Here is a 144,179-nt window from a genome sequence, read left to right on the forward strand (position 1 = left end):
AAATAAGGGGTTGGGAAATGACTGTAAGTGTAAGCACAGGATTGCCAAACCCACATGTTCAAAAAGCATGAATCAGATCTCCAGGAATCACAAGACTGGTGGTCTGAATTCCAAGTATGAAATCTGGGCAGTTCCTGAAGGGTATTTCCCTCCATGTTTTCAATGCTCCAGGGGAAGCTGTATGCCCTCCCTTGGGGAGAGAGTGTTGGTGGGCTGGAGTTGAGGCTTTCACATGCTTATAAATACATCCTCCCTATGCTGGAGTTGTTATGCCCTCCAAACCCCCAAGCCTGCCTCGTTTGCAGTGCTCTCCCCCACTGTGGGACATTGCTGCTGCTCCCTCATATCCCTGATGAGCTGCCTGGAAGGACACTCAAGCCCCAGTGCCCACTTTGCCACAGTGGGGAACAACAGCTGCTTGCACCAGTGTTATTCTTCTCCCTGTGGATAGGTGGTGAAGAAGAGGTGTCTTTATTAAGACCTCAAACTTTAATAAGAGAGAGATGCAGCTTTGAATAGTCCAAAGATGTACCTAGCCAGTGCCATAAAACCAGCTCAGCACTGCCCGAGGTAGGGAGAGTTGCCCACAACACCTGTTCTGGAATGACATAAATCGTTTTTCCATACTATGCTTTAAGACAAAGCTGAAACTTTTTTATCCGGGGGTACATACTCCCCAAAGTTACCCAAAACCCCCAAAAACCTGAGAAGAAGAGTTCTTCTTCAGTACAAATTCCTCAGTACTAGACCAAGTGGCCCAATTCACTGGCGCCTGAACCCCCAGGCAGGGAGCAGCCTTCACCCACACCTCCAAATATGGATGTGCTGGCAGGAAAGCGAAGCTTCCTCTGTCTCCTGTCTCACTTGAGGGCCTCTAGATCTATAACTGATTTAAACTGCAGTTGCCCAACTCGGCCTTGCAGAGTCAGCTTTGCTGCAAGTCTTTTCTTGTTTCCCCCTGGAGTCCCTCAGTTACTGTATGTGCCACATACATACAGAATATGTATGACCATATATATGACCATAATGTTGGTCCTTGCAAGCTCTTTGGTCATGCTACAACTGCTCAGCTACAGCTGTCCCCACTGAAGGAGCAGCATGGCCTCCATGGGAGAGGACTCCCTAGGTGACCAGCTACACAGCACCATGAGATGGTCTGCCCAAGCCCAGCATGGTAGTGTTGCTTCCCAGTGGTGGACCGGTAAGGAACATCTCTTCTGTTTCAGCAAAAGCCACTCTCATCCTTGTGTGTTGCCTCCTTGTTGCTCTTACATCTCAACTCATACCAGTCAGGACTCATTGGTGTGAAATGTGGGGAAACCCCAGGCTGCATGGCTCTTCCTGAGCTCCTGTTGGCTAGGCAAATTACCTGTCACAGGGAGAGGATTCAGGAGTTAGAGGGAATTGCATGCAAATGGGAAGAGCAACCAAAGAGCCCCAGTTCTCCCAGATCTCCTGAAGACTGAAGTTGGAAGTGCACCTGCTTCAATGAGGGGTGGAGCTGCTGCTGTGCAATAGGTAAATCTCACAGCCTTTCTCCTTCAAAGCCAAGCATCATATTTTGCTCCAAAGCATTTGTACCACCCACCTGTGGGAGAGGAGTACCAGTGACTTCCAACTGGATGGACAGCAACCAGCAGGCAGCAAAACCACTCACATCTAACAGGAGCTGCAGCTCTTGGAATGGTAGCTGATGAGCAGAAGCTGGTTGGTTTCCAGGGCAGGAATGACTCACAGCCCATCTGTGATTACCTGTGAGTTGTCATGCCTGGCTCCAGGCTCCCCAGGGCCTGGTGCAGCAACCTCTGTTTCCTGAGTTCAGTGAAAGGGAAAAGGTGCCTTGCTCCCTGTTGATGAGTGAATTAATCCATGCTTGCCCTAGGTTGGAGGTAATACGAATAGCACCAAGCACTCCCTCCTGCTACATATGAAGTGTGGGAGTATCCTGGCCTGAAGGACCAGACATACTAATCTGACCCATAAGTGAAGCATCTGCATCAAAGAGGACACGAGATTAACATGTACATGGACAGCTCGTGGCAGCGACCCTTCGACCCTTCGTAACTATGCCTGCTTGCCTCATTAGAGGTCCTTTATCTGGTAGATGGACTCATTTGCCAATATAAATACACACTTGCCAGCAGGGGTCAAACACAGTGTGTAAAGTGCTGGAGAAGCTGGAAGAGCAAAATGCATCCAGCATACACGGCAACACCGGGAGAAGAGCACTGTTGGAGCTCAGGGGAACACACACAGTCATATCCCAGTGTAGTTCTTGCTTTGATTCCTCTTCCCCCAGTCTCTCTATAGCCATGGCTGCCTGAGGGGGAGAGAAAAAACAGAGAAGTCCCTTTCAATGCTCACTGCAATCACATAGAGTACATCAGCTCACACTGTTGGTTGGAGCAAAGTGATGGGACCTTTGGCTGCTCCCAGGCCAGCCTCTGCATTGTGGTATCTCCAGAGCAGCAAAGTTTGCTCTCTCACTCTCAATGTACAGCTGCCCCTCAAAACCCTCTCTGGTTTGCAACAGCGCAACCTATGTGGGTCGTGCTTCCTAGGGCATCTGCCAACACAGGACTTGAGCCTCCTGCTCTCCCACAGCGCTGGCTCCAGGGATACAGAATGTACAACAAAGGTGTCTCTGCCTGCTCCCTCCCAGCAAAAGCTCTGCTACAGTTGGATGTCCACCTGAATGCTGCTGTAGGTCCACACAGGGAGCACTCTCCAGATCTCTGTGGAGTTCCCACTCTTCTTTAGGACCAGGAGTGCACAGTGCAGGGTGAAAGGCTTAGCATACCAAGATCTTATCCACATTGCAAGCCTGGCAAGTGATTCCTGCTTGCTAGGTTTCCTGATATGTTTTTCCATGTCCAGATGCTGCCCACAACCTATCTGGAGAACCATTCCCCACAACCCCCTTGTACACTTCTCCCAGCTGTCTCTCTCTTGGGAGTCGCATGCAGAGTACATATTTTGAGATTTGGAATGTCAGTCCACAAGCAGCAAGTGAGCACTTTTACCTGTTCCAAGCTCCCTGTAAAGTTCTTCAGTGTGTGCAGGCTCTGAAGAGCTATCAGGTTGTTCCTGTGGCGAAGTACCTGTCTGGTTGTAGCTACATGTGCCATCACTCTGCTGAACTCTTCTCTCCTTTGAAAGGGGAGGGATTTCCCATCCTTGCTGTGAACCTTCACTCATGAAAGAGCACTCCAGTGTGGACAAAATGGCCTCACAAGTGATGGCTCCATTCTGGAGTTCTGAATACCGCTGACTCTTCAAAAGACCGGATTTGCTGCTCAGCCTTTCCCTCAGAGTAGCAGCCCTTATCCAGCTAAATTCAGCTGGGGGAATTCCACCTGTAGGATGTGCAAGTAAGGGCAAAGACATCCTTTGCCTTGTCCCTGTCAAGTTTCTGCTCCCCAAGGCCTTGCTTTCTCTGTTGGTAGTTCCTGCATGCAGCAGCAAGTCTGCTCCCTGTGTGTTTCACTAAAGCCAAGATGCCCACACATTTTTTCCATTGTGAACCTGGCTTCATCCCTGCCAGCTCACGCAAGCAGCTATTGTTAAGTAATTGTTTGAGTCATCCACTGAGCCCACACCCAAGCAGGCTTTTCAGATTTAGCACATGGGAGATTCACTGCTGTTGGCTTGGCTTTGGGGTTACCCTACCTCCTGCCTCTGCCCAAGAGGATGGCAGCAATGAACACTCCAGATGGGCCATTTCATGCCCATCCTTGCTTTCTGAGCCTCCAGCCACCAGTAACAGAAACTTAATGCAATACAGAAGAGCCACCAGCTTGCTCCCAAGCTGGAGCAAGGGGTTTTTCTCCTGATGCTGCTGGAGATCAGGGGTATCCCTTTCTTCCCCTTTTTTCCCTGTTCTCACTGTCATTATCACAGCAAATGTCAGAGATGCTTCCCTCACCAGTGATGATGCCTCCCCCTCACCCCTACTTGATGAGTGGGGTTTATAGTTGAATTTTAGTTTGGCACAGTTGCTGCTCCCCAACTCAGGCAATTAGAGGATTTGCTAAGTTCATTACAGAGCCCTGAGTTTTCATATGGTCATTCTGGCTGACACCACACTTTTTGCCACCTTTTTACATACACAGCCAAAATACTCAGCACATTTTCAGAAGAGGGAAGATTAAAAACCCAATAAAAAAAACCCCAAAAAACAAAACCAAAACAAATGAACAAACAAAATCCAAAAAAACAAAACAAACAAAAACAAACAAACAAACAAAACCCCAAACCCAAAAAAAACCCAGAAGAACAAAAAAAAAAAATCCCCCCCAAAAACACCCAGGAAAAAACCTGAAGTGAATTACTAAAGTTTATAAGGCTAATACTTTATAGGGCTAGTATGCACAGGCCTGGGGCCTTCAAGATAATATAATCTAATACTTGGAGATCCCCTGATGAAAGGCACTATATATGCAAAGTGCTTTATAAACATTAATTAGTTAATGCTGAAAATTTTGCCCAGGGCAAAAAATTAAAAAATCCTACCAAAAATCCCCTGTCCCTCCCTCTCTCTCTCTAGTCCCTAACTATACAAAGTTAATGATTCTGTGTGTGCAAACTTGGAGTACATTTTAATTTCTGTTTACTTCTGGGGAGATGGAGGCACTGGAAGTACTTTCATATAAGTTATGCTTCTGCAAGCATTAGTAACATGGTGGCTTCTCCTATGGAGCACTTTAATCTCCGTGAATGAGGACACCCCAACATCTACAGCATAACTTTGGACCACAGTGTTTGCAGCAAAACTGCCCAGGCTCTACTCACTAATCCCTTCATGGTCTGTAATCACCAAGCAAGCAAGCCACCAACCAACCAACCCACCTATGTGTGAAGGTTTTTTGTGACAATAGTTTCCATTCCAGGCCACGTTTTCAAATATTGGGCAATCAACAGTTGGTTTCAGTGTCATCACCCCATCGTATGTCACCACATAATCTATGCACAGGGAGCAATGGACAAAGTAATACAAGTGTTGCTTATCACAAAAGGAGGGTGTCTGAAGGACAGAGCAGACCTTGCAGGATGAGGTTGTGTTTCAGGTGGTGTAAAGGGCAACAAGTTCTGCATTCAGTGATATTTCCATCATTGCTATTCCAGGTATATTTCATCTCTCCTTCATGATCTTTCCCAGGGAAACATTCAGCTTTTAGATAACACTAGGGTTTTTTTTTCCCTGGAATCCCACATCTGTGCTGGCGTAATAGTCCACCACAGTCCATCCCACTCCTTTCAGAGCACTGTGCTCACTTCCATGCTTTGCAAAGCTTAGGGACCCTCATAGGCAACACTTTTCTCCTGAAAAAACGGTTTGCATTGCACTCAGTTCAAGCAAGTCTGCAGCATGCATGCTTCTAGTATGCCACAAACTACCAAATCAGCTGCCTGACTTGGACTTCTCTTTACCACATCCATCAGCAAAGGACTGGAAGGCCCCTTTCCCTATGGCCAGGGTGGGTAACCTCCTCTCCCAGGCAGCAGAGACCCCAAGGGAAGATGTACATGCTTCCCTGAAAAGCTGGTGGTATCTTCCGGAGTCCTTTTTCCCCATCTGTCCTGTTGGAACCCCAAATTCATGCCTGTCAGCCCAGACACTGGGATAAAAGTGCTTGATGGAGCAGGAGAAACTTTACTGACAGAGAGACAGAATTCAACCTGCTTTCCCAGCAAGGTTTTTTGAGGCTGGTTCAACCAGGTCCCCATGGCAGTGGCTGGATGCAGAGTGACCTTTTATTCTGCATCTGATGCCTTCTCTGTCAGATGGGTTTTTGCAGGCACCAGATCTTTTCCCAGCAGCCAGCACTGCCTCCCTGACAATGGACCTTTGGTGGGGGATGCTTTTGCTTTTCCTCTCCTGGGTCCTGGGGGTCTTGATGGCTGCTCTTAGCATTTTGGCTCCCCACAGTGCCACCCTGTGAGATCTTGCTGTGCATTGGCAACAGGACACTAAGCCAGACATTTTCTGTCTGCCTGAGCTGTCTCTAGGAGAAGCAGCATCAAGGGATAAGACCACTGCAAGGTCCCACCATTTCCCTTAGCCTTAGACTTGATAACTGGTATGAGCAGTCTTAAAGTGAAGTGGAGTCAGCCCAAGTGACCACAGGCCATGCTGATGGTGGCTGTCTTGTGCCTCCAGTGCTTAGCAGCCAGGCTGCTGCATGGCTTGGGATTGTATCTCCTCTCCAGAAGCTTGTGAAGAGGTGACTTATTGAGCTTCACTGCATGTGGGTGCAGCTCTGTGCTCGGCAGGTGAAATGATGGGGCCGAGGAATCGATGCATTCCCAAGGATCTCAGCCCTAATGACAGCCCCCCTTACTATCAATGGCAGCTATTGATGGAGTCTGGAGAATCAAAGGCTGTAAGGGTTTGCTCTGGTCTGTTCCAATCACTGCCACCTCTGGGCACACTCAGGGTTCAGCTGAACATCCAGCTCAGGCGAGTCGTCTCTGGGGAGTTTTGCCTGTGCACAAAAGCAAGATCAAGCTAGCGGAGAGCAATCGCATACACACATATCTAATGCAGGTGTACCTGAATGAGCTAAGCTATACTTTCATCTTATGCAGTTAGGGATGTTTAATTTTAATCCCGTGTCAATGGGGGGAAAAAAAATGGTATGAAGTCCTAATAAATAAATTATGCTGCCGAGTGCTCAGATCAGCACATCCTAGCTAGAAGCAGTACAGAAAAAGCCGCCTTCCAGCACTGCAGACTGCTTTAAAACATCCCTTCAAACAGATGTTGTTGCAAGTCAGTGATACACCAGTGCTATTGTGTTGGCTTCAGATCACAAAGCATTTGCCATTCTGAGGATGTGCAACTCTCTGTGCAACTGAGGAAGAAGAAAAATGAGAAATATTTAGTAGTTTTTGACGATCAATTTGAGAACTCTTGAAGAACCCTGATTTTTCAAAATCATTGCACATTTACTCTCAGACAGCCTGTCTGCTTTCAGGCATATCATGCTGGGCACCTGCCAAGGCAACCACTGAAATTGCAAGTCTGCTTGGAAAATCTAGATGGGAGATTGTGATGGAAGAAACTGTCTGTGCTGCTATTGCTGAAGTTACTGATTTTTACCTCCTCTGTTTTTAAATTACTTTGCAGCATTATTTGCTCTCAAAGAGACAGCTAGGAATGCAAGGAGAAACTGGAGATTGGAAGCATGTTTTATATTGCTATGGGTGAAAGACTTAATTTTCCTGGGATTTCTTGGATGCTCAGACCCTGATTAAGTTCCAGGGACAGCAACTAGCACAGGGAACTGTTGTGTCTAGGTCAGATACCACCAGTTTCACCAAAGCTGTTGGTCTGTGCCACAGCAGAATATTTGCAATATGTATTAGGACAGAAGCTGTTTACCACCCACTGATGAACTTTTATGTGTAAAATGTCCCTTTCAATTTGGGCTGAAGCAGACACTTGCTTTGATAGTTATATGAAAAAACCCTTAACTTTGCTTTGGGATATTTATAACCAAAACACGCAGAATTATTGCAACATAAAATCTGCTTCACTGGGTCTTGGTGATATGAAAAAGGCAAAAAAAAAAAAAAAGAGGAAGTAAAAGAAGATTAATATAATAAAGAAAAAAAGACATATGAGTACGCAGAACACACTTCAGATCTACAGCACTATATTGTCCCAGCAATGCCACCAATTCAATTTAAATCCTAAGGACAAAAACTAATCCTATTGAAGCACTGCAAATTAACAACAGCCCTGGCCTTGTACATCACCCCTTCACAACAACCAGCCCATCAAACACCTTTGCAGCTCCACATGAAGACAGAGTGGAAGAAAAGTGAAATGGTTTCTCATCCTCTGCCCTGCCAGAGGCAAGTGCCAGCTCTCACTGTTGTAAACTGTAAGGCAAAGCAATCTGCAGTGCTGTGGAAAGAAAACAAATACCACAGTAGCAGGCAGGCAGGCAGAATGAGACAGAGATATTTTTAATTGATGCTAGAGGAACATAAATAGATGAAGCTGGCATTAAGCAGCATAGCCCTTTTTCTCCCTCTGCCAGGTACCCATTTACCCGGGCTTGTAACCAAAGGCCAACATGACATCAGAAGCCCTGTGGTGTTTTGCCTTTGGGCAACAGCCGGTAAAACTGGTTTCATCTGGCAGATGAGCATGTGAGCTGAGGTAATTGGTGTGTTCTTTTCTGCCTCAGATTCCTTATCTCATCCTGAATATTCCCATAACCTCCCTTTTTCCAGCCCCTTTTGTTTCTCAACAAAAAAAAATATTTACATTGAAATAAACAGTGGGAGCCTCTAGATGCATCAGGAGACACAGGTGCCTGTAACTTCATGAACAAAGAGCAGCACAGTGACAGCTGCAGAAAGGAGAAGCTGCGAAGGGGGTGCTTTTTCTAGTGGGACTATTCCTGAACAGAACAGGTTGGAACAGACACAGTTTGATAAAGGAGACTCACTCAAAGGCAGCTGCCCTTCCATTTTTTTTTCACACCTTAGATCAGTTTGGATTCTTTTTCTGAGATGTTTTGCAACTGCAGAATAAAACCCACCTGAATGTGATCAGAGTACAATGTGGGAATCATTCTACACACCAAGGCTGAAAACAAGCAGGACTGCCTATTCCTAGGGCTGCATTAGCAGTGCTTTGGCAGCGCAGCCATCCCAGGCTATGCAGAGGTTGGGCAGGCTTCCTGCAGGCATCCCTCACATCTCTCTCTTCTTAGCTCACTGAAGAGAGCAGGGTCATAGAATAAATCCTGCCAGAAAAACTGTATTTTCTAGCATATCAGTGAATGTACATTACCAGCAGTTTTGTTGGATTATCTATGTGAATGAGTGACTTCCCATTGCAGCTGTTGTTTAGGGATATCCACAGCATGTCTGCAGGATACACGTGCTCATAACACTACTGTGGGGCAGCACCACAGCCAGATAATGTGTAACTGGGTAATCTGGGGGATGGGACAGAGATTTCTGTCTTGTTTGGAACATATGAACTGCTACAAGCTTCCCCTGGAAAGAAGTTGGAAGGGAAAAAAAAGGGTTTCTACTTTCTTCACTTCAAACATACTACTAATACATATAAATGTGGCATAAGGACTGGGCACCATGCCAGCACGGACACGCTGGGGATAAGGTTCCTGCTCTGACACATTGACTCAAACTTGGTAGGATGCTGCCTCCATCTCTGTAATTTAAGGAGATGTGGCCTGCTTTTCAGAAACATTGTTCTTTCTTCTTATAGGTCCCTTTGGAGCTGGGAGATGCTGGAAGCATGAAGAAGCTTGGGAAATCTGGCAATAGACAAAACCAGACACTTGAGTTAAGCCTCTCACATTTTGAATGTTCTCCCTCTTCTATGGAAATCACTGGTGAAACTTCCCACTGAAGTGAAGCTGGATCCCTGTCTGTTAATGCTGACATATTAAGAGGAAAATGCAGAACATAAGGTAGAAAAAGGAGCCTCCAACCTGCTAAGCAAGGCTAAAACACAAATCTGGTGGTTATGTTAAACAGTCCAAATGAAAATTATCCAAATGTACAGGATTATAGGAGAAGAAAGGAAATAGACAACGGGAAAGAGATGATGAAAAATGGGCTAAGGGAGGAGGAAGATATAAAAGGTGGGAAATTAATTAGAAAATCCACTTGGGGATGAGAGAGATGCCAAAGAAGATGTAGAAGATGTAGGAAGGTTGGTGTGAAACCCAGGTAGTTCTGGGTGCAGAATGGGGCTTTGACATCTGGGTCTGAGCCTCACAGGTGACAGGAAGAAACACCCAGAGAAGTATGGACACATCCTGAGAGGCTGGAAAATGTCTGAGCTCTTTGTGGTCTCTATGGAAAATGACATAGAGGAAGATAGAGAAGGGCAGGAATGGAGGGGAGTCCCTTGCCTGGCCCACCTTGCTGGATGTGCCCCAGAGACCAAGCCTGGACAGGTGTTGCAGGAGCTCCTGTTTTTTCCTGAGGGGCTTCAGGGTTTCCTGCAGAACTGAGAAGCCCAGGGCAGGGATGTGGTCCAAGCAGTGAGCAAGGTGCTCAGGTGGCTCCTCCAGCACTTCCCCCTGCCCAGATACACACACACCCCCCACACATCCCTCTTTGCACCAGCCTGCTGCTCCCAGCCCACGGTCCAGCACTGCAGGGCTACCCAAGACCTGAGCAGGAAGCCAGAGGGCTGCAGCTTGTTCTGCTCTACATCCCTACATGGCGTGTAGACGTTTGGGAGCTAGAGGACTTAGGAGGATTCTGAGCTTGTCCAGGAGGGTGGTTCTTCCCACAAGCCCAGCCCCACAGTGACAGCACATGATGCTCCCTGCATACCAGGTTTTAAACCAGGTCCACACAGACAAAGCTGGGAGCACTGTTTTCACCCCTCCTCCTATCCCTGTCCTCCCTCCTGCTCTGAGTATGTTTTGGGCAGGGTCTTAGCAGCAGAAGGACATGTCCCCTGCTGCTTCTCCCTTTGGTAAAATACTAACCAGCACACCATTTCGGCAAAAAGACAAATGCCTCAGGTTCAGAAAACACATTTTGGACTTTTAAGAAGAGTGAAATGAGGCAGCTGCCCATTGTGGGCAATTTAGCTTAATGTGATATTGAATTCAGCTGCTTAATACACCCAGATGCTCCAGCAGCGCGTGCATAAAAAACCCCAGCTTCAATAAATAATGAAGATGTGAAGCATTTTTTTTCTGTTTGTTTCTTTTTTTAATGAAAATGGCAAAACCACTAATTTGCTACTGTAGATCTGCATCAGTTATTTAACATGACATCTTGCTGTAGTAATAATCCATCATCATCCAGTATTACATATGGATTCATAAGAAGGTTTATGCTTGTGTTGGTGCTTTTGCTGTCTGCCAAATCAACTATATACATTTTACAATAAATTATACATATTGAGCTGAGAACCTGCTGTGCTAATTGCTCACATTTTTGTAGGGGAAAAGTGTGGTCATAGAGTGCTTTTTTCATTTTAAGCATATTGAGAACATGTCAGAAGAAGATGCTATGTCTTCAGTTTTTCAGAGCTGAAAAATCAATATTTAGCCCCACAATAAGTAAAACAAACAAGAAATCAGGAAGAAAGAACTGGGGGGAAGCTTTCTCTGGTGTATTCTTGCCCGTCTGTGTCTCCACTTAGTGAGGTATGGAAATATAAACACAATTTCAGTACTGCGAGTGTCCCATGAAATGAAGACCAAACTTCTACTGTACCAAAGGCTAAGGGCCCCCTGAAATGTCTCCCCAAATCAGGACCCCACAAGGAAGATGTGAAGATCTGCATCTGCCTTTGTTGAAGTTCTTTGTTTGCGCTTCAGCAACAGTGACATGCAATTATGAGATACAGCTGTGCTTTTCACAGAATTCCTGTGAACAATACTTTATATATAATTTTATTACATTAAGCCCAGCACTTGCACCCAATGGCTTTCAAGTCCCATTAGGACAGAATCTCCATTCTGCTCCCTACTGAAAAAAATGTAAAAGATCTCTCTGGATTGAAAAGAAAGAGAGGACAGGATTAAAACTCCAGATAATACGACAATGGCACCAAGTAAAGAGGTAAAGCTACATTTCACATGCCCTGAGGAACCTTTCACATCTCAGTCAGTCCAGTCTTCTTGGGAATGACAGAAAACACAGAAAGGAAGGGACCTCTAGAGATCGTCTTGTTCACTCACACCTGGCACAAGCAGGGCCACCTTGAGCCCATTGCCCAGGACTTTGTCCAGATGCCTTTTGATCTCCAGGGGATCCAGTGGATTTGCCTGATGGAGGAACAGGGAGCTGGGCACTCAGAACCACTCACTGCCAGCAGCACCTCACCCAGCCCCAACAGTGAGTACAGGCACTGCCCTGGGCTGCACCCCCTCTTGCACAGTTACAGCTGTAACATTTTTTGGGTGGTTTATGGAGCGCTGGCGCTGCTCTTGCAGCTCTCACTCACGCAGCAACGCCCCATGTGCTGCGGACAACACCATCAAAAAGGCTCAGTGGTCACCGATGCTAAGCAGTCACTACATCTGCTGTGTGGAGCACCAGCTGAGGCTGGACCAGAGCAGGCTGCTGAGACAAAAATAAAGCAAATCCAAACACTGAGGACAAGTAAATGCCCTAATTTTTAAAGACATGCATTGAAAGGGGCAGTTGATCTTGTATTGCAGCTGTTACCAGGAAAATAAGAAAAGCAAGGAATAAAAGCAACAATGAAAGATGTGGTTAAATCTCTCAAGTTGAAAAAAAAACCCAGAACTTTTTACATGAAGGCATATTAGCTAAAAAAAAAAATCCCCAAAGATAAAGAGTAACATTTACTAAAAATGTAGAAACATCCTGGTTCTCATCACACTACAGGCTCATATCATGTCTTTGATGGAAGAGATTAGAAAAGGACCCATAGCATATACAACAGGGAACAGGAAAGCAGCATTTCCTAAACACTTTAAAAATGTGCACTTTTTTATCCTAGCAAAACAAACTATATACTGTTATGATTGATTTATTATGTCAGCATTGCACTTCGGGCTCAATGGATATATTAACATTAAGCAGGTAAAGACTTAGGAATAATTTAAAATAGAGTTTACAGCAGCTGCAGAGCTGACTGAATTCTGCTGCGGGATTGTGAAAAAAGGGAGAAATGCTCTATTAAATTTAGAGAAAAAGACAGTTGTGTTTAAGTGTGTTAGTGAGAAGAGGCTGAGACTCACTGTGGCTGTGAATTGTCTGCCAAGCTGGCACATGAACATCATGGTACAGTTGGTTTGGTCTCACAGACAAGGTCCTTCCTCAGAGATGGACATTCCTTCCCTCTTCAAAGAGCAATGGAGGATTTTTCCCTTTTACCAAGGAGCAGATCAATTAGGAATGAACTTAAATGCATGAAACATGTTAAACCCACCAAGTTACATGCACTGTATTTGGTTTTCCTTAAACATAGTTTCTTTGTACTTCCTTGCTAGCCTTCAAAGCGTGCCAAGTACTCTGTGCATGCAATATCTGGTTTCAGGCAAACCAGCATGGCAGTTTGCCTGAGCTGAGAAAATATGCTTGAAGTCGGCATTCACAGGCGGCTTCAACATCCTAAGGAAAATGCTTTGTTTTTGTAGCCTGAAAGTATGTCACAAACATGAATAGAATTATACACTCACTCTCCCTCACCCTCAATCCTCTTTACCTGAGGAAAAAATTATACACTTCCAATTACAGGGCCAGTTAAAATCAATACAAAGGTGGGAGAAAACAGATCATTTTTCTTATGGAAGTAACTGTTTTCATTAATTTTTCATTAGTCCTGCTTTTGTTGTGCTATCCATCACTGAAGAAGCTGGTATGCAGTAGATTACATTTAGGTTATCTTACATGCTTCCAGGATTTAGTAGATATTGCCCGATAAAGCTGCGAGCTTTATGGCTTTAACTTACATCTATCAATAATGCATCAGAAGAGAATTTTTCTGCAGAACAGCTGTCCCTGAGCCAAGCTGCTTTCTTCTGGAATAGCTGCACTGGTTACAGCGAAGATGATAGCACAGCTTTTAAACTACTCATCTAAAGTCTACAATTGTGAGAAAGATGAGCAGATGCTTAAGGAGGAAGATAATTCGTGAGGGTTTGAGCCTTAGTTTCCCACTGTAGTAATTTTTACTGTAGAGTACTTGAAGCTGGGAGCCAGCCATGCCTTGCCCCATCTCAACAGCCACACCTGAAAAACATTCCTGCCATCCTGGCATGCAGCAGGATTTTGTTGTGACCACTGTACAAACAAACAAAGCTCTTTTACAAACTGTATTGGAGCTTTCCCCTTCTCCCATTTTAATGCCTGAGTTCTGTGTTAAGTAACATAAACATAAACAGAAAATTATAGTCCCTACTGAAGAGCTGAGCCAGAAAAAGGAAATGCAGTAGGCCATCAGTAGATTTCACTTAAAACATGTAAGGTAAAGGAAATTTTATTTCATTTAATTTATTTTTCTCTCACTTTGGAAGGAATTGGGAAAAGAAATCAGAAGGTGAGTAAAGCGTAACATGGTTGTAATGCTAACATTTTAAGCTTTGAATAATTTGTGCTTGAATAGCTTCTAACTCTCAAAAAAAAAAAAAAAGTGTCACAGCTCCTCCTTGATTTCCACCTATTTCTGTACTGCAAGAGGACTTGTGGAAAAGGACAGCTAAGTGGGACTCCAGATGTGCAGTTTGACACCCAAGTGGGTGACAGTCAAGCTTCTTCAGCCTCCCCAGGTGCCAGGTGAATTTATTGCTGCCTTCTTCCCTTAGAAGCAGAGAGGTGCTTAATTGAAGGTCTGTACAATACTTTGAAGAGACCAAGCACTGCATTAGGGCCAAAGTTATTACTCTTGAGCTGCCCAGGCACAGCCCCCAGCAGAAGAAAAACAAGCCTCCTGAGCTGGAGAAAGCGAGGGAAAGAAATGCACAGCTGCTTTTGGTTTTAATGTAAGCCACCCAGAACTGAAATATTTATTCAGAAGCAGCATGGATTAGTGACATCATGGCTCCAGATCTTCAGAACAAGCATCTGTGTTCTGCTTGTTTTGCCTTTTGTTTTTGCAATTTCTTGGCAGTTAATCAAATGAAGTATCAAACATCCAGTGGTGAGCCTTACTGAGCGCTCTGGTATGACCTGAAGTCAGAATGAATGCAGTACATGAATTTAGGGGACTTCACCGCATGCAGTTTTTGTTTTAAGTCAATGTCACCCTGTCTTTCAGACTGCATCCTATTGCTAAGGAGGCAAGGCCAGCCATCCCATGCTTCACATTTTCCTCAGGAAAATTAATAATAACACTGACAAGCTACATAACAGAAGCCACAATACCATTTAGGGTTGTAGATGAGATCATTTATCAGTCCGAACTCCAAAACACAGAGATAAATCTCCCTCTCTCCATCTCTTCTCAGACCAGCAAGGCAGAGCTGTGCTCCAAGGACCACAAGACAGGGATCAATGGGCACCAGCACTCCATGCTTCCCAAGAAACACAAATCCAGCCTGCTGATGCTAGTGACAGCCTCTCCAGAGAGGAGAATATGTATATAGGGCTTTAATGAGACTGAAAGAAAAGAGTCTCATAACCTATGCTTCCTCTGACCTGCAGTGGAAAATACTGTATTTTTAGAAACAACAGAGATGACATTATTGCTGTGGATGCAATGCCACTGACAGCCCATGACTACACTGCATCCTTTTGGCTTCTGAGTGGAGTGTGAAGCAAGTTTACCCTGAGTATGGAGGGCAGAAGATGGGATCTGGCCCATAATCCCCTACATCACCTGAAAAATATTAACCCCCTTATTATTTTAGGGGCATGGGACTCCTATTAGGTCCCTAGTTAAAAAATGTCAGGGGTGGGGGTGGAATACAAAAAAAAACAAAAAAAAACAAAACAAAAAAAAAAAAACAAAAAAAAAAAACAAACCAAAAAAACTGATTCAAGGAGAAGTGGGTTTTTCTCCATTTGTCAGAGGACATTTCCATTTCTGGAGCTCTTACTTATGCAAATAGAAGATGCTTCAGTGGGCTAGCACTATGGTTTCCCCACAGCATCAATGTTAACATCCTGGTTATCAGCTAGCAGAGCTAGCTCAGCTTATAAGAAGATGAACTTGTGTACTGTGTGCCTGCATTTTTTCTTTTTAAGAGGAGTTAGGGCTATAATTTTAGTAGTTTCAGTCTCAAATAGAGGATCCCATATGCTAAGTGAGTTTTGGGGTCTTCAAAAAAATGGATCAATGGGGTAGCAGCCAAAGCCAACACTGGGACCTGGTGCAACATATTGATTTTTGGTGGTGGCGATCCCTCCAGACCCTCAAGAAATAATAAACCACTCAAACTGAAGTCTGAGAAAAAGCAACTGGTCTACAGGCCCTAAGGATGTCTTGGTTTCATTTCCACTGTAAATAAACCTCAGGCAGCTTGAATGCCAACATACAAATACCAGTTGTCCGTAGAAATAATTCATAATATAGAATTCCTCAGAGAAGAAATGACAGATGGAAATAAATGTTTTTATTTCTCTGAAAAACTGACCACTGGTCAAAAAAAATGCTTTTCTCACCCCCCAAAATCCAACCCTCCCCCCGCCTCCCCCAAGTCATGCAATGGAAACATTAAAGAAAAATTCACTTGACAACTCATTTGGGTGGCAGTAAAAACCCTGTAATTAGTATAGAAATCAATTTTTAAAGCTTGCTGCAAAAAATTATGCTTATGAACAAAATGTTTGACTTCAAATTGAATTCAGTGCCTGTTCAGCATAAAGGAAAATAATTGAATGGGTGGCTCAACTTTCATGTTTTCAGAGTTTACTAAGTTTTCTCCATTGGTTTTCGTTATGCATTTTAGCGGGCATCATAAAACAATGTGTTAACTCGACTTGCTTGTTGCCAGTCAAGCACTGAGATGATCTGCTTCTTTCTATAGACAATGGCAATGGAGAGGGAAAACATTCATTGGGCCAGACTGCCTGGCTAGTATGTACCTGAAGACAGAATAAATCAGCAGCACCTACTTACCAGTACTGCTTCTGGAAAGAGAGATCAACCCAGGGACAAAGCAGGACTTCACTTTCTGTAGCACGGAGTAAATTAGCTCAGTCTTCCATGGGACACTCAGTTTTAAGGTTTGTCCAAGCATGCCAGGATCCATACTTACATTACACAGCTGTTTGGTACATTAAGGAGGTGACAGGGGAAGAAGTAAACCCTGGGTCGATGGTTATTGCAGAAATCCAGCATTTGCATTACCCAAAGAAAAGGTGAGGACCAAATTCCTCTGCCTGTGTCTCACTGTGGGAAGAGGAGTTGGTGCCATCTGCAATCTTTGCACGTCTGCAAGAGTTCTCCTGGCAGCTGCTTAACCAACTTGCTGAAGTACAACGTTGGCAGCTACTGCTCACTGCAGCTCTGCCTCTTGTTATTAAACACAGCACCAATGATGGCATAAAATGGAGTCAACACTTTCTCATGAAAAAATACATACACTTAGATGCCAAAATTACAAACCTCCAGAAACAAGCTGACAGTAATCTGGTCCTTCTTGGTTCTCCCACTCCCCCCACTTTCCTGGAGGAATTGCTCATTTGTTTGCTGATCAGTTTTTCTAAAGAACATTTTAAAAACGCATGGTTATAAAACTCAGTTGCAAACTGGATTAATCTCATTTGCTCTCTAAAAATCTACAGCCAGTTTATTCCTGCATACATTTTTAATCATCCATTAGTTTGAATATTCATGACCTCTTACTCCATGACCACATTGTAACAGCAGAAACATTTACATCCAGGTCTGAGAGTGATTTTTGACTCCATCAACAACAAAAGCAGGCTTGCTGAGAGGGTGACCAGCCAGCAAGATGTGGGAGGAGCACAGTGGTATCTTCAAGGTCATTGACTTGGACAGATACACGCTGAGCAAGCAAAACCACCAGCAGAGCACAACCTGCTGGCTTTAGGAGCCACATGTTGGAAAGCATCACAGGCAAAGCTCCTCGCTTTCCACACCCTGCCTGGCACTGTGGGCCCTGCCAGCACTGGAGGGATACTTTTGGGGCTGCTGATGCTCCTGGCCAGGCAGGCTTGTGGTGCCTGCTCGCCAAAGAGCAGGGAAAGGAGCTGCACTCCCCCCAGCTCCAGCCTGCACTGGAGCATAAACCCATATGCACAGATGGGGGCCAGCAGGGCAGGTCCGGATGTGGGAATACCTTTGGGCTGAACAGAGAGTGTAAACACATCCCCTGGGACACTGTGGAGGCCCCAGAAAGTGCAGCTCCACCAGGATGCATGAGAGGATCTGCGCAGCAGTCTCTGAAGAATCACATCACCTTGCACTGGTACTTGTGTACTCTCAAACCCATGGGGACCGGCATCCTTTTTGACATCACAAATTTCATCACTTCCAACGGTTTGAAGATCTGTTAAAAATATTTATTTCCCTGGGTTTTAGCTTTCCAACTTCTATGCAGACTAACAACCAAATTGTGGGCAGTAAGAGCAAGCATTTGTTTATTTTGTAAGAGGACTTCTTGCTGCTGATTGAAAACAAGCATTTTCAATGAGGCAGCTGTTTCAGTACTGTGAATAGACAGATCAGCATCACATTGAAGATCTAATAGCCCGCTAATGAACCTTAATTTTTAGAGCCCCCTCCCTCACCCATTTTCACATTTCAGTAATTCCAAACCATTGATATGTGCTGCCAGTTAAAGATGTCCTCAGACATCTTTAATAAAAACCAGAAAAAATGTAACTTGTTTTTTTTTTTTAGTTATCAGACAATATTAAAAATGTTGTTACATGTATCTAACAGTTTCTTTTTTCTTTTCTTAAATAAATACTAAAGTGTCACCAAAATTAATGGAACGCCAGCACCATTGCTGATAAAAATTTCCATACTAGGATGAACACACAGTCATATTCTGTAACAGTGCATAAAAAGAGGCTTTGGAGGAAAGGTGGTGGTTGCTGGTGCATCAACCCATGAGCGGTCCATGCAGTGGCATCAGGATGTGGCACCTCTGCAAAGTCTCACAGGCCTGGAGCTGGTGCCTGCAGAGGTGGCCTCGGTGAGACTGCAAGAGAGCAGCTCACAGGACATCTAATGCAGGATATGGATTTACTGCCTGCTACCAAGGGACAGGCAGCCGATGGGTAACTCAAGGGGCTGACCATGTCACTCTCTAGGCAGAAGAACAATGGCTTGAAACGAGGGAAATGAGCAACCTGAAAACCAGACAGGCTGACTAACACTCAGCAAGGCAAGGGCTTGGAGAGTCAAAGCTGCCAGCTCCTTAGTCAAGGGGGAATGATGCAGGGATTCACTGTCACACGGAAGGTTACAGAACCAGGTGTCATTTTTTGATGGGTTTCCCTGGGCTGAGCCAGTTTTATCAGGACTGACCAACAGCCTCTCTTCCAACTAGGACAAAACTTAAAAGAGACAGTGCTGAAGGAACAGCAGCCATGTGCACCACACCAGAAGATCCCTCAACAGCCTCTGCTGCCTTTAACTCACTCCACCCTGTGCAGACAGCACTGCCTGCTCATTGCCTTGCCCCTCTACTTGCTGGAGTGCAGTGCAATCCCACCTCTCTGCTTCTGTTGGCTTAAACCAGACCCTTGTTATTTTAAACAGGAGTTTATTGTATTTAATACATTATAAAATTTGAAAAAATTGTAGGAAAGCAGCAGATTCAAACCAGAGCATCTCTACCAAATATTAATTATTCTGGCCCCCTTTGAAAAACACAAAACAAAACAACAAAAAAACCTCATTCAAAAGAAAAGTTAACCTTTCACATCTGTGAGGGCAGACAAAAAGTGTGCGACTTCTGTACAAACTACATTTAAAATTTCAGCTTTCCAATGCAATGGATGGTTGTCTCCTGAACACCTGCCCATCCACCTCTAAAAAAGACAGACATAAACCTCCATATGCAAATAAAGTTGAGTCAAGGTGTATACACATTAAAAAGTGGATGGCTGTTTGGCAATGAAAATGGGTGAAGAGTAGTCTATGAATCCCCCCCTGGAAATGGCTTGTACACCGTTAAGTGGGCCTGGGAAGGGCCTAGGACACTTAATGGCCATCACAGCACCAACCTCATCTACCACATTTTGTCATTGCATTTCCTACCCTTTGACATATACATACATATATATATGTACAGACATACATATACATACATATTTTTTTGTGTGTGTGTTTTCTTTTATACCTTGAGCTTATTATTATTATTATCACTACTATTCCAAGTGTTCCCATATGAATTCAGGTGTGGTCTCTATATTTGATATAAATGTGTCTTTTATTCAATTTTAGTTCCAGGACTTGTTTGGAGTCCAAACTGCACATGAAATGTCCCCCTTTTTTTTTCCTCTTTGTTTTCCTTTTTTTTTTTTTTTTTTTTTTTTTTGCATAAAGAAGCATGTCCATTTTAGTCCAGAGGCTCTTGCTTTATTCGAATGACAGAGGGTGCACGAGATGTCCTTCTGAGTTCTCGTCTTAGTACGTATTCACTGAATTGGGAAGAGTCCACCCCACCTCCACATGAGCCAACAATCTCAAACCCTCTTTGCTGTAACCTCTCGAGTACCTGCAAAAAAAGAGGAAACAAACAGCAATTTGTAAGTGAATAAACAGACTATTTGCTGTCCAACAATAATAACTGCTGTTTTCAAATGGATTCAGACAGGGGAAAAAAAGAGTGGTTACACAGCTTAACTTAATAGTACTGGATTGATTTCTGATGACTATAGCCACTGAGCAGTGAAAAAGAAAAAAATAAGGAAAATTTATTTCATTTTTTAGTACTGCCAACAAATCCAGTCTTCTTCTGGTCACAGAAACGTGACTAGAAAAACACATTCTCGCTTCATAGAATTTACGATACAAAAGGGCAAATACATGATTGCACAGCAGATGCTGAGCAAACACCTCAATGACATGGTGACAGTGTAGATAACATGGTCATAATTTCAGAAAACCTACCATGATATTTACTAGAGACTTAAAAACTCTTTGTTACTTTTATCATCATCTTCACCTGTTCTGGGGTTCCTCTGCCTTCACCTGTGAAAGAGACTTCCTGGGATTTACCAGGGTTAGCCTGACAGCCGCCAGGCCCAAGGAAGGGGCTGATGTTCCTGGACCTCAGAGGATGTGGGATCCTCTATTCAGCATGACCAGACCTCACAAGGGATGCCTACCACGGCTTTCTCAGCTGTTTCACCAGTTGCCAAATTGGCTTGTATGTGTGCTGGGACAACACTGGCAAGTAGAATGGCAGAAGGCTGCAAAAGACTAGTGCAGGGGAAGAAGCAAACTGAGGTTTAAAAGTGCTTCAAAGAAGACATGTTATGTCTTTACATAAAATGCTTCAGCTTGGCAAATGTCTTTCCAAAATACTTAAGCATGGCTAATTGAACAGCAGTCATATCAAAAAGGAAGGGGTAGGAAAAGAGACTTGGAAACAGCGATCAAAACACATGTGATCTTTAGCTTTTAACATTATATGCCAAAATCTCTCACCCCTGCCCAAATGTGTTGGTGCAAGCCACTGAAAAACAGAACAGGAAAACTTAGATCCCGAGAAAAAATGTGGTGGAAGCAACTCTGGAAACTAGCTCAGGCATGGACAATCCATTTGGCCTGTACCTCACTCTTCAGGTTTATTGGTAGTCCTTGTCCTGTCTCCCATTTTTATTAGTACTGGGAGGTGCTTACATGTTTCTGTTATCAGTGTGGGACCATTACCTCTCTTGAGGCCTGTACATATTTTGCCACTCTGACTCAGGTGCTTCACATCAGTAAATATGCTTTGTAATTCTTATTGCGGGTGTTGGGCTCTTCTACCAGGAAGCCAGCAACAGGTCAAGAGGAAATGGCCTCAAGATGCAGCAGGGGACATTCAGGCTGGGTTGGACATCAGAACAATTTCTTCACTATGAGGGTGATTAAGCATTGGAATGGACTATCCAGGGCATTGGTGAAGTCACATCCCTGGAAATACTCAAGAAATGACTGCATGTGGCACTTAGTGCTGTGGTGGTGTTTGATCAAAGGCTGAACTTGTTGATCTTGGAGATCTTTCCCAGCCTTAATGACTCTGTGATTCTCTACATGGACAGTGGGACCTGGCAGGTGAAAAGATGCCAAGCTCAGCTTGCAAGCTTGTTCTGTACAAGAATTCACTAATGAGCTTTGCAGCATTTAGGAGGTGTGTTTAAACCAATTTGCTGTTGATGATTCCACATGGGAAGCACTGGCTATGCAGGATGTCCTATCTAGGTGCAGGCAGGTGTCTGAGGCTGGTTGCTTTTTACCAACAAAGGATAAAAACATAACACTAACACTGAAGTTGACTATAATTATTCCAGGAATTACCTGCATTTGTCTCCCAGATTTTTTCTTATCCATTTGGTAACATCTACAGGTATTAGACATTGCTACATTTCATCATAGAATACTTTGGGTTGAAAGGGACCTTTAAAGATGATCCAGTTCAACCCCTCCGCAATGAGCAAGGACATCTTTAACTAAATCAGGCTGCTCAGAGCCCTGTCCAGCCTGACCCTTGAATATTTCCATGGATGAGGCATCCACCACCTCTCTGGGCAACCTGTTCCAGTGTTTCACCACCCTCACTACAAAATTTTCCTCCTTTTATCTAGTAAAAATCTACCCTATTTTAGTTTAAATCATTACTCCTTGTCCTATCAATTGCAACAGGCCTCTACTATGCTGTAAAAAATCAGGAACAAACACTGCAAGTGAAGGGTTTTCCCTATGACCACAGAAAATTATAACACTACTGTAGTTTGTTTTCAAAGAGATTTGGTGATACGCGAATTAAATGGGGAAAGACAACTAGACACACAGACGTAAGTAACTTGCTTAAAGCCTCCAGCTGATTCTGCTCACCAAAAAGCTCCAGTGACATGGAACAGGGTCAGCCCGCTGGCTCCTGACCAGCAGCTCCCTCTCAAAAAATGCACATGTGACTTCCTACCTGAACTGAGTTGAGGTGACAGTATCCGTTCAGTGGAAATCGGATGACGTGTGTAGAGTCGTGGTTCCAGCCGGCGTTGACAGAATTACACATCACATCACCGATCTCTGGGAACACCTCCTCTATCAATGACTTATCTCCACTCAGTGTAATCCTCTCGCCGAGATCTGGGGCAACTCGCACCACCAGGCACTCGCAAGACTTCGAGAAGCGGCCACTCTCCCGGTCCTGTTTCCACCGTTCCATCTCTCCTAGCATGGGCTGAAGCTGGAAATATTTTGCTTCTTCATATAACAAGCTGTAGTCCTGAAAGACACATACATTACTGTGCACAATTAAAAGAGACATTGCTAATGTGGTACTTAAGGTGTATGGTTATTCAGGCCAACGCTGCTCCAGGTCTGGAACCCTTCAGAGAGAGCTCCTAATTACTGTGTAGGAAGGTGTAATAAAGTAACAGTGCAAGCAAAAAATAACCATCAGCCATTTGAAACACAATGAATACAGCAGCATTTGTAAGAGCTGGGAAAGGCTATGCCTGCTCAACTCCCTTCTGCAAAAAAAAAAATCCAATAATATTTACCCCATATTTCATCTCCACAGTGATGTCATATAATAATGATCTCATTGAACAGATGGAACAGAATTCAATCAGGATTCAGAAAATTCATCACTAGGATCCATTGTGTCTTACAGCAATACTAGCAGGCATTGTGACAGGTATAAGAATGTAAATGAGGGAGCCTGCAATGGTTGTTAGTGTAAAATGATTCAGATATTTGCATAATGTTTGCACATATTAGTGCATTTTAAAAATTAAGTATTTTTTAATACTTCCCTATTTTGCCACTAGTATTGTTTACTATATCATCTCAAATGCCAGAGCAGAGGGAATGCATTTCTAGGCATAGCCACTGCAGAAGTAATTTAGAACTAATGATGTGGAGTCTGCCTACTGCCATTTTTTAAATTTAAAAAACATTTTTTAAAAAAATCTTGTTTTTCTAGGTGTAAGAGCATAAAACCATTTGGAAAATATTTATACAGAGAAAATAGATACATGAGAATTAGGGAAGAGAGTGAAACAGAATGACAAGAGAAGCCTGCTAACAGTCAATATGGTCCTGAATGTGAACTAGAAACCAAATACTTTATGAGGACACCTAAATTATGGCAAAAATACTGCTTACATTTATTGTGTAACAAAAAAGTAATGCAATCTGTATGTTTCTAAGAAACAAGAAACTCTTCATTTTAATCACTGTTTTTTTGTACACCTTAAAGCTAACTGGGGAGGACACCCCTTTGAACATCACAGTTGGGTGAACTTGCCAGGAGTTACATTTTAAATTTCAGCACAGCTACAGTACATTTATGTGCTTAAAAGGCTCTAACATATGTAATTTCTTAATATTGCATGAAAGGTGGCTTTTCCTTTTTCCTATTTTCCTTTTTCCTATTTTCCTTTTTCCTATTTCTGATTACCTGCAGGAGAAGTGCCAAGAGCAGCACAAAGTCATGCTAAGGCTTCAAAAGAAGGAAATGATGCTTATCTGTTAGCTCCAAACTCCCACATTATTCAAGGGGATCTACCCTTGTCACATATGGGAGCAGCAAGGATGTGTCCCCAGCAGATGATTCAAAGGTTGCTGAAACAGAGCTCTTGAACTCAGCCTCACACCTATTATGCCCAAATGCCTGAAAAACTGTCTCAGCTATGAGGGGAAAAGGACTGCAAACCAGGGTGAACTGCTCCATCCCTGCCTCATCACCTATCACCTCTCTTGTTCAATCCCAGTTGCCTCATTTCCTACAGTGAACCAGGTGCACTGATGTGTGATTATTAAGTAAAGATAAGGATCTGTTCTGACTGAAGACATCACATATACACCCTCATACCTACTAGCTGATCACATGGATTCTAAAGCTCTACCTTTGTAGGCTTTGTCTGACAATGAACTATCACTAATTCAACTTGTTACTAAAAGCAAAAGAGAAAAAAAAGAAGGCTCTTTAATAAAAAATCTAAATGAACTATTAGACATAGAACATAGAACTATTAATTCCTGACTTCTCTAGAACTCCAAAATTAAACTTGCAGTATGCATTCAAGAATCTGAGGGAGAAAAGATTCTATGACTTAATGCCCAAATATTACCATGTGTGCAGTTTATTTTGTCAATATTGTGATTCACACACCATTTTCTGAATTTCAGTGTGGGAGTGGAAACTGGAGCTGCTGCAATCACTGGGGAAGCATAAAAATGGATGAGAGGACAAGCAATCAGGAAAGCTCATGAGCAGCCAGTTGCAGATTGTAACATCACATCTGTTTCCATGAGTATGGTATAACATTTAATTTCCCTAGGTCAAATCTGGCAAGGTTGCTGTGTTACCACAATAGCCAGGAGGGGAAAGTTTAATATTGATGCCACTCTAGAAAGGGAAGACACCACTTTAGCAACTCCATTCTTACTTGTGCCATGTACCTGAAATCAAACACCATACCCTGCAAGTTCCCCATCCCTATCCAGGGCTCTGTTTTGACTACCACCAGATGCCTGCTTTACCAAGGTACATGCAAAACAACCAAGTCCCTTGAAATCTCACCTTGAAATCATCAGGAATGAGGAGTTTTGATGTCCTTAAGAAATTCAAGATATATCTGAACATCTGCCCATCTCTGTCGATGAAATAATGCTGCTTGAGACTGTCGAGGACAATGGGCTCTGTGCCATCGAAAAGCCGGCCGATTCTGGAGGGGAAACAAGACACAAGGAGCAGAGTCAGACCAAGCTCAGCTCAAGAACTGCTCAAGCAGCCCAGCACTACAAAACCCTCCCATGCAAACTTCACTGAAGCAACTCTGTGGCTTGGTTTCATTAGAAAAGGGCTGGTTTCAAACCACTGTGTAAGCCACATATTTTCCAGCATGGCCTCATGTTCCAAGCAGCACAGCTGGGGAGGTGGAAGGGAAGGAGCCAGGCCAGCAGCCTCTCCCACCCACTTCACTGCCCCAATCTGGATCTCATAAGATGACAACCTCTCAATTGTTTTGGACACCTCTTTTGATAGTCCCCTTCAGCACAGCCCATCCCCTCTAGATGCTCCAACGCCCTGGACTGACTCATTCTGCTTTCCAGAGCACTGCACAGGGAACTTGATTTGGTTAGGAAACTGTACCTGGGGAATAGTTTGGTTTGGTTTGGTTCTTTGCTTGGTTCTCACTCATTTTTTAAACCCAGGTCACTTTTTAGATGTCATTTACTGCAACCAACACTAGGGCAGGCACAGCTGAGGTGAGGGGCAGCACACTGGGGTAAATATAAAGATGGGGGTACACAGTTGATAACATTTCAATGTGAGGTAATGCTTTAGTGTAAAAGTTAAGTGTTTGTGGCAGGTATCAAACAGAACACTCAAATAACACAGAAAAATGTCTCAGCTTTTAGACACCACCCACTGACCACCAGAACCATGCAGCCACCTGGACAGCCTCTGCTTGGCAACAAGTCTTGCAACATCAACCAGGTGGGTGCACACACATTTCTGGATGTGAGTCTCCCAAACCAGCTTTAGTTAGAGCAATAGGAAGGGCTGAAAATGCCAAACAAAACCCTCAGAGTAACACCAAATAAATGTTTTATTTCTGCACTGGGGCATTTGCAAAACACTCCTGAGTCACTGGTGGTTTCCCAATGAAATGAGCAGGAGTGACTGGCAGGTCTGATTTTGTGTGCCTGTTCATATATCTGTAGTGCAGTGTGGAAGTACTTTCTGACAACAAACAGTCATGGCACACTATTTTTGTTTTGTTTTAAAAACAATGAATAAACAATGAACCCCCACTACCAGCAATAAAAAAAAAAAAGAAAGCCACCAAATACTCAGAGGTGATCAGCCCTCCTGGCTGCAGAAAGCACCCCAGGCTGAGAGATGCCCCATCCACTGGCCAGCAGAAGGGGATGTCAGGAAGGCGTTCAAGAGGTGGGAGGCAGCAGGGCTTGCAGCAGGGTCTCAGGGAACTGCAGAGGGGCAGGGCTCCAGGTGACCATACACTGTGTTGCATCAACAGCCAAATATCTTCCCTTTGAAAATGGCACAGGCAGCCCAAATTGAGTTTGGAATGATGTCTGTGCCTGGAGCAGGTATATATATATATCTATATATATAAGTTCTGAACAGAATACAAATCTCATCTATAGTTTCTCACCAGCTGGGAGGAGACCAGGAAAGAAATAAAACTCCATTAAACCCAGCTGGCCATTTACAATTCCCTAATAAACGTCTGAATCAATTCAAGTTGCATGAAATCTGTAACATTTAAGGAATTAAATGTATTTTGCATCACGAGCAGGTACAGAACACTTTTTTTTTTCAAAGCCATCCCTTGAACTATTCAAGCTTTCTTCCTCAAAGACTTGTTACTGCCTGCCCTGCTGCTCAAAATTTAAGCTGTGACAGCCCATAGAACACAGGCTCCTGTTCACTTGGTGTATGAGCCACATTTTATGTCTAATATGGAAGCACTCAGCATTTAGAATTAATTTTCCCTTATACTCAAGCATGTCATCTTCAAATTTATCACGGAATTCACACACAAAACATGTATTTGGCCAAGTCAGTCATTACTGAAATGTATAATTGTAATTGGTTTCTGCAGCATTTTCCTAGTTCTAAATTACTTATATAATTACATATTTTAAACCTCTAGGCTTTTTGTCTCCATTTTATTAATTGTTTAGAGAAGAGCAAGATAGTATCAGAGAATGGAGCCTTCTGACAAAACCATAATGCTGAGGAGAGTGCTCAACCACAGGGTGTGCTACCTGGGACCTGAATGGCTTTGGGAATGGGCAGGAAATGTTAACAGAAAGTGCTGCCTTAGTTCTCTGCTACTCTGCAGCAGCAGCAGCAGCAAAAAAATCCCAGGAACTGCAAAGTCACAACTCCCTCCTGACTCCCCTCCCAGGATCACTCTGCAATACACAACTGCACTTTCACATATTAAAACAGCATTGGAAGGGTAGACCCCCAGCAGGGAGATTTCTGTAAAGAAAATTAATTAATTTCTGTAAAAAAATAAACACTTTTTTCCTTTCCAGATGGGAAAAATGTAGATTTCAGCTTCCTTCATATGTCCTTCAGGGAAAAACTTTAGATACTGTGGAATCCAAATTTGGTGACATAGTTCTGCTCCTAATCTGCATTTGCTATACCCATCAGGAGAGGAGACTGGGCTATGCCAGGATTTGGGGAGCAACCAGCATCCTCACCTTCCAGCCACACCAGGAACTCTTGGGTTCCTGGGGGCACACTGGGAAGCACTTTCTCATGCCTCACTTGTCACCTCCTCTGTACAATACAATTTGATAACCATCCTCCCTGCCACCCGTGGCTTTGCTGGCACTCCTGCTTGGTCTCACAGTGGGATTACTCATGTTTAGGAGACATCAGTTTGCTGGCACAAGAAGGGACTGGTAAATCATTATAATTTCACTTCCCAAGAAAACCTGAAAGATATTTTTCTCCATCTCCTTCTTGACAATGTTGGCTAATGATTGGCAAAGACACCTTTCTTTTTTAAATGACAAATGCATAACAGGTGAATGGAGTTTTGAGACAGGAAAGCACTCTGAAGTAGGCTTGCAAAATAAGATGATAATTATATGCAGAATTAGCCAAATATCAAGGGTAAAGGATAAGAAACTGCAGTCCATTTACAAGAAAATGTGCTTCTGAAATATTTAATTAAAACTAACAGGCTGGAATTTTCCATATATCAGGAAAATTAATGTCCCATGGGTTGAAAGTGCGACCTCCAATGGGTAATAATTAATGTCTGTGGCTTTAAGTATCATATTCCACTGTCAGAAATCGAATGCTTCAAGGGTTGAAAACATAACCAGTGGAAAACCCTGTTTCCATCAGAGAATTTGGTTTTACTTAAAGGACACAAACTAGGTATAGCTTCAAGCCCTTGTTTACTGGAGAAAAAACAACAGGGAATGGAAAAGATCATTGTTTTAATTCCATAAAATACTACAGGGATGGATCTTTCTTCCCACAGATCAGCACTCCCGTAACAGCATTTCTATATCAAAAAGCTAGCACATGAGGATGACATTGCTTGCAGGATTTCTCAAATTCTTCAGAAAAAAAGTCCTGCTTGTCAAGTATAAAAATATACTGTCTGCAGCAAAACTGCATACATAGTGTGTTTATAGCCTTGCTCTCTTGTTGTATAAATATTTAAATATATTATTATTATACACATAAAGAGAAAAGACTGCACTTCAGTATATTCTGCCTCAGCTGGAAATGTGGGAAAGCAGCAATAATTAGGAACAAGATGGCCAGTACTAATTAAGTCAACTATTGCAAAACTCTCTTAATGCCAATAAAAATGACAGAATTCTGCAGATTGTTTTAATGGCTTCACTGGAGAGAGCTGAAATTCTTCCTTTCTGTAATCAAAAGGATACAGGGACATGGAAAAGCTGCAAGCCTTGATGTTTGCAAACATGCAGGATATTGCCTCACTTTCAAACTAAGGTAGAAATAAACATTTTTCTTCTCTGAGAAAATGCAGGTTTCTTATAACTGAATATATATTCAGTATATCACTTCTCATATTAACGTCTTTATCAGAGGACACTACAAACTCCGAACTAACTGAAAATCTTTTGCAATAAACTACTTTCAACAGTTCTGAGCTGTCAGAGTTCCCTGCTCCCACATGTCTTTCACAGAACAACAAAAAGGGAGGAAAAGTGGTGAGAAGTCCTTTTTTTAACCCCCCAGAGGGGGCTTGTGCAGCAGGAGGAGCATCAGTGATGTCCTGGAACCTGCAATCCTACACCATGGCAAGGCAAATAACTGCCTGGATTTCACCAAGGGTGGATATTCAGCAGAGCAAAATACTCATGAAAGCACATTTCTCTCCCTCCCATAATGAATCACAAGACAAAGTAAATGTATTTTATTTGAAATCTTACTCATCTGGTTGGAGCCACCGCAGCAAAGTGATTAGGAATTTGGTCCTTAAAAGTTAAGTGCAAGTTTTATTATCACATCATTATATTTATGTGGCTAATGGGAATGCTTATTTAACACTCTGGAGTGTGTGGAGAGTGAGCTGGAACTCAAAAAGGCTTTCAGGTTTTTTTTTTTCTCTGCAACTTTTTAGTCTGAGCTGTCCTTATTAATTTCTTTTCATTTTCTTTTACTGAAGGCTCAAAGGCAATTTGCATAAAAGTCCATTATAAATTAGATCTGTTTAATGGTATGCTCATCTCATGGCTATTTAATTTTACTTCCTCGTATGTCTAAATTATATAATTTTGCACTGTTCCCTAGCAGCTAATACAGTTGAAGAGGTGTCTATGCCAGTGAGAAATGTTATCCTACCCAAGTGGAGAATGATGAGTTTCTATTTTTTTTTTTCTTTAGAGCACCACTTTGACAGTATCAACCTGCTTTTCGTTTTTTAATAACTCACATCATTTGGATCCACAGAGACTGAAAACATAGCAACCTTTATAACTCTGCATAACAAAAGTTGGCTCATAAACATAACAGAATACATTTGCAATTTTCAGGAACCTATATTACAAAAACTGCATTTTAACCAAATACCCTGTTGTAATCTCTTGCTCTCAGTGCTATTATAATTTGTTCTTATCTTTTTCGTCTTACATTTAATTTAAGGTTTCGTGTCCATGAGTCTCAGGAATTCCTTGGCACATACAGTTCCTACATTATGAGAAGATGCATGAATACAAATAATTATAAAGCAAAGGTAACAGGGGGAAAATGTATTAAAACCTAAAAGCTCATGAAACCTTCTATAGAGAAAGTATTTATAAAGGAGCCAAAATGACAGAGAAGAAAAACGTACAGGAAGAGGTAGGTATTAAAGCACCGGTTCTTACAAGATTAAAAAAAAAAAAAAGTTACATTTTAAAGAACAGATAAATGCCAAATACTGAGTAAAAGGATGCCAAACCTTTGTGGAAATATTTGCTAAAGATTAAGGAACTGAATCATTTACATGGAGAAGATTTCAAACATCTTAAAATTGTTACTTCAGCATGACAGTAAAAGAAAAGGTAGGGGCAAGCTCAGAAGGCTCATAAAGCATTTAGAAGGAAGTGAGATAGACAAAAAAGTGGTGAATAATCTTAAAGGCAGAGCAAAGCATGTGAAGAGCAGATGGGAAGGATCTGAAATGATGAGTGACATAGTATCATCAGGGAATGCACCAGAGACCAAAAAAAAAAAAAAAACAGACCAGAAAAAAAGATAGAAACATGGGATTTGCTACAACCTGCCTGATCAGAGGCAGCATCAGGAGCAGAGATGAAAGAAAATCAGACATATTACAAAATGAACTAATAGTTGTTGGATCTAATCCAGATGGACAAACTGACATATTAACTGGAAAAGTATAAATGGCACAACATGGTGTAGTCATGTTGCAGGAATGCTACTGACACGAGAGCAAACTACGTCTTTCTACACCACAGATAAGTGTGGAGAATGAGAGATGTATCAAAGCGACAGCTGAACAAACGTGGGTACATGGGTCACAGGAAGCATAGGGGTGAATTAAAAAATGGATGGCCAAGGCTCCACAAGTCAGTAGGAGCACCCTAACCTCTGTTTGCCCAAAAAGGAAGTTTTTCCAAAATAAAATAAAACCTGCTAAAGAGGTGACCTAGGAGTTTCACACCAGAACTAATAATTACACCATGAAACAGAGGTAATACAGCAACTCCCCTGGTGTACAGAACACACTGCCTGACAGCCATTCCACCCCGGTGTGCATAGAGTGCCCAAAGGTTCAAAAAAAGCCAGTCCAAAAATGTAGTCTCTGTCAGCCTTCTCTCGGGATGTTCAAACCCTCATTCCCAAACTCAGGACCCAGACACAGCTGGCACTTGTAGAAATGCTGACATCTTAGAATAGAAAGGAATACATAGTTGGGATGGGATGTTGAGAGCTGTTGACTCATGACCAGAGAACAGTATATGCAGGTAGATGGAAACCATCTCCCACATTGCAAGATGGCAACAAGGGTGAGGCCAGGACAGCACTGCCCCAGACCATGGAAGAGCCAGGGAGTTTCTGTTTACCATATTCCTTCTCTCTTTGCTCTGGTGTACCAGTGAGATGCAGACTGATAAGAGGAACAGGCTGAAACCCTAATCTGCATTTTTTCACACAAGGCTGGGCAGGTAAGTGTTTTAAAAGCGATTTCAATACCATGTCAGCCAAACCTCCTGAATCTTTAGGTTGCATTACAGGCTTCAGATGTGGCTGAGAGGGATCTATCCTCTGCTCACCAGTTGTTCTCCCACCCCAAACCAGGATCTTGACCCCACAAACCCCATCACTTTTCAGAAAGTGAGATTCCTCCATCTGACAGACACTGAAGTCGCTGACACTTCCCAAGACATGTATGGACCATTCGCTTATGAGCTGGACTCGATGATCCTTGTGGATCCCTTCCAACTCAATATATTCTTTGACTGAATACATCCTTGACCCTCAGTTTTTCTAGTCTTGTCAAATACACTCTCTAGCCCTTTTGCTACCATACAGATACATCTCCAGAAAATGTAAGCCTTGCAATCACCAAATAGGTGTTTCTTAGCCAAACCACTGTCGACAGACGGATGCCACAGCCCCTCTCTTCCTCTAGGATTTTGGGACACCTCTGGGACCAGCCAGCACCCTGAGTGACCCACCTGCCAAATCGTGGAGACTCAGAGCAGGGCATGAGGCTGCAGATTCCTGCCATCATCCCCCTCATCACAGCGGGCAATTTGCTCCAGGTATTTGTGAGGACATCAGGCAATAAGGGGCTACACATATGGCCTTCCCTGAACACCCAGAGATCTGTAGCCACAGCCTGACCACCAGGATTTTAGTCTTTTAAAATGCCATCTCTTCTTTCTTTTCAGGCTTGTGCACACACTGGATATACTGAAGAACAGTTTACAAGCCTTTAAGCCCCACATCTCCGACAGTGTTTGGTATCTTGCAAATAAGTCCTTAAAAACTTTCTAGTTTTCCAGAGCATATCAAAAACACTTTTCCTAAAATCACTTAAACCAATGAAATGTTAAATCAATTATTCATGCAAATACTTTTGCCATCTCTGCTTTTTGTAACCAAGTTTTCTTGGCAATGATAACATTTCACAGAAAAATTAACAAATACTCTCTTTGCTTGCCAAGATGATTTTACTAAGCTTGAATCCGATTTCATTGAGGTATGTTATTTGTTTTATCTTGAGGGAAGCTGCCTATTAAGTTAGTAGCAACCGTGTCCTTTTGCTTATGATATGGTTATTACTGAGCTATCAGGAGTACCTTTAAGTTATTAGGGTGCAATGGCAAATTAAGTACTTTGCGTCATAATTAGCTAATAACTTTTGAATTATATTATAATCATGTTTAAGATGGTCAGGTTGGCTGTGAGTACAGATAATGGAGGATAGGAGCAGAAGAGGAGTGTTTATCATTCAATACCAAAAGCCAGAAAGTAGGTAAACCGGTGGATGCACCACATCCCAAAGGCCATGATAATCTATATATTCAGAACACTGAACTCCTTCACAGGTAGCAGTGCAAAAAAGAGAAACTTGTGTCTTAGGATCACATTTAAGTAAAAAACAAAAATATATCTGTTTCAACTCAGCCTCCTTTGAGCCTGTTAACTTTTTTTTTTTTATTAATAAAAAGATTGTTACCAATACCTGTCTTCAAATCCCTGTTGATAAACCTGTTCATGCAGATTCCACAAAAAGAGGACACCATTAAAGCAGCTTGGAAAAAGCCACCAGAGCAATTTCCCTTTCAAAACTCATGATGTTCAAGAAAAACCAAACAACCAACAAAAAAACCTTCTCAGAATAGAGGAAATCTTTTGATGTATTCCTTTGTACATTAAGTTTGCCCCTCAGCTTTCATGAATTTTATTCAAACCACTATTAGCTCTCAGTTTTTCCTCTGTATCCTTGAGAAGACTCAGCATCAAAATTCTACATACAAAATTTCCACACTGGAAATCAGGAAACACTCTGGAGATTCTGTATGAAATGCCTTAGAAAAGTAGTGACAAAACAAGCTCTGCATCCAAACCCAATAGAGACCCCACTACAGCACGCATATGCTTTGTAGAATCCATAGGGTGTTGCTAATTCTGCCCCTCTCCAGAATGTTACTTTGAGAACCTGGCATCCCACTTCACATGCCTGGAACCTCTTTCTCTATAAATGACAAACATGGCAATGAAACCATAATGAATTAAGCTTTCCAAGATCTTCACAACTTTGACTACTTAGCCAGAAATCACATCTATGTTGTTTTGTTAACTGCTGCCTTCTCTAAGAGAAAGGACAACACGTTTCCATAGACAGGACAAGAACACACTTGCCTTTCCCTTTGCAAGAGTTGCACAAGTTCCTCCTGCATTGCAGCCCATAAAGGCAGGAGACTGCACAATTAGCCTCTGTGTGCTCTGTGGGGGATTCTACAGGAACTGCTTCCTGAGAGAGAGAAAGAGGCCACTACTGTACTAAAGCCTAAATAAAAGCTTCCTATTAATGAATAAAATTCAAAGAGACAAAGCACTTCTAAAACTTTTAGTTGTTAACTATGTCTATGCATGTGTCCCCAGAAAACATTACCCTTCAGAGCCCAGAATGAAGTATTCCCAAACATCCTTGTTCTTCTGCTTTCAATAAATACCCATGAAAGTCACATACAAACTTTGTAACATCCTTCTTAACTGCAGTTCACATAGAGGACAACAATTTTCTGCTGTTAGCGTGTGCAGCAGTAGCCTGTAAAACAGATTACCAGGTCTCAACCCTGCTGCTGAACTTGGGCTTGGACTGTCAGAAGATAAATTTGCCAGGGAAGGTTAAAGAGATGTTCAGTCTGCTTTTTAAAATCCCTACACTAATAGAAAAAGGAGAAAAAAATACACATACAAAGAACATTATTAAGGTAGTCAAAACAAGCTTCACAAGTTAAGAAAAACCAGATATAAGAGACGCTTCTGTAAGTTACATTTGCAAACCTCCCTCCATGTGAAAGATTTTAGACTATGTTTTTAATGATCCACTCTTTTCTCACAGCACCCTGAACTTGGCACCTAAGACAGGGATAAGCCAGGGTTGTACAGCAGGCTGTTGTCCACAGGACCGCTGCTTCATCTGCTGGAGCTCTAATGGATGAGGAAGAGACTGCAGGAAGGGAAAATGGGTAAGGTAGATACAGGCTGACCTTGAAAAATGAACTCTGTCCAAGCATGTGCCAGATTTCCTCTTTGATGCTACCACTAAGCACACCTGCCTTAATCTTTTTAGCTCCTTTGAGTGAAGCAAGAAGGTACCAGACTAAGGAATGTTGTAAAGAAAACATGCAAGAATGACTTTTCAGAACAGGACTCAAATAATATGCAGGAAACACAGCCCAAGGGACACAGCTGAACTGAGGAGGAACAGGAGATGCTGATGACATTTTAGTAAATAAGCAACACATCTCTCTGAACAGAGGCAGGCAAATGTATTGGAGATAGTATTATCACACATGTACTATGAAAACTACAAAGGTCACCCTGGCTGCCCAAATAATGTTCTTTTCCTATAAAGCTTACTTTAACTGCAGTGAGAGAAGCTGCAAGGACAGGTACCCAATAGCACTTTTACTTTACTTCAAATATTAGTGTTTTCCTCTTTCTTAGCCCACCTGCTTAGAGATTCCTCTAGCTAGACTGAAAGCAGTACATTCAGACTAACACACTAGATTACAAATTCTTCTAGAAGGGCAATCCATATAACATAAAAGCATATACAACAGAGGCAAGGAAGAGGTGGGTGTTATAAGCACAGAATTTAGTATGAGAAACATGGGACTGTGCACTGCTCTTTTTCTGATTAACTCACATACAATACAGTACAACTGTATTGCTGTGATTCCTAGTGTGGACATACACAAGTGAAACATAGAGAAACGTGTTTATACCCGTATAACTCATGCTCATACATTTACATGTTTAATCGCTTCCATGCTAGAGGTGGAAATGATTTATGCACTCCAGTAACTAGAAAAATCACACCATTAACCAAATCAGTTCATACAAAACCTGTGTGCTAAGTTAAGAGGACAGGAAAGTCCACCAAAAAGATCTTAGACAGTGGCTCTGAGCAATAAATAATGCTTATTGCAGAGGTTAGAAATGCCAAAGCCACACCTGAACATTTTGCTGGTGGTGGGGTGATAAAAAAACACACAGATAACATTATTTCCATTGACAAACTTTACATATACAAAACAGTGGCTTTATTGTTTATTAAATTAGATGCTGCCATAGTGTAATCATCCCTGCAGCCATACCAAAACCAAGAGCAGGTCAGATGCAATCCTGTGGAGGAGGTAGAGAGAGGAGAAAGGAAGAGAACTGAGACACAGCACAGAAGCAATACAGCCCCATAAACTGGTGGTGCAAGGAATAATTAATCCATGGATGTGAAAACAGATGCCTGTAACAGATAATTGTAGAAAGCAAAATCTGAAAAAATACCGCATGACAAAAGTAAATGTTACAGCATGCTTCCTTTAATAAACAACATCCAGGGTGTGATTCAGCTGCCTGTTGCCACTTGAGGTACTCCAGGGCATCCCAAAGTGCTGGGTGATGCCACAGGGACACTACTGCAGGCTTGTACCCTGCTGGAGCAGCCACAGAGTCTGAGCAGGAACTGTGCACAGGCATTAGCTTCCCTAGTCAAGGTGAGTGAATCCCACCCACAAAGCTGACCAGAAACTAACTGCATTAAATTCATACACTAAACAAAATCTAATATTCTTCCTAGACACTCATTTCAAATTTTAAAAAGTCAGGCTCTATTAAATAAAAAATTACAAATTTATATGACATTAAATTCAGGGCAAAAGTTTGTAGTGCTCCTAAATTGTATAGGAATTTGTAACATTTTTAATTTAAGAGCTCTTTTACCCGGCAGCTCAGGTTATTCTCACACAGAGGAGCTGACTGGTCCTAGCTTCTTCCTGAGAGACAGCTTCACTATAGGAAATACAGAAGAGTGACATCCAAATTCATTTTACACTGCAAAGTGTGTTAGGAGCCCTGCTTCCTAAATACAGGCGGTCAGCCTCAAGTATTTTAGCAGGGTGTTGAAGTGAGCTGACTCTAGAATCGAGCTACATGGACAGACACAGACTCCCGTGGAGGGCAGCCCACCCATCCACACGGGCTGGATCTCATTCCATGCACACCTTGTGTGCCACTGCAGCAGCAATCGTGCACCCCAAAGATTGCGGCTGCTCTGTCACGTAGCAACTGACAAATGCTGGATGCAGGCAGACAGGTGGGAAATGATTCTGTTGAGGAACACTCAAACAAGCACAATTCCATCAGTCTGGAGGATTTACAAGGGTGAGGATATATGTCTTACATCCATTGTAATCCTCCTGGTGGAAACCAGCACAACAGTGAAAATCTTCCTGAGCTGGTTCCAGGCTGGTAATAAACAAGAAGATACCTATTAAGCTGAACACTACTTTTAAACTAGTAGAAATACACTGCTGATGAAGCAGACTACTGCTTGAGTTTGTAGGCTTTCATTATTTCATTGATTTAACTGTAAAGTTTTTCTGTAAAAAAGCAAATTAAAACTACACTTGGAACAACAGAAGGCAAAAAAGCACCATTTCCTAAAGGTCTCTCCATACTGCATCTGCCCTTTTCCCCAGATGCTGGTAACATCACACAATCCTCATATCAATAAACTAATTTGCAGCTTGCACTAATACTGAAAAAAACCCTGATCAAGAACCAATACAGGGATATATGCTGAAAGATAAGGATTCCTTTAAGAAAAAAAAAAGAAAAAGAATTTAGCTAAGAATTTACTGAGAAAAATACTGAATTTGAAACCTACCGTTTTTTAGAACAATGCAAGTTCTGATATAGGCATTTTTGGGGACAGAAAACTGTTTCAAAAAGTTCTCCTCCTCTCTGTTGAAAATAAAACACATTACAACTACCTTGCATTATTCCCTCCACTTGTGTACTTAGTTAATACCAATGCTTTTTGCTCTATTTGTGAATGCAATAAAATTTTAATTTAGCAGAAATACAGGTGTCTTGGTAGATTTCTGATTTTTTTTTTTTTCTTTCATCTCCCCAAGGCATAGATATAAATTGTTTTCTGCTATCTTTACAGGAAATCTACGGAACCACGTTATCGAAAGGTGCAGAAGACTGAAAATAGTTTAGGGTAATCAAGAGCTGCACTGTTTAATCAAAGCCCCATCTCTCCAGAAGCCACTGGTGTTGCAACAAACAGTCTGGGGCTACAGTTTGATTTTGATTATTTTCCATTACCTTCCTAAAATCCTCCTTTTTTCATGGCAGGCAGAAGCCAATTAGCACCATGAAAGGTAGAAGTCTGGAGAAAGATAATGTATTAAAACGACCAACTTTGACGAGGAAGTCACACCATCAAATCATATATTGCTAACCACTATATGCACAAGAGTCTATATCTATTTGTTTTACCCTCACAGTCCTGTGATGGAAACCAATAGTGCAGTTCTTGGCCCCTCATTTTCGCACAGCTTTTCTTCCCTCAGTGTACGCCACAAGACAACTACACACAAAGAATGACAGGAGGCAAAATGGACCTGGGCTGCCCAGATGTCCAGCAGAAGGCAGAACCTGCTGCTGAGCACCATGATGGGTTTTAACAGGAGGGAGAAAGCACCTGGCTCTGTTGTATCACCACTGATACTGCAGCAGTGCAGTCCACAAGAGACCAAGACCACAGGTCTCGTTTGCTTGCAGCTGCCCCTCAGATCAGCTGCTTTCCCCAAGCCCCACAGCATCCCAAATCCTGCAGCCCAGCCAGAGCTCCAGCCACAGTGGGTGCAGGCACATAAACCATTTTTGCTGTCTCTAATTGCCACCAACCACTATCTATGTGCTTTGATATTAGAAGACCTTTGGCAGACATCTGCCCCAGGGATTTACACTGCAGTAAAGAATGAGTCTGCCATATTCACACTGGTAACACAAAGGCAGCAACAGCTTTGCAGGATCCCTGAGACGTGTTTACCAAGAACTGAGCCTCACAACAGATGACAAAAGGAAGGGGTATTTCTCCCCTCTGCTTCAAGGGCTGGTTGATCTTTGAGGAAAATCCTCTGGTAAACAAATACTGAGGGGCACAGAAACAGCCAGCATGACTGTGGACAGAAGCTCAGGCTACTTCGTAGGATCAAAATCAGACAAAGCATGTTTGCTACTCAGTCTGTGAACACGGGCAAAATTAAATTCCACAGCTAATTTTGAGAGCACATCCCTGGCTTTTTATTTATTATAAATAGACACTCAGACAAGACATAGAAGGAGCTTCACTTCAACTCTGAAGCAGGGAAAGCTGTCAGGAACACATTCTTCCTGTATGAAGCATGTGGAGTCACTTCTGAGGAGTGGCATCAGCTCCCTTCACACTACCTGCCCTACCATTGCCAATATTTTGTTACTACAGCAGAATAATATTAGGACAGCAGTGAGGAAAATAAACTCTGTTATGATGGATGTGCATTTAGTCAGCAATGTGCTACAACAAACTTGACCTTTATCAGGACTAGATTTCACTGACTGCTTTTTTTTGTACGTCACCCCATTTATTTTCTTCTGTCTACAGCCTCTGCAATTTCCAACTGATAAAGCTTTTATCATGTCTCCCAGTGGAAACACACCGCAAAGAAAAATATTCTGGCATACAAGGTCAAGGGACAGAGCCCTTTCTGGGGTCCTTCACAGGAACAGAAAGGGTTCTTGGAAGAAATACTCCCAGAAGAGCTGCAGATGAGCTGTCCCAATATGAAACAGCCTGGCACAGCCCAGCAGAGTTTCTGCATGCTCAGGTTCAGGTTTGCAGAACAACATGACTCATTCTTCTCTGAATAAGGACTGCCCTGCCAGCTTTACATTTTCTACATGGTACCAAACCTGTTATATGTTCCTCATCACTCCCAGGGCCATTCATGTTTATCGTGTTTCCAGAATTGCATTAATAAACAAAAGGAAGAAGGACTTATGCCTCTGATTGAGCTACTTTGCATTTTAATAGGAAAAAATAAACTGACCCATGTGGAAGCTAAACAAAATTGAAAGTTGCACCCACACCAGCTGTTTCTATTTTCAAACCTGTGCTTTATGCCTTGTAATGATAGCAGACAGCAGCAACTTCCAGTAGCATCTTTCTCATCCTTCATTTTGTTGAGCCTACCCAAGAGAGAAGCATGAAACATACCTGATTAGGGCTTTTATTTCTACTTCCCAAGAGGGGAATTAAATGCTCACCTAGAATCAGACCTCTGTGGTCTGGAGAGCAGCATCCATTCAGTTTTGGAGAGCTACACCATTAATCCAAAGTGGAAGTGGGGAAGTAAAATTGTAGCTCTGCTGATGAGTTTATCGAGGTTAGCAACTAAGCAAGGGAAGGCCAGTATGAGAGGCATGGCTCAAGGCCCAGCTTTATGAGACAGCGATATTAGAAACTGGGAAAATGAGAATGTCTGATGAAAAGTGGAGCCTCCAAATACACTTTAGCTACAGAAAACCAGCAGTTTTTCTCCTTTCCCTTTCCCATAAGGTCTTCCAAAGGGGAAATAAGCAGGCAGGTATTCTACCTGCCAGCTTGTATCTCCCTAGAATAACATTTTCCACCACTTCCCTCCTCAGGCATCTCCTTTGCACCACAAGGATGGACATTGGACTTTTGTCTGTGGCAGCACAATGGAGCCAGTGTGGATCCCTACGGCATTACTGCAGCAGAGCTGGAAGCTGCTGTGAGCAGGGGTATCAAACACCACCCTCCTCAGGTTTTGAAAGGCCAGAGGGAAGATTATCACTCAGGGGAGCTTATACACAGGAGAAGCTAGTAAAGCAAAATAAAACCATAATATTCTGAAAAGGATAACAATTTCATTGTTTCTGAAAATGTGAGCAAGGCATGAGAAAAATATTTAAAAGTCAGCCACTGGCACAACAGGAGTCAATCGTGCTGGACAGCAAGATAGAAAAAATATAAGATGAATATAAACATAGCATACATGTTTGAAAAGTACACATTAACTGCTTTTCACATGCTTTATGGCACGTGCAGCTGTAGCCACAGCACTTGGAGAAAAAGCAAAACATCTCATTGTTTCAAACAAACATGAGCAGCTTCATGTGACAAGCTCAAAGTATAAAATGAAAAAAACATTCCTAAAACTCTCACATTATACCGCTAGTAAACTAGAATTTCACAGCAAAAGTGAATAAACAATAGCTTTTGAGGCTGGAGAAATTACCATCATGGTGTTATCTAATCTCTCCCCAGAAGTCAAGAATTATGACTAAACCCTTCCAACATAGATATAGCCTGAAATTCTATGTCAGAAGTATGTCCAATTGCATTTGGCAATCCTTAGCCAAGAGAGAGGCTGACTATAATTGGATGAATATTTGAAGTGCTTCATTATTCATGTAGGAAGACTAGGTAAAAAGTGTTTTGTAGTCCCAAGACACTGGAGGGTGTGTGTTATTGGGTAATAACCAATTAGGAATGTTGACAGCGCTCTGCCTTGGGATCACCCTGGCCAACAAAGCACCTGGGTGTATGTTGTGCAAAGGCACACACCCACTGCCTACTGCTCAGTTTATTTAAGCTAGGCCTTTACCAAAGGAAATGGAGGACACCCCAAAGGATGTGCGTTTGACAGCTCAGTTACATTCAGAAAAAGTGCTGCTTCGCTGTTCTGTCTTCCAAAAATACATCTTTTTTTTCTATAGTATTTCTGAATTACTGATGTTACTGGTTATTGAAAACAGATTCCAGTTCTTCCGTTTTACTGCTTATAATCTACCAAAAGAGAACATTCTTACTATTTCCATTAAGAAAACACTGATGGCAAAAGATCAGCTCCTACCCCTGTAATCTGGTAGAAAACTCCACTGTGCCATTGTAAATACTTCAAACTCAGAGCAACAAAAATCAATGATTTTCCTTTCATGCTAGTCTAAGAAAAACATATGAATCATTAGTACAGGCATGCAAAAGATTTTTAAAACTTCAGCTTTTAAAAACTAACAATCGTGACACTTGCTCACAAGAACCAGAAATTCAACACCAATTCAGATAATGATAGAGCAGTTCAACCCTATCACTAGCTCCCACAGCAAGGGTATAATGTATTGATGATACAAACACTGATTTTTATTTGCTCCTTTACTTTCTTTATCATTGTAATGAAAAAAAATTACAAATTTACATTCTCATTGAAAACAAAGAAATTACTGTACAAGCTGCCCAACAGGACTTTCATACCACCAAAAAAAAAAAAAAAAAAAAAAAAAAAAAAAAAAAAATCTAAACTTTTCCTGAAAGATTTGCTTGTTTCAAACATACAAAATTCAGTATGTTGTAAGAAGGAATATATCAGTTTTTCTGCAGCTCTCATTTTCTGACTTGTATCATATTTAGCCTGTCCTGTGGCACTGAGAATACTGCTGCATTTTCTCTGAAATCCCCCGAATGCCTCCTCGCCCTCTCCCCCATGTATCACCGAGACGATGATGTTTTGATGAAGCATCAAGCACGGGCCCTCGAGATAATGGATTCAATGGGATACACTTAAAAGATCATTTTTCTCTTTTGTATTGACTGCTTGCACTGCTCTAAGACAGGAAGGGCTTTCATTTTTTATGTAAGCTGCAAGACCCCGAGGGCCCTCTAAACTGTTTAAGAAGGATCAATTTTCAGATGGGTAGAAGGGGCCCAGCAGACCCGTCACGGTTTGGAGCGCCTTCTTCCCTCGTATCACCGACAAGTTCGGGCGAACCTAAAACCAGCTCCCAGCTGAGCCACTCTCTGGCACAGCAGCGCTTCCCACTGTTTGGGATTTATGGTTAGCACTCGAGCAGAACTATAATTTATAGTATGCAAGGAACAAAATAGGAAAAAAAGTTTCACAGAAGCAAAATAATCACAGGGGCTGATGGAGATAAACAGCAATAGAGCTGCTAAGCAAAGCAGTGCTTGGCACTGGTGTAGCGGCAGGAAACCATTACCCCATGACATGGGTTTACTGCAGCGACATTGCTGCAATTACAACCAGGCAACCTAACAAAACAAATTCATTGTACGGCACAAAATATTTCCAATTCAACATTGCAACATTTATTTTTTAATTACAGAACAAAGAACAACTTTTGGGGTGTGGAAGGACATAATCCATCATTTGCTCTGCAGTGACACACTTATGGCAAATGCTGTATACTATAACTTTCTATGCTACCATAAGCACCTACAAGCAATTTCTTAGGCAAGGAATGCAAAGGGTTTGGGTGTGGTTCTGGGAGATGCTGCTTATCCCTCCATCTCCCTCTGTGTCAGCAGGGAGCCGAAGGCAAGCCACATGTTGCTGCACTGGGACTTCAATCACTCCTATTTTACCCGTGTCACACAGCTTGTGACAGCCTTTCACCTGCAACACACCTCATATGGAAAGAGTTTTTACAGTTCAAATATGGCCTGAACGAGAATGTAAATACAATTTTTAATTAAAAGGAATGGCATGTTAATAGGTCACTTAAAGAACAATTATGTCTACCATTTGATTGACAAACTTCTCACATTTTAGCATAAAAACCCCATTGCAGTCTAGAAAGTAGAATTTATCTTTATAAATTGCTGAACTGCTGAAGCATACCCCATTGCATTTAACACTGCTTTGCACAACAATCTCATATTCTGAACAAAACCCTTGCATCTTTCTATTACTTTCCCTCTTTACCTCTTTTAATCCTTTGCAAATGGAAAGTTTTCGATTCACAGAAGCTGTATTGCTAGTGTTGCTGTCCTTCACCGAATGCCTGTTCTGCAAAACGCAGCAGTGTGAAGAAATAGGAAAGATAGGTCTCCAGTAATTAGCTTGGGTACCAGACGTGGCACAGCTGAGTTTGCTGGAAGCAGGAAAAACGAGTCCAGGTGGAGCATCGCGCTATATTGCTTTGAGCACCTGAGCTACCCAAGTGTCAACGCACACGGTGCTGCACAGTGGAAGGACTGGATAGGAAAGTGACTGTGAGCCCACTGCTTTCCTAAAGGCATCTCCCTACAAAGCAATCCACAAGTAGAAGATACAAGCTCAGCTTAAATGCTTTCAAACAGTTGCAGAAGCCCGTTGTTTGTCTGAAGCAGGCAGAAAGTGCCTTGAAAGTGCCTAGAAAAGTGCCCACATGAGCTGCAGAGACAACTGTGCTGGAAGAGTTGCACAGACCCAAGCTAATGTACACAGCAGGGATAGAAACAATTTATTCAATTACTGATTTAAAGACTCAATGAAAGAGATCAATGTGAATGAGTCTCAGAGTATCCCTGAACCGATGTCACTAAAAGCAAAAGCATGATCTAAGATATCTATAAAATATGCTGGCTGCTTACCTACTCTGAGACAGCTCACTATCAACAAGAGCCAGTAAACCATACATGTGTGGGGGGAAAAGAACAAGCAAGCAAGCAATGTGCTTTGGTCTGGTCAGGTAAAGATCACTTGTGACCTCTGTGAGCTGACTCCTTCCAACGGAGATAGAAAAGTGTGTACAACAAAGAAATGAAGACAAAGCAATGAGGGACTTTAGCTGACAGAAGTAGGGTCAATGCTCAGAGCAGAACAGGGACAGAAAAAAAAAGATACTGAAAGGCAAGAGTCAAAGAGACATCAACATCTTGTATGGTGTAGACAAAGGAAAAAAAAAAGGTTGAGAACAAAAGAAAAAGAAGAATAAAGATTGCCAGATGACACTTGTCTGGTTATGATATTTGAATAAACTGCAGACTGGTTAAGTTAGAGGAAAAGTTCACATAACAGGAACTGGTGACATTCCCTTGCCAACACAGCATTTGTGCCTTTTTTGCATTAAAATGACTGCAGATAACCACTGAATCCTGAGCAGTTTTCACCATTTCCTACGCAACCTCTGCAAATACATCCCCAAATGACAGTCATACTTGTATACATGAAACCCAGCCAGAAGGTTGATCATCACCAGAAAGAAGTAAGCCAGAAGTTGGAATCTGTATCCTAAAGCTTCAAACACACCCAAGAGGTGGCCGGGTGTTGACGGCAAAACTGGAAGCCAAATGTTTGCTTCTGCAATTATGTATGTACGAGATGCCAATTTGCTTAGCAACTACGTTGCAATTTATGAAAGACCGACGAAGTACAAACAGTTTATGTGGGAGCAGAATGAGAACCTTGCGCTAACATACTCCTTGCCGTCAGGAACCTCTGTAGGTACAGCAAAAAGCAAAACAAACCACTGAACCTCACAACTATGGTTCAAACTGGGGCCCTATAAGAAGTGACCAATATCAGCACCACCTCAGTTTCTAATGGGATTCTTCTTATTAGGTCAGCAAGACCCAGAGACTCAGAATATTGTTTTATCTTCCCAGGTACTGGTCAGGCAGAGTGAAAAATACTTCTTGGGTGCCTTCAGTCTAGCTTATTAAACCATGCTGTTGGGCAGAAAAATACAAAAATTGTAAGGTTCCCTCCAAATTTTAAATTTCCATCTACCGAGGATTTCAAGCAGCCTTTGCAATCAAATGATTTCTCAAAGCACAGACCCTTAGACTAGTTATTGACAACCTTCCCTCTGCTGGACTTACAGGTTGATCCAACCCCTACAAACCCACATGAGCCAACTGGCAAAGGAATCTCTACACTGATGATCCAGCTATGGATTTTCTTCTTTCCTCTCAAGAAAAATGACTGTTACTTCTTAGGATTACTAGCCTCAGAAATCGGGAGCTGAAGCCTTTAGCTTTCTAACACTCCTGAATGTAGGCACTTCTTCCTCTGAACATATGTCCTGATACACTGTCATAGTCAGGCAGCCAGAGACAAGCACAGCATGAACCCCTGTAGCATCAAGTCTGCACATCTACCTTCTCTGGCTCTGCATATGTGCAAAGAGCTCTCCAACAATCCACTGTCTTGATTTTACTGTCATTTTACACAATTGAGAGCAGAAGCACTGAATAAATACAGGACAATGCTTTTTACCCTCCAAGTAAATACACGTGAGATCACTTTTACTGACATTTAGAACAGGAAGACAGACATCAATTTTGTGGCCCCTTTCAGGGATGACTCACCACCAGTTACTGACCACATGATGTGAGAACCTGCTAATCTGATGGTGCTATTTCTTTCACCAGTCACCAGCCACAAGCAACAGCAGCAACGTGCTGACCTTGCAAGTTAGACATATTACAGGACTACAGTTTGAAAAATATTTACTTCTACTGAGGCAACAGTGATGACTGACCTGTGATGATCATTAATTGAGGCAAAATGAGGTCAATATATACCCTAAATTCAATACACATACCTAGAGCTACAATTAATCTTGGTTCAGCCAGGACCAGAAAATACCCCTCAGAGCTCTTTATTGACAGATGTGTGTTGCAAGAGTTCTCTTTAAAATATCAGTTGTGCAAATTCTCTGAATTTCTTTAAATAGGCATAAAGTATAGCATTATTCACAGTTCTGTTTCTATTTTCTTTCCAAGTCTGTATATGTGGTTACACTAACCAACAGAACTGTACTGCCTGACTGTGCTGAGTCTGGTCCTTGTGAATGAACAGTTAATTTTTTATTAATACATATTACTGATGATACCAACATCATCAACCTCTATCTCAGTTACTGAATCTATAAATATTTATGCTTAGAGACAGTAATCTTTTACACTTTCAATCATCATCCCAAAGCACTCTACAAATTGCTTTTTTGCTAACCTTGGTCGGAAGCAAGCGAAGCTCAAAGTTAAATCTGTTATCTTGGGTCACAGAACAGGTCAGTGAGAGTCAATGTATTTCCCTATCCCAAGCCCTCACCTTTCCTTGCCACAAGACCATGCAGCAATCAAATGATGAAATACAAAGGGTGAATAACGAGATGAGTAAGACAGGATAGGTAAGACAAAGATTGTACTGACCCTCTGCCAACTTCTTCTGCCTATTTCCCTCCTGCCAGGAATGTTACAAAATATTAAAAAGCTGTGACCTGGACCATTCATGCTAATACAGCAGACAAAGTTGGTTATAGCAATACTGAAAACTTTCACAGAAGCTTGCTCTTGATATTGCTGTTCTAGAAAGATACAGATAGAGATGTACCTCTCAGGAAGATAAATCCAAATAAGGAGGGCAGAAACAATGATGCAGTAACACCCACTCTCTCAATATTTCCGTAAAAAACCCAAATCACCAAATGCTCATTAGTTAGAAAATTTTGTATTCCTTTAAGTTTAGCATAACTTAGAGAAGTTTGAGAGGCACTTTCCAAGTTGAGTAGGAACGTTGTGTCAGGGCTGCTTTCAGGGAGGTGTTACAGAGGGAGGCCTATGCAAAGTGCAGACCACCCTCACCTCAACAGGCCTCCCACCAAGACAGAAGTCTCCAGCATGGTGCTGCAATTTGCAGAAGTTTGAACTAAGGACCATGTCAGTTTGTTTTGGACCTGGGGACTGATAACAGAAACTGCCAGAGCTCTGAAACAGGCAAGCAGTGCTGCCTAATTCACAGCACGTCCTTGGCAGTCTACCTACACAACTTGTGAAGGATAAGTCTTTCTTTCAAACTGATAAAAAAGGCCAAGGACAGTCTGGGCATTCTCCTAAGTAATTCCGTGATCTTGATGCAAAAGAAACCCTTACCAATAAAAAAAAAAAAAAAAATTAAAAAAAAAAAAAAAATGCCAGTGTCCTAACTGGATCCAAGTGTGTGAAATTTAATTTCCCTGAGGGCTGAGAGTGAAGATTGGGTAAGAAAACTGGGACACGAATGGATTGGTTCATATGAAAACCTGAAATAGCCCTGGGCAGAAATTTGGAAGGATTGTGAAATACTGTATAAGAAGAATCCACCTTCATATGCAGGGAGTAACTCAAGATGGGAGATGTAGCAACACAAACAGATACTCCAAAAGGTTCTACAAAGCTATAAACAAGGTTTTAAGTGAATTTTTCCCATTCTGTGGTGGGAATATAGAATGTGGCAATCCAATGCCGTGGTGTTATGCAAATATTTGTACCAGATGACTTGAACAGAACTAATTAGAAGTTCAGATGCTTTGAACATACGAGATAGACAACATTGCTGATATTGCTGATATCAGAGATATCAGACAGCTGATGCTTGTATGATCAAAGTTAAACATCTTCCCATTTAGTTCCAAAATTCAGTTGAGGTTGTCTTAGCCTGGTACACAATAACTTTTGGTAGATGGTGTGCAGACAGTATTAAGGCTGAGAGATGTAGGAATGCTGACTCCAAGCAAAGGGTTCAATCCTACTGCAAGATGACAATGCACTGGAAGGAGAGTAGGCTGCTTGGGTTAAAGTATCAGACTGAATCAGCCAGTGCTTCCTCTCCTCACAATCATAAATCCTAACACCTCAACCTGTCCTCCTCAGACTTTCTGGTGACCATGGAGAGCAATGGCACTGAATGTGCCTGAGCTCTCGGGGGAGAAAGGCTCCTTTAGCAGACCCTCATCTTGGATCCACCTTTCCTGGAATAATTTTTTTTCCCCTGGGCAGTGGAAAGAAAACAATTTTTTAAAAAAATCTTCATTTGCAAAAACCAAACAATTAAAAAAATTTTTTTTGTACACCCAAGCCTTTAACAGGTAGGTCTCTGTTGCCAGATACCAACCTGAAGATTTGGTAACTTCAAGTAAACAATCTGTACAATCTGTGCAGGGGTGAATGCACTAAAAGGACATCTGCTTCCTCCCCAGACTTTAAAAGAAAATTGCTATTTGTTTCATCACAGGGATCTTACATTAGGTCTTCTTGGTAGACAGGCTGATTCAAACTGCCTCTTCCTGAAGCCTAAGTCCGGCAAACTGTACTATTGGGCTTCATGAGACCATGTTTGAGGCATGGTCTCACTGGTTTCTTGGGAGAACCTGAAGCCTGTTGATGAGCTAGAGTATTCATAGGGGATTTTCCTTGTGAAAACAACAGATTCTCCTAATCTGGATTATAATTAGACTCTTTGAAATTTTATGCCAATAGATTTTAAAATTAATTTTGAGGGCTTTTTAAAGCATTATTTTAGCTTCAGAATTTATAATTCTAGGATTACTCAATTCAAACCATCTATTAGATAAGCTGCTTGTCTGTCAGATTGCTCCACTGAGTCAGCTTTTGCCCAAAACACTGATTCTTTGGCTCCTTCAAGCACAAGAGCATTTGAGGAAAATCCACAGTGGTCTTTCCAAAGCAAAGAGCAGGGATCCAGCAACAGTAGCAAGACACCTTTACAGTCACACCAAGGTTTCTTTGGAGGAATGAATAGATATCTGTCAGCAGGCATTTTACATGTCAAGGCACAAACCAGGTTGGGGAACCTAACAGAAGAATTATGGAAAATGATCCCTTCAAGCTACAAGTCTTTACCTGATACAATTTAAGGAACTCTTCTTTAAAGTACTCTTTCCAATTCATACTCTGCTGTCCAGGAGGAAGAAAACAGCGAGGTACAAGGTGAGATGCTGTTGACCCCAAAAGGAAAAGGAAGAGTACACTTTCTCCAAAGCAGAGACTGCTCTATCAGAACAGGTCTCCCTCACACCAGCAAGTCAGAGTGACTCCAAAGCTGCTGGTTTGAATATCACCCTTTCAATCTCACAAAGAAAGATGACTCTGGTACCTGGCCCACAGATGAAAGGTTCATTTTAGGCTTCTGGCCCTTAGACTACATGTAATACGAGTCAGAAACCTAATGACTTTCGTGTCTCAACCTGTTACGTGCTGGAGCCTGCAACCGATGCCTTGACTCATCCCTGGAGCACTGCTCTTTCAGGCAAGATAATCAAGAACTTATTTTTCATAGACAATACTTCATATAACAGTAAGTCTCAGGAGGTTTCAACTGGCCCAAAAATATCTATGAGACCATCCTTAGTTTTGATAACATTCACACACGTGATATTGGCAGAAAAGGAAACATATAAGCAATGTTGACAATAACCTTGTGCTAAAGTTGAGTAACAAACTTAGAGTCTACCTAGATACAAACTGACCAGGTCAGGTTCCAAGAAGCAATTTGTATTAATGTCCAAATGTTACTGGATAATTTTTACCTAGCGCTTGCCCTATACAAATATGCATAGATATATATATACATACACATATATACATCCCAACCCTCCACTGGAAAAAAACCCGATGGCAAAATCTCAGACAAAACCCAAACAACTATATCATGATTACTGTCCTACTGCTTCATGCCATTGTCTTGACATCCAAATGAGCTTAATAATTGTTCTTTTGAAGCTGCAATATGTTAAAAAAGTCTCTCAGGTTCTGGAAGTGGCTGGGAATTCCAGGTTCTAACAGCTACGCTGGAAATATTCACTCATCAAGAGGTTCAAAAGACTGTCAGAACTGAAACACAAACACATGTCAGAATGACTTGAAACAGAATGACTGTAACTGAGAGTATGGGTTTTCTTTAAATTATGTTTGAAGAGGTTTTAAAATGTTTAATTTATTAAACTGGCTTTGATACTACAGGCATAGCTCTCACTTTCAAGTGCTACAATGGCTAAATTGAGCACAGAATACATTAAGCTTAAACTCCACTGCCACCATACACATTTTTGAATGACATTTTTGTGTTTCTCCACTTGAAGTAATATACTCTCTCTGTGAATTTGACATGAAAACAGAAGCAGCAGCCTCTCATTCTGCATACACAACAGTGTCAGACACCATCACTGCTCCAACTACCAAAAAAACCCACTAAGTAATCACAACTACTAGGAGCTGAGCACAAGTGGCTTCTAAGAAAACCCCCAAAAGAACAGATTTGGTTTTCGAAGAACAGTTCAAGTTTTCCCAGACATTACTTCAATCTCTCCTGGCAGATCCAGGCTTTGGCATGGCTTCTTTTGCTCCCCTCTGCCGGGCCTTCCTTGAGGAGGCTGTCACAAGAAAGCCCACATGCCTTACTGTATGTACAGTTCTCTTCCTCCAGCCCTGTCAGGAGCACTATTTCAGTCCACCTAACACTATGAGCTGATGATGCAGAGGCAGTAGTATCAGGTGAAACCCAGGCTTTAAACCAAGTCACATCCCATGAAGTGTGTGTGCTTTGTGCCCTTTGAAAAGGCAAGTCAGAGCTGTGGGATCAAGAAACTGAAAATCTCCCCCCTCTGACTGGAGAGAACACAATGGGAACACTGCCTTTCCTCTAGAGCAGGACTGGGCAGTGAAGGGCAAGGTATATAGATTCATACAGTGGACACAATGAATTCCTGCTGGCTCATAACCAACCCTTAGAGTTACAGTACTACACTTTGCCTGCCAGCACCACCAGGTTATACTCACACACACTGTTAAACACTTGATTTCTTAGAGATGCACTCTTGTTTTATCTACTCTACAGGCACCGTTTGCTCACACAAGCAGCAGTTTTCTGACTGCTTAGTACCAGTGAGCTACCAGAGTCACAAATACTTCATTCAAAAGGTATGTGAGAGTTAAGAGCCTAATTATTTGAAAAGTCCTAAGATTCTGTGAAAAGTATTCAGTTAATACTGTCCTATAGTTTATTTCATTCAACCTTGTCTTTGCCTCAAGTGACACATCCGAGATAGCATGTTGACAGTACAGGAGAGTGGTTACTGTTCCAAAAGAAACAAAACAAATACCCCAACACCCCCACCTTTGGGCTTAAATGCAGTATCACTACAGTTTTTGAATGTAACAAACCACAGCATGGGTGCCCTGGCATAAACCCAGAATCCTAGGTAGAAGAAAGTAAGTGCTCTTTACTAGCTGCTTTGTTTTAGTACACACGCATCAGGATTTGCAGAAGTGCCATTTGTCAGAAACACAGTGGAGCAGAGAAAGAAAAGTAAGTCTCTAACTGCCTACTAACAAAGAAAGCTAATTTAATTTTGAAACAAAAGGAGCTAAATTCATCATTGTGAGACAGCCCCAGGATGTCCAAGCATGAAAAGGAAGGAAAGGAGTTTGCCAAAGGCATGCAGAAGAAGCTTTTTAAAGTTACCTGGAATCAGGATATTTTGTAAGCGTGGCCAAGCTGCTGGTATACATGTGCCCACCCACATCAATGTGAACTGGTGCGTTGGATTTTGTGAGCTGTGCTGGAGTGGGGATGCCTTGATTGTTCAATGGAGATGCAGGGGATCTAGTGATCAGAGGTCTTGACATATTGGGCCGACTGTCCTGTGAAAAGATAGACCTGGGTTAATGATCTTCTTTAAAACCTTACAGAAACCCCCAGTCTTGAATCAATAGGACTGTCTCACAGTCTCTGATTATGACTTTTATCTTAGTAAAGCACAGACAAGTATTCGGCAGTTTTAAAAATGAATCCAGCTCTAAGGGTTTGAAACGGCTATGTTTTAAATGAGTGGGGCAAAATGCACTGATAAAATCCATGAAGAAGAAATCACGTTCAATAAAACAAGTTTTTCCTGAATACTACTCGCGACAGTCAATCCGTACCAACAAAAAGGGTCGTTCTCATTTTTAAGAACTGATGAAAGCACTGACAGAAAGAGAAACAGACAAAAAAGACTGAGAACAATATTTTCCTAAATTAAGACGACCCCAGGAAGACTTTCCGTTGCTTCCCAAACCCTCCGTCACCAGAACAGAAATACAAACCCTCAGCTCCTCCATCCTGCACACTCTTCTCTCGAATTCCCAATTCACATAGCACAGGAACAGAAGCAGAAACACCTGGACTAGTCAACTGCTCATGGACTGCGGACCACTGGACATCGACAGCCTTTGAGAAAGACATTTTCCATTTAAAAGTTGTACGTATGGCGACAGCTGCCCCCGTGTGCCGCGGGTAGGCTGCGGGTCCGAGCGGCTTCCCGGGGCCGGCGAGCGCGGAGCGCGGAGCGGGAGCGGCGCTTTGCGGATGGAGCCAACTTTTGGTCGCAGAGGGAGCCCGGCCGCCTGCGCGCTGCGGGTGGGGCAGGGCAGGGCAGGGCAGGGCAGGGCAGGGCAGGGCGCTGAGCTGGAGCCAGGAAGGCAGGCGGCAGGCAAAGTTGGGGATTAAAATAGAAATGCGTTCGAGAGCGGTTCTGAGACAACCCCGCTTTCGACTGAAGGACAGCTCCGCACGGGGTGGAATCTTATAGGGATGCCCTGAGAACTAAAAGCCCTTGCAAATGACCGAGTTTTACATTTAAAAGGTAAGCAAAGCAGCGAGAAGTCAGATACGCTTCATCACGAAACTCCCTTTGTTCTTTCAACACCGTCTTTCAGCTGCACAAAGTAATGGATTCCTTGTAAACATCTCCGCAGAGGCAGGCGGCAAACCTCAGCAAAGCGGAGCGCGGCCATCAGAGAGAGTTACGGGACACTGGGGCTAGCAAAGCCCGCCGCCGCCAAAAACAGCACTTCTCCATTCTTCATGGCTCTTAAAAACCATAAAGGCAACGTGAGCCAGGTAATCGTCTGGATGAAATGATTTACGGGCCAACGTTGCACAATAAATCCGAGTAATATGTAACAAAAGGCATCTATAAACCACAAGGTACTTAACTAATTTTCTTTCATACACAAAAGCTAGCTTAGGTCTAACACTGATAAAAACTAAGGGAATGAAGAAAAACATCTAGTTTAGATGTTGGGGAGTGGGGGGGGGGGGGGAAGGAAGGAAGGGTTGGGTTTCTTCTCTTTCTTTATAAGCAGAACTTAATATAAATCTGCAGAAATACCAGGCTTAATCACTACAATTGCTGGAGGAGGTGCCTGCAGCACAAAGAAGACAAGTCCAGACAAAATAAGGTACACACGCTATGCAAAACTAATGTCTGCTACAAATGCTATGTGGTACAACCACCACCCAAGATGCTACTGATCTGCAGAGCAGTATTTAGTAAAATAATGAAGAAAAAATTAAAAACAACGACTACAAAGGTGAAAGGACTGATACAAACTGGGGGTGGGGGGAGCATGAGCTGGACGATTAGCAGGAGGAAAGCAGCAGGTCTGAGGAACACACTTCAGTGTTTAAAAGCAGACAAACAGCAGAAAGAAAGATAAAATTATCAATGAAATTTTCAATAAATTAATATCAATGAAATTATCAATAAAATTATCAATGAAAGTTGAGACTAAAACGAAAACCAAATTCTGTAACTTGTGTGAGATGGACACCAGCATGTCCCTTCACAGGATCCACTCTGGCAGAGAAAACACAGCTCTCTTGCAATTTAGCACAGTGCAGCACCACCAAGTCTGTCATAGTTTTTCAATTGGACACATTCTCCTGTATACCCTGCCTGGGGCTGCTTTGAGAGAAAATGAACAGATTTGCAGGGTTAATATTGTAGTTAGGGTGGAACCTCATTCAGTGTAGCTGTGACAGCACTTGCTGCACAAAACAGTAGAAGAATGTGTAGTATAAACATCACTGCCAGGATGGGAGATAGGTTGGAGGACTGCGGGCAGTTTAAAAGGCAAAAGAACCCACAAAACCTAAGAAAAGGGAACCAGTTTCCAAACCCAAGTCATAACCAAGCTGCCATTTACACAGTTTACCTACTAAAACTCGCAAGAAATAAAAATGCTTTATAGTAAAACCTTTTGCTCTTTTATCTCACCCTCCTCCTTTTCAACATTTCCTCTTCAAGTTACCTGTATTTATTGTGTTTCATGAAACAAAGTTCTTCTTCTGAATGGCTGATATTAAGCACAGTAATGCTAACCTTGCTCCAGTCTTAGCCCATAAAACACATTTCCCTGTATAAAAACAGTTCAGTACCATTTTGGAAACATTTTGAAATTAGGAAATTGTATTTCTACTGCAGTTGCCCCAGAGAAACTAAAGCAGAAATGGGATTCAGAGAAGCAGATGCTTTAAAAAAACACCATTTTTTTTTAATGTGGCACAACGCAATAGCACTGTCAGAGCACAGAAGATCACCATCCAATGGGTACAGAATTTAACAGATCAGTTATATAATTGCATCAGTTAAATCACTGTATTGTTCAGCTATGGAAAGGATAATGCAGGGCCAAACAGTCTCTGGAGAAATTCATGGCTTGTGTTGGATTATTGCAAACGTGGAAGTGAACAAGCTCTGGTAAAGAGTAGTTAAAACAAAGCACTGCTGGTAAGTTAAGCTTCAACCACCTAATGTGATTACAAATACAATTCCTTAGCAAGAATTACAGGTGGAGAGAAGGGAGTCAGAGAAGCTAAACTCAATGGGCTCCAGCAAACTATCTGGAACAGCTGACAACAAAAAGAGTCAAAAAGCTCTTCAGAAGCCTTTCCTGGTGTCAGGCAGGTGAGACATGAACCCAGGAACGGGTTCAGAGCTCAGCCATACAGGAGATCACAGAAGTTGTTGTCTGCCTTGGAAAAGCATCAGCTTTGTTCATGAATGGGGCACAAAGTATGGCCACCACCTGCACTGGATGGATGGGCAGTGATGCTCCTGACCTGTCAACAGTCTGACCCTTCATAGCTTTCCTTCTCAAATATTTTATTATTTATCCTACAAAAAAAATTATATAAGAACAGAAAAGACAGTTTTATGACAGTTCCATGTACCCAAAATACTTCAGGGTATTTCAATACCCTGTAAAGCATTTATCATTATTAATATCCAGATGATTCCCCCCACCCCAACAACTTTTCATAAAATTTGATTTCTACTTTCACTCAGAATAAGTGTATGACTGAAACTATGCAATCAAAAGTGCCAGAATCTGTGTGCTAGGCAGGCTAAAGGCATTTAGGTTGTCTAAAATGTTTCAGTTTTAGTTCAGAACACAAAAACACTGCTCTTAGAGTAGTTTGGGGCTCCTCCTTCCTTGCTGATATTTGAAGGAGTCTTTCCACAACAAGCAGCTCATAGGCACAGGTCTTTAGAGTATATCTGAATCTACTTCACATTTTCTGCTCTAGGCAAGCCCTCCTGTAAGCTCAACAAAAGCAAAAGCAGCTCTGCCTTAACTACTACTCCTGGGATTTACAAAAATCCCTATCATTTAGAAGTCTTCCTTACCAAAGCGGGGCAAGGATCATGGAGAAGAGCTTACAAATTCCTTCTCCCCTCCCTGCCTCTTTTTCTATACCATGTTCTCCCCAACTCCACTCAAACACATTGTTAAAGAATAAGCCTTTACACCTGGGTTGAAAAAGACCACAGCAGCTGCAGGGCTGAGATGTGCACTCATGCAACTGGTCTACCAAACGACAACAACATAGGAACCATGTCAACGTTCTGGTAGCAAGTGGAAGGAAAAGGAGATAGCTGAAGAATATGAGTCATTACAATGTGCTAAGTGTACAAAAATCAAAGAGATGGGAGGCTTACTCCTCCCCTCAAAATATTAGCACTGGTGTCCTAAGTGTTATTTACACTCTGTGGTCTTGAGTAAAGTCATCGTGGTTCCCTTCTTAAGACAGAAACCTTGACAAAAACCATGCCACTACAAGACAGCCCAAGCTCAGGCACAGAAGGACCAGCATTCAACTACAAACTGTCTGCGTGACTCACTGGACTGTGAGGATCCTTTTAGTTTGCAGGTCAAGACACTGCTGGCTGGAATTATTTTAGCCAATGTCTTCCCTGTAAGCCAGCCCAGCTCAAGCAGAAGTGTATATGCTACCCAACAGCATTCATACTCCCTGTCAAAGCCCCAGCAATAATTACTGCTGAGAAACTCAAATTTCTAACTCCCCTGGATTTTTATGGGGGACATCAGGGAAAGCTTGTCTTATCTGTTCTAGACATTAGAATGAATAATCATACAGTAGTTTATTCTACAGTATCAAATCAGTCTGTGTTCATTATCATTTTTTCACAACATGAGGCAGTGCTTCTCCTTACAAAAGCTCGGTGCCCAGGAACAACTGGAAACAGCAGTTAACACATCCACATCAGCCACCTCCAGCAGAAGAGTCTGAACACATGTATCCCACTATGGGGAGTGAAGCCAAACAGCAAACAAACTTCAGAAGCTGGTGTCAAATCCCTTTTCCTCCAGTAAGAGCAGAAATCACACAAGTGTCAGGGACATCTGTGTGCCTGGACTCTGAAATAAACAGCAGACTGATGCTCTGGGGTGCTTGTGGGATGGGGGAAAGTGCAGCTCAAGAACTTCATCCAAACCAGGAACATTATGACTGCTCTTGGATTTGGCTCCTGCACAAGTGTCCCCATTTTGAAGATGCACTTTTTCAAAACAAACATTTCATTAAAGATTAAAAAAATAATCATGATCATGTCTCACCACAATGCTTAAACAAGTAGCCCCCAACTTTTTTGAATTCAGCAAAAAGAGTTGCCACAACAAAGAGGCTGGAGAAAGCATTTATTCAACATAAACAATATCAGTATAGTACAAACAGCACTTCTGGAAGGTGTAGCAAGCAGGCAGATATACAAGGCTACGTGTCCAAGAAACCCAGGCGTTTATCCTGCTGGAAGGGGAAAATCCCACCCTGGGTACCTGTGTGGGCTGGTGATGTCCTCACACCAAACTCTCTGGCTGTGGCTCTGGTACTCAGCATCCACAGATAATACCAAACTGTGCTGGCCCCTCAGACAGAACCCTGCAAGGTGGTCAAAGATGACCATGTGCACCACACAGAGCATGCAAACTGCATTTTAATCGCAAGGTGTGCATGCCATCATGGTGCTTTCTCTTCACCTTCACTCTGAAGAGCCCAGAAGCACAGAGAAATTGCTCAGATCTTTGTCAAAAAGTCTTTACATGTAAGCACATCCTTTTCTTCTGCTTCTTCACCCTGACACCAATGGTCGGTAGCTCCCTGAGGACATGGTTGGGCTTCACTGCTGCCACTGGGTCTGCAAAACAAAGAAATAGCCCATTGTTTTCCCCTGCAAAAAATATGCTGATTGCACTGTCATGTTTTGCCTTTCATCAATATAATCCAGCTGCCCTTTCTCTCACAGCTGCAAGGTTTAGGACTGCTGACTCTGAACATTAGGAATTATGTTTATAAGGCAAAACTCCAGAACAATTGTGTTCGAGTGTCACACGAGAAATGGGCCCAAAACACAATCAGCTGCAATTCAATGCCACAGTAAGCTAAGAAACGAGGTCCACTGAAACTCAATAGTAGTACTAGATTTATTATTCTAAACCTCTAAAGCTCCATTTTAAATCCTGAATCTCTGTCAACATACGAAGGTCAAATTATCCTATGCAAGACTGTCAAATACAATGGAGAGCTTGAGAACCAGGAAGGTTTTCTGGATATGCCGAGCCACCCAAACTGCAAATCTACTGTGCCAAGCAGCTGCTCACTCCTCACCCCAAAGGGCCATGCTTGTATTATTTACAGAAACATATGCAGAAATGCATTTTAGAAAGGTGGGTGTCAGAAGACCACCTGAGAGAGGGGACAGAAGGGTCCCTCATAGCCAGGGTGTAGTGTATAGTTCATCACGAAACAAAAACCTTGGCCAAAACTCTTTCCTGAAGGTTTCAGGAACAGTATTAGGCTGTCCTCTCTGTACCCTGAAATAGTCCAAATGCAGATCAAGCCTACAAAGGTGATAAATGCACCTCTGGTCGCAGCAGGGTGGCTACAGCAGTGGTGACAGGAGCACTTACCTGATGGGACAGATTTAAGTGGTACATTCTCCTTGTCCCAGAGTCACTGGCCCCGGAGTGGAGCGCTGATCTGGCCCCTCAAGACGGGGGTCCCTTGCAGCACATCCCAAATGCTGGCTGCTTACAGCCTTGTCCTCCTTGAGGTGCAGGCACTGCTGAGCATATACAGAAGCTAGGTGCTGCAAGCGCTGGGGAGATGTGGAGGCATTTCCTTGGTAAAATCAGCCTTGCTGGGATTTCAGAGATGACCAGGACCTAGAATAAATGACACAGGTGCAGAGAACCAAACGCAAGGCAAGGGGCTGAAGGAAGTGAGGTATTTGTTTGTGCTGTGTGGAGCGGAGAAAGCTGCCTATCTGGAGACACAGGACAGTTAAAAACCACCCTTGGACAAGAGCTTGGAGGCACCTTGATAATTCCAGAGCCCAGGAGCCAAGCCTATAGCACACAAGTAGCTTGAATAGAACAGCTCTAACCACACGTTCATCAAACTTGTCACCGAGCCCTTAACAAAAATTTTTAAGTGGAGAAAAAGAATTAATGGATAATAACAGAAGTCAAATGAGGGCCTGTGCTTACATCAGTACAGCAGTAAAGATGAGTCCAAAAACCTGGCAAAGTTTACAGAGGCAGGATGTATCTTCTGAAGTGCTTATAAAATTCTCTGAAAACCTCCCTAAGCCTCGAAACTGCAGACAAAAGTTTAATACCTCCCTCAAAATATTTTATAAGTTTGCACTCTTTATGAAAGATTAGCTCAGCCCCTTGCTTGTTTGGGTGAGTAGTGCTGAGGTCAGCCCAAATGTTGTAATTTATTACATCCCTGTTCTTCTGTGCTGCCTACCCATTTCTTCCTTGGGTCAAGCACAAGCCTTCTGCTGGAGACGGCTGATGTGCACACTTGCTGTGCTTGGGTCAAGCAAGTGACAAACATGGCCAGCACAGAATCTGACTGAAGGAAGCTCCCTACACAATCAGGATCTTTGGAATACATCCAAACCCACTGGATCATAAAAAAACCCAAAGCAAACTTGGAGGTCCAGCCCAGATTCACTACCCCCAAGCACAAACACTTTGGCTTTCACGATGGAAGGAGAATTTCTACAGCCTTTAGAGGTACTGATCCAATTCTCAATCAGCAAAAGCATCCATTTAATTTACAAGCAAAACCAGATTTGAAAGCTGCTCTCCATTAGCACACAGCACTCCACTGCCCAACTGACACTAATCACAGGGTGTTCACCCCAGGATGCAGCAGGCAAAAACATCCCCTAACCATGCTGGAGACCAGCATGGAGGACATGGGACCAAAGGTAACTGACTTGCCATAATGCTGCTGAGGGTGTCCTATGATAGGGGCAGACTGGACAGCCAGCATTTCAGGCCATTTGCTCCACCAAGGGCTTGTCTGTTCTGCACCAGCATCTACTCAAATCAGCAGTGAAACTGAGTTAGGAGTGACCAAATGAAAGTGTAACTCCCCAGCCTGAGCTGGACATGACCAGTTCAAAATATTTCATGACGTACACAATGCAGTGCTTCAGTCACCTTCACTCAAACTTCTTTATTTTCACTTTCAAGAGAGGTCAAGTAATTCCTTGGTCTGAACAGGGAACAACTGCAGTAATTGTGGACAAGAGAAAAAAAAAAAAAAAAGAGGAAACGCTATTAAAAGATGAGCAGTCCCTGGGAAAGGTTTCCAGGTCTAAAGAGCCTTTAGCAGCCTGGCAGCCCTGCCCACAACACTACAGCTTGATACAAAAGTCTTTGCTTCTGCTGCCCTGAGGACAGTTTCATTTACTTTCCTTTAAAACTGGAAAATAGGTCGCTTTTCTTCTCGTGCCTCTATCAAACCTCAGGTAGCAAAGACAACGTGAATTTACTTGTGCTTCATAGGAAAGCAGGCACACACAAAGGGAGTTTCACCTTTTGCAAAGGGCAGAGATGACAGACTATTTCCCCACCATACTTCACTCATTTCAGTGAGAAGCATTGATCCAAATATCTTGGACCACTTCATCCCTGCTGCAAGAGGTTTGGCATGCCAGCTACTTTGCAGCTAGCATACCTAAATACTCTGGGGCTCCATTCAGAGTCTACAACTCCTCCCTGAAAGAGGCAGCCATGCAGTCAGCTCTCCCCAGTCCCAGGAACAACCCAGCACAGAGCAGTCAACAGCCTCCACTGCCTCTGTGAGGGATGCAGCATCTGCCTGCTCATCTCCTGCCCCAGTGAAGGCAGGACTGTGACAGCCACCTTCACCCATGTACATGGGATCTGGGCCAGGAACAGCTATGGGAAGGAACAGGGGAGCTCTGAACACTGGAATCCATCTTTCAACTGTTCCCGAGTAGACTATTTGTAGGTTGAGATTTATTAATAATGTAATTTTTAGTCAGACTTTTCACTCAAGTGCTGTTGCCTTTTATCCACTTCTAGCAGGTGCTCTACACATATTTTGCAACAGTCTTCACATAAGGATAAGAGAAAAACAACAACAAACACTCCCTCCTGGGTTTAGAAGGAAAGGACTTCTCTCTGCCAGAGCCATGCTGGTATATTTGAATGCAAAGTCAAACAAACCCATACAAACGGTGTCATGATCTGAGTGGGAGAGAAACCAACTGGTTATATTCTTCTTGGACCAAATTTGCAATCTGTCCAATAATTTTCTGGTGAGAAGTAACACTAAAAAACAAGCATTGTTAAAATCTGTTTTGGTTGCAAGGTAAGATCCTATCAGTACTACATGAATAAAGATTAATGTCTAGAATTGCAGTTGTATCTAAAAATTTTAAAGACCCATAGAAATGTAGACTTCAGTGGGATAACTGAAGATTGTCATGAATTGTCCAAATTTGAGAAATGGGTTTTTCTTCTTTAGATTTGACTCACAAAGTGAACAAAAATAAGCCTGTACTGCCTTATTTGAAGTCAGTTTACACTCCAGCTTGAATAGCACCTGCCTTTGGGTATGTTCCAGAAGATCATCTACCTTTCCACAAAGGGAGGCTAACACCCATTGTAAAACTTCCAGAGGCACATTAGATGTCTGTTCTCCCCCCAGCAATTTCACCCTTAGAAGTAGAAGGAACGCTGCCAGTTACAGCCTGTGCTGAGGAAACATGAGTTATAATTTTACCCTGGGAAAATTGCTGAACTGGGAGCTTCTGGTGTGGCATAGGTCTTGCCTTCGCAATCCAATGGTTCTTTTGATTCAGAGAGGCTTTGAAAGGGTGGTGATGAAAAACATAGCCTCTCCCTTTGAATCAGCCAGCCGCCTGCTTTCCTTTGCACTTTTAAATTTGGTTTATTAATTTGCCTAGGAGCAGAAAGAAATAACACTGACCCATCTAGAGAAGATATCTACTTCAGACCAAATATAAAAACAACAAAAAAAACCCCCAAACACTCCCACTTGTGGACTGTGTGAAGAATTTTGTATCTAGAATCACCTTTACCATGCTTAAGAAAAATACAAGAAAGTCTTTTATTAGGTCTCCTGGCCATATGAAGAGGAAAAATAAGGGACAAAAAAAAGGGACAAAATAGAAGAATCTGATAAAACCACGTCTTTGAAATGTTGTAAAGACACAAGAGCTCTAAGCACTCTCCAGATGTCTCTTGAAGCAACCAGTAATAAAATATTCTCAGCTGGAATCACAATTTTGAAGGCATTGAGTCCACTTGGTAATTATGGCAGTAGCCAGTAAAACAGACAGCTTCATCTATAACCTGACTGCAGGAAAAAGGCATGAAAGTGCTTTGAAGCCACACATTTGTAATTATCTAATTTATGATAAAGATGTAAACAGAACCACAATTTTGAAAGTCGCAGCGCAGTCTTGTAGAGAATTAGAAATAGGGTGTGAAATTGCGATATTAAATTATACATTCCTCACTCCAGTATCAATGAAACACCATGGGCAAAAACCCCTGGCCTTTAGGACCCCTGTGTCACTCAGGTTTGCTTTTCTTTCTTCCTTTCTTCCTTTCTTCCTTTCTTCCTTTCTTCCTTTCTTCCTTTCTTTCTTTCTTTCTTTCTTTCTTTCTCATCTATTCCACTTCCAACAAACCTCTGAAGCTGAACTTAGCAAAGCAACGTCCCAGTCTCACCGAAATGATGATCTATCAAAACCCCACTAGAGGGACAGAGACTGCCAAGAGGGAGAACAGTGCAAGGAAAGGGTAAGAGCTGGACTTACTGAGATGACAGGCTTTTTGGAAGTTCTTGTCAAAATGGACTGCAACAGGGAGAATTTACGCGCCTCTACCACGATCCCATGCATTTCCAGGGCTAGCTGGGACTTTTTCCTCTCCTCTTGTAACTCTCATTAAAATTATCAGCCTACAGATTTCATAACAAGCAGAAGAATGAAAAAATCCAAACATTATCACGAGAGAAATCGTATTATGATTAACTATTTCAAAATGCCTGTGGGTTACTTAATACCTTGGGACAGGCAGCATAACATCACAAAGGTGTCACTGTATGGGGACAGGAAACATCCCCCTGCTGAAAATAGGTGTGAGGCAGCACACAGCAATGGGGGCTTCTCCCCAGAGCTCTGGGATTGGGCAATGCACGTGGCACTTGCAACCTGCACTCAAACCCATCGGTGACCCAGATATCTCCCTACCCCTGCCCCACGCCAAAATCTGCCCAACTTTGGATTTTAAATCCCTTAGAGAAGCAGGTATGTTTTTGGGTAGCTGGTAGGAAGAGGCTGAAGTCCTGAACTAAGCTAAATACAGCTGCGACTAAATTCAAAAGGCTCCTTCAATGCAGTAGTGCATGAAGGCTTTTTACTTCACTTTGCCTCTCTTCTGGTGTTTGGAGTTTTCCTAAATGCTGGAAGTGCATTCAGGGATGAACAGAGAGAGTCATATGCCCACCATTCCCTATGCAGGTCAAGCAGCAATTCCGTTTTGTTAGAGCAAAGGGCAGGATTCAAGGAAAGGAGAACACAGGAGTCTGCTCTGGCAGGCAGAAAGAGTGCTTGGCAAGACAACAACCATATGGCACATGAACAAAGCATATTTTAGATTTGGTTCATTTGATTCCATTATATGTAAAAGATGCTCTAAGATCCATGGCTAAGAAATACAATTTTGGTTATTGTTTTCAGACCTGTAGGGATTTCTCCAAGTAGTCCTTGTAGCTCATATGATAAAAAACATCTATTTGGCAGCTAATTTTAGCCTTTTTTACCCACAGGGGTGATTAACCTGAATCTATATAACCCTGTGCTATATGCTAACAGCAGCCATCCTTGCCTCTGCCAACCTCATGAAGCAGCAATCCACTATTTAGTTGTGGACTAGCAGTCTCTGCTAAATTGCTCAGCAAACTCCTAATTTTATATTAAAAGGCTTGTACTTGATCCAACACCAAATCAGACCATGCATACAACTTTTTAAGAGTGGATGAAATCTACATTATATAAAATATGTACTTCTTTGGATGGCATAGCCTGCTTCTAAGTCTGTGGTAATACTTCTCTGGTCATTGCTAAAACACTAAACACCAGTGGATGGATAACAAAAGGACCCGAAAATGTTTAAAGAAGCAGAAAAATCTATGCCTGTCAAAGATAAATGCCTATCTCACTTTCTCTAGCTACTACCTTTTATTGCCTTTAATGTACAACACATTTCAACAAAACTGAAAATAAAAACACATTGGCATAAACCAATAGTCAACATATCAATGTCACTGCACAGAGAAGAATCATATCCAAGGGATAGCTCAAACTTAAACCAGCAAACAGCAGCTTCATCAAGAAAACAAAAGATAAACATAATAAAGGTACATTATTTGCAAGACACACAGAAGTTAAATGAGACAACCCTGGACTGTCACTTGCCACAGCTGGACCAGCCACCAAGGGGTAACAGGCATTTAGCTACGAAATAAATGTCTCTTCTGTCAGGCTGCTCTGTAACGGGGCTCTTGGAGAAGCTGGCAGTGGCCAGAAGGCTCAGCTCAGCTCGCTTAAACTTCTATTGAGGCAGTAAGCTTTAGATGAACTTACCCTCATTCAGAAAAATACCTGAAGAAATCTTTTGTTGGTTTTGTAAGGAATCAGGGGAAGACTTCATTTAACCAAAGCTAGAGGAAAGAAACTCAGGGAATATCTAGAGTGGTAATAACCAATAAGACCATGCTGCTCAGGGGCCTCTCTAGGCCCAGAGTTTTGAACCTATCTTCTGCAATACAGAAAAAACAACTTTAAAAAAGGATAAAGACTACAAGATTTGGGACAAAAAAAAAAAAAAAAAAAAAAAAAAAAAAGGCATTAAAAGAACAGTTTTGAGTATCAATGGCATGAGAAGGTGTCAGGTGCAGAAAACCATCAACAATGATGAAATAATTTTTTTAAACCATATGTAAGAAACCCACCACATTCAATAGGGAACTGAAAAATGGAGGAAACATTCACAAGAGGAAAAGTTGACAAGTAAAGGGACAGTTGTATATGGCAACCCATCCAGAGCCTTTAAAAAACTAACCTCAGATAAAGCATGGGAGATAACTGCAAAGGATTTTATCCAGAACCAGGTAGGTTTGAGAGAAACATCAGGAAGGCCTTACAGCTTGTGTCTCACTTCATGTTTGCCTCCCACTCAGGAGCAGTGGAAGAAACCATCAGCCCTCTCCCTGGTGTGGGAAAAGAGGAAAGCAGAGGCTGAAGCACTAGCATTCCTGAAAAGGGCAAGGACAGGGTGCAACAAAGACAGGAGCACATGTCAGGAGTGGAAAACCAAAGTATCTCCTTTGGAAACAACAAACCCCTGCAAGAAAAAGGAAAGAGCAGATAGAAGAAGGAAGCAGCATTCAATTGCTAAGAGCAGGGGGGAAAAAACAAAACCAAACGTAAATTCCCCCAAAATGTCCAACATTTCAGTTGATAGGTCTTTTCCCCCAAAAAAACACTTCAGAAGCCTGGCTTCAAGAACAGAAGATTTGTAATTTCAGAAATAAAGGAGCATTTGAAACAAACAGGAGGGGTTTCAGGAGTCTTGCAGTGATCACCCAGTAAAGCATAAGAGAACTTAACTTCAGTAACAATCCCAAAGTTGTAGATCGTCTCAGCTATCATCCATCCCATTACAAATACAGTCAGTTAAACACTTGATTTTTGATGAACACCCACTTAAATAACAAAAAGGGAATAGCTTGGGGAGAGGTTTATCTGTGAGGAAAGGAGGTAGAGTGGAGGGATGAATGGATAGATTTTGTTTTTCAGCAGGAAAAACAGACCTCATGATTTCCACCCACACTGCCTTGCACAATGAACAGAACTTCAATCCAGAAATCAACAGTGGGTGAGGGTATGTGTGTGCCTTATCCCACATGTTTGAAAAGCAGCATGGAATGAGGTGTGGCAAGTGGAATTCCTAACTCCAGCCCTGGCCAGGAAAGATAGCTGGATGTCAACCGCGCCATGACGGCCTTGTCATCAAAAATTCAAGTAAGTCCTGAGGTGCCCAGCACTTTCTCACACTGAGGTGTGCCACAGACACAGAAAAAAAATGATATTAGACTCAGAGGGTTCGACAGCCACAGGAGTCTTGCCTGCCACACACTTGCTTCAACAAAACCTCTTAAGCCATCTCACAGTGATGAGTCTTACAAAGCGCTCAGCATCAAGTAGCTTCACCGAGAATAACACACTCCTGCCAACAGCAGCCTCGCTTGACCAGAAGCACGTCAGGAAGTTTCTAGGATGCTGACACTGTGGAATCCAGTAATAAGGATGGAGGTTCACCTCGTAAGGGCACAGTGAAGCAAGCCAGAAGGTTCATCGAGGACTAAGAAGCCCAGGAGAGATGTGAATGCATGGCTGAGCTTAAGCAGTAGTAGTTACATTAAAAATGGTTTTAAACACAAAAAAGGAATGGAAGACAAGCACACAAACTCTAACACTCATATGCAAATTAGAATCAATGATGATGATTGATTTTTATAAAGGGTCTAACGATACAATGCCAAATAATTCTTCCCACCTGCGACCTGGCACCATTTAGTGTATATTTAATTTAAAAAACCCTGAGTGTGTTTTTTTATTCTCCCCCTTCTTCTGGCTCTTTTTCCATGCTGACGCTTGTTTGCATTACATCTATTTTGAGCTAAATTAAATAGGAGAAGCAGAGTTTTGATTCAGTAGTAGCAATAAATGGGGTTAGCCTGGCATTGATCTGTGTAAAGGGGCCAAAGCTAGGACTGCCAGAAGCAAAACATGGTCAGTGAACTCTACAGCACAAAGAGTGACCCTGCAGCTGAATTCCTAGCCCTGATTACAACAGAAAGAGACTTGCTTTCCTGAACAAAGAGTATTTCAGGCAGCAGATTAGCAAGAGAAAGTCTACTTGCAATGGCAGTCAGAGGAAACTGACCAAAATTAAGAACCACAGCAGACTTTGGAGGATTTTAAAAAGCCTTTGAACAGTGCAAAACAAATGTCTGCCTTACTCTGCGTTTCTTGTATACCATCATCAAGTCCAAATGCTGAAGAAACAATATTTTTCTTTTGCATCTCAGTTAAATAGCTTTAAGTTAGTAAAGCGTGCAGCAGGGAAGATGAGCCAAAACCGTGTTAAGGATAGAATGCCAAAAAAGTTCCCTTGAAGACTAAGAACATTTATCTTGCAGCCCTACAGAAAGGGCAGTCACATTTACTCTAAGAGGAAAGACACTTTTAATAAATCATGCTTTAAATTTAGCCAGCAAATTTGTACAGAAGGAGAATTTCACAATCCTTAGGAAACACGGATCAAATTTGCTCGCTCTCTGGGTGTTTGTGCTGTTGTGCAACGCAAAATGGGGAGAGCACAGCGGTAAATCTGGCCTCCTGACCACCAAGTTTAATCACAGTGTATCTGTGATGGAGAACAAAGTGCCTCTTATTCCCACGGCACTGCGATCCCACCAGATCTCAAGCCAAGCAGGGTCGGGTCAGGCCAGCTTTTGGCTAAGGCTGGCAGAGCACTGGAATCAGCCATTCCGAGGTTGAAGCAAGCTCACGTCTCACTTCTAGTGAGGCCAAGTCACACAAGAGAAGCACACAAGGTGATGGGTACTCAGTCATCCCTAGCAGCACCTTCAGCCACTGCTCCCAATGCTTTGGCAGGTCCACTGGCTATTGACAGGTCCTGCACACAGTGAGAAGCTGGCAAGAAGCACAGCCCTGCCAACTGATCCAAGGCTGCTGAGCAGCAATGCTTCTTACCCTCATTTTTTAACCCAGGACATTTGGGTGACATGGTGCTGCGTGCCTAGAGCTCACACTTGATGGAAATCCTGAGTCAGGGCTGATGCCCAGCAGTGCAGCCCCACTTCTCATGCTGGCTTCAGCAGGAGCAGTGGGGACCTCAGCCCCCAGAGCAGTGAGAAAAACAGAGGGGCATTCATTATCACTGCTTTGACTTTTAACCTATTTCTTTTCCATATTTTACATGAGCAATTCCTTAAAAACAAGGATGACAAAACATTGAGCCATGTCAAATCCTTATGTATAAGCTATTAAAGGTCTTCAGCCCATTTTCCTTGCACAAAGTCCCATATGCGATTTTTGCTTGCTTCTTTACCAAGCAGAAAGAGGCAAGGTGGAGACCCACAGAAGAAAGGGAGGAAGATTTTAAAGAGTCTGTCAGCGTACTGATAGCCTGCAAAAAATTAAGTCAGAAATCTGCAAGACAGCACCTTGGGTTTTTTAATGCTGCTTGTTTGGCTCACCACTTTTATTAGGGGTTGATTACATCCCTCTCTTGAGTTTTGCGGTGGCTGCAATGTCAGAATATGGGACGTGGTTGTCGTGACTGGGAACTTGCTGACTGATTTATGAGAACTTACAAAACCACATAACCAGAAGATTTTTATTATTCACTCATGTTCTAAATGTTCCTTTCACCTTTCATTGAATAAGTCTTGAGAAAGTGGAGATTTATTTCTAGTTTGAAATTCAGCTTCCCTTTTGTAGAAGGGTGCCTAAGCATAATATATCTTTGCTATGGAAAAATCACCCCACAATATCCCTCTGAACAGCTCGAGGTCAATATACCTACATTGGTAACAGCAACTTAAAATTAGGTTGTCATTTTAACTGTTTAGTGGGCATTGAGCCATCTCAAATAAATCAGTTCATTATTAAAAGTGGCAATTATTGTAAATTATACTCTTCATAAGAGCAGCTACCTAAGCTTTAAATATGTTATGATACCTCCCTGACCATTCCCTTTAAATGAGGATAGCTGAGGGCTCAGACATCATCATGCAGCAAATAGCTGTGCAATTTCGGACAACTCTTTTTTAACCACTCCTCTCCCCAGGGCTGCCACCCCCATAGGGGAGCTGGCAAAACTACATGCCCCTGCCTCCTCTGTTCCAGTTCACAGACTAAATGCGGCAACTCAATTTACCTGTGACAATGACAGCACCCAAAAAATACTGATCCCTTGACCAAGGTTTGTTGCAGCTGTAGAAGAGCAGGCACACGGTTCCTTTTGCTGACTCCACAAGGGAGCAAAAGCCTTCCACAAAGGAGGATGGCAGCCGAGGGCAGTAACATCAAGCTAAGATTTGCCAGGGCTTGTCTGTCAGAGGACAAAGTTTTGCATTTTAACCACTTTTGGCACATTCCACATTCGGTATTTTCAGGAGCTTTCTAGGATGTTTATGAAACAACTGCAGGGTAGGCAAGTAAATTGATGGCGGCACAAAGAATGCCTTCCCACATTCTTCTCCCATGCTCTTACTGTTGAAGTAAATGAAGATGTAGTTTATGTTTCTGTAATTACAGTTTGTTAAAAGGAGAACAGGTTGTTATGGTAAGGAGCCCATAAGCCTGTCCTCTGCTTTGAACACCACAGCGATGTAGATTTTACCGAATAAAAAGACCAGTCAAAACATTACTCAGAGAGAATCTACACCCTGATGTCATCCAGCATAAAACAACCTACTTCTGAAATAGTCACAATAATCAAACCAATCAATAGGAAACTGTTCTTATGGGAGCTATTTTAACGTAGGTGAACACCGTCAAGGTTCAGTCATTTAATATTTATTGAAAGGATACCACTACACATTTGCTCTATGACATTTCTCTACCATACATCATCAGCTGCTTGCTTTTAATCCTGCATTTCCCCCATTAAATACTTACAGCATTTATACAGCCTCGTAAAACTCCAGTACAAAAGAATAAGCCACCAGAACTTTTCCCCATACATTACTTACCAACTTAACTATGTAATGCAATGTGAAAGGTTTATGCACACCAGCTGGATCTCATTACAGCTAAGTTTCTGTCTTTTTAAAGTGTACTTTATCTGGAATATTGAAGTCCCTTAGAATTTCACTTAAAAATACTGAGCTGACATACACACAACTATCTACTGCAGGATGCTAACTCAGTAAATCAAACTTGTGGACACTAATTTCTGGAGTTTAAAATGCATTAGGTTCAATTCAAATATCTGAAGCCAACAGGACACCTCAGCCTAATTCAGTCTTCCCGATAATCATGATAATTAGAGATGCTGCTCCTTGTACAGTAAGAAAACCAGCAAGAAAAGAAAGAAAGGAAGAATTTTAAGATAGCGTTGGTATCATCTCCCTACTGATCGGTGCTGAGGCTCAGAGGTACACCAGCTTTATATACATCTAAAAAGCAGGATACATCTAAAAAGCAGGAATCTGAGCTGTGATGAATTCAGTATGAATTCAGAAGACCATCAAAGAGTTTACTAAATACCCAGATGAACCAAAGAAACTTTGTACTTTGTACTTTGGTACTACCAGTTGAGAGATTCCTCTTCAATCGTGAGGCAAGAATTGCGGTTTAATAAAAGCACAGAACAAAACCAAGCATAAAAAAAATCATGTGCAGTGATTTTATTTTTGTTGTATATTTGACTGTAATTACTGTCTTAAGTACTTTAATTGCCTGGCATCTCCTCAAGTGCCTTGCCTGTGGGGAGGGGAGGCAGGGCAGTTTATAGTTTGTTATTAATGAATGAAGTACAAACAAGTTTACCTTGTCTGTAATCAACGTTCCCATCAAAACAGTTTGAGAGGGAAATATAAGGGGGTCCATACATCCCACAGGCCCAATGTGACTCTGTTAACATCTGCTTTTTAATGATTAATTTGCTTCTGACATGTCAAACCTCAGAGAGAGAAGTGGCAAACATCTTTATAACACCCACATGAAAAGCATGATCTATCTGTCCATTTCTGCTCTTTTCTACACGTATCCACTCTTGGCAAATGATGTGGGGATGGGGACAGACCACATATGACCTTCCTTGCATGCATTCTAGGTGGGAAAATGGGGTATGCAGGCAAATATGTAGGGTTTGTAGCACAATAGTGCTGGAATGACACACATCCAGCCCTTCTTCACTGGAAATAATTTTTGCCTGGAGTGGAAATGGAGTGGAGGCAAACAAGAATAAATGATGAAAAGCATCTCACACAGGATAAAATAAAATATAATTGTCTGCTTCATTAAGAAATTATTAGAGACAAGAAGCCATAAGTGAAAGTCAGTGAGTTACATGAAAAAAATAGGGAAGACAGGAGGATGAAGAAGCAAACTGCAAACTGCTATTTTTCATTATTAGTACAAGACACAGAGTACAGAAATTTGGCCATTAGTCTTGTTTTTCCACTTAAATTGGTACAGGAGTCTGCTGCTTTGAGGTAACATCACATCAACAGCCTAGCAGACCATCCAGGCAGCAAGTGCTCCACTGGCAGAGCGAGCTTTCTCTTGTGGCTGTCGCCCTGTCCTGCTGGTCAGGAGCTCACCTCTGGGGCAAGAGCAGCTCTTCACCACCCAGGCTGCCAACAGCAGGGACAACCAACATGAGTTTGGTAGGCTCCACTGCAAGGATACTTGCCCACTAAGGCCCAGACTGAGACTGCTAATTTTCTCACAAGTTACCAAAAAACGTGCTTTAGGAACAGCTAACATGCATTCCATTTTTACAGATGGGGAGCTTTTTCCCCACCCCGTTTTTTTTTTGAGTCTTTCACTAGTGCAGCCAGAATAACATCTCTGCTATGTATCCTGCATCCTGCTTACAGCCTTCCATTAACTGGTACAGCATCTCCAACATTGTCATCTCCTATGTCTTGAAACACAACTTTGGTGGCACTGTCCCACTGGCATGCAGGCAGCACACTTGTTGCTCCAGGGAGGCTTGATGTTGTGGTGGCCACTTTTCTCCAGTTAAACACAATTTTCAAGTCACAACAAAGGCCAGCATATTTGACAGTTTCTCCAAAGCAAATCCCTTATACAACCATGCTCAAAACCATCCTCCTATCACTGTTAAAAAAGCAGATATTGCTGATCAGAGGAACACTTCCCTTGAATAAGTTTCTTATAAAATGCATAACCATGTATTTTGATACAGCTGCATATATAAAGCATGAAAGCAGACCCTGTAAATATTTATTTGAGCCTCCTACTCATGCAGATACATAGCCAGAAACTTGATAGAAGAGATCATAAAAGTTTAAAATACATTTATGAAAAATGTGGAATACAGTATGATAGCAGCTTGACTTCTTCTCAAGAATGGGTTGCTGAAAGCTAGCACTCAGCCATCTACCTACCAACAAGAAATTCCTGACTTCTCAGAGCTGTGACACCATGTGTTTCCTTAGGGGAAAAAAAAAAAGAAAGTGTTTTGATCAAGCACACCACCGAGGCATTTAAGGCTGTCACGTAACATGAACTGACTACACAAGAGAAACTCAGGCATTAACATACACAGAATAGACTAGCATGCACAAGTCATTTTGGATGCAGACAGCTATTCATGCAAATAATTCAACAATCCTAGTATTCCACTAGGAAACTGTGAGTCAGATAAACATGGGAAAAACATGACACTCTGTCTCCTCTCGACCTCATACACTTCCTGCGTGCCCTCCCACCGTCCAGCGGAGCTGCTCTCTCTGTTTGGCATCCAGGTGGGATGAAGCTGCCTTTGAAAGCAGGAACCCACCGGGGTTCTTAGGAATTTTATGAAGTAGTTTAAGGATTAAGAGAGTATATGACTAGCCTCTACAGCTCTCTGATCAAAACCATGTTTTCCCAACTTCCTCAGTGAGCATTAATAAGATGAGAACGAGAAATTGATCTGGACACTTTAGTTTACAAGAAGTACTTCAAGTAGCTTTAGGAAACTACTTTATTGTCCATTAGGCATAAAACCAAATACAATGCTTACAGGCCATTTTACCACCGTGCTGAGAGCAGATTTCTTTCAGAATACATACCCAAGAACCAATGCTTACTTCAACACAAAACTCTACAGAAAACCACTGTTTTAAATTTCACATTTTTGAAGGTTAAGGAAGAAAACCCTTTAGATTTTAGTTCTAAAATCTAAATTTAGAAAGGAAATAATACAATGCATTTAATTTAAGTCCCACTCACTTTTTTTTTAACACACTCTAAAGTCAAAGACAACCCAGACTTTCCTCCCTGCCCCTTAACTGTTTTATATTTTCCTCTTGTTTTTCTGTTTTAAAGAAAAAAAATGCATAGTCCTTCTTTGTCATCCCTCTGGGTTTATCTTTTTCTTGATCAGATTTTGTTTCAGTGCACCTACTAGGTTTGTTATTTAGCATTAGGAAAGAAGAATTGCCCCCTCTAATTTCTTCCTCCAATTTTAGCCCCTCTCCAAACAAGACATTATTTTTTGATTCTTGACTCCGTTAAACTAATCCAGCAGAAGCACACTAGTATACAGAAATCAAGTTCCTGAACTGATATGCTGCAACAAGATAGTTGGTAAGGTATTCTCACACTGCTTCTTATTTTCTGTTTCAACTTATTACTTCCATCTCTTTCTTCTCACAAAATAATCATGCTCTATCTTCAAAATCCTGCTAACTCAGTTATTTAACCCTTTTTGGCCTCTAGATAGGTTGGAAAGCTCACATCTGCTTCTTTGCTCTCCTAAAAATCCAGTCCCAGATAAAGTAACAGCTATTTCAGACTGTCATTAATGCTAAAGTCAATGAAAGCTTTTCAGGTTGGGGCTTTTCTGGAGCTTTTTGACTCCATAAAGATTGGGGTGGAGGGGAAGACACTTTAATTTTTCCTTATAGCATTAGCCCCCTTTTTGGGAGGAGAGCCTGAGAACCCTGAGGCACAGGCAGGGCTGCATGGCCACTGCTCCTGTGGCTCAGGGAGCCTGAAGCAGCTCCCTGCAGGAAGCATGGGGCCAGAGAGGGCACTGCCACCTCCCTGTGCCAGGCAAGGGGCAGCTGCTGTGAGGGTTAGGGTGGCTGGGTAGCTCTGGCAGCTCTGCTGCTGGTAATCCACACAGAACAATGCCAGAACACCACAACACCAGAGCATTGCACAGCAACTAACTCTGGTAACATCATAACCCTGCAGCAAAAGATGTGTCCAGTCAAATCAGTCCAGTACTTTACAGAAATAAAAATGCCTTAATAAATTAGAATAATCAGCTGAGTTTCCAAGCAGGAGGCAGAAGGAGTATGTTTTGCTGTTTTAGCAAGAATTTGGACATGGGCCTTATGAAATCTATATTAAAAAAATAAAAATTCTCATATATTATATTTTTTTCCTGGAAAGACACAGATTTGACCTGATGCCTTTGTATCTCTCCACAATTAAAACAACATACACAAGCTTCTGAATGTTTTACATGACAATCACAGTTACTACCATATCATTATCCTGTACTGCAAATGTAGCCTACTATTACATTCATGAACCCGATTATATCCACTGGCAGTTAGGAAGTGAATATAATGTACAGAGAAAAGCTGAGTGGTTAAAATTCTACCTTAGCAAAAGAAGGAAAGATCTTTCCTTCATGAATTACCACAGTAAACTCTGAAGTGTTGAGTTATCCTCCTCTGTACCATAGGGATAATTTTGCCAGTTACACAGTAGTGTAGTGCTACTTCCACACATCCATACAACTCAGCTAATACTATATTTAGTACTGAATCACTGTACATTCTACATGCCATGCACATTTAGACACATCTGTACTTCTTAGTTAGAATAAACCTCATTTTCCTTCGCTTTTTATTTTTAATTCCTTACTTTCGATACTTTCCAATTCCTAAACCTGAACAGAACAGTTTGTATCTAGAGTACATTCAGTGGAAACAAAAACCAAAAATTGTATTCAAGTGCATCTCAAAAGTAACAACTAAAAGTTTCCTGAAAAAAAGGTAACATACAAAGACTTTTAAGAGATAAAACCAGTAATAAGGTTGCTTTGGAAGCGTGTTAAATACCCCAAAACGAAGGCAAAACTACAAAGTTTTTAAAGGACATTAAAGTTGTTTCTGCTTTTCAAAAATCAAATCGTAATTATGTTACACATACTGCTTTGGATTGGCAGCAGCTTCAGAAAGGCAATTTTGCAGAAGTTTGGGCCTGACACTGAAACAACATTAGTCCCATTCTGCCCATTTTATTTTCAAATGGTACTTGGCGGGAAAAAAAGCAGATTCAAAGACTGAGGAATTTTGCATTGCCATCTGTGTTAAGGAATATAACTTTTTCAAGTGTTTGTGCTGAGGAAAATCCCAGAATCAGTCAGTTCTAGATAAGTTTTTCCTCACATGATTTCACGGACCACATAGCTTTGCCTTATCTGTTCTTCCTTGAAGAACAATTATTTTTCCACTCCCAAGTCTGTCAGTCACTGATCAGTGTGTGTTTTCAGAGAAAGTGTTTTTGTTTTTTTTTCTCAAGAAACTGTAGTTTCAAAGAGATAATCAGCAAGATACATACTTCAGCATTACTAAATTAAGAGACAAGAGAAAATAAACTGAAAACCTCAACAGTTCTTTCTGAACTGCAACTGAATAGCCAAACTGCACAAGCTTAGAGCATCTTATTATTTCCCCCATCCCTTAAAAAGCATTTTAAAAACTTGAGCAAAATGTGAACCTGGTCTTGCAACAGTCCAGAGAGAGCTTCCAGAAACTACTGTATCATGACAAGAAGAAAGGCACATTTTCTAAACCCAAGATGGAAACCAGTACTGATCAACTTGATAAAAGCCTACAAAAAGCATCACCACAAACAGCCAGTATCAGTGTCATATCTGAGATAAGGAGGAATAGCAAGCAAGCTTTTTTTTGTGACTAGACAGTGCTGCTAGTTATAAAATCATTAGAAACACAGGGAAACCCTCAAAAAGGCAATCAGTTGAAGCAAGCTCCCTCTTTATCTGAATTTTAAACACAGTTTGTACTACAGCCATAGGATTCTGTTCGGACATCTGTGCTCCCATTTACACTTTCCAGCTTGTCAACCCAACTCTCAGCTAGGTCCTCCCAGTTTGGCATCAAAACTAGATGGGTTAATTACAGCACTTCAGATGACTTGAATTCTTCTGAATGGGATGATTTCAATACAAGGGAAGGAATTTATCAGGGGAAGGGAAGGGAAGGGAAGGGAAGGGAAGGGAAGGGAAGGGAAGGGAAGGGAAGGGAAGGGAAGGGAAGGGAAGGGAAGGGAAGGGAAGGGAAGGGAAGGGAAGGGAAGGGAAGGGAAGGGAAGGGAAGGGAAGGGAAGGGAAGGGAAGGGAAGGGAAGGGAAGGGAAGGGAAGGGAAGGGAAGGGAAGGGAAGGGAAGGGAAGGGAAGGGAGCTATTTAAGTCCACTTCACCTTCCTTGCTTCTCCTCTTCTCTACATTTCAGGCAAAAGGTCAAAAAGAGTCTCAAGCCACCCCAAGTAGAAATGAAGTGAGGAGGGCAATGTGAGCGGATTTCCCCTCTCTTTCATGCTAAACCCACACACCTGTGCTCCCACCCCCCACACTGGCCAGACACACCACATGCTTCTGCTGCTACTTCTCCAGGTGAGCTTCCAGCCAGAGGATGCTCAGTAATTAACCACTGGTGCTACTGAGCCCAAGAGTTTCAATGCGCACTGCAGACACCTCACCCATGAAACAAGAGCTCACACCAGCAAGGTGGGGACAAGCTCACCCTACATCAGAGTAAGAGCTCAGTATGACTACACTGGACTTGAATGACTCAAAGCCAAGGCATCAGACACAGTATGCTGCCCTTACTGCAGACCAGCCTCCCTCTGCCACTTTTGGAGCCAAATAGAACCACACAGAGAAAAATCAACAGCAGCAAAAGAAGCAGCTAAAAATATCACTGTGGTGAGTGAAAGCTCAGGATTCAGCTAAATGGGTTGAGAAATCACTCTTGAAATTTTTCCAGCAATCTTTAATTTTGAATAAACACAGGCAGACACACACACACACAAAAGGCTTAAAATAAAGGTGTTTTAGGGAAGTCGTTCATTTATGCATTACATTTCTGACAGGCTGACACAGAAGTAGTAACTGAGTACCCAGGTGCCAATTTGCAGGAGAGCCTGAGAGCTGTGGCTCCTTCATTTGAGCTACCAAGCACAAGAGTCTCAACTACACAGGCTTATCTTCCTCTCACTCCTGATATTAAAAATCAAACTAAAACAAACAACAGCATCACCAGATCTGGTCCCTGGGCACTTTTCAGAGGAGTGTGGGAAGTAAAGCACTGTGGAAGAGGTAAGTTCAGCTCAGAAATCACCCAAGCAACTCCAAAAGACTTTTTTGATGAGGACACAAGAAAAGGAAAGCAAAAACTCCTTTGGAAAAGAAAGCCAAAATTCAGCTTCACACCTCGCCTTCTGTGAAGTTTTCTGCTCTCTTCCCTTTACACAGACAAGTGCTCCAGCCTGTGTTACATGAACAGCATTTACCAAACAACCTTCCTTTCACCACGAGCTACCCCCACTAGAAAGCTCCACTCAGTCCTCATCTCCTACCTCTAACCTTGGGGAAGGATTGGCTTCCTGCAGCTGGTGACGCTGTTTGAAGAGAAGTGATTACCTCTTTCCAGAAGCCACACAATAGTGCATTATATCCAGACTACATGAACAATTTTAGTACCAAGAACATGCAAACCACATCAGAACACTCAGGTTAGGGTTTGAAGTAAATCAGAAGTCCCAAGGAGGTGCTAGCTCAGAACTGTGCTATATGGAGCAGCTGTGTCCTAAACATACAGTGAAAAAAATAAAATTAAAAATCCATACATTGGTAAAGTGAATGGGGCTTTAAAATGCCATTCAATTTCCATTTCATTAAAATCATCTCTCCTACAGAAGTATACAGGTGCATACAATAGGTAAGCTTATCAAATAACCAAGAATTTATTGGAAATATTTATAATACATTTGTGCGCTACAATTTTGATTCCTTTTGAAACTAAAAGTTGCATTAAGAACACATCAAAGGTACTTGTTCTCATGGGGGATTAAGTCCTTAGCAAGTTTGAAGGTTTTCAGATCAACTAAAACTGGATGAGTGCAAAGCATGTAAATTTCTAAAAGCCCAGAAAAGCCATTTTTCCTTGTTGATAATCCCCAAAAAACAACCAGAACAGAATACAATTATACATCTTCCAATGTTACTTTTAGATCAAGGTATTATGAGAAGTTCCAATCCCTTCCTTATTCCCCATTCTAATGCCTGGAAGAGTATGAAAGCATTCCCTGGAAACATGATTATATATTTTTACTGTCTCAACACTAATAAATCTCTTCCACATCAGATAAAATGCAGTTACCAACACTTGTCCCTTGAATCCAAAATATGATAAAAAATTTATCTTGCACATACATATTTGGCTACATGCCCTTAACAATTTCCGTCTGAAAAGAAGGGTGCATTTGTTGCTTCAGAAACAGAAAAGCAAAATAATAAGAAAGGACACAGGGAAAAAGATGAACAGAAAGGCTTCGAAAGTGACTGAAAATCTACAACATCTCTAATTAGGTTCCAACTTCGAACACAATAGTGGGGGTACCATGGCCTGTTATCAAGTTTATAGCCATGGGCACAAGACAGTACAACCCCACATTCAATTTAATTACAGCCTATGGCTTTTGCAGTAGTGGTGTGTTTCAAAGGGTTTAAGCACTCATTTATTTCTACACCATACATGAAAAAAGGCAGCTCTCTGTCATACAGTATCACCAATTAGACTGAGCAGTTTCTGATCTCTTGCTCTCTAGAAACAGAGCAGTGGGCAATGGGAAATCTTTTACAGGATAATCACAGAATACTTTTTTATTAAAAAAAAAAAAAAACAACAAAAAACCAGCTCTCTGCTGCCTTTAAGCTCATGCATTTTATCTTTGATGTGCATAGAGTACTAACACAGTCATTTCTGATTCTATAGGATGTAAGAGTGTCAAAATACAGCAGCACTTCAGTGATGTTGTTTTTTTCTCCTGATTGTATTACTAAGGTCATATTCATTTGAGCTACAAGGAACTGGTCACCTCTTGCATTCTTTGCCATCACTGAAGGCTGGACAGAGCAAGTTCTCCAAGTAGCTCATGTGACGCAACTAAATAAAATGAGTTTGACTTCTAAAAAGGAAAAATATATTTAATAATTAGGTGATAGTATAAATCACCAGCTGAAATAGTTCCACAATTTAATATTTCCAACACATCATGCCAATGCAACCAAGAGGACCTACAAAGACAGTATTGGACCTTTTGCTCCATAGCCACCATTCTAAATGTATGTATCAAAACACCATTCTTGGATCTGCTCTGAAATACTCTCCCAAGTCACCTTAAATCAACTCCCTCCCTAACTGCTGATTCAACATGGACCAACCTCAGTCCAGGAAAGAAAAGCCAGTTGACTCCTTTCAGTGCACGCATTGCCCCCAAAGCTGTATATGAGATCACTAAGCCTAATCTCTATTCTGCTTCTCATACTCACCTCGGGAAACACTCACATGTCTACAAAGCTTCATGTCCATTATAAGGAATGTAGCCTAGGATACCCTACTTTCTTAAAAAGAAAGACCCTATCTCTCTTCAGCAATCTTTAGAAGCACTCAGTTACAAACAACACTGATTTCCACCCAAAAGAGCAATAGCCAGGATTCCTGCATTTCACTATAGACATTGGTAAGAAGGCTTTGGGGACCATACTTGACACCATTACTACCTTATCCCCCCTGCCCTCCAAGGATTTGAGGGCACTTTTGATGAGGAAAGATCTTCCTCATTAAACAATCCCATAAGTAACAAAGTAACAAACAGTAGCCTCTACAGTAGATACTATTTCTTAAACTATAGATTAAAGTTTCTTTAACCCTTACGTTCTACGATTTTAACCTCAGTGCTTCTCTTAAAAAAGACACCTAGCAAATTGTGGATTTTCTTGCAACCTGGGATAATCCAGCAATCAAAGAAAAGAGCACTAACTATGCAGTAGGGCAGCCAGCACTAACCTCTGAAACCTGAACAACAGTAGCACTGTCACAAGAACTAACAAGGTATTTAGCAGTCATCAGTCTTAATAGCCACTGTACTTCAGGCCCTTAAGATAGGGATATTGCTCCATCTATTATCCTGGTAGAAATAAAGCCTAGCATCTTTACACCACTATCCTAAGCATCCTTCTCTGAAGCTGCCTGATGAGTTCTCCTGCCCTGCTTACTGGGAAAGCACCTAGCAACAATTCTGGTCAGAGTACTAGAGATACTTGTACAAAACACAAGTCTTTTTTGTGGCCATTTAAGGAACGTGCAGGATGTTCCCAGATCAAAGATCAAGCAGACAGATTCTTATCCACCTCCTCCAAAATCCAAGACTAAAAAGGGCTAGACTTGTTAGCTCACTTTGATTTGCTCCCGGTTGTGCCTACCGCCTACTTGTATTCCTCACGTGCTATTGCTCTGCCTTCTTTTGCAAAACCTGCAGCCAGAAGTAGATTTCTGGTTTGGGTCAAAGTAAGTCTTTCAAAGAGAATGTAAAGCAATGAAAAGACATGTGCCAGATCAAAAGACAGCAAAAAAACTCTGAATTTAAAGCAGAAGGGCAAAAACCAAAAACAAAAAGGCATTTCGGGATTCCCCAAAACAGCTATGACCAATGCACATGACTCAGGTTTAATGACCAAGCTTTTGGTAGATATCTTAATAGCTAATAAATTCTTCACAAACAGCCCAGAGAAACCCAACAGAGTTACAGAAGAAACGTAACCAAAGCATTTGCAAGTGACAGGCAACCCTCCTCCCCCATGGCAGAGGCCAAATATCTTCCTACACCTATTTTTGGCTATTACTACTGTAGTAAGTTCAGCATGTACCCAGTCTATAAAACCCAAAAGCTACCACCACATTGTAGCATCAAAGTTTAAGCTTTCGCTATTGTTCATCTTTCAGCAACATGGGAGATGAACAACAGCCAAATTACATCTCTCTGTCATCAGCTTGAACTGAAGTACTGCTGTCAGTGGCAGGAAAATTGCTACACTTCAGAGCAAATAAGGACTGAAAAGAAAGTTGTGCCATGATGGCAGCTCTGTATGCTTAAAATACCCTATAAATGCTGCTCTTAAGGCTAAAACCTAAAGCAATAGTTGGATCAAGACAAACATTAATGTACCATTCCTGAGCTCTGGAAAAGGCTCCTATAAAGCCCGTGTTGAAAAGACAATTTGAGGCTAAAACAAAAAATGGGAGCTACAACACAAAAGCATAAAATTAACATTCTTGCTCAGATAGTCAATGCAAATTGAAGACACCCCATTTAGTACTTTCATCTTCCACACTTTACTTAATGCTATTAAAAAAAAAAAGCACAGTATAAAGATGCTAAGAAACCCACACATTATGCCACCACTTTTTCACCAGAGTATTGCACAAATCCATGAGTTCAGCAGACCCCTGAAAGACTAACTACAAAGACAACCAATAAACCACAAACTTATGACCTTCATGTTTTCAAGGAATCAGAAATATTTGTCAACAGTGGAATTTAGTGCCATGGTACTTGATGAGATATATTCAGTAAAAGGCCTAGAAACTCTTTGTTTATAATTAAGCAATAACGATTGAGGGTCAGGGCATTTCCTGAAGATTAATGACCAGTTGGGAGAGTCAATGGCTTGAGGCAATGCCTTGGGCCATTAACCTCATCCAGTCATTAATTTCCCCAGGAAATGCTCTGGACCTCGATTAGTGTAAGTATCATAAAAGGTAGCTAGACAGAAAAAGTTTAGCATTAACATTCTCCCAAGGAAATCCATTCCACAGCCAGTATTTTTTCATTTTGTCACATCCCAGAAGTGCATAAGTTAAAACTGACACAAGTAAAATTGGTGATAAAAAAGGAAGAAAAAAAAAAAAAACTTTTTTTTTTTTTTTTTTTTTCTGTTAAAGACTTAAATTAATGAAGTTTGTAGCAAAGGCAAGATTCAGGTACAAAAGTTACTGGACACCTTTTTTAACTCATGAAATTGTGAATGGAGGTAAACATTTCCATATAATTACTGACAAAACCCCACACTCTCTAGTTCTAGTATCCTTGCTGATTGCTCATCTTCTTTCTTGATACACTTAGGAAAACAGCAGATGCCTGTGTACTCTATTTTAGCTATTTCTCCCTTTCTCCCCACAGCCTGCTGTTAATGAGAATTACAGCTCCGAACGCTTCCTGTAGGAAGCACGGCTTTACAACAAACACGACAGCAGCTGGATTTCTCCTCGCCTAAGCCTTATGCAAGCGTGAAGGGATTTGTGGGCCAGAGTAGAGATCGAGTTCTCTAGTCCGACAACTGAAAGTACCAGGACACCTCATTTAACAGGTTAAAGACACACACACCCTGTGACCACTGACTGCTCTGCCCAGTTCCCTCTTTCCCTTACCAGACACACAGTGCGGTGCTCCTTCTAAAAAGCTAAACTATATCCGAAGTTTCAAAATTACTTTCAAGATCATTAAAAGCAAGGGGAAGAATCTAGGGTTAAATACAGTGAGGAGCATTAGCTTTTACCTGAAATAATGAGCTAGAACAAAAACATTATCTGCACATAATCAAGCCTCTGAGCCATTCAGAGACACCAGATACACACAGCAGGAGATCAAGCTACAGTACTCCACTGAAGTGGTCCAAAAAAAAGCCTCCCTGGAAGAAAGGAGAAGTCACAGGTATCTTTAAGAACATAGATGCTTATGCAGGCATTCATTGGGAGCCCTGCCCTCCCCCTCCCCACCCCAATTAGCCTTCAGGCTGGTTGATTAGTTGGCAAACTGTTTGAAAGGGTCAGTCTGTCCAGAACTGGTATTTCCACTCGGGAAACAGCTCAGGCATGTCATATACCTGTGCTTGCCCAGCGCCGTGCTCTCTGGCTGACGGCTGCGATCCCTGTTATTACTTGACACAAGAATGTCAGAGGGGTTTTGTAATCATGTAGGGCAGCCAGCAGTAAAAGTTCTTGCCTGAAACGTGGTATTTTATGGGGCACAACGTAACTGCATGCGCTTTACAGATTTAGTTAGAACGACTTCCAAACTTCAAGCCAATTGCAGAGGTGCAGTGAGTGTTTAATTGAAGTAATTTAGCTCCGGCGCTCAAACACCCGAGAGGAAAGTACTGTTGGAGGGGATGGGGAGCAGGCAGCAGCACGTGCTGGCACACAGCAGAGGGGGCTCCGCAAGGCACACATTAAGGCACAGCTCAGCAGCGTTTTCGACAACACCGTTTTACCTTAAAGAAACACATCTAATGAGTTTGGGCTCATTCCACAGCTAAGCTGCACCTAAACCCGTTTAATTGTGCTCTTACTGTATATTTCACCACTATGGTAACTAATGCAACTAAAGACAATTTGCCTTAAAAAAAAAAAAAAAAAAAAAAAAAGGATGACTGCCAGGAAACAGAGCTATTTTAAATAAACAAATACAAGATGAATGCAATTGCCATATTAACCCTCTTGTTAACTTCTGAAGTTTAAAATTACACCCTCATTACTAGTGTGTAATTGAGTATTCTCCCGGCTGTTTCCTGCATTTGAGGTTATTCAAATAGTTCATTAGCACATCAAGAACACCACACATACTAATGATACCTGATGCCCCTATCTACTATTCTGGCCCGACTTTCATAAGTCACATCTCCTGCAAAAAGAGAAATAAAAGAGGGGGGGAAAGAAATAAAAAAGGAGGAAAAGGGGAGCCCATAGGGCTGAGCTGTCGGTGCTGCCAAGGGGGAGCATGGCAGAACCCAGGCACCATTCAAATCCAACACCCAGGCACACAGTGAGTGGCCACTGGACCGGTGGCAGGGAACGAAGAGATTGCGGGGACAAATAGGTTGGATAACTTATCTATATAAGTTATATATAACGCGTCTGGGCTCTTTGGGTGCCTGAAGAGTGAGCGTGACCCCAAGAGCCACCCCAATGCTGGCAGTGTGCCTCAGTGCCCAGCCTTGGGGGAAGAAAGGAGGGGGGCAGTGCAGACTATGTGGGGCAGGGTGAGGGGTTGCCACTTTTTTTTTTTTTTTCTTTTTCCTTTTTCTTTTTCCGGTTACCTGTGTGGGGGAAACAATAGCAGGTGAAACTACTGTGGGTGAGGTGGTGCTTCTGTGCCCATTTGCTTCGGGGAGGAGGTGAGGCAAGGGGTCATGTTTCACTGAGACCACCACCACGGCTGGCGCAGCGGCATCCAGGGGCTCAGCGGGGCGGCGGCAGAGTCTTTTGGGGGAGGCAGAGGGCCCACAAGCGTCACCGCCGGCCGCAGCCCCTGCTGGGAACACTGCCTCGTAGAGCGCCCGCTTGGCCGGGGCCACTGCGGCCGCTTCTGCTTTCACTGGCGCAGCGTCACCGTCTTTGGGCAGCACATAGGGGTTGGCAGCGGGTGGCCGCGGCCGAGGTCCACCATTGAGGGCGGCAGGGGTGTAGCAGCCCCCGCCAGCGGGGTGGTGGAGGAGGTGGTGGTGGTGGGGAGGGGGGTGGTGGTGGTGGGGTGGCTGCAGTCCTCCCAGCTTGGTGCCAATGCCAGCGATACTGTTGAGGGTGGCAATGGAGACGGCACCAATGCAGTGGTTGGTGTAGGTCTTGGAGAGCTTGGCCGCCTTGGAGAGCATCTGCATGCGGGTACCCAGGAGGTTCTTCCCGATGGCCTTGTTCTCATACCAGGTGATGTCACCCTCGCTGCAGTGGTCCCGCGGGCGCTGGAAGAAGGCCTTGCAGAGGGGGTTGCGCTTGGAGAGGTACTTGACAAAGCTGGCGTAGGGGCAGAACTCTGTGCCAGTCTCATACATGCGAGGCAGGTTCTCCTCGTCACTGCTCTCCGCCCGCTTCTTGCTCCACGAGGACGAGCGCGACTTGTGGTAGGGCCCCAGTGCCTTGAAGTAGACGAACTTGCGTCCGTCCTCATCCACGGCCAGCCCGAACGAGTCCTCCTCCAGCTCCCGCTGGTTCTCCCGGCCCCGGGTGCAGAAGTACATGCAGGTCTCGAACCAGACCTTGTTGAGGAGCCCGAAGGGGCTCTGGGTGCTGAACACGCTGCAAGTGTAGAGCTTGCGGAGGTCGGCGCGGGTGATGGCCTGCTTCTGCACCACCGGCCCGGCGCCCTGCTCCTCCAGCTTGCGGATGACAGCGGCCAGGGTGAGGTTGGCGGCGCGGAGCTCGGGGTCCTTGGTGAGGTCGAGGGTGCGGCAGTAGGGCGGCTCGTTGAGGTAGCGGTTTAGGGAGCTGCGGATGCTGATGAGGGAGGACTTGGAGTAGAGCTGCCCGCTCTTGGAGCGCGCCTCGGCGTAGAAGGAGCGCAGGACCCGGCAGAGCGCCCCCTTGTCCATGGTCTCGAAGTCGGGGCTCTGCGCCTTCTCGCTCAGGTACTCGCGGAAGATGCGCACGGCGTAGCGGGTGGCCAGCCGCGTGTTCTCGCTCAGCCGCGCCCGCTCCGGCCGCTGCAGCAGCAGGGCCGCCTCCAGCTCCGCGTCCTCCGCCGCCCCCCCGGGGCCGCCGCCGCCGCCGCCCCCCGGGGCAGCCGCCGCGGCGCCCCCCGGGGCAGCCCCGACGCCGCTGCTGCCGCCGCCCGGCGTACGGCCCGGGGCGGGCGGCAGCGGCTCCGTCTCCTCCTCGCCGTCCCACTCCAGACCCATCTCCTCTTCCTCCTCCTCCTCGTCCAGCAGCAGCCCCCCATCGGCTCCGTCCTCCTCCTCCTCGTCCCCCGTTATCTGCACCTCCTGGATCTCATCCTCCTCCTCGCCCTCCTCCTCCTCGCCGGCGCTGCAGTAGCGGTGCGGGCGGGGGGCGACGCCGCGGCCGGACGGCCGGTCCCCCGCATTGTTCCCGCCGCCTCCGCCGCGTCCGCCGCCCCCTCCGCCGCCACCGCTCCACTCTCCGCCGCCGCCGCCGCTGCCAGGCATTCTCGCCATATTGCCGTCTCCCTGCCAGTCCTCGGGCAGGGCGCATGCGCTATATTGGACCGCAGCGCTGGAGCGCTTTTGTGTTTTAATGACCTTCAGCTACCGGGAGGCAAAGCCGGGCTCTTAAAGGGGCCGCGCTCCCACTGGCGGCGGCGGGGAAGGGGCGGGAGAGGTTCGGATGGATGGGGAGGAGGCTGAGTCGCGCTGAGGGGGCACCGCGGGGAAAAGGAGCCGTACTTACCGCGCCCGCCGCTCACCTCGGGTCCGTCCCGTCGAGCAGCGCTGATGGGCGCTGGGCGCGGGTGGGGGGACCGCCGGGCAGGTGCGCCCCGGCCCGGAGGATCCCTCGCCACCCCCGGCGCCCGTCCCACCTCCCCATATCCGAAAAAGAAAGCACTCCGCGTATGGAGCGGCTCTTTCGGTAAGAACGGACCGCCACCGAGCTGCTACGACGCCTCGCACCTCCTCGTTCCACAGTAACTTAAACACAGACCAAAACGGAAAGGAAAAAAACCGCAAAGCGAAGAAAAGAAAAGAAAAACCAAACAAAAAACCAAACAAAACCCAAACACACGCACACAAAAGACTCAGCAGCCTGTGCCTGTCCGCAGCACGGCTCAGACCTCGATAGGATGCTGCCGGGAAGCGGGCGGAGGACCCGGCCCCGTTCCCCTCCTGCCGTACTGCCGCGACATCGCCCGCCGCCGACCTCGCACCTTTAGTCGGGTGCCCGGATTTCGGTCGAGGGGCTCGGGAGGAGACGGGCGCTCGGGGCATTGCATCCGTGCGGCTCGGAGTCCGCCCGGGAACAGCCAGCTGGTAGCCGCGGCGCTCGCTCGGCTTGCGGGAGCCCCGGCGAGGCTGGCTGCGGAGAGGGAGCAATAAGGACTCGGGGGCTGACGGGCGCTCCGGGCCGCCCTCTTGCTCGCGGGGGCTGCAGACCTTAGGGCAGCCGGAGGGACCTCGGCCCCCCCGTGCTGCCGCTGCCTCCCATCGCGCCCGCGTTCTTCCTCAGCTACCCTCCTCAGCGACGGAGCAAAAACCCGAGGGGACTCCCGCAGCCGGGGTGCGGAGCCGCCGGACCCAATACGGCCGCTTTGCCTTATTGGCAGAGGGGAGCCCCGGAGCGGCGCAGCGCGGGCGGGGGGCGCGGAGCCCCGGCTCAGCCCTGCCCCCGCCGGCCCGCGCCCCCCGCCCCGTGCGCGCCCGCGGGGCGCTCCGTCCCCGCCCGGCTCTGCCCCGGGAAGGCGGCTGGCTGCACACTGTCTTCCTTACCCTGCCTGCCCGGGAAGGGTCCTTGGCCGGGCTGGGCTCGGGCAGGAGCGAGGGCATAAGCCCACGGCCGCGGTGCGCGGGGAGAGGGAGCCTGTCCCACTCGGGACGGGAGGGGATGAGGTGGGTACCCTGCCGACAGCACCCCCACTGTCCAAACCAAACTGCCCCACAGAACTCGCTCCTCGTGCTATTTGGCGGGGCTATTTCTTTTATTCGGTACGATGAAATAAATATTCATTACGACTGCTGGCTACACCTGAAATTATAGCCCTAATTGCAGAGCTCTTGGCCGGAGTTTACCACATTTGCTGCTTACTCATCCGTAAGAATTGCTCAGCGCCGGGCCCCAGCCGTGGTGGTTCCCTCTGGGGGGGCTCGGTGCCCGTCGGTGCTGGGCAGTGCCGAGCCCCGTGGGGCAGAGACCGACGGCCACGGACGGGGCGGCCCGGACAGCTCCAGCTCTGGCCGTCCGGGGAAACGTGGGATGCCAAAGAAGGGATGTGTAAATTGTTGAGCAAATTAGGCCAATTCGAAATAAATAAGCACTGCGGGAAGAGAGCCTGCCACTCCCGGGAAATAATTGAAGAGAAACCCGGCACTGTTATATTGATGTAAGCCTGGAGTAATTACACGAAGGTCAAAGTTGTTGCACGCACTACAGAAGTTGTGCTCACTGTAGTTCGAGAGCGGATTATGTTCCCTCTTAGGTCGATTGGCACATATATAAAATTCTGTTGTTTTTTTTTCCTATGCACGTAAGAGTACATAAATAAGGGTTTTCTTTCCCTTCTCCTACTTTATCTGTAACCTAATCCTGAAACAAAGTCTCAAAGACCTTCCCATGAGAGGGACCAGATGCTGAAACAGATAGCTAATAGAAACAATACCTTGTTGTGGTTAAAAGCTAAATGTCCCAGACAAACTCCTTTTAAGAGCTATTACAACCCACTCTAGAAGACAGAGAACTGCAGGGCTTGCAGCATGAACTTTTTTTACAGAGATTATTTTTCTTTATTGTTCCTGTAAATGCTAAAAATTACGTGATAGGCATTGACCTTTGATTCTGTCTTAAGATCGTTGAAGCCACTTTTTAAAAAAGACCTTTTCAGAGCCATATGAGTGCAAAAGGTAATTGAATATTTTTTTTTTTTACTGTTTAAAAAAAAGATGAACACCAGGTTGACAGCTTCTGTACTTGGATGTTCATTTAATCACCATTTTCTGATTACAGGAGGTGAACTATGTTGACAGACTTGCAGATGAATATGCAGCCCAGTATATGAATAGTAAGTATAAAGGACATAAAGAACTTGCAGTGAGGTTGGAGGGGAAAAATGTATACGGAGCATCCATATTACACATATCAAGTGGAAGCACCTCAGCAGCCAGGGGGAATTCAGAGAGCAGCAAGTGAGGTGTTCAGAGTGCTGCAGGTGCCCATAACTGGGAAAACACATGCATAAGTTATATACCTGTATAGCCGATATGCATATAGGAAAGTTAATCATATACATATATGTTAACTTACTTATTTGTCTATGTTCCTAAAAATAGCATTAACCTAGTCATTTGTTTTCCAGAAGTTTAAGTCCTATTGTTCAAGCTCTCCAGTTAGATAAGGTAATCGAACTGCATTCCAAAACTGACAGAGTTGCACAAGGTTGTCTAATGTGAGCTGGCATATAACATTAAACTTACATCCACTCCACCCTCAACGTCACTAATCAGAGGTTTATCCTGCTGAGAGCTCTGTGCAGGCATAGACAGCATTCTGCATTCTCCCCTAGGACTCAAGGTTTGAGGCTGATTCTCAAATATGTCCTGTCCGCACTTGGAGAACACATTTTATTGCTGCTGTCAGTAAAGAAGACGTGATACCCACAGAACACTAATAATGGACTGGCCTCACTAAGGATTATCCTTATGAGTATTTGGAGATCAGTTCATATGCCACAGAATGAGCATGCCAGTTTAAAAACCAAAACAACCTTCTCCATGAGTCAGGCGGTTTACAATAAAGGTAGTGCTTGTTACGACATTGGCAAATAGTTTCAGGTCTTTCTTCACTTCTTTTTTAAGCTACTCTTGCCCCTGGCCTCGCTCCTGGCAAGCAGAGAGCTTGCTAGAGCTGTGTTCTTTGACAATCAGCTATTGTGCTAAAGCTTTCCACAGCCCAATTCTCCTTCAGACTAATACAATCTACTTCTCCCGTAACTGCTGTAAGTGGTTATTTCATTTACAGCCACCTAAACCTTCATGCTTTGGTGAGTCTTGGTAGGTGTTTCATCATGAGGCTTCACGAGGAACTAAACTGGAATACCCCCAAAAACCAAGAGGCAAAGAAAAAACATTGGGTCTGTTTGCTTCTTAGGATCCTGTCTAGGCATCTAGAAAAGGTTATTTAAAACACAGCGCTTCAAACAAAGTTGTGGGTCAACCCTAATGCTGGCCACCTGGCATTTTTTTAAGGGAAATAACTTTTCCTCCATGTACACTTTTACTGTTAGTTTAAATACAATAAACATTTTTTTTTTTTTAAATGTCTTAATATGTTTTCTAAACACAAGATGTTTTCACTGTAGAGGCAGGCTATGTGGAAATGGGTATGAGAAATCCATATTGACACTACAGAACTAGAAGGCAAATAACACTTGGGACTCCTGGAAAATTCACTTAGGGAAAAAGCATGTCCTAGAAATCCTTCTCCCACCCAGAAACATGCAGTTTTGAGATAAGCTTTTTTAGCATTTCAGAATTGTCACTTCAAATGCTAATTCTGTTTTTATTTTACTGTGTTATTTTTGTATGTGGTATTTCTACTTGTTTCATTACTTTTTCATACTAGGGACAGCTAATGCTAACGTGTAGTGTGCTATCACAGATTTTAAATCTTCTTTATTTCAATTTTTTTTTCTTTTTCTTTTTTTTTTTTAGCATCTCCCATCTGCGTGGCAATGAAACAGCTACATATAACTCAACAAAGGAGACATTGATTTAGTAAAGTGAGGATGTATCCATCAGCACTAAGTTGCAGCTGTTCTTAATGGATTTTAAAATACAAAAGCTATTTCACCTCTTAGATTGTCATATTATGAAATGTTAGTAATACTTGCGCATATCAAAGCACCAGCTACCACCCAAACCTTGTGAAACGTGAAGGAAGCATCAAGCCAGCCCCCTTGTGAAGCTCCCTGGTGCCAACCAAAAGCCTATTTTCCCAGTATGCTTCTATTTTATTTATTTTTTCCCCACAGATATATTTTGCCGTTACTCACTGCTTGCTTTTTTTTCTTTTTTTTTTTTTTTTCTAAAGCAATATTTTTGTTGCCGAAGCCATGATTTGTTTCCTGATTGCTTTGTTTTCAAAATAAACCAGAGAAAACACGAGTCATCATCTTTGTAAGAAAGCACACATCCAGTGCTTGGCAAATTAAAAGGCAAGACTTCGCAAATCACCTTTATTTTCAGTGTCAAGCAGCTGGAGCATTTTTGCTTCCAAAAATATAGAAGAGCTATGTTGTCAGACAACTTGGAGAGAGGCAGGTAATAAATTGCATTGTGCTGCATAAAGGTTTTAAGGGTCTTTTAAAATGTGCTGCAGGTAAGTTGCCAGGAGATATATTAATGCTTTTATTTAGCTGCATTTCAGTTTGTGTTTGTCTTTGCTTCTCTGGTGTTGAGGGCACTCAGAACAAATTGGCCGGTCTGTGTGGCACAGTGGTACCTGGTTAAAGTTGCATTAGTGGTTGTCTGATTATTTCTATGAACTACTGACAATGAGCAGCCCGGTGTGTTAGTGGCACAAAGTTTACTCTCCGTGGAGGGAGAAAGAGCTCTTTCTATCCAGGCTGGAAATCGGTTAGTTTTTATTTCTTCTCAACAGAGTCCATACATACTACATGAAGGTGAAGGAAATTTAGAAGGACCAAGCCAGTAACTCAAGAAAGGGAGCTCCAAAGAGAGAGATCCCTGTGAAACCCCAAAACTTATAGGTGGTATAGGTCTAAGTACAAGTTTTCACTTCATACTGTGTTTTAAGTACTATGTAATAGAGCATAACTTTATGCTGTATTGGATATGGAGCTCTTGAAATCCTATTTTCTGATCATAATCTTCCAGTAAAAGTTTATTTTGAACTATGAGGTCAGGCTGGAAGTCACACTAGGCTGGATGAGGTCTAGAAATGCAGGGAGGGACAACTAGTTGGTTATATGATAACAAGGTCTGGGTAAGAAAACTCCTTGAGCATTCCTTTAAGAAACAAGGAAAAAAATCCAAAAAAACTGAATCCAAACAAGAATGTAATATCATGAAGAAGTGCACTTTCCAACCTGAATCTGTACCATATGGATTTTATCTCACTTCCTTTTACCATCCCCACTTCACGACCCAAAGTTTCTGTGCTGCCGTGAGGTGTGCTAAGCACTGAATCCCACGCAGGGCCAGAGGTAGAGCTTTACACCTCATGCAACTTATTCATACCAGGTTTTCCTCAGAGCATGGGGTCCTCAAGGGACAAGACCACAGCTGGCCTCCAGCCCAGCATGGAAAAGGGAATCTTCTTTTGACCGCCGACTAGTGACTTAAAAGCCTCTTTATACCATGAATTCACTGCCAATATACTTTTGTTTTGATTTAGTGACTGAAATAAACTGATTATTCCCCTTTTCCATCAGTATTATGTCTGTGTCATCGTGAATTTGGAAATTCCCTTTCAGGTATTTATGTAGCAAAAACCCCAGTACCAATGGTCTGTCTTCTTGGATTTTCCCTTCTCAATTGAGTTATCTCAGCTGGGTTGACACAAACCCAATTTAAGCAACTCTAGAATTGTGTGAGTTCAAAGGAAGCCCACAGAGGGTGTAAACATACTGTTAAACAGTGTCAGAGCCCTGCTCATGCTGTCACCCAGACCCACCTTTCTGCTGCTGTTGAATTTTAAGTTACACTAACTTGTAAAGCAGCATTCAAGTAGAAGAGAATAAATTCATAGGTCATATGAAAAAAGAGTACTGGGATAAAAGAAGTATAGCAATGTTTACTGCCAGACCCCATCACCTCCTTTATCAGCGTAATTTAATTAATACCAAGAAAAAAATGGTAGAACATGTGGCAGAATATTAAAAAGTAAGCAAAGTCCTTTATGTAAAACCACTTGCATTAACTAAGTGTTCCCACTGTATCTGTCTTCAGGTGAAACTGGGGTAAAAGCCTCAGGATACTGTCAGGACTTTCATTTGAGGTTTAAAGCCAGAGGCCATAAAGGACCTTTCAGGTCTCTTTGCAGTTTGCACCTGCATTTTGCTGTATTTTAACTTACAGAGAGTAAAGCCTGGAAAAGCAGAAAACCTGAAATGATTCAGAGAAAATATAAAGAAAATTGATAAAGTTTAGTGAAAAAGACTGGATGTATTGGATGTACTTCTCTTTCTTCAGCATCAGATAATAAAACAGATGAAAAATACCTTCTAGCATCTGGTAAGCATCAATATTTTTTAAGAGTTTGGCATTAAAAAAACCCAACAAACCACTTCTGCAATTGTTGAGAATGCTTAACTGCAAAGCTTTTTTTTCCATCCCTGAATTGTACTGTGCTTTGAATAGCCTTGCTTTTTCTATCCATGAAAGGTTAAGCTGGGCTTGAATCAAAGTTTTCTTATTTGAAGATCAAGGCTAAAACTCAATTTCTTTTTACAGAACAAAAGGTATCATCAAATAAATTAAAATAATCTAAAAAATCCTAGAGCAAAGATTTTGCACATTCATGAACTGAATTATACAACTACAAGCAGGTAGCTATTTGCCAGTTAAGACCCTGCTTTTAGTAGAAATGAGCATTGTTAAAACAAGCAAGAGAAAAATTACAAAGTCTTCCTTTGCCTTGGACAAAACAAGGTCACATTTGCAATTTGTAGTGCTTGATCTCTCCATTAGCAATCTTGGCAAAGGTTTATCGAGTTATTCTGAATAATTTCCTTCAAGTTGTGAGTGTGTCACTTGGTCTATTATGGAGCTGTTCCTTCAGTTTATTTTGTGTTTACCTGTGAGTTGTCACACTTGTTCTTGCTGATCGGTGTCAAAAGGAAAAAAAATAAATAAAGCAAGTGTTTAAAATCAAAGCTTCAGTGTGGAAGGATATAAACTGTGAAATCCAGACCCATTGCTTTCATTCTGGCTTTAGTGATCATAGAAACCTGCTGTAGGGCAGGACTAATCTGCCAGAAAATTATTATTGAGCCCTGGTAACTCAGATATATGTGCAGACTTGAAAACGTTATTCTTTGTGCCAACTCCAGGTCCTACAAGAACCTCACACGGTATCCTCCACCTGGCTCAGAAATACGCTGTGTTCCACTGTAAAGAGGAGGAAATTTGTTAATTCCCAAGCAGCTGCGAACAATTTAATCTCTTTCCAAACAGCCCAGCATCCTATTCCAATTCAGAGTTTCTTGGGGGATGGATAGTTTGAAGAGCTGGTGAGAGATAATAGGGTTTTTCTTTCAAGGCCATTCCTATTGATTTTGCCTCGACAGTAGCATCTTGATAACAGGGTTGCCAAATCTCAGAGCTTCATGATACTTGGTTGGAGTTTCTTCCTCCATATGCTGGAACCGAGAGGTTTAAAATTAGTCTTTGGCAGACAACTTTGAAACCTTGAATTACTGCTCTGTAAATACTTGGAAATCAGGTGGCGAGCCACAGTTTTGTAATTTTAGGAAGAAGAAATCACTGTAAAATATGATTAAGATTTTATTCTGAACGCTGGTGGTTGGAACTCCTGGGATTTCCCAGATAAAATTGCCTCTGAGAACTGAGCTGATGACTTGAATTGGTTTTCTGGATAAGTCTCTAAATTACTGACTTTTTTGCCTCACATATTTCTTAATCAAAAAATCACCATCCAAATCCTACACAAACCATTTTTGCTACCTCTTTGGCAATACGTTTAGAAGAGTCAAAGAACTGCTCACAAAGAACTACTTCAAGAAATTCATACCCAGATTTCTTTGAGTTCTCAGAACCAATAACTTTTTTGTTCTGATTAACAGGAGGTCTCTGCACTCAAAAATGGTTGTATAGGTATTTAAGTCAGCTGTACTTTTTAAACAGGCTTGCACCTGATACAGTTTCCATGGGAGCTGCTTGGTCCTTAGCCATTTACAAACATGTCTGCTTATGTAGATAATTAAATTAGAGTTAGTGAACACAGTGTTCTTCTGAACAGTTGACCTTTGGTCTTTCTGGCACACTGGTAGTAGAGTGAAGGGAAATACATTCTTTCTATGGTTTACATTTTCTGTACCACATTTTTCTTTTCCTTAAGACTAGCTAGATGTGATTTTCTGGGTACATTACCAAAATCTCCTACTATTTCACTGTATTTTCAGCAGTTACCCCTGGATTGTTCTCCACAACTCCAGACAGAGCATTTAATCATCTTAGTTCTTCTATTTTCACTGGAGTTCCCAAATTTTTAAGCTTTTCTTTGGTCCAGCACAATCTATTGGGCTTGGCTTACACGAAAATGTTTCACAGTAGTCTCTAAGAACTAGTTTAATTCAATCAGAAAGTAGTGGAGTTTAAGTACTTAGGAATGTCAGTCATGTCTAAAGTGTAGAGGCAGAATAATAGGAGCTTTGTTTTTAAAGCTAAATGGATCAAAGAATCTGGAACAATTTTCAACATTTTTTTGGGACAGGCACTGTATTTTGCAGGAATATTGAAGGAAGTTGTAGATTCATTTTGTTAACCTATTGCTTCGAATGAGTTTGTCAGATCCCAAATAGGGAGGGACAGGATTTTAGCTACTGAATTCCAGTTTGGCCACTAGTGCCTGGGCTAATTAGGGAGGCGTAGAGAGAGCCCCACACGCAGCTGAATAAACTAGAAAAATCCTGATGTCCTACTGAGGTCAGCAGCATGAATTAGCATCCACAGACAGGAAATCTCTTTGAACCTGCCTGCTTTGCTTCCTGGCTTTCATTGCATCCAAAATCATACAGGGAAATTATTCTGATGCTGTATCATGCCAGAGCCACATGGTGGGCTGCTCATGGGCTAGACTGTCCATCCAGGACTTTTATAATCATTTTCACTTACTGGGCTTGATGAAATTTTGTTGTGCGGAGGATACAAACCCAGAGGCCTTTTGGCTGCTCAACAGAACAAGTTTGACCCTTGCAGGGGTACCTGTCTGCCTGGCTCTTAATCTCTGTGAGGTCCAAGAAGCCTGGTACTATTCTAGGAAGTCATGTTGAGAATTCCAGCCCACTGCAGGAGTACCAGAAATACTCCAAACCACCTCCATGTTGGGGATTTTTTCCAGGCCTTCATTTCTTTATACTTTCTATCCACAAACTGAGCTTCCATGAAGATTCATCCTAGTGCCATGGACAAATGCCACTACCTCCCTTCTCTGTGCTGCTCAAAAGCCCACCTGAGGTGTAGGCAGCTGAATTCTGGTTTTGTTCATGCTCTCTGAAGGACTGCTCCATCTCTTAAGCTTTCTCTAGAGCTGGGTGACTTGATAAAACAACAAATGTACGTAAGTTCAAGACCTTTTCAGTATTTTGGGGTAAATTAGTGGAGCAATATCTGAAAGCTTTTAGCATTTTACCTGCTGGTCAATAGAACAATTTTGAAATAAAGAAATAAGAAAAGTTTTCACTATTTGAAAGCTTCAGAAAAATAAAGCAACATTTTCCAGCATAATTTGAACATAAGCACTGTGGTACTTGTATTAGACAAGTCTCCTCCACACAGTATGTCAGTAATAATACATTTTTTAATGAAAGGTGGCAAATATTGGCCCTACAGTAGTAGTTTCTCAAAGTCCTATGCATAAATGATTATTTTAATAGGCAGTAGGCAAGCTATCACTTGCTTGTATGAAAGATTTATCCTTCATTTTAACCTCAGAGAGAGAATCATTCCTCTCAATTTCTTCTGCTTTGCAGAAAGGACATGAAAGAAACAGAAAATGTTGTGAATGTTCTACAACTTCAACTGGAATAAAAAAATAAACCAAAGCAAAAAAACCACTTCAGCTGAAAACTGACTAATGTAAATAAGGAAACAATCAAAAACAGTTGATAAAACTTCTGTCTTTGATTATAGAATTGTTTGACATAGTGCTAAAAGACTGTATCTCTCAAGTGTGTGTAAAATGTTGCTGAATCACAAAATAGTACACAGAAGTGGGAAAGGATTTTATTGCATTGGCATAACCAGTTTGAAGACACTTGGCTGGATAATGAAGACCTTTATCATGTTCAAAACATGATAAAAAACTTTTATCATGTGGAAATTACCTATTACTATAAAACACCTATTACCTAATCCTGCAAAGTACTTCAAGAAACACTCCAAAAGCAAGAAAAGAGAATCTAAGACCACTTGTTGCACCTGTCCTTTTGCATCCAGCCATGAAGAACATCCTTCTGTTCTGGGCTGACACTGCCTGGGTTGACTCTGTTGAATCTGCCAACAGAATAAGGCTTATCAAAGAGACAGGGGAAAGGAGAATTCAGTCTCAGCTGTTTGCAGTCATCTGAGAGCTTCTGGTGATCCATGCCACTCTGTTTGTGCTCACTGCAAAATGCATACACCTTGGGGGAAAATATTAGTAATCTGGGCACAAGAGCTAAAAACTTTCCGGTAGAATAATCTGAATCACATATTTGGCTTCATTTCCTCATGGAAGATATAGAAAGTCCGCTTGCTCACTGAAATCAGCCATCATTCAACTAACTATTATATTTTTAAAGGACATTCTCAGTAGACTGCAAGGATGCCAAGAATGCTGCTGTACCCTAATGAGACATGTGAGACCTTAAAGTTGATACAGAGCTCAGGGTCATGAAGATTTTCTAGGAGGTATCGGGAGCTCTAGAAAATCACATCAGGAAAATTAGCAATGTTGAGGGGAGCTCTTCTTGGATTCATGACAACTAGTCTGACCCATGGTAACTTGCAAAGTCATAACAGAGAGAAGTAAAATTTCACCATGGACATTCCTCTCAAGTAAAGACCTCCCCCACCCCGCCAAAAAACCCCAACCAAACCCTACAGGAATCCAAACCAAACAGATGGCTCTTTCCTCCATTAGCATCCTGTCTTGCTCCTTTTGAACCACTGCCACTGCTGTATCAGCGAGGATTTGATACTGGGATAGCAAGGCTGGGCTGAGTTAACCAAGCCACGTAAGATGGAGCAACAGGGAACAACAGGAAAAGGTGGGGGGATGGAGTTGTACTACAAAAGGATATGAAATAGTTCTAAAATTACTTCCACTCAGGTTGTACTTTCCTCTATCAATCCCTATGTGCCCTCTAAGTTTGTCGGCAAGTAGCCAAACCTTTAGAGCCCTAAAGCTATCCTATTGTCAAACTGTCTACAATTCTAAATTTCACTTAGAGGAGCATTTCACAGAGGAAGATGTGGTCTGATAGCCTGCAGTTTTTCCCATCAGGAGACACAGTGGATAGAAAGAGTCACTGTAGGAGCATTTCTGTAGCCCTGATCCATTTATGTTCCTTTGGCATATGCAGGCATATTCATGAGCTCTATGTCCAGAACAGGTGAATTATTCTCAGCGGCACAACTAAATTTGAACTCTGTTGTCCTAGTGGAAGGCAGCGGTGGACAGGATTTAGGGCAAGAGCACAGAAAAGATAGGGGGCAGATCTAAAGGAGACATAAAAGAATGCTGTAGAACTAGACTTCCTTCATCCCACAGCTGACAAGAGGTGGGATTTGCCTCTTTTCGCTCCCAGCAGTGACTCTGCCTTGGTGAAGGCAGCAGCAGGAGCAAGTCTCATTTTCTAGGGCTCTGGCACAGATGACGTAGACTTGGGACCAGAGCTGATTTGTTCCTCAAGGCAACCTGCTGCCCTCAGCAGATTCTGTGTTGCTAGAGCCTGAGGTCAGCTCTGTTCAAAACCTCCAACAACCTTCTTTCAACAAAAACTTCTGCAGTCACAGGCGAATTCTAAGTAAATTTGCTGTGCAAGAGGAGTTTTCTCCTGGGACACCTGGTAAGGAGTCCAGACAGTGGTGCCAAGCAGCACATATCTTGCAGTTACCTTCATCAGACAGGACCACTTCATCCCAAAGGTGAGTGAAAGTGAGCAAAAAGTGGCATTTTAAGGCACACCAAAAGTTCTCTCATTTGCCATTTTCACAGTTCTCAAAATAAAATAGTTTCTCTTTGCTCACTCCAGTTGAAAGAAACTAGAAATATAATTTTGATGCCACCGCCAACAGTCCAGCCTTGAGCTGGTAAATCTAGATGATAATTATTCTTAGCCTGGGACTCTTCTTTCTTATTCTTCTAAGATGAACTCCTCAGTTTTTCCCCTCTTCCTCATGCATCACACCCAGGTAACTGAAATGCTACACATCAGTCCCAGCTTGGACAGTGCTTCCCTTCCTGATTCATCCTCTGCTCTCTCCAAATCATCTGCTTTCTCCCATGTCCCTTCACCACCTATTTTTCCTCTGGGAATAGACAGAATTACACACCCATCTGCTTCAACTGTTTCCTATGTTTCTGCTAGGAGAGATTGGGAAGATGAAAGACAGGGAAAAGTGGTGCAGAAAATACACTGAACTGGTATGTGAAGCTACACTGAACATGCCTTCTACAATCTCCTCCTTCTGCTTTATCTCTTCTTCGCAATCCTGTGGAAACCAGGAGGAAATCAGGAGGAAAAAAACCCACTTCATGGCTGTCAGCTTCAAAGCAGGAGAAAAGAAAAACCCCTTCCTCTCTGAGCTGTGATTACATCTCATGATAGATGACTTCCCACACTTCTTTGGGAGATCCCTGGCTGCTTTCTTGTTCCTATGGGGAAACAAACAGCTGAACAAACAACAGTAATATCTGTGGGAAAGACAGTATGATTCTACCCCTCTTTTCCCAAGTTTCTTCATTTTCCTATAATCCTGCCTGCCTCCTCAGGAGGTTCCAGCTCCTCACCTTGGCACATGGTGCCCAGCCATTGTGATGCTGTACTCAAGGTGGCACCAAGCACTGCAGTCCTGCCAGGACTGTTGTCCCTAGCCATGTGTGGGGGAATCTCTGTGCTTTCAGCCACGTGTCCTTGCTGGTGTTTGGGTAAAACCGTGCCCAGCGCTTGCTAATCTCTAGTATTCATGACCACATGATGTTCCAAAACAAAGCATGAAGAAAGAGATGAAGCCTGGATTATTTTTTAAACAGTGTATTTGGGAGTAGACACTTTACTTCTGTGTTAGAGTTTTCAGACTGCAATAATTTTCATGTCCTGTTCTACCTTTCCCTACTCTTACTGCCTTATCCGTTTATCCTCCACTTCAAACATAAAGGCTAAGTATCCTCCATCCCAAACATAAAGGATAAGGATGATTGTTTTTCTCCTTTTAAATCCAGGAATCTCTTTAATCCTGGATGTGAGACAATGGGAAACATACTAAGAGGTGAGAGGAGAGGCTTGGCAATGCAAGAGAGAATGCAATAAACCAGTTATTTCTTTTCCAATCGTTAAACTCCACACCCTAGAGTTACTGGTCTTTATGGCAGCCTGGTCAAATAGAAAAAGATGCAGAAAAACAGAGGAGAAAGGTCCTATGTTTCCAAACTGATGCATGGACAAGGTGCCAAATGGTTGCATTTCATTCATTTGCCACAAACTGGGTTAGCTTTGAGCTTGAAGGAGAGAGAATAGCAGGTTTTTAAGTACTGCTTCTGGGTCTGGCATCAACATTTCTGTTGCCATAATGAGTCAGACATCAGAGGCAATACACATGAAAGGATGCAGGCCAATGCCTAGGCAAACAGAAGTGGGAAAGCAGAACTGAAAAATAAGCGCACGTGTCAGGGAAGAAGGACTCTATCCTCACAAAACTTTTGAAATTATAATCTAAAATTCCCTTATTTTATCAAATAAATGCACTTCAAAATAAACCCACTAACACCACCACAATACAAAAACCCCTCTAGAATTCTGGGCAAGGTTAATCTGCCAGAAGCAGAGTTTGTTCTGTTAATTGCCATTTGCCATGTATCAATGCCACAGTCCCCAAATGCTCTTGCACATTTCCCATCAGGCAAGCACACACACAATTAAGAACATTTGAGCAGTCATCCTTGGAACTGTGAAAAACATTAATCCTTAAATGAAGGGAAAACAGTCTTCTGAGCCACAGAAACCATGGCCTCAGATGCTCCTTCCCTTTGCCTTTAGCCAGGGCTCCTGAAGGGCTGTTGGATGATTATGGGTAGATAACTGGCTCTGGCGACCGACTATGGGGTGGGAAAGTGCATTGATGGAAAACATTTCAAACTCTGATTTGCACCCATACCTGGGGGCTTCAGAGCAGTGCAGAGACACATATTTGGCACTTTTCAGCTGTCAAGTAACTCTCTCAATTGCTCTCTTATGCCTCACATTTCCATTGTCTTTTCTTCCTCCTTTCTTTTTCAGACCATCTTTTCCTCTCTGACTCCTCTTTCATCTTGTATCATCATTACCTAGAGAGTTGATATGTGGTGCTCTTCTTTACTCTTCCTTGTTGTCTCCAACACTTTATCATCAAACATAATTGTCACAAAGAAAATATTTATTCCAAGAAGTTTCAGTGATCTGTTAACCAACTAGTACAGAATAATCAACTACAGAACTCTAAAAGATCTCCCATGTCCCTTCTTGTCCTCTATTACTAGGCTTCCTTTACTATATCAGGACTTGTCTGTTGACAATTTTACTAATGTGACTTATTAATGGGGAAATTTTCATTTTATTTTGACCAACAATTGTACTGCTAGAGTCTCATCACTGTTAGCACAGTTGCATTGATGTGAAGATACAAGTGGGCATCACCTCTTTAGTCTTGGATAGATCATGGAAACTGCTTTCCATCTTGGGAATCAGAGCTGCAAAATTTCGTCTTGCAAAATTATGCAGCATAACAAACCCCTACTAAAGCACACAGAATTAAATAACCATGTATACCCTCTGGTATTACCCTCTTCAATAGCCCTCTGGTAGCTCCATTGCTACAGTGTTAGATGGTGTTGATGTGATACAAGCCAAAATGGTGAGGTCACTGCTCCAATAGGAACACTGTAATGAGGTCCAATATCCACAAAGAACTTGCACTCACATGCTATTGTTCTGGAGTCAGTTAATAATTAACATGGATTAACTCCTTGTGCCTTATGGACATATCAGGGTTTCTCAAAAACATAAGGATACACAGAGACACTGTGAGGATTTTGGAATAGATTCTATTCTTTAAGATTACGTAGTGTTGGAAAGCAAAGGTCTTAGAGAATATTAAAAACATGTTGAATTCCTGACTGCTGCCAAGAATCAGCCATCATTTTACATGTAGTACCTTGGTATTTCAGGCCATGCCTGCCTTGTGTGATCCCACGCATGTGCTGAAAATAAAGAGAACGTGATAAGGCAGCAGAAACATGATTAAGCTTTGATCTGAAAAGGGATCCTGATTCTCTTATGTTGCTGAGAGTTTGTGGGCACCAAAGAGAATATGTTAAGTTTGCTCAGCAAACTATAAGTGTGACATTAATTCAAGTTACCCAACACTAGAGACCTCCATACAGCCACAGCTAAAATAAATCTGTTTCCCCACTAATTAGCTTAAAGCCGCATAGCTATGTTGCTTCTCCTACTGCCACATTTTCTTTTGCACTTAATGATCTAATCACATTCTCCTTCTTCTACAGGGCCTTGCCTCATTCAGTGCCCAGGATGGATGCGACTCATTGAATAGGCATCTGTAGTCCGACAGTTTGTCTCAAATTTGCCTGGAGCTGAAGATACATCCTTTGATTATATCCCTGGCTCTGCTGCAAAGTTTCTGCAATAGGGTACTGGACTAGTCACTTAAACCAAACAGAGTGGGCACAAAAACCCTCTTCCTTTTTTTGATGTGGGTGTCTGACTGCAATGACTTGAGATCTCATTTGTGAAAGAGCTAAGTGCTCATTACATGCAACTGGGGCAGAATGCTGCAAAATGCTAAATACTCTGCAAAAGAGACACTCAAAGATTCAAGATTAAATCTAGTAAGACAGTGTCATCCATGATCTCCCTGGACTGTCGCCCTGAAAATTAAGCCTACTGATAATGTTTTCATAATTTTAGTTACTTTCTCATGAAAGTCCTGTAAACATAAGTTGTTTATTACATTCCTTCAAAGAAACATCTTTTGATGGACGTTTCTTATGACCAGTGTGCTTGGGAAGGTGGTAGCTTAATTATCCAATCCCTGGTCATTGACAAGAATCTATAAATACTGGAGTATTTTAGTATTTATAGAAAATGTATAGAAAATAAAGTCACTGGTTTTTGTTCTGACGCTGAGAGTGGTGGTGTGAATCATTTTGTGTCCTTTAGTGACAGACTCCCTTTCCTGTATCCAAAATACTTCTTCCAGTATGACAGTAACAAGTATATATCTGGGAAATGGTAGTTTTGAGGTTTCAAATCCCCATTAGGACAAAAGGAAAACCATTCTCAGGTCTGAAGGGTGGACCTCTGTCTCATACAGGTTCCAGGTGTTACGGCTCTCCTACGTAGTTGCTCAAATCAGCAGAATTTTGGTACTTCTAGATCATTTATCTACTCAGTTTAACCAAGAAGGTTTTGACCTACATGATTTAATAATCAAAACTGAAAAATTCCAGCAAAAAGCTTCATTTTTGAGAGACCTTTTCTTGCTGGACAACTGTTTTGTATACATTTCCTGTCTGAACTGCTGAGACTATGGCAGGACTGGGATGAGTATGCCAGTCCCACTGTACAAGTTTTTGTTTGCAAGAGCTGTTGCCCTGGGAGAAGTCAAACTAGGCTTGCAAAGGCATGTCTGAAGTTCATCTGAACTCTTCTGTACTAACTACAGATGCTCCACAGTTCCAGGGGAGCTCTCCTGGCTCAAGTCATCATACCATGCTACAGACACGGAGGGTAACCTATTTCCTTGGTAAGCTCAGTAACTCTGGGCCATCCATCCAACCTCAAGGCCCTCAGGTTTGCCCAGAAGGCTACACTGCTTCAGGCTTAAAGTAGTCAATGGATACAACATTCCATAAACCATTTGAATGAAGCTGGCACCTATGTAAATGCCAAAGCTTTATACCTTCTTCATGTACATACATCCCTATCCACACCACACCTGAATCTCTCCATCTTTGGGAGAAGACAGTGTCTAAGAAGAGAGATCACATATCCTTCAAGTCTGACCTCCAAGGACAGCAAGGAGCATCTGAAGCAGCCCTATTTACTAGGCACTACAAAAGCAGGTGTAACCAAAGCTGTTCCAAGGAGAGAAGACACTCACCTCATCCCTCTTGGACTCCAGCCAGGTATTTCTATATCCTTTTCCAGCAAACCCTCCCACTTTTAGAAGACAACAAAATTTAGGCAAGATTACTAAAAGAGATGGAAAGATTTCAGGAGCCTGTGGCAGCAACTACAGCCTTTGCTGTCTGGGTTCTGTGCACATCACTTCTAACAGGGATCAGTGCAACCTGGCATTTAAATAATACTACTGTGGGAGCGGTTCTTTTCTGCAGCATGCTACAGTTTCTTGTGCAGTGTCAAATTTGGGATCATTTTGACATCTGGTCTGTGGCACTCATCCATCTGTTGTAACTGAGTAGGTGTTGGGTGGGGTTGGCAGGAGAGACTTGTTTAAATGTTTGTTTTCATCCTGTAGAGGAACGGCAGAGCCAGTTCAGTAATTAATTAAATACTCATCTTAAAAAAAAAAAAGAAAAAAAAAAAAAGAAAAAAAAAAGAAAAATGTGTGTGCTAATATTCTAAAGAAATGGTAAATAAGGCACTTCTCACTGTAGAAATGTGGCAACATTGCTCCCATTTCTACTTGGTTCCATTTGTTTTAGTATGCCTTCCTCATTGGGCTGGCACTCTGGTTTCAATTTCTGACTCAGCCAATTGCCTCCTGGCTGAATTTGGATAGGTCACTCCATCTTCTGTGCAGCAGTTCCCCTCTCTGGAAAATGCATCCAAAGTAAAACACCTCTTTTTTATAAACTTTGAAATCTGATAAAAAATGCAACAGGATAGGTGGCCAATATAATTACAATACCATTATATTAATTTGTGGTTATTCTATTCAAATAATCATAATTTTAAATTAACCTTCGCTGTCATCTGCTCATAGCGAAATAAAGGATCTGAGCGCAGTGAAAACAAATCCACAACTTCTATGGCTGACTCTTTGTGTCTTTTGGGAACTTGTTTCTCTCATTTCACTCAGAACAGAGCACAAAATACTTCTCCTTGTTTAACTGCCTGCTCTTAATCTCCCCACCATTCACAAATGCACGGTGCACTGAGCAGCCGTGTCCTTCCCTGTGAGTGATTAGGGAATGTTCCACCCGCTCTGTTTTAACTTCGGGACAGACCTTGGTGTTCATTTCTTTGCCTTAGAACAGTGACTCCTGCTGTTGTGTTTGCCAGTCTGCACTGGGTTGTGCTTTCTATTTAGCAATCACTTTTACCCTGCTCTGTGATCAGTTTATGGACTGAAGAAGTTATTGATAACACTTGAAAATGCCTTCAGTAGAATATCTATTTGCAAATGTACTAGATAAGCAAACAGGGGAACTCCCTATGCATAGCTAAATACAGTCATTTTTGTCCAGCGTGTCTAATCCTGTGAGGTTCTGATCCCCTGCACAAAACACTGGCACAGGCAGTGATGCTCGAAGCAGCTTGCAAATTGCTATTTTGTGACTGGCAGATATGAATGCCACATTCATTAATCCCAGAATATATTTAAAGATGTGCACTGAGCTATGGAGGTTACACAGTCTGTGCTTGTGAATGGAAAACTGTGAGATGGGGCTTTTCACTTTCCTCCTTCCCCTTGTCATGTGCACACAGCAAGAGGTGTAAGCCTAGGAGTCTCTGTAAAAGAGTTTGTGGGAAGGCATTGGATATTGAATGCTTTGTATTTTCTGGTGGCCTCTAAAGCCTGGAATCTCAGCACTCTCAGAGCTTAGCAATTTTGCACCTAAGATTATCAGTCCTGTTATAAAAAAACAAAAGTCAGATCCTGGGCTTTCAAATGAAGTTTCTTCTAAAATACTGTTAGGGAAAATCAGAAGTATCCACTGGGGACACTGATTAAGAAGAACAAAATGCAATCTCCTTTTTTTTTGTTTTGTTTTGTTTTGTTTTGTTTTAGATAATAAAAAATTCAGTGTTGGTGATATCACCCTGAAGGTATCTACCATTTTACCTGTAATGTTACTCTTTACCAGGGAAAGGTGGAGGAATTAAATGGATTTTATTTGCAGATCAGGTTAGGCAGAGAGGTTTCATATGATTATTTCTTAGCTTGCAGACTAAAGCATGTACTGTATGTTGGAACTAAATTCATCCTCCATTTCTCTACTGTGATTTGTGTCATAATAAACTTTAAGTTTCTTTTCTAAATTATTTTTCTCTCTGTAATTTCTTCTGGTGACTCCTGGACCCTGAAGTGCCACTAGCTGCAAAATTACAGATAGGAGTATTTTGAACTTCAGTCATTCACAAGAAATTCATAATCCTGACATCCCACAAATACTGTATTTGGTGTGAGATGAAAGGAAGTTATTCACTGCTTTAATCATATCTTATTCATTTCTGTAAAAGAGGATTTCTCTTTATTCAAGCATCTCTCCATTTCTTTTTTGCCCACTCCAAGACTGACAAAATTTCAAATAATTCATAACAAACTGAACATTTTTTCAGCAGAACATGATCATTGCAGGAGCAAGAGAAGGAAAATGAACAAGAGCAGTGAAAGGAACCTTTGGATTACAAAATTTAGTAATTTTTATAGAAAAAAAAATATGAAGTCTCCAGTACAGTTCTGCTTAAGGCTGGACCACAGCTTTGTTGTAAGGCACTAAGTCCCATTTTTGTACAGTCTTCTCTTCTGTCTCTCTCCCAAGGACCAGTCCCAGGTGAACCTCACTGTACCAGCCCAAGCTGAGCTGAATGATATTTGCTGTCATTTATAGAATCTTCAAATAATAGAATAGTTTGGGTTGGAAGGGACCATTAAAGGTCATCTAGTTCAACCTGCACCAGGGAGTTTCCATTTAGTATCAAAATATAATTCCTTTTATCAGCTTTAGACTTTCTGGCTTTATGTTTCCTTTTGCATTTCTGATCTTTGTGAGATCATTTCCCAGGCTGGTTCAGTATGCAAAGGCAGGGAAATAAACATGGAAATAGGCAGGAATGATGCTGCAGCCAGTTCTAACCAATAATTTGGAAAATAATTTAGAAAACCAGGAATAACACTGTTTTGGTTTTTTTTTTTTTTCACAAACTAACACTGCTACACACAAAAAAACCCCCTAATATTATGGCAGAGCAAAATGAAAGATTCATTGATTTTCCCAGTTGTATTAATTATATAATTTACTTTTATGATATGTTCTGTCTCTTCTCTTAACAGACCAGCTCTTTTGGTGCATTTTGGGTCTGTTCTGTGTTTAACTCTTGTTTAACAGGGTGACCAAAACAGGTCAATCTGATGGGGAATCTGGCTGCCTTAGGGGAGCCCCCTCTCACTGCCCTCCAGGTTCTGGTGCTGCCTGAAGCATCTCCAGCTTTGCCTTCAGGCAACCGAGCACCACAGTCTGCCCCTTCCACTGCTGCTCTGCTCTTACATGACAAAGAAAATAAGAGGGTTTAAAAGGTTTTTCATAACCTGAGAATGTTTTCAGAGAACATAAAATATTTCCTCTCATATTTGGCACTTTCCGTGTTGGCAAAGCAATAAAATTAATGTCACCGTCCTCATCTCAGTTTATTTGGGCCCCCAAGTTTTTCAGAGTTGTCTTGCCCTGGGTGACCAAGGGGTCAGATAATTTCCCCAATGTTGTCATCTTTATATGTCCCACCTTATTGTTGTGATAATTTGTCAAAGGATTCTACTGCCTTCCTTGCCGACCTTTCATTCTTCATTCCTGCAACACCTGCTTTGTTTTGTAAAACAAATCTAGGGCACAATTTCTCATCTCACTTCATGATTACTAGATTTTCTTAACAACATCTTCTGAGATAAATTATCAAAGACTTTCTGAAATTTCCTTAAAAATTTATATTAAATGGTTCTGCCTAATCACTGAGATCTCCAAGATTTTTTTAGGAAGTTATAAAAGGCAAGTTTCACTGTTACTGGATCAGCCATGCTTAGCATTAAGCATATTTTTTAGTTTGCTAACTTATATTTCAACATTTCTTTCATTTCCATTTGGTTGAGATGATCTTGATTTTAAAATAAAATACATGCAACGTTCCATTGCTTTGGTATAGCAGAATAGCCTATTTTTAAGGGAAACTTGCATGATTTTGTTAACAGCTATCAGTCTTGATTGATGCCATCTGCTCTGGGAGGTTTGTTACTTTAGCATGTCAATCCTGCAGTTTCTCTTCTGATACCTCAGTGTTTGACAGGCACCCATCTACAGTAATTAAATAGAATATCTAGAGACTGACTGTATTTTCAATCGGTAAAGACTGATGGGAGGATATTATGTAGCCTCTATAATTGTATCTTGTCATTTTTAACTGCCCCTTTGATCCAGCAAATTCACTAATTCTGTTTTAGATATTTAAATTTCTCGTTTGTTTGTAGAATTGTGTCTCTTTGCATTTGAAATATCCTCGTTTCCTTTGTCTTTCATTTTCTCTTGCCAGTTTACGTTTCTGTCTTTTGGGTTAGCCAGGGCTACATTTCCTTTTCCTGAAGGTTACCTGTTTGGTTCATCATGCTGTGTTTGTTTTTTCTAGCCTTCCTGCTTCCTTTTTGGTTTCGGGGTATGCATACCTTCTGTGATGCAATTATGGTATGCTTAAGTAGTTCCATGTTGAGGGTAAAGACTGTAATGCCTTCACTTCTGACTCGTTCTCTGCACTTCTTTCCAACCCTCTCCTCCCTCCAAAAACAAGAAATTTAAAGGATCATATTTTAATTGCAGTGCAGTTTAAGTGTTACATTGTTATCACTCCTCTATCTGCACCCCAGGAGGCTTTATATGATGTTTTGTATTTCTTGTGTTTCACCAGGGTGGGGAGGTAATTGTGTATTAGCTTCTTTATTTAGGACTGGCCCAGACCCAAGCCTCTACACTTCTAGAAAACTGCATGAAGTGTGGTTCTGACACAAACAAGCAACAAATACAATTTCAAATAAAGGTCCTGCCAAGGCACTTTGAAAGGAAATGATAAATTCATATTGGTTAGACCATTTGATGCTGGAGCAGGCTTCAGTGAGTTCAAGGGCACTAGCAGGGCTTTGGAAAAAAGCTGGGCTTCTTATCAGGCTGGTTCTCTCCAGAAAGGTAAGAGTTGCTTTGTTTTTTTTACACCATGATCCTGTTTAACCATGTTTGCTAAACAAGAAACTGGGAAAAAAGAGTAAAAAAAAAAAAATAAAAAAATCCTGGTATAAGACCAAGAGACACACATGCTTTGTTTTAGCATCTCTCTGCCATGGTAGGACAAACTGCTTTAATCAGTTTCAAAAGCCATGCACAGCTCTGGAACCCAGAGGAAAAATAGAGGCATTTAAAGGAAAATGCCCAGAGCACTGAGAAGGGGAGGAAAGAGGATCAAGGAGGAAAAAAAATGAGATTTTGCCTTCTGCTCACACACTGACAGGAGGAATATGATCTGTATAGGAAGTAAAAATTAGGGAAGGGTCAGGCAAAGCTCTGAAGATGAACAAATGGTTTGCATGCAGAGCCTGGCTATAAATGACACCAGGTCACTGGACTGCAAAGATGCCACCAAATCCACACAGGTCCAGCTTAGACTGGGGGACCTGGGAGTGTTCCAAGTCTGGATGACTGACCCAGTTCCATCCCAGTTCCCTTCCCTGCGAGTGAGCATGGCAGCCAGGAGGGAACTGTGGACCCTTCAAGCCACATGGCCAGTTTGGGTGTCTCAGCAGGGCATAAATAGAATATCGGTGGAGGCCACTCCAGAGAGAGCATCATCGACTTGAGCACAGTGGGGTGGGGCCTGTTTAGCTGTGGCTACCTGAAATCAACGGGAAAAGTCTCCTTCCTGATCGAAGTGCAGGACTGGCACCTTTACAGAGAGGAAGCAGCAATCCCACCTTCATATTAAGTTCTCTATGGCCATGGCAGTAAGGCAACATTACATTCACTGGAATTCAGCTTTGAAAGTTGTTGCATAAATGAAAATAATAGCCACCATACTTTTTAGGAAAAAATAAAAGAAGAATTTTTTTTTTTTTAACTGACCCTTGGCAGCCTGTTTAAAAGAGCTTGAAACTATCTGAACTACACAAGGAAAAAAAAAAAAAAAAGAAAAGAAAAAAAAGAAAGAAAAACATGCCCACAAGGGCTGAAAAATCACTTCAGTAATACATGGCTTTTAACTTTACATCAGAAAATGTTTGGCAGGCATAATTTTAAAGTGTTAGGAAAATGTGTGTGATGACTGCTTGGGTGAAAGAGCAAATGTAGTCCACCGTGAGATTTATCAAATGTTCACATAAGCAATCAGAATCTGGCAGGGCCAGCTGCCCATGTAGAGGGGCAAAGAGGATTACAGCTCTAAACTTTGAAAATGTAATGAGGCCCACTGACTTCTCAAAGGAAATTTCTTTGAGCATGTTCATGTGTCATGGGAATGCTAGTGAACAGAAGGCTATGACAAAATGCCAGCTATAAGGCATAAGGGAGACAAAGCACTCCAAACCCCACCAAAATCCAAACTACCCTTTTTCTCTATTAAAGCTGCAAACATTCTTGATGTCTCAACACCCCTGAGCATCCTTGTGTGTTATCCTTAATCAAACAAACAAGCCTATTGACCTGAATGGGGTTATCAGGAGTCTGCCAGGACTGGCCTCTTTTCACAGAGACCAGAAGAGCACCAAATTTCCTGGGGCTTGCACAGGAATATGTACAGAGGTTTGAGCTCCAGTGGAAGGAGCAGACAATGCCGTCTGGGAGATTCATGAAAGCAGGATCTGACTATCTATTTACAAAGGGAAAGAGGGACATCAAGGCAAAAAAAACCCAAAAAAACCAAGCTGTGGGGCTAGGGGGAAAATAAGCAGAAAAAAAACAAAAACAAAAAACAAACCAGTTTAAAGTACAATGTAGTTTTCCTTAGTTTTATGCTACAAATATCTAAGCAGCTTGCTTTTGTCATTCAGCTGGAATAGCATCTTATCAAAGTGTATTTTTCCAGCATCTTTTATGGCACAAGAAGATTTAAAAAGAAAGGTTTTATAGTTCAGGCACCTCATAGATCTCTCCTCCCACTGCCTGACACATGACCTTTTTGCAGCAAGTGATGACACTTGGGAAGGTGTGTGCTTAGGAGATTCCTTGGAGTGTGGGGCTGTGACAGCAGTGTACGCTCATCCAGAGTACTCTTGGCTCCTGTGTGCCAGAAATGAGGCACCAAATGACACACCCAGGCAGTAAGGTGCTCCAGACCTGACGTGGGCTTTTGCAGACTGATAGAGGTGCTAGAAATATGTAACAGCCAGGCTTTGCTGAAAACGTCAGAGGAGGGAACCAGATGGGCCAGTCTTATGCTCCTTGCAAGAGCCTTGACAGGTTGTGGATAATTAGTTTGTGTAGACTGGAGGAAAGCCAGCAATACCTTGGTCTAGATCCCACACGTGGGAAGTATGAGTGGGAGTTAGGGGTACCTTGTGTCTCCCAGGAACAGGCTGTGTCCGACACGTAAAACGTCAGAATTTTATCCTGTTTTTCACTTCCATCAGGACTGAGCTGACTTTCCAAGTCCCCAAGGATACATGAAAGTCAGATGTCTGTTTGGTCCAAATTGTTAGTAACTCATACTTTCCATATGAAGCTCACCATAAAATAACAAAAAGAAATTACTTAATTGAATATGTTTGGAACCTAATATCAGAGGAGTGTAACAAATAAGAAACAGTCAAGCACCATACAATCAAAGAGTTAGGGAGAAGTTACAAATTTCAACACACATGCCTTGTGGAAAAACAATCAAAACCACTACATTTAATATGGCTATGCATCTAGAATAATTTCCATCTAGACATGGAGAAACACTTAATATATTTTGCTTGAGATTTCCCCATTGTATTTTCTGGAACTGAAAGGGAAACTGTGAAACTCTGCAGCCAAGTGATTAGTCTGAGGTCATAGGGCAGGAGATCTGGAAGAACTTTGGAGTCTCAGTAATATACTTTAACCACAAGACTATCCTTCAGTCTCTTTCACACTGATGACTTTGGAACTAGCTTTAAAAGATCCAGTGAGAAGCAAGATGGGAGTGATAGATAGCTGCACTAGATAGCCAAAGGCAACAAAAAAGATTAGAGACATGTGGGGGTATTTCTAAACAAAAAGATTAAAACCAGAACTATTTCATTTAGAAAGAAAAACAGTAAAAGATGATGGAATTGAGGTATGTAAAATAAGGAATGGTGTGAAGGAGAAATCAGATGCCCTTCATAAAACAAGAGGGCACTTAATGGAATTTAAAAAGGCATTAGCTTATAAATGAATAAGGATATCACTCTACAGCTTATCTCTCAGCAACCTGTGGTACTCTCAGTTGCAGAACATTGATGTAAATACTTGAGGAAGACGAAGAAAAAGAAAAAAAAGATTGTAGGCAGCCAGTAATAAATACAGATTTTTGAGTTAAAGAAAATGCTTCTCCAAAGCCACTGTTTTCCCTGAAAGAACCACCTCTCCTCCTGAGAAAGAGCTAACTAGTTTATTCCTGACCAGAGTTCTTCCCAAACAGGAATGATCCTGCCTATTGGTTTCTCAGGAAGTCTCTTCCTTGAAACAGCATTATCAGCCCTAGAAATTCAGTTTTCTGCTAATAGCAAAAATCATGTCCTCATTTTGCCTCCAGGAATCCCAGGCTATTTTTGTACCACAGAGGCCACTGTAAGGAAAAGCTGGAGGATATGGAAGGTTGCACTTTTTCATTTTGTCTCTCAGCTCACATCTGCAGCCATCTTGAACTCCAGTGCTCCTCTCCCTCTTCTCCAGAGCCAAGCTGCAGATCCATGTAAGATTCCACCTGGATCTCATCAGTGACCATCTCCTGAGTGCCTAGAATAAACCCATTGGCCTTTTGCTTGTTCACACAGAATGGAGTCCTACCTGCCCCAGCTCTCCCTTTTGACTCTCTTTGAATTCCTCCACTGGACTTTCACCAGTCTTCAAGGCTCTCCCCAACTTCCCTGCATCTGTGAGCCTCCAGAGTTTCATAACCAGGGTGTAAATTGTCTGCTGCCGATTCAGTCAGCCTTTTTCTCATTTTTTCCTCGTAATGGTCTTCATGTCTTCACCTACAGCCAGCCATCAGCTGGGACAGCCGCCCTGACATCACTACAGGCCCTCTCCCATACAGATGTTAAGCCTGCCAAACCCCTTTCCTGCCATCCCACTTAGAGCAGAACTGGCTGCTATAGATAAATGGTGTCAAATCTGCCTGTTACCGGCAAGCCAGGAATGTCTGTTTATCTTGTGTGAGTGGTCCTTAGCACATGGATTATCTCTCCTTAGCGTTTAGAAAAGATTTGGTGTAATGGGTACATAATGGGCTACAGAAATGATAACGATCTGTGAATTATTCAGCACCGGTCCCCTGTGCTGAATGGATGGCCCATCAATCTCTCTTAGGGCAACTTAACTAAACCTCTAGGTGAGTCTTGCCTTGTTTAGAAAGCAGTACATCTCGGGGAGACCTGCATCGGTATTTAGCTAGAGACCCCCATTTCATTCCATTCCCAAAATCCTGGAGAAGCGGGCGCTCCTCCCTCCTTCCCCTGACAGCCCTGTGATCATGCTGCTGGACCTGTACTCCCTCTGTAAGCTGTGCTAAGCATCTCTTCCACCTAATGCCGCCGCCAGGGTCACTTCAGAGAAGGAAATAAACCTCTTTTAAGGCAAAATGTTCTTAGGAAGTAAACTTGCAGCTTCTTCGGCAGCCCCTGGACTCTTTGGTTTCCATCAGTTACTCGGAGTTATACTCAATGCCAGCTGCTCCTCTCCTCTCTTCTCTCCTGGCAACACTGATAGCAGGAGGTGTTATTAATTGTTGGATACCTGATAGCAGAAGGTATTATTAACTGTTGAATACCTGATAGCAGGAGATATTATTAATTGTTGGATACCTGTACTGCTCTGCTGAAGGAGGGGAGACGGTCCTGCCCCACCAGGATTTATAGACCGGGCATGTAAGCAAATCAGTGCGGTGAAAGTTGACTGGGTGACTGGATGATCGAGAGGATGTTTTTAAGTTTTTTTGTAAGAAAGTGAGGAAAAGAAAAAGGAAAAGAAAAAAAGGAAAAATATGGAAAAGGAAAAGAAAAAAGGGGTTTTTGCTTTTTTCTTATGTTTCTTTGCTAAATCTCCCCTCTCCTTATAGAATGTGTTGAAAATAAAGTGAATGCCACTAAATAAATTACAAGAAAACTGCAAACATTAAAAGTCTAACTTGGAAAAAATGAAGAACTACAGAAAAATAGCTTTGCAGCTGGAACAAAAATAAACTAAGGATCCTATATGAAGAACAAATAATAAATTCCTCCTATTGACAAAACTTATGCAAAATTTTCACTGATTATAAAAACAGATATTGATTCTTTTTCTGTGAAAAATTCAGTGGTTTTAAAAATGTTTATGTAAGTTGGTGTTTTTCAAATTTCTGTCTAAGGAACATTCAAAATAAATAGTGTTTTTTGGAAATTGATTGTTGACACATATATACATATATATGCACACACACACACACACACACACACACATGTATAAATGTGTATATTCTTTAGAAAATCTAACTATTTTGTCCACTGACAGAAATGTGCATGAAAAAAAACTTAGTCAATCACAGCCTATTGGCCACAACTAAGGTCACTGGGGTACCTTTTTGGAAATATTCTCCAAGTAGCCCAGGTTTTAAAGGCATGCACAAAACAGAGTATTACCAAATCGAAGGTCTCACTTTCAATGCTGTATTCAAAAGTGTTCTGGGAAACTACTGCCTAAACAGGCCCAGTTTACATCCACATTTATTGTCATTTAGCTTGAATAGCTACTTCTCTCCTTTCTGGGATTCACTACCTGTGTGACTTCACAGGGAATTTTCATTTCCCTTTGCAGAGTACACACATTGCTAAAGCCTCTTCTAATCTCCTTTCAAAAGACAGACTGTCCATTTCCCAGTCATCCTTCTAGCTGTGTTTCCAGCTGAAGCTCGCCTTCCTCAAAGAGGAATGCTCAGGGATGCACACCGTGCTACAAATTAAGTTTCACCAGTGACTTACGCAGAAATATTAACATTTGCTCATGTCTTCTGGAGATATTTTGCCTCAGACAACCTCATCATTTCTGCCTGATCCAATCACGATGTGGCTTCTGACATCATCTGTGAGAACTAAAGGCAGGCAGATGAGGTCTGACAAAGCCTGGTACAGCAGTAGGAGAAAGTTTTGTTCCCTCTCCAGCAGCCTATTAGATAGAGGCAACGACAATCACAAAGTCAAAGTGAGATGCACATGCCTGTGACTCTGTCTTGCAAATCATCCTGAATTACACTAGGGGAAATAAGGAAAATCCCATAGATGCCTACACTGAACCTGAGGTTTGAGGCAGAACTGAGTCATAGATGCTGGCTGAGGGGGAACAACCACAGTAAAGGTCTAGTTTGAGAATGAGAAGCAGAAAGAGCCATTAACCTGCATGAGACAACTCTTTTTTGCTATCATCTTCGAGCAACCCTGCTGTTCAGAGGTGCTTTTTTTTGTTTTGGGTTTTTTTTAAAGGCTGTTCCTTATCCATGAGTGCACTGGGCAAGGAAGACTAGTGGAGTAAAAGCCATTAAATAATTTGTCAGGATGAGTTGTCCTTTGCCCAAGCAAGCACTCCTAAACTTTGTATCCCTCACCCGCAGACTTCGGCTGCGTACAAACCACCTGCACAGCCGCGTCTGCACAAACCTGCCAACCACATCAAACCCTGACTTCCATCGCCAGTGGGGCCAGCAGCCAGATGAGGAGCTATCAGGGAGAGGTTATCAGGTGAGCCATTCACTTCATAAACACGGGATTACAACTGAACTTTCTACAGCATCAGCTTTGGCTCATTTGGATATGGGATGTTGTTGATTTCTGGATTAAAAGCATGATTAAAACACACATTAGAGAACCCAAGATTATTAAAGCTACAGCATACATCATCAATATGGAATGTGATAATGCTTTCACTTCAAGATTTTTTTTTTAAGGTGTTATCAGCTAGGAAGATAGTAGCTACTCCCTTCTGTCTATAGACATTCTCTAAACATACATATTCAACTTAATTTACCGAAGAAGTAGAGAAAGAAGAGAAGAAATATCTGCCTGCACAAGTAGTAAAGGTGGGCAAAATAAAAATGAAGATGTACATTTTATTTTTGTCTCCTTCTAAAATCAAACTTCTTCCTTAAAAACAAAAAATATATTCTTTGGAAAGCAGGACAACAGAAAACTGTTTTTTTAACACAGAAAAACAAATTAATGCTTTGTGAAACAACATAGAAGTCAATGGCATTATACCAGATATGAACTTTACCCAGGCTGTAAAAAGAAAACATAAATGAACACAGACCAACAGAAAAGATTCCATTTAGAGTAAGAATTATGTTTCTTTCAGAAAAAAACCCAACAACTAACTAAATTTATTTCCTGGAAGGAGATCCAACTTGGCTCTGCTGCAACAGCATAAAAGGATCCAAAATAAGTAACAGCAGGCATCTCCATTAAAATTTGCTTCTGATCAACATTATTTCTCCTCTGGTACAAGAGAAGAGTTGAACACGTACTGCAAGTGAGGCACAGTAGTTTACTGCACAGAACATGAGAAAGGAGGCTAAAGCTCTGGCATTGAAAACTCTGCTCAGCCAGGGAACCAGCACAAGGTCTTTAACAAACCACATGCACTCTGTGGAGCTAATTCCCAACTAAATGCTTCTTATTTCAGACACATAAACTCAGATTGGAGGGGGTGAGGGAAGGGAGTGGAATAGTCTTAATTACTCCCGAATTCTACGCCTGCTTCCCCACACATGAGGATGTCAGGTCAGACCCTCACTGCAGCAATTTTAGCAACACTGAGTGACTATCAGCTCCCTGAAGTGCCAGCATCTTACTAAATTCACCTGATGACATGAAAGCAGGAACTTTATATTGTGCTTTAGTGGTGGCAGTTTGTATATACCAGCACACATTAATAAATGAAGAGTAAAGCAACACAACCACAATCAGAACTTCTGTGTCTGCTTTATGGTATCCTGAAAATTCTGAAATTTCTAAAGTAGTCGGAATACAGAAAGCAGAAAATATCATTCCTTCCCAGCTAGGCTCATGTGAAATGCTATCTGACTATGACTGGCAGATTTGGTATTTTGTTAATTGTGAGAGACCCCACTTTGAATAATGTACAAACATTTGTTATGATCAGTGAATATTTCCCTTCACATTGCATTTCCTCCATATATAAACTTACCATAATCCAATAAAGTGCCCATGTGAGCAAGTCTTCCACATGCAGCTTTTCTACTACACAGGGGAAAGCCTGGCAGTTTTTGCATATGATGTTCATGCAATTTTTCATTTCTGCCCGAGTGAGGTCTGCAATGCATGGAAGTTTTCCTCATGCAAAATCTTAGGGTGCTCTAAGGGTGTGCCAACATAAAACCAAAGGTTCCAATCAGAGATATCTAGTAAGAAATGCTTCTCAGAATCCAGTAAAAAAAAAAAAAAAAAACCCTGCACTAGACATGAGGAAATAATTAATTAAAAAAAAACCTCACAATATCAACACCCAACTAAGGAACTATGCTGAGGTGACAAATGAAATTGTAATGGGGAAAAAAAAAAGAATAATCAAAAGCCAACTGAGTCCTAAAGTTTCACAGTAATGTCTTTCAAAAAGTGGACGTACACCAATACTCCCCCTAAAGTCTTGCATCTAATTCACTCATGGTCAAAATGGAATTTACATGAAGTAGTGTTTCTAAGGGACAGAGGAACACATAAGGTCCAAACTTGACTTAAATCCAGAAGAATTCCACTGAAATCAATGGTTACAGAAGTGCAAATCAGCAAGAGATCTAAATCTGTCCTAGCTGATTCCAGATCTATCTTTTATTTGCTATATGGCTTCAGGCAAGTCAGTGACCTTCTTTTTATTTCTCAGTTTCTCCATCCGTAAAATGGTGATAATATTGTTGTAATACATGAAGATTGGGGGGACTAATTAGTGCTCTAACACGGTCTGGATATGGAAATTTATCAGGATCAATGATTTTTAGTCACCTCCATCATCTTTATTGACTCTTTATAACGTTAATACTTGGCTTTTTGCTTGCTTGCATGTTTCTCTTTTAAAAACCACAAGCCATAGCCTGGTATCCTTATTCAAGTTTTACACTGTTTACTTCCACGGCAAGATTCACATGAGAAAACCGAGTACAAAATTTGGAATTGGCCCCAACAACAAACGGTGAGGCTATTTCAAACAAAACTCATAAATCACTGCATGAAATTAATAGAGTTTACATTCGTGGGTTTTTTTTGGTTTTTTTTGTTTTTTTTCCAAGAGCGCAGTTTATTAAGTGATGCCCAAACAGCCAGGGCACAAACAGCAAAGGCACAAATCTTTCTTCACCCTTATTTGAACAGCGCACGGTGCGCTGGCATTTGAAGGGACAGCCGGTTTTGTTCAAACAGTTAAAGCGGGGAGAAATAAATAATGAAGAGCAACCCAACCTGAAAACACCCTAACGTCTGACAGCTCTGAGAGGGACCTCTAGCGTGTGCTAGAACATTTTGTGTTGTGCTTCGGGCGCAATTAATACACCAAAATCACCGCAGTCATTTTGAATAGGCAAAGGGAAGTTTCGCCAAGCGCCTCCGACCCGCGGGGCCTGCATCCTTCCGCGGGCCGAGCATCCTTCCGCGGGCGCTGCCGAGCCCCACCCGCAACGATTAACCTGAACACTTTTTTTCCTTTTCGTTTTGTTTTTCTCTTTCTTTTCTTGTCTTTTTGTTGGCTTGTTTTTGTTGGTGTTTTTTTTTTTTTTTTTTTTTTTTTAACCTGCCGGACTCGGTGTGCCCATGGAACCAACTTCCCCAGGTCACCCCGGAGTTTCCCCAGTCCCCACGCCCGCAGCGCTCAGACCCCTTGCATGGCCCCCGGCGCCCAGGGGCAGCTGAAGCTGGAAAGTTGCGTTCCAGGCCCAGCCTTTCCTCCGGGCTCGTGACCGGGAACAACAATTACGGGAGGCAGCAGCCGCACCGCCCCCCCGCGCACCGGGCGCTGCCTGCGGGCACCGGGCGGTGCTGCCCCTTCGCTCCGCTCCCCGCCGGCCGGGGAGGAGCCGCGCTCCCCGGCAGCCCCCGCCGCTCAGGAGAGGGAAGCGTTTCGCCCATCTTTAATTCTCCCGAGCAGTCCGAGCACGCTCGGTGCCCGCGGGGCACGCTCACATAAACTTGTACCGCGCTGATTGGAAACAGGCGGCGGGCGGCTTGCTTTCTTCTTCCTTTTTCTTTACCTTTTTTTTTTTTTTTTTTTTTTTTAAATTTTTTTTTTTTTAATTTTAAAATTTTTTTTTATTATATTTTTTTTTAGCCGGCGGACCCGGCTCCCTCATCCGGGCCGGCGTCGGAGGCAGGGGACGGGGCAGCGCTGCCGGTCCCGGGGGGGTACCCGCGGTCCCGGCGCGGGGGGAGAACCGCGGGGCCGCGCTTCCCTTCGCCGCCCCGGCAACAAAGGGCGCCGCGGGGCGCTCCGGAGGGGGCGCGGGCTTGGGGGAAGGTGCCTCCCGCTCTCGCACGGACACGCACACAATGGCGGCCCCCTCCTGCAGCCCGCCGGAGAACAATGCCGGGCGCGCACCCCCAGCGCGGAAACACGTTTAAATTGAACGCATCCCCCCCACCTCCCGCCCCGCACACGCCGCCGCCCGAGTCCCCCCATCGCGGCGGCGGGGAAAGGAGGCGCCCGCCGCGCGGCCCCCTCCCTCCTTCCCTCCTTCCTTCCCTCCTTCCTTCCTTCCCCCGCTCGCCGCCGCTCCCCGCCCGCCTCCCCGCGGCGCTGCGCGGGTTGCGCGGGGGAGCGCGGCGGGCCGGGCGGCCGCGCGCGGGCTGCGAGCGCCCGGCACATGCGTGGAAGCGAGAGGCGCCCGAGTCCCTCCGCACCCTCCGCTGAAAACAACAACAATCCCGAGCAGCCCTTACCTGGAACGCCGGAGCCGCCAAAGTCTCCCTCTTTTTTTTTTTTTTTTTTTTTTTTTTACCCCCACCCCCACCCCTTTTTTTTTTTTTTCTTTTTTTTTTTTTTTTCTTCGTCCCCCCTTTTTTTCTCCCCTTTCTCCCCCCCCATCCCCCCCTCCCCAACTCACACTTCCGATATTTCTCTCTCCCGGCAGCGGTCTGCTCTCCTCGCTACACCAGAGAGAAATGCAATAGCTTGGCTAAGGTAGACAGAGCAAAATACAGAGAATAGTTGCTCCAGGGCTTTGAAACCCCTCAAGGCAAGGATCAGGATACAATTAGCTCATGTCTCTACCTCCAGTCTGAATCAATCTCCGAAATAAAAGTTAAATTAAATTAACTGATCACACGGGCATAAAATTGATCTCCTTCAAAACGTGCATATAGAAAGATATATATATATATATCGCGTGTATTTTTTTCGGATTTTTTTGATGGAAAAAACAGTCTCATTCCAGCCTACAACTTGCTTTTTACTCTCCTCTTGCACAGAAAAGCTGATTTTAATCGTTGTGATTAGTTTTGATGTAACGTTTCCGCGGGCGATTTCTGCAAATGGATGGAGTGTTTCTTTGCCAGAAGAGGGAAAAGCAGCAGATGATGATAATTATAAGGATTGTTGGTTGTTTCTTTCTTTCTTTCTGTCTCCCTCTTTCTTTTTATTTGTATTTAGATCTGTCTCTTCACTTTCCCGAGTTGACCTGACATTGCCATTGCACTAAGGTCGCACAACTTGTTGATTAGGATCACCTCCCGTTTTGATCGAGGGATATGGGATAATTTGGCAGTGGAGCAACACATTTTCTGTTCCCTTGGCTATATAACTTCCCAAATGACGTGTATAAAAATAAGCACATGGAGTCTGCTTTGCCCCAATCAAGTCTGAATCAATGCCTGGGGGTGATACACAAACTCATTTCAAATGTTCAACCATGCAGAATTGCAAAAAGATTGAAGGAGTTGCACTGCATTTTTAAAAATTTTATTTATGCTTCTATCTAGATATTTCTTTTTTAAAGCACCAAAATTAAAAGAAAACAAATCCGTGTAAGCAAATCCAGGAATTTACCACTTAGGTTCATGTGACATCTCTCCAAATGCTACTAACTTTCCTTCTCCAATTACCCAATTACAACGGAGCCTTGCCTTTTTAATTTTCTTTACCCTGCAGTTTGCAGCTGCCTTCTCCTGAAGATAACGAAACCGTGAATAGACAAATATTTTACAAACCTTATTATTGGTCACTTTTCCCTTATTCTACCTTTCTTCGCCTCCCACTCCACTAGATACTGCTTTGTTCAAAGCTACTGTGCGTAGAAGCTGTATTAATTTGTTGTTGTTCTTGTTAGAGTGGACTATTTTGTCATAAACCCACGGGTCACCTCCCATTAGTGTCACATCCTCGCTGTATACTTTCCTGAAACGGTATGTTTCTAAGCACTTCACAGTCCATTAATTCAGGGACTTTACTGACATTTCTTAGGAGAAAGACCAGGCTACGAGGCCAAAACTGCCCAGTAAAGCCCCTGAATAGAACCAGACTTGTCCGGAGAATATCTGCAATTAGCTTTTTATGGTATGTTTCTAGTATTTTAGAGAAAGTAATGCAAAATATAACAATCGCCTTTTCTCCTACGGCAGCTGCTGCAGCCTAAGGAATGACTAATTCTCTTGCTTAAAAACGCATCCAAGCCAATGCATTCTTTTTGGTTTTCCTCTTTTCTTTAAGTGATAAGCCTAATAACATGGTAGGACTTCTCATGTAGGAATCTCGAAGCATTTGCGAATGCTTTGTCATTCTGTTTCAACGAGAACAAATAGGTTAATTAACCAGGAATGGCTGACAAAAATTAAAGGGAAAAACTAGAGTAATCACACGCTTACATGCCCCAAGAAACGTGGCTTCATCTTCAAATTCTATTTTTAATATTCTTCCAAAAACTAGTAGCACACAAGAGGAAAAACTCCCCTCAGCCATATCCGCCTTCCCCAACTGGGTTTGTATGAAACAGGATCATTGCAGCCCTTACTAATGTTATGCAGCTTGAGCACAGTCATTTTAAACTACTTAAAGCTGCTTCAACAATTTAAAGGTTCTCATGGCTTGTCAGTTCACAGTAAAATTTCACTCTTCCATCCAGATGAAATAAAACCTTACATAAAGTCCAGTACACCTGTGTCATGTGCTAACTTTATTTCTGTATTGCAATGTGTCAACACAAAAAAAAAATGTTGTGGCCTGTGTATGTGACTTTTTAATGCTTCACTGCTCTTCTCTTTCTAATAAATAAATAAAGCCATGCCAGCAGCCTGCCACTCATTAGCGACCTGCATAACACAGAGAAAAAAATAATCAGTAAAGGAACAAACTTTAATTTCAAGCTAGAAAATGGCTATTTTGGTGAAAGCTGAAGAAAAATAGGAATATAGCATCCTTTAAAAATATGAAAAATATCCTTGTACAGTTATTTTACCTGCAGCAAAGAGTTTATCAAATGATGTCAGCACTAGATAAGAAAAGGTATATTTTCTCATGAAGTAAAAAATCATATTATTTTTTACCTTAAGGAGGCTCATTTGGTAAAACTTTCTTCTCCAAGACAGAAAATCGTGGGCTGAAGTGGGATAGGGTAAATGCCCACAGGGGCAGCTGCAAGCCCTTTTGGGTAGATACTCCTGCCGCAGTTTGGCCACTCGTATGAAGACAGGATGGCAGCCTGGTTCTTCCCTCTACATGGGGATCCAAAATATAAAGGCACATGAATAAAATGGAGATTTACTCAAAGAAGTCGATATTAACTGCTCCACTGAAGTACTGTCTGCATCTCTTTTCACATGCAAATTAAACATTTCCATAGTAAGTCCCCAGAAGAGGAGAGAGACCCTGGCTCCGGTTAATCTTTCTTCTCACAGTTTGCAGTATCCTCAGCCTTCACTGAGTCTAAACTCAGGCCTGAGTTTACTATCGATGAGGCCAAACTCTGATCTAGGGATGTATTTTGACACTGCTAATGTAACCCATACAGGCTGCCATGTGTATCTAAATAAGATAGCAGTGTTTACCTTTATTAACTGCTGGGAGGTAATTTGCATACAAAGGAGAGCACATTAAAACAAATTCTGTTCCATTTTACTTGGAGTTATCTTTTTTTAAACAGGTTTATATAAACTACAACATGTTTGTGCATTATGAATATTTTACTGATGCTGAATAGCAACCTTAATGAGCTCAAACTGAGCTCAATATTTGACTTCTGAATTTTTCCTCAAATCATCACCTGTTCATAATTAGCCTCTGGAAAACTACAGTAGTTTTTCCATATCATTGTCAATGTTAACAGTTTGGAAAATTGCAGCTTTTGAACAGGCAGGTTTTCCAACGGCTGCAGATCATATGTGTCCACTTGCTAAAGGGCATTATTTCTGATTTAGCTATAATCCTGTCTGGAAACAAGTACATTGGCTCTTCTCAGGAAGGCCCTCTTGTCAGCTTGACCTTCTTTTAAAAGTTCCCTCCATGGACTTCATGTGTGCTGCCGTCTTGTTTCAAAAATACCGAGAAGAGCAGCTTAATGTGGAAATATAAAGCTAGCAACACTTGCCTTCACTAGATGTTTTGTCAGTGGCTCTTTTTTACTTTGAGAAAAATAGAAAGGATTTTACATTACATTTGAATGGGGGAGATTTATAAACATAGTTTTTACAGATTTGTTTTCCCCAAGGAGCCTTAAAAAGAATGTATCTTTTTCTTTATTACCAGCAACAATTTGATGCATTATTTGAAGAAATAGATTTTGTTATTTAGCTGTGAAATGGATTGAACTGTGGGAACCCTACCAAACAGTGAAGTAGCCTAAGCAACATCATCCCTTCTGCATTTGTGAGAATAATAGGGCATTAAATCCTCTGCAGGAAGGGAGCTGAGCTTGAGCAGCAACAAGTGCTTCTGCCTTATTTCTACATAGTCCTTGTGTATTGCTTGCACTTTTGTCCTTTTGCTGATATTTAAAAAAGAGGTTGAACAAAACTGCTTCTACATCCCACTCCACTTCCTGATTATGTGGTTGTCCCTGTGTTGGGCAATGCAAATCCATACAGAAACAGAAGGAATGGTGGATTTCCTTTTGGATCCTGTAGCTCTGGCCCCATGCCATGGCCAGATATGACAGTTCTGCCTGCCAGTCACTGTAAGAGGGCGTGATGTCTCTCCCTGCATCCCAGCACCAAAATCTCTTGTACTGCAAGCTCCTTCAGTTGTCTGCTTCAGAGAGTAACACCAGACTTTTTGAGTCGCTGTTTTAAGGTGTCCCACTAAAATGGAACATGAAGCTCATTTTCTGTAACTTTATCACTGGTATGAAAACTCCCAGGGTGAAGTCTCCTCTCCAGAAACATAAATTGTTACAGAAAGAGTGTACAGAACTCTCCTGGGAGCCCAGTGCTCCCTTATGAAGCTGTGGATAATCTTACAGACTGGGTGGGTAATCAAGGGATCACAGAGTAGTTTCACAGAAAGCCTCTCTTCAGGTTTTGAGGGCTGTTCTGTGAGTGTCTTTTGGAAGCCTTCAGCACTTCTAAATACCTCTGCCAGCAATGGAGGATAGAGATGTTAAAACCTCTAGCGAATCACGACACTTGTGGATAGGTTAAAAAGGTTAGAGTATTGCCTTTGAGTGTGTAGTATTGAAAATGTGAACCCTGGTGTCATTGCCTCCTATGTGCATACTCATTTTTAATTAACTTAGGGAAATTCTCTGCATTTCTCTCATGTTCTCTGCATTTCTCTTCCCTCCCCAGTTATTCTTTCCCCTGAGAGACAGCTCCTCTGCTTGCTTGGTGATTGCAGAGGCTTTCTGGGGGGCCCAGAAAGCACCACACTCTCTTTGTTTCCTGCCTTCAGACATTTCTGTATGGAAAACCTGTCTCTGCTGAAAAATAGGTGAGAAAGGACCCATTCTATTCAACTTGTGAGGGCAGAGGCAAGTCAGAATTCATCTCTGCTCCTTCTGTCTTTGACTGGATTTCCCCAATGCACAATGGAAATTTCTACCCCTCACTGCAAGCCAGATGTTTTTTTCTGATTAGTCAATACCCTTTGCAACCTCTTATGGTTACTGAAAGCTTTTCTGGGCTGGATCATGTGAAATACCAGCAGGGTTGAATATGGAAGGAGCTTCAGTTGGTCTCACTGTTCAGAGAGACTGTGCAGAATTCAGGGCATAACTGATAATGTATCTCATGAGATTGTACAAATTGCTCTAAGATCGTTCCAATTTAACTGCTCAACTCATTCTAATTAAAGACTACACTGAGGAAAAGTGGATAAAATGTGCTTTTGTGGGTATGTGTGTGTATGTTGGGGGAGAAAGGAAATCGGTAAGGAGTAAAATAAGCATTTGATTAACTTGTTTTGCTGTTTCATATTTCAATAGCCAATAACAGAAAACATGGTTTCTACAGGTAGTATAATCTGCCTCATTCTCAGTTCATCTAGTCCAGAAACATTCAGTTTTATTTTGTGGTCCTATTGCCTGAGCCAGAACTGCTCATGAGAAGCCCCATAATACAATGGAAGTACCTTCAGGGCACCATAGAAATTTATGTTAGTGTATCTCTTTGTGCATCCTTTGGGTGTCAGAATCTCTTCACATTCCTACTTATAAAAATGATTCCCTGAGCACACCTATATACACAGACACAATGAGCAGAGGTATTTGGTGTTGTTAAATAATAAAACACACCAACAACCTTCCCTCGTGGATTTTTGACATTAAAGGTACCATTCTCAGAAGTGTTACTCAGCTGTACCTTGAGATTTCAGAAAGGAAATTGTCATTGATGTTGCAGCATTTTCTTTCAACAGAGATATCGTTCTAAACACTCTCCTCCAGAAAATGTGTGATTCAGCATAATATAGAAATACATTGTGATCATTATTTGAAGTATGAATTTCTACCCAAGAAACTATCACATGGAACTGAGAAAATATTTCAGAGGGATACACAATACAGCTGCAAGAGAAACCCAGGCTGTGAAATCTGGATTTGTGTCTATGTTTTGAATAGCCCAAAGTTTGGGATTGGGTATTGTCATCTGGGATTTTCAAGGAGCCCATCTGGATAAAGAAAGGGGCAGATCACAGAATATGAACAGGACTGTTGCTTGATCCACCTTTCAGAAACAGTGTATTCCAAGTCTTTAGACTTACAAGTACTGTTTATAAAGAGTGACTGGCAGATTTTGGAACCAGACTTATTTTCTAGACTCAGTGTTGAGTAAGTGTATCTTGTCAAAAGCATATTTGAAGGAGATACTCACTACCCTTCTGCTAAAGTAGCAGCAAGTGTCTGAAACAATCCCTTTCCAAAGCAGAAGCATGTTATTTTGTTATTATTCATGTTATATTTATGTGTGACAGGAATTACGTTATGCTTTCAACATTATACATGAGCTTTGAAAAACGGATGTTGCTAGCATCTCCTGTTCTTTCTTTGTAGAAGCAAGAATCTGTGGAAAGCAGTGGTACTTTTCTGTTTCGAATAATTTGGAGAAAGCCACTTTTAAATCAATAATGTTTTCCTCCCAGCCACTTCCTGAAAAGCAACAGTTTTTCACATACTGATTTTATATCACTGTAATTTTCTGGGTTTGCAGGACCTGGGCTACTCTGGCCATACTTGATGGATGAGTTTATGCAAAGGAGGGAAGTTCTTTAAATGTTAAGGTACTGTGTGTTTCCTTCTTGGTTCTATATATAGTGTATAAATCCCAACTGCAGTTATAAGGGTAATTTTCATGTTTTCTTAATGGCTCGGTACCTATTTTTATATAAGAAAAATGTATCTAGTATGTAGTGATAGACAACAGTATTTTTTTCTGTAATGACAGCAGTCAGGGATATGAGCTTTGTGGCCTCATCACAATCCATATTTGTTAACTTCTTGGTCAAAACCAGTGGCTTACCAGAAGCTCATCAATATTTTAATTCATGCTCTGCTGGTCCTATCACAGCTGCTAGAGGGACATGAAGAGACCTACAAGTTAAAGAGGATTTTAGTTGACTGCCTGTGAAAATAAACACAGTCACATCTCCTAAGGCAGAGGCTGAAAATGTCTGCCAGGGAAAAAATGTCCATCTGGCAAAACTCTCCCTCTCATGCCACAGTCACTGAAAATTGCTGTGCTTGTTCATGCAAAGGCAATACTGCCATACATACCTCCAGGCAACCTTTCTCCATCCCGACCTGCAGAAGACAGATGTTGAGAGAAGTCCCTCCTGCTAGACTGCTCTGATTTGGTTTTTTTGGTGGTATTTCTTCCAGCCTTCAGCCTTCTGGTGAGCAACAGAGCCATGGGGAGTCCACAGGAAAGGGGAGCTCCTAGAAGACATCAAATCCAGAGACAATTCAAGGAAGGTGGCACAAAAGAGGCATCTCAAAAGTAAGAACACATCAGCAGGAAAGCATTTCTGCCAAGGTGACATCTATGCTAGGAACACTCCCCTGACAGATATAAAAGCAAACAGCGCTGGCAGAGTCTGTGGGTTGATGTAGTTGGCATAGTTGCTGGTGCAAGGAAAGGAGTAGGGCTTGCGCCAAGGCAGATGATTGCCTTCCCCTTTCCCTGCAATTACACTACCTGTGTGCACTGATAGCTACTCCAAAGTGAAAAACGACTACTGCAGATGCACCCACACTGCCAAAGGTGGCTTATCCCTCTGTGTTCTCAAGTTCTCTTCTGCAGGAGAAAATGCTGCTAGTGTAGCAGCAGCAGCCACCTTTGCTCTCATGACATCAGCCAACAGAGAAAAGCAGTTCCCAAAATTATCAGGAAACATTTTGGATCAGGATCACAAATGCTGAGAAAATACTCCTTTGCCTTTGCCTGGTGATTTGCTGCCACTTATCAATGGCTTGGCTGTGATATTGTTTCTTTTGACTTCTCTCTTAGCTTCTGTTTTCAATTCGCCTTTTAAACTCAGTGGTCAGCTAAACCACCCACACTGATGCCTAGGAGTGATCCTCAGTTATTTCTCTATGCTATTATGCATATAGACATGAAAATGTACTGGTTGTGACTCTGCAGCAAATTCAAGCCAAACTTAAAGTAAAAGCTACGAGGTCACAGAGAAAACTCTGCCAATGTTTATTCCCTTATAGTCATCCAAGATAAATTTCATTTGATCATCAGTCATCCCCAAATTCAGGATACACCAATGCTTTTCAATATTCTTCTCACTCTTCTCACAGTTCTCTTCAATGGCACAAGACAACGAGTATCAGCAAGTGTCACTCACTCATTGTTTATTTTCTTCTGCCAGCTCACTAGTGCAAACACTCATTGAGAGAGGTTTTGGTGTCTCCTGTGGGAGCACTTCATTGTCCTTTCTCTACAGCAGCTACTCCCAAAACCTGAAGGATCTGGGCAGGTCCTGGGATCCCTTAATAGCTGAGGACAGGGACTTGGTGTGTCTGCAGCCTTTTTCAGGAACAAGCTGAACTAAACTAGGTGGAGTGTGTGTCAAAACTGGGTTCATTTTTCTTCTGGTTTTTATTTTCTGTAGCACGCCTTAGAAATTATTGGTCATGACTTCCCAAGAAGCTAAGTGTCCCTGCTTCCCTAGGAGAATCCGGTGAATTCTCTTTCAGCTGCTTTGCAAACATTGACTAACTAATCCATGCAATACCCCTCGAGATAGGAAAACGAGGCAGAGAGATTATATGACTTGCCCAAAGCCACAGAAGGAATAAGTGTCAGGCGTATTATGAACAGGGCATACAGATCAAAGGAAATACAATGAGCACTCAGGAGTTCCTGTCTCCCAGTCTGCTTTTTACAAGAGAGAACAACACTACTTTTCTACTGTATAGCTTTTACAGGATTTTTTTTAGTAAAGGATCTTGTCAAAAGCTTGAAGGAAATCCAAATAAATCATCTTAACTATACTACATTGGTGCGGATGACTTCGGTTTGTGAAAGGAATTTACATGCTTGCCGGATTTCAGTAGAAATGATGTTGTAAGATCACAAAGGCACAATCTATTTATCATGTAAAGTTAATACAACAACTTTCCTCTATGGTCTTAGCTATACATCTGCAGGATTTCTTTTTATGTATGTGTTTTTATTCGTCTTAACTAACTTAGCTGGAAAACTTTACTAAGTGAAAGATTTAAGTAGCGGACTTCCATGTAACAAAGGCTTGGTTTTCAGTCACAGCACTTCAGGGAATGAGGAACTTACAAATAGATGTGTACCACACACCACCCTTCTGGATTTCTTTGACAGCTACTTGGTACTTCAGGGGTTTGTATATCCCAAGAAAAAATCATTTTCATGGCAACTGTACTCCTGTCAAACTGAAGTCAATAGCAAAGTTCCTATAGATTTAAATATCCCAGGTTTATACTTCTCGTTTCTGTCTTGATCTCAAATGAATTTTACTGTGGGGATCATATCAGAGATCCAAAGCGTAAGCTTGTGGAAACAAATATACTGCAATTTTATATTACCTTTACTACTGGGAACAAATATGTTGTGTTATCTTTTTTTTTTTTTTTTTTTTTTTCAGGTTTTTAAAATTACTTGGCTTATGAGAACTCCTTTAGAGGAGCAGTGATACTGAATACTCTTCTGTGTATATCTGTATGTGTGTATAAACATATCTGTGAGCAGCAGAGTCAAAGCTATGCACAAACCCCCTCCATTCCCTAATTTTAAAATTATGAGCTATGTAATGAATGCTTTATTCAGAATGTCTTTCTCCCAACTGAGTTTCGAAAAACTACTTTTAAAGAGAGATGGGACAATCAGAAAGACTGCTGGGCAGACTGTGGAGAGAATTGCAGGAGGATGTGTAAACACCATAGTCTCAAATGGCTGAGTTGCATGTCGGACTGCCTGGAGGCTCTCTCGAGGTGCAGGTGCTCATTACCCAGCTCAGCCACTGGGGGTTCCGGGGCGACTGCAGGTGGCAGCCACCTCCGCACACAATGGGATCGCCAGTGATGGGGGGTGACCTGTTTCCTGATCGCTATTTGGACACGATCTCATCCTTTTAAAGGGTGTTTTCTCAATTTGACTTGCTGGATTCTGCAGGGTACTCAAATTTGATTGCTTTTTACTGATTCTTTTTTAGCCAATTGGATCCTCTTTAGAGAGACTCCTCACAATACCTGAATATTGTGCTCAGCATTGGGCCCCTCACTACAAGACACTGAGGTGCTGGAGTGTGTCCAGAGAAGGGCAGTGGAGCTGGTGAAGAGTTTAGAGCACCACTCTGATGAGGAACAGCTGAGAGAACTGGGGTGTCTAGAGAAAAGGAGATTCAAAAAGGGAGACCTTACCTCAAGGGGAGGTGGAGATAAGGTTGAGATAATCATCCCCTTGCACCAGGGGAGGCTTAGACTGGATATTAGGAAAAATTTCTTCAACAAAAGGGTTGCCAAACACTGGAACAATTGTCCAGGGAAGCAGTTGAGTCACCATCCCTGGAGGTATTTAAGAGACGTGTGGATGTGGCACTTAGAGTTTAGTGGTTGACTTGGATAATTTGTTGGACTCAATGATCTTAAGGGTCTTTTCCAACCAAAATTATTCCATTCCATTCCATTCCATTCCATTCCATTCCATTCCATTCCATTCCATTCCATTCCATTCCATTCATTATATAATAGCAAAAAGTTCATTCACTTGTTTTAAGAATTTTATTTTTCTCTTCAGCCCTGCTTATTCCCTTGCACTCTTTGCACAAGTGAAATGATACTTAACACATGTTTAAATGCTTTGTTGAACTGCGGTCTAAATCATCCATATTGCACTGATTAAGGTGGCAATTAAATTTTGCTGTTTGGAAAAATTAGTTATTTTTGACATTATTGTTAGGACGGACATTCATTTGAGCATACTTACTACCGTATGATTTGACAGAAATGCATGTTTTGTTCCTCCAGCACAAAGTGAAAATAAACAGCAGCGAAAGGGAAAACCCTTGCTTGTGGGGATGCTGGTGCTTCCAGAATGTATGGGTCATGATATTTCAGAAAAATGCTGCTCCCAGCCATACAAAATAAGCTGGCAGTAGGTAAAATAGTTGCTGTCCTTGCCATGCTGTATTCTACAGGTAATTCTGTACCAGGTTGCCATTGTCTGTATGTAAAGCATTCCTTCTAATGTAATTTGCTGTGTCATTTGAGTATAATGTATATTGAGTATAATGTTTGTAACAGACCTGGATTCATACATCTCTTAGCTATGATGTTTAAATAAATACAGACCCTACATGTTCAGGTTTTTGTTGTTGTTGTTGGTTTGGTTTTTTGGGAGTTTGTTTTGGTTTTTTTGGTTTTTTGCAGTTTCTTAATGCCTGGTTATAGCCTGTGCATTCATAGGGTAAATGCCTAAACCCTACAGTTGTATTTAGTTTTGGTTTGCTGAGCTTCATTTCAGACTTGAGAGCACTCCTAAAGGTAGGCGATGTTGTGCCACCCCAGGCACATTTTGGCAGGTGCTGGCACAATTTCCAGGACTCCTGGGGACTGCAGTTCCCCTGCAGACATGGGCGGGCCTTTCCATTGTTTCTGGCTCACTGGGTTGAGAGCTTAGCTGGCTCACCTTGCTTCCTAATCATGCATTTCTTTGCTTTTCTGCTGTGCTTCCTAGCTGGAGAGTGCTGTTTTCTCACTATCTGAGTGTCCTGATTGGCATCATTGCCTCCTTAGGTTTACCTTCTTAACTCCTGCTTACAAATGACATGAACTGAAAATATCTGAAAGGTGGACAAACAGATCTGAATTGTGTGGATACAGAGTAAGACAGGTAGGTGTAAGAAGGAAAATTTTCCTCTTCTTGCATGAGTTTGATCAATTTGCCGATTGATTTGTTACTTGACACTAAAGCTTTTAAGGGAGAAAAGAGGTCTCATCTGATTACACCCAGCTGACTCCAGCAGTGATTTGTATACTAAGTTGACAATACCTTTAAATTTGGATAACACCTCCCTTGTGAATGAGATTAATATGCCCAGTGTGAATGTGTAAGTGTTGCTTCATCCCTCACTGTCACAACTGCATTGATGGCATCTTCCAGGAATCAACAAAGTCATCTTGGCTTTACCATGAGGATTCACATGGCAGGGAGCTAATGCAGAAATGGGACAGCAGCACTGGTTGAACTCAAGGCCACAGACACCTTGCTTTAATGGAAATGTATAAAAAGTTATTAAATTATTTTATATTTTAGGATAAAAAAAAAAAAGAAAAAAAAAAGTAAGATCCAGCTAGCTGTTAAGTGCTTCAGGGTAATGGCAAATGCCGGATGCAGCCCTGCAGGATGGAACAGCCTCATGCCTGGCTCGTGTCAATGACAGCACAAAGTTATCAGCACCATCAGCTCTATCACTAAGCACCATCAACTCAATAAAATAAGGGATTCTTCTCCTGGTCTAAGGAAACAGCTCAGTGTATCTCTGTCGGATGCCTGACACTTTTGATTGCCTGTTTGTCCCATTGTTGCTGATATTAAGATACAAATATTAGTTTTTAATTGAGAGTGATTGTGTGAAAAGACAATGAGAAAATTAATGTCTTACCATTATCTCATTGACAGGGACTATAGCACCAGAAATGCAGATTTGTGGCTTGCTTCAGAACAGAGGGGCAAGAGAAACCCAATTGAAAGTAAAATCTTGTAAATACAATAAAAAATGCATATCATATTATTATCTGAGATATTTTTTTTCAAAGTGAATTAGCTCACAAGAAATTAAATCAAAAAAGTTATGAAACGATAGAGTTTCCTTAAGCTGTTCCTTCTCTTCTGGGCCAAAACCTCAGAAGGCATCAGCACCCTCTGTAAATGAATCATTCATCATGGAGCTTGATTTACTTTTATTTTTGGTATCCTAGTAAGTAAAATCAATTTAACATTATTTACACAGGTACACTGTAAATGTAATAGTAGGAGTTATTTTATCTGAAGATCTGGCCCATTATTATTTACGTTAAAAAACTCTGTGTGGAAAGAATCCTCACAATTCTTGTCATTTCCCCAAATGCGCTTAAATAATGAAGTGTGTGTGTGTGAAAAGAAGTACGGAAGAGAGCAAGAGTGTATATTTGGATAATTAGTCTTGTCCCCTTCTCTCCAGCCAGAATATCCTTAACATCCCTTTTTTAGAAGATGCAATATTAAAATCTTCCAAAGGAGCCTGCTCTAATTATCTGGTGGAATTTACTGTAGAGAAACTGTGTAGTTTTATAGTGGAATCTACAGTGTGATCATAAACCAGCCTTGCCGTGTCCTAAATTTTACGACACAAAGATTGCTTGAAGGAATAACCCCTTTTGTCTGGCACATTGGAGCCCAGATTGCCATGACTATGGCTCATGTTTTGTTCATGTGTATACATATGTATATATTTTCACTTTCCGCTTCTTTTCATTTCTCTTGGAGCGCTGAGGCTTGTGTATTCACTAGTTTTAAATTTCTGCAGTAGGGGAGCTGAGGAGTTTGCTTTTTATTTTTTTCCTCTGTTTGTTCCCTGAACTCTTCTTGCAGTTTAACAAGTCAAATACAAAACACAGGGGGAATAAACATCCACATGATGGTACCATGCGTGATATGGCATCATTGATTGGATATACTGCATTGGAACATCACACAAAAGAAGAGCCTGTAACGAAAAAAATCAGTTGCCTGAAGCTTTGAGCTTTCAAATTAGGCTAAAGAGGTTCCCCTGATAACCAGCAGTGTTGAAGCTTTCAGTATTATTTAGCTGCCCTGGTATCAGTACCAGTTTTCAGTTAGAAGAGCCAGAGACCTAACACACTGGTCAGGTAACCCACCTGCCCTCTCAATACTTTGGGATCAAAAAGCCTATCTAAAAATCTCCAGTTTACCAAGCATAAGTGGGAGCGGATGCAACTCTCCCTTCTTCAACACTATCTCTGTCTGTGCAGCCTATTTTGCATCAAAAGATCCATTTGAAAGTAGAGATCCCTTAGAGCTAAATATTCTAAACTGACAGAAGAATTTCTAGTGGCACACCAGCCTAGAGCCATATTTTTATGAGGACATCACTTTCTATTTCTAAGCTTCAGTATGCACTCATGCTTCCTTATTGCCAGGAGCCATGCCACATCAAGTTGCCTCCTCCCAGCTTTTATGTTTTGTTTTTTTTTTAATGGAGTCCGTTTTCTGCCTAATTTATGGCTATCTCCTTGACAAATTGTCAGACACCTATGTCACTGGGATGGAGGTGTACATTGTGTCATTAAAAAATTTATATGGGACCAGCATTTGTAAGTCTGATTAGTCTTGAAGGTTGGGAGAGGTTTAAAAACACCCCAAAACCCAGACACAATATGCAGTATTTAGTCCTTAAGTATAAGATAGGAACTTGCAATAGACAAGAGCATTAAGTTCATGGGGCTGACCCTGAGTTGCTTGGCACCTCACAGCGTTGCAGTGAAGGGAAACTGTGCTGGACCCTTGGCACCAGCAATGCTTTGCAGGGCTGCCCTTGGGTTGCAGAAACCTTAGAGCAAGGCTCTGGACTCCTTGTATGTCTTATTCAGCACTGAGCAGCCTGCTTGCACTTAAATAAACTGCCATGGCTTCAGTGTCTGGCTAGAGCCTGGCGAGTCACACTGCCTGGGTTTTAAGAAACAGTAATGGGCCTTCCTCAGTTTCATGTCATGTGAAAACACTGCTTTCACAGTAATGAAGCTAATCTTTTTCCCGAGTGAAAAGGCATCAGGGTTTAGCTGCTCCCTCGCATGTCAGGGAGTTTAACATTCGCTAAAATATTCCCAAGGACTAGCACAGGATTTCAGTCTTAAAAATTCCACATCCATCAAAGAAGGTAGGAATTTTTATGTTAAAAGAAGAAAGATGTGCTGTTATAAGTCAGCAACTTAAAATGCCTTTATCTATACAGCCTGCAAGACATCTGCAGAACATTCAGCAATTAAATATGCCCCCAGCTGAACAATAATGTTGCTGCTTGGTCTGCATATAAATTAAGAATGAGTTAAGGGTGTGTGTTCAAGATGGGCTCTGTTGTTGTCAATATCCTGTGCCATAAGCTGCTCTTGAAATCACCCTGGAGTCTGCAAAGGGCACTTGTAAAGGTCCCAGCCAAACATCTCTTCTCCCTCACCCCAATAAAAGAGAGTGCAGATCCTTGAAAGAAGGATAAGTAGTAATTAATCATCTTAGATTTTTCTCTCAGCCTCTCAGAATATGCTGGTTTGGGAGAGACAGAGGAAGAAGAAAAAAAGGTGTAATTTATCCAGGAGTAAATTTATACAGGTCCCTGCTACATGTGAGTATCAAGCCAGGCTGGGAGTGGCTGGTGAAGCTCCCCTCCAACTACAGTACTAGGGTTTTCCCAGAGGTGCCACCATACCTGGAGGTTGGTTTTTAGGCTGCTGAACTCTCTGCAGCTTTCCTTGCTTGTCAGTTTTGACTGGAGGGCCAACAATCTGTGTTTACTCCCTGTAGCAAATGTCCTGTCCAGCTGTGGTTTGGAGCTCCCAGGTGTGTGCATGTCTGTGTGTGTGTGTGTGCTGGAGGGGCCTGAAAAAAACAGTTGGAGAGGCCCTGCTTTTCTTCCACTGCATCATTTCTGAGAGTGACTAGAGGGTGTTGGCACACCTGGCTACCCATCAAGACTTTACAACGAATATATCTTTTCTCTAGTGCTGATACCAAAGTATTTTAAAAGTGTTAAGGTGCTTCTTGAAGCTGCTGTATTGTTCTAGTGAGGCAGATACCCTGGGAAGGAGCTATGGGTGCTCACTCATATGTGGTGCAGCAACAGCTGCAGTTGCCCAAGGGACAGCAGCCCTTGCTCTGGTCGCTGGCCAGAAGTCAGAGGAGTGACAGAGGCCTGTCCATGCATCTGTGGGATGCTGGAGCAGTGGTGCACATCCATTCTGGTCCCCCAGGAAAGCACAGGGAGATGGACCAGGGAGGGCACTGGCGCATGATGCTCTCTGTGACACTGCTTGGAGGAGGGACAGGAACACACACATCTGTAGCTGCAGGGATGGGGTTTTCTGGAGCTCATCATTCAGGACCCCAAGGCATTAACTTCTGTTATGACTTACACCATTCTTACAGTTGTAGCACCTTTCTGTTTACATTGAATTGCTTTGAAATTAAAACAAAAGATATAATTTTTTAAAAAAAAAATTTAGTTTTTGCCTGTTGGGCCTCATTGTCCTGCAGAGCATTAGAAGACACATCTGTATCTGAAAAAGAAAAGCACCAGCTTGTTCATTGCTCCTGGAAGCAGCTTTGTGTGGATAATCTGGAGAGCACAAGAAAAATACAGCTACGTGGCACAGCACCTTTCATGCTAACTGGGCCCAGGCATGTGGGTTCACAATAAAAAGTCCAGTTGGAGGTCTTCCTTCTGGGCAGAGCTTTCCATATCACCTCTCAGCAGGAGAGAGCTGCTTATTCTGTACCTTGATCTAATTTTAACAATAGCTTTTTTTATAAGCACTACAGAATATCTGTTTTCTTTCAGCAATCTTGTAACAACAAAGAGGTTATACCTCCCTTTCCTTGTTAGATTTTTTTTTTTCTTATTTTTCATTCTTTTTTTTGGGCTATTTGAAAAGAAACCCTGAATTTTGCCTGGTACAAATATCACTTGACTTGTTAGAGGTGATATAATGGGGTAAAGAGACTTAAAGTGTGCAGGGAAACCAGCATATCTTGATAACTATATAATCATCTGGGAGAAAGTTACAGAAATATCCAGAAGCAGTAAATATGGTAAGGTATGCATAGGGCAACTCCAGACCATCAGCTAGGGACCCATAATGGAACATTGCCATCCTTAAAGGCATTTTTGTTTCTACAATTTTTATGACAGTTTTATGGCAATTCTGTAACTACTGTACTTCACTGCTTCACAGTGATTCCTTTTTATCTCTTGAGATTTTCCCAAGATGTTAGGATGTAATATATGGAGAGAAGAGCAATCATCGCATAGCAAGCTACACATAAAAGAGTCATATAATCAATTGTTCTGATGTCATAAAAGTCACAGTCCACTGATCTGATGTCACTGTGATGGATTGGGAGTTTTAATGCTTCATTTATGGTGTTTAAAAAAAAATGTGGGAAGGGGTGGTTATGTCAAAACACATGCCATTCTTAATGTGGCATTAACAGAGCTAAATGGGATGCAGTGATATTTATTTATTTGACCGCAGAAATGTGAGCCAAGATCAGTGTTAACAGCATAAATGTGACTACTTCTGTGTGCTTTCAGAAACCAGTGGGCGAGAGCCAGGAGCAATGAATATTTACTCCAGCTGAGGATCTCCTTCAATGTTTTAATTAATAATAAGGGAAGTAAGGGCTCAACCATGACTTTGCCCCAGGTCAGGGGCACATGGCTATGGTATCCAAAGAGCAGCCTGGGAGGCTGTGGCTGTTGGTGTTGCAGTCTGCTGCTGCTTCCCACATGCTTTGGCAAAGGAAATAGCCCCAGCCTGCCTTTCCCTTGCTGACAGTAACCAGCAGGTGGGGAGAGCAAGAGCAGTGGGGACTGGAGCAAATGTCTGTGAGTATTGCCATGGACAGAGCTGAATGGACACACAGAGGTGGCTCTGCTTCCTTCACTGTGGCCAACAGCTAGGGAAAGCTGCTTGAAGGAGAATGTGGCATGGCCCTTACTTTTTAGGCGAGACAGCACAAGATGGGTCGTGTGGGGCCGTAATATTCAAGACATCCACAGGTCACATACTCTTAGGATTCAGGTTTAGGAAACTGTGCTGTTTCAGTGTTTGCACTCCTGAGGCAATAGGTTGTTCAGAGGGGCATGGACTGGTACCATTTTTGTGGTCACTGTGTGGTCAGGAGAGGGAGTATATTACTTTTATGATGGAGGAGCTTGAGGCTGGCATTTCCCATCCTGGCAGTCAGCCACAGCCCTCTACTAAAATACATCAGGTGGCTGTTTCTGCTCAAACTTTTATTGGGCTGGTCTTGAAAGTGTCACTGACAGGTTTCAGGTTCTGTGTGTGCTGGGGACATGGACAGGTCATGAGACCCAGAAACTGCCCTGGACTCACAGGGTTTAGTTTAATTTTGACTCCTGTTAAGAAGCTTTTATTTGCAACCGAGGGGAAGTCACTCCTTAACAAAAACCAAAGCTGTGAAATCACCATATACATGGGTGTTATGCATAAGAGCACTACTACCTCAGTTTGTGATGGGCATGTGAGCTTTTGCACCTGACCAGGTGTATGTCTGGAAAAAAATAAGTCAGTGTTGTGCAACAGTCTTGCACATCCTGGCTGCAGTTAAAAGATGATTTTGTGTCATTGCCAGACAGAGAAGTTATCACTCTTCTGCCAGTGCTGTTCTTAGCTCCTGTCTCCCTTCCCTTACCTCCCCTTTCTCCAGTCTTCTCTCTGCTTTCACTCCTTTGCCCATAAAGTTCTTTCAGCCCAAGAGTGTCCCTCCTGGCTCAGCACAGCTGGAAACGGTGACCTTAGAAGCATTTCAAGCAGGGTCTCCAGGGCAAATCAGCCCAGCACTGCAGAGGTCTTGTGGGCTTACAGGCAGATAACACTGGGCTTCCCTCTGCAGTGGGACAGTGCCCACTTAGTGCCCAGCAATGCCAGAAAGGGAACACAAGAGCTCACTTCCAGAGATGGATCCTCTGACTTCACTTGGAAACCTATTGTGGGTTCTCTGGACAAAAGTGAAACACTTTACCTTTGTGTTCTTGTGCTTCAGAGTTTTGGGAGCAGGACTTTCACTGCCACCAGGAACCCCTAACAGAACCACTGCCCTGTGCTGCTCTGCATCTTCCCCCTTACCCAGCTTTTTGTCTCCTCCTCAAACACAAAGTTGGGAAAGAAGCCAAGGGATCCATTGCAGATATCCGTACTAGTGTGTATTTTTTTCACCATCATTTTTGAAGCATCATGCAGTCCCCTTCCTTCATGTTGAAGGCAGAGTAAGAGAACTCCAATTTCATACCCTCAGGCCTGAATAAAAGAATAAAAACAACACAACATTTGCATCTGTTTAGCAAGCTCTGTTCTAGAAGTCTCCATGCAGGAAAAAAAATGGGGGGAAAAGCCCCATCATGTCAGGTGACATGGAGCTGTTCAGAGAGTACCGTGGAAAGGAAAGGCACAGAAGAAAATTATTGTCATAAATGACCTAAGAATTCATGGCCTTATGATTGCAAACACAAAGTCTAAAAAGGTTACATTCTCTTGCTTCTCTGCCTACCCCCGATATCAATGAACATCAGCTAAAGGTGGCTGAAGAACCAATTTCATGCATCTACTGTAGAAGGAAATGAACTGAGCCAAGGGCAAAAATAAAATTATACAAATGTTATTATAGACTAGCCTGCTTCTGTCCTAGTTTAATTCAAATTTCAGTGCTGCAGGCTTTGCTGCTGGCAGTAGCCTTCCTGAATAAATCAACATTTGCTTACATCTAAATTATTAGAGAAACATGTGACTTTGTTTATTGTATAAATTATACGCAAGGTTAAAGCATTAACTGTTCAATGGGCTTTGTGCAGCCACACAATCACTCCCATCCCCCCAAACCTTTCTCCCCCAACATTATTTTGAGGACAAGGTGTCCAGGGTGGGCTCGGTGGGGGCTGCCTGGCAGAAGTGCAGCTAAAGGCATCATTTTAGGGCCTTTCCTTCCATTGTGCTGCCCCAGGGGAAATCACTCTGCCATGCAGAGCATGCACAGGATGTAAAGCACCCTTGTGCTGACTGGGTAGCTCTTCAGACCTACTTTGCAGCAGTGCTTTTGGGTGCAGGGGGTGATGGGGAGAGAGGTGTTCAGTACATACCTAGGCATGTTTACAGGCAGAAGGAAGGAATTTGCAGCTACCAGCACTGCGGTGATGGGTGGTGGGGTCCCATCTGCCATGGCCTGGCTCCACAGCAGGTTCCTGGCTGGAACCACAGCAGCTCTGGGGCTCCAGCGAGCTCGTGTGCCACGATCCCCAGACTCCCTGTGGCTTTTCCAAGCTTCATGGTGACAGCTGCTGGAGTTCAGCTGGGAAGGTGCTCATTAAGAAAGCTGAGCAGCTCTGCTGCCTTCGCCACCCATGTCCCAGCCCTGAAGGAGTCAGGGGCTGCTGGGGCAGCCAGACCCCAACCCCTGGCTGCCAGCTCCTTGTCCGTGTAGTGACAACTGGTGTGGCCCCTCCCAGCTGGCCTCCCTTCCCATAGCTACTTTCCTTACTGCTCTTCACATACTAGAAGCACTTCCCTTGGGAACAGTCCTGTTGCACAGGGAGGTTCTGCTGCAGCAGTCCTGAGCACTGCAGCGGTGTAACTTCTAACTGCAGTATCTGGGAATATTGCTGCAAAATATCAAAGTATCCTCTTTTTAAAACAAAGCAAGCAAAAAACCCAAAGGAGCTTTTATCCCCCAAAGCCAGTAATGTCTCGCAGGCCAGTTGGTATGGTGCTTTTTGTCACAAATATATCACCACCCAGCAGCTGCGTAAATCTTTTCCACAAAGGTATCAGATGCCATTAGCTCGGGGTCTAGGATATGGAATCCAAACATATGTCTCCTGGGTTCCTGCCCTGAAATACTATCAGGAGGTTTCTGTGGCCATACTGAACTGAATATTTTGTTTACATTTCATTTACACTTACAAATTAATATATACTTTCAATGCTGTTAAAGGGCCATTGAACAGAGCTGTAGTTTTATATTCAGCAACAGGATGTAATTTCCCTATCAATAAAATTGTTTGTTTTTCTCTGCACTCGATTATTATGGAAATTTCACAGTTTCTCAGCTACAGTGGTGTCTAGTGAAACGAGCAGGCCATTTATGTAGAATTTTTTTCAAGTGTCCTTACTCTTTTCTATTTATGCTAATGTTATTTCATGCTAATAGCAGACTATATTTTGCTTTGATACTATTAAAACCTGGCTGGCTTGAGTAAAAGGAACATTTTTATAATGTTTTCTGGAAATGATCTAACACAGTAAAATCATCTCCATTACAAGTGTGGTTTTAGAGGAGACTCTGTTTCCCTGCCCTTCAATCCAAAAAGTGAGAAATCCTTTAGACATAAATTAATTTCACTGGATCCTTTTCCTATTTTTGTTCTTTGTAAATGATAACTTACTGTGTAATTTAGCTATGCTGCAAGGAGTTTTTCTTCCAAGAGGGATTGGGGAAGCATATATTGTTTATCTCAGCCTGTGAACATGAGGTTTACAAATCCCATTACCAAATAATGGGATTGGAATTCGTATTTCAAATTTTGTGCATCCTTTTGCAAAAATGTGACCTCCTTCTCCATCCTGAATAGCTGAGATCTCCCTTCTCCATTAGACAGGGCTCTGCATCATAATAACCTGTCCTGGCTTCCTTCCTAGGTATTACCACAAAAATTGGTGGGATCTTTGAACATGAGAAATTCACCTTCAACCTGGAATGGAAGCTAAAGAGACCTCCAGCTCCTTTGCATGAAATTTATATCAGACCTGTGAGAGGAGATGCACTGAATGAGAAGATTCAAGGTAGAAAATGTAATCAGTATTCAGGCATTTTTAGTGACTGAGCTGCTCTGTCTTCTATAGTGGTTCTGTTTGCACCTACCTTCAGAACCTCCTACCCCAGTGACGCTGAAAAAGCTCTGAGGAAAACGAATTCAGGTTCCCCACATGCACCACACCAGGGAAAGGCTCCCGTGAATCCCCTGGCAGTTTTGGGGGAGATGTCAAAATGCAAGCTAACTCTGCCTTGGCCTTATGGTGCTGCCTCCAAGCTCTTACACCAGGGATAAAAATCTGGCGCAGAGACATCTTCCCTCGGTTGGAAAATTTGCCTCATCTGACTGACAAGCCTGGGCACCGAGGTCAGCTGGGAGGCCTGGCTGAACAGAAGGCTGTAATGAAGACATTTTCTCTCTCCTGGCTGACCTCCTACAGCCGACAGATTTGAATAGCCTCTTCCCCAGCTGACAGAATGAAATGCAGGCTAGCAGAGATCAAAAGCACTTCCCATTTATCTACCTAGTTATTCATAAAGTCCCCCATCACCATGGCATCTGAAAGCCTCCAGTGAACTGGGGAGAGTTCCCTGGGGCTAGGAGCCTCCAGTGCTTCCTCACAGCAATCAAAATTGCTTCCTGAGGGTTGGTTTGTTTTTTTCCCTTCTTTCTCCTGCTCATAATTTTTATCCATTACTGCAGATCATCATGGGGATTAAAGGGAAGATTGAATCAACTGGGCAAAGGCTTTGACTGAATTTGCATACACTCTCATCCAGCTCCAGCATTCTTGCTTCTGATCAAAAGATTTATTGTAACAGTAAAAAAGTGGCTGAAGACAGGAATTAAAAGTTTCAAGCCACAAAATCCTTCCTATCTGAGAGGAAATTAACAGAGACAAGACTACCATTTCAAGACCAAGACTAAGTGTATTTTACACGCTGAAAAGACAGGTAAATGCGTGGCTGAAATATTTTTGCAAAAAGGTACAGCATTTTTCGGTGGGAGTTTTCTCCTTGCAATTTGTGCAGTGCTCTGACAGTTGATCATGCAAAACAAATAAATCTCAACACTGTTAAAGAGACAATAAGGACAAATATGAAAACAAATAAGAGCATTTCTTTGAAAACATTTCTATATTTCTTACACTAATCTCATGATTTCTCAAAATCTAATTTGTGATTACTGAAATTTACCTCTGACCATTGTTAAAATTCCATGGCACAGATTTTTCCAAGCAAAGACTCCAGCTTTACACAAAAGTAAATATATCTTTTGTATCTGATATTAAAAGCCAAACTGCAAGCAGGTTTGGCTATTAACTTTCATCTGTAGCCTGTTTTTCTTTCTGTAGTCTTACAAACTAAACTAAAAACTAACCCCAGGACTGCAAAATGGTTGTCAGATAGGACAAACTGATAAACAGCCTACTCTGCCTTGACATTGGTTTTACACATTGCTTTTAGGACTGAAAGCAAGTTTTTAATTGTTCTGCTTCCTACTTGTCAGCCTCTTTTTACATCACTCTTGCACTTTCCCATTGCTGCTATGAGACCAAATCCTTCATTTTTTGAGAGGTGCTGGGATGCTTCAGTGACAAATATCCTGGAGTTTCTACTAACAAATGATGAAAAAATTTAGTCATGGGATGCCAGTGTTTTCTTCTTCTGATTCATATTAAACAATCAGTGATTTATTAAGAGCTTGTTAATTAGTAATGTGGCAAACTTGATGATTTAAAAAAAACCCAAAGCAACAGAGAGGAGAACCTCCACTGGATTATCTTATGGAAAATGCAATCAGGCTGTAAAAGCAAGCTAAAAATAAAACTAATACCTTCTTCATTGACCTCAGGCAGTTGCAATTGGATAAAACACTCTTCAGTTTGTTCCCAGCAGTTTTGTGCAGTGTTGCTCTATGATAGGACTAGCAAGTGTATTCTGCTTGGAGGAAGATTCATCTTGGCTGAATGTGTGGGAATTTTGAGTTCAAGTGAAGCCTTAGAAGAATCATATTTCAGGTGCCTACAAGTTTATAAACACAGGTTTATAGAGAAGTGGTTGCTGCCAGAGAAGTACCTACTTAACCCTTTATTTAAACATCTGTTAAATGAATGGCATGAGCTATGGTCATTAATGTGATATGGCAGAAAAAATGGGTTTAAAAGAAAAACTTATTGATTTAAAATAAATAGATAAATAAACAATATGTATAATATATATAATATATATAAATATATATTAAAATATATAAATATAGAAATAGAATATATAAAATAATGTACATAAAAATATTTATTTAAAAACTTATTGCCCAGGTGACAAGCATCCCTTTACTTTGTAATCTGGCTCTGTTGGAAACTGCAGTAGTGGAGCTCCATTTTAGTGAACCTGCTTGGGGTTTTTTTACAGGATTTGCTTTGTCATTACAAATATATTAAACTATTTAAAGTTTACACTGGACTTTACTAGAACAACTGCTGCAAATATATATATATTTGTTTATAATAATATAAAGCTACTACAGTATATACAGTATTATGGTAATCTACCATATGACCACACTGTAGTATAAAACTATACTACATCTGTCAAGAAAATAAATCTAATGTCTAAGGAAGTATCCTTTCCTAGTTTATACAATAGTTTTTAGTCACATAGCTATTAGTTTACAAAATTCAGTATTTCATAGTGAGGCTTCCACTAGCTATTGCTAATTAAACAAATTCTGCCACACGTGTAAAAGTTATTGGAATGTATTCTAAGCAGTAAGCTCTCTGCCCACACGGGATATATAAATCAGACACAGGGCAGTGAAAAATATATTAGGCTCCAGTGTCCTGTGTGTATAAACAGTCTTGATTTTTTGGTTAGGAGCATAATGTTGTATCACATGAGAAACCTGGGCTGTGGTGTTAACCTCACCTAGCTCAGAGTTTAGGAGCATCACAGAGGTGATACTTTCAGCCTTGGAGGGATAATGTATCATACTTGAGCACCTTGTTCACAGCAGTGCTGCAGTCCTGAAATAGGCTATCATCACTTCTCGGAGCTGATGGCTTTCTGCTGCAAGGTAGCAGTGTCACCTAATACTGTGAGGCGAGGAGATGAGGGTGTGGAAGGACAGAATTTAATGAGGAACAATACTTCGCAGCAGTGCTTTAAATGCCTCAGGCTTGGTGTCCTAGCAAGCTCTGGAGAAGTGAGAAAAGGCACAAATAGCTTGGACTTTCACATTTTAAAAAGGAAAAAAAAGTTTATTTAGCTTACAATTATGCAGAGATCATTCAGGGAGCTTTACTTTTTCAGGGAGTGTCTGCAGTGATGGTTTCAATGCCATACAATTACACACAGCCAGACCTAAAACAGGTTTTTGCTTCAGCTGGCACACAAACCTAAACCCTGCCCTGCCCAGGACAGATGAGACCAAGTTCAAGTTTCCAGTTTTCTGCTCTCCT

At 42.3% G+C, this 144,179-nt stretch overlaps 1 protein-coding gene and 1 long non-coding RNA gene across 10 annotated transcripts; one reads left to right on the top strand and one right to left on the bottom strand.

The window, feature by feature from the left end:
• Positions 1-19,146: 19,146 nt before the first annotated feature.
• Positions 19,147-119,374, bottom strand: KCTD1 (potassium channel tetramerization domain containing 1). 9 transcript variants are annotated; one of them, XM_058832762.1, is made up of 6 exons: positions 86,151-86,338; positions 52,357-52,480; positions 51,734-51,912; positions 25,149-25,293; positions 22,539-22,844; positions 19,147-20,123 (listed from the first exon to the last, which is right to left on the bottom strand). In XM_058832762.1, exons 2-6 carry the CDS (start codon positions 52,369-52,371, stop codon positions 19,965-19,967), a joined length of 804 nt encoding a protein of 267 aa, XP_058688745.1. In that variant the 5' UTR covers positions 52,372-52,480; positions 86,151-86,338; the 3' UTR covers positions 19,147-19,964. The 9 variants fall into 9 exon arrangements, with proteins under 9 accessions (XP_058688745.1, XP_058688743.1, XP_058688742.1 ...); XM_058832760.1 differs by lacking the exon at positions 52,357-52,480 and adding an exon at positions 83,731-85,671 and having other exon boundaries at positions 85,830-86,338; XM_058832759.1 differs by lacking the exon at positions 52,357-52,480 and adding an exon at positions 83,731-85,671 and having other exon boundaries at positions 85,814-86,338.
• LOC131576261 (uncharacterized) lies at positions 84,679-90,722 on the top strand. Its single transcript, XR_009276945.1, has 3 exons — positions 84,679-84,808; positions 88,079-88,133; positions 89,782-90,722. It is a non-coding gene; the product is annotated as an uncharacterized LOC131576261 (long non-coding RNA).
• Positions 119,375-144,179: the final 24,805 nt, after the last annotated feature.

Source organism: Poecile atricapillus, chromosome 2 (assembly GCF_030490865.1).
Source record: "Poecile atricapillus isolate bPoeAtr1 chromosome 2, bPoeAtr1.hap1, whole genome shotgun sequence".
NCBI classification, from domain to species: Eukaryota; Metazoa; Chordata; class Aves; order Passeriformes; family Paridae; genus Poecile; species Poecile atricapillus.

Coding starts and splice junctions, on each gene's coding strand:
- KCTD1 (XM_058832760.1), bottom strand. CDS start 85,581: ATGGCGAGAATGCCTGGCAGCGGCGGCGGCGGCGGAGAGTGGAGCGGT. Junction 51,913..83,730: donor CTATTGTTTCCCCCACACAG/GTAACCGGAAAA, acceptor ATCTTTTCACAG/GACAGTCGGCCCAATATGTC. Junction 22,845..25,148: donor TCATTCCTGATGATTTCAAG/GTGAGATTTCAA, acceptor TGTGTCTTTCAG/GACTACAGCTTGTTATATGA.